Consider the following 144,179-nt stretch of genomic DNA (forward strand, 5'->3'; position numbering starts at 1 on the left):
CTAACTAGTCCATTTTCCTCCGAATATGTACATATCTTGTCCCTCTGTATCTTCTCCAAAAGCTTCCCCACAACTGATATCAGGCTCACCGGCCTATAATTTGCTGGATTGTTCCTGCTTCCTTTCTTAAACAAGGGAATAACATTGGCTATTCTCCAGTTCTCTGGAACCTCGCCTGTGGTCAAAGAGGTTGTGAAGATACCTGTTTTAAGGCCACAACTATTTTTCCCCTTGCCTCCCGCAGTAACCTAGAATAGATCCCATCCGGCCCCGGGGACTTGTCTACCTTAATGCAATTTAGGATACTCAACACTTTGATATATTGACATTCTCCAGAGCATTCACACACCTATCCCTGACCTCAACATCCAGGGGCTGGTTTAGCTCACTGGGCTAAATCGCTGGCTTTTAAAGCCGACCAAGGCAGGCCAGCAGCACAGTTCAATTCCCATACCAGCCTCAGGTGCCGGAATGTGGTGACTAGGGGCTTTTCACAGTAACTTCATTGAAGCCTACTCGTGACAATAAGCGATTTTCATTTTTTTCTTTTCAGCATGTCCTTGTCCCTGGTGAATACCGAGTACTCATTAAGGATTTCACCCACTGCCTGTGGTTCCATACAGAACTTGCCTCCATTGTCCTTAAATGGGCCTACTCTTTCTCTCGCTAGCCTCTTGCTCCTAATATATGCATAAAAAGCCTTGGGATTCTCATTGACCATGTTTGCTAAAGACATTTCATGGCCCCTTTTCGCCCTTCAAATTCCACATTTAAGTTCCTTCCTACTTTTGCTGTATATCATCTTATAAACCTCTATTAAATCGCCTCTCATCCTCCGCTCCAAAGAGAAAAGCCCTAGCTCCCTCAACCTTTCCTCATAAGACCTATCCTGCAAACCAGGCAGCATCCTGGTAAATCTCCTTTGTATCCTTTCCAATGCTTCCACATCCTTCCTATAATAAGGTGACCAGAACTGCACACAATCCTCCAAATGTGGTCTCACCAGGGTCATGTATAGTTGCAGCATAACCCCGCGGCTCTTAAACTCAAGCCCCCTGTTAATAAACGCTAACACACTATAAGCCTTTTTCACGGTTCTATCCACTTGAGTGGCAACCTTCAAAGATCTGTGAACATGAACCCCAAGATCTCTCTGTTCCTCCACATTCCTCAGAACCCTGCAATCCGCATTCAAATTTTTTCTACCAAAATGAATCACCTCACACTTATCAGGGATTAACTCCATCTGCCATTTTTTGGCCCAACTCTGCATCCTATCAATGTCTCTTTGCAGCCTACAACAGCCCTCCACCTCATCCACTACTCCACCAATCGTGGTGTCATCAGCAAATTTACTGACCCACCCTTCAGCCCCCTCCTCCAAGTCATTGATAAAAAATCACAAATAGCAGAGGACCCAGCACTGATCCCTGTGGTACACCGCTGGTAACTGGTCTCCAGTCTGAACATTTTCCATCCACCACCACCCTCTGTCTATTATGTGATAGCCAGTTACTTAGCCAATTGGCCAAATTTCCCTCTATCCCACAGCTCCTTACTTTCTTCATGAGCCGACCTTATCAAACGCCTTACTAAAATCCATGTATATGACATCAACTGCTCTACCTTCATCTACACACTTACTCCTCAAAGAATTCAATCAAATTTGTGAGGCAAAACTTACCTTTTTCTTTTTGACTAAACTTGTCATCCATGGTTCCCGAATCCTGCCATTTCTATCCTTCATTTTTGTGGGTCATACCTCTGCTGTACTTCAATCAACTGGCCTTTAAAAGCCACCCATGTGTCAGGCGTGGATTTGCCCTTAAATAGCCGCTCCTAATCCACATTCCCCAGTTCCTGCCTAATTTGGATGTGATTGGCTCTCAGCAATTAAGCACCATCACCCAAGACAGAACCAAGATTTTCGGAGGCAGCCCTTCCCAAACACCTAGATGGTGTGGAGCAGAGGCATCACACTCTCTATCCATGTTCCCACAGACGTCCATCAACCAAGATCACCACCCCTGCCTGGGAGGCAGTGACCACGATAGTGAGTGCCAGGGCAACAGTGCCGGAAGAAGATGAATGACCTTCATGTAGCCAGGGTAACTCTGCCTTCTGATGTACACCACTGCACCCCTTCACGCACCCTTCGCAACTCCACAGTGATCTCTCACCCGGACACCTCACGGATTCCCAACACTTCTCAAGGTGCCCTTGCCCTGCTCCCCATGTTCCCCCAGTAGGTAATCTGCCCCTCCCACTCACATCCCATACATGCCAGACTTCATTGCCATCTGAACTGCCAGGACTCTTGCCTGCACTCTCCCCATCTGCCTCATTACAGGACAAACTCAAGCACAACCGACGTGAGCGGACACAACCTGAAGGAGTTATGCCAGAGCTGAGATGCCTCACGCCCTTTGAGGAGAGAGACCTCGAGCTGGCCGACAATGAGCAGGACCACACCTGTGCAGAGGGCAAGGTGGGGGCTCGGCGAAAATGAGAACCATAAAGACATGTTTCCATGGTACAAGCCTCATGTGAATTAATATTCTCTGCCATTTATCCCCCCTATGATGCACTAAGGCCAACCCTTGCAGATAAATCAGTCAACCAGCTCAGTCCATCCTCGCGCCCTTTGGACACCACAGACCCGAGCATCTCCGAGGAGGCATCTCAGAGACAGGGGTCTTGGAAGTGTCACAGCTGTCACCCGCACCCTCCACCAGTACAGATGGTGGGATTGGCAGGCCCCTGGGTCACTGACTGGTGAGCACCTCACAGCTGCAGATCCACAGCAGGTGGAGGAAGGATTGACCCAGGGATCCATCACCCAGTTCAGGTCTTGGCTGAGCCCCTGGCCGATGATGTGCCCCTGGGTCCGGTCATCCCAGAGCTGCTGGAACTGCAAAGGCAGAATCGCAAGAATCAGAAAAGGATAACAGCACCTCTCCTCGGAGTGCAAGTCCGACTGGAGGAGTCCCATCACCTATAGGCCCAGGAGATGATGCCGTCACTCCAATGTAATCACTGCGAGAGTGGTGTGCACAGTGGAGGACCTTGGCGCTGGAGGTGCACTCCATGGTGGGGGATGTCTGCCCCATGGCTCAGCTCATGTCCTCCATGGCTGAGGGTATGTGCTCCACAGTGCAGGACTTCAACTATAATGCAGGCACTGGTGGGAATCCATGAATGTCAGCGCCAGAGGATGGGGAGCTTCTGGATCTCCAGCTGCCCTTCTACCCCATGGATCGGCCCCCGGGCACCTGAAGGGAAGAGGATCGGCAGGAGCGCCGATCCCCTCCTCCCTATGAGTTACACACCTCCACCCCAGCCCACCAAGGAGGACAGCAATGCAGCACCCGTGATGCCTGAAAGTAGGCCCGCACCCTCGAGGTCCTGGCCCTGCAGGGGATGCCCGCTAAGGTAAATTCAGGAAACTGGGCGTGGAAGGCAATGGGTCACCTCAACCTCAGCTGGGGATACATGTAATACATGGAGGGTGAGAAAGAGTAAGAAACTATGGGCAGCTAGTCGGCATTCATTTGAGAGAGGTGTCGTTCCTCCATCTTCTCCTTGTCTAGTTGGTCTCCTTTCTGCAGCGCCAGGTTATGGAGAATGCAGCAGGCCAATTATGCAGGACACCCTCTGGGGGCTGTACTGGGAGTATCCCCCCCGAGTGGTCTGAGCACCAGAACCTCATCATCACAGTCCTAATTCCTGCTCAACTAGCACGTGCGTTGATGCATAAGCCTTGTTGTAGCGAGTCCCCGTAGGCTTTTGTGGCCTTTGCACTGGTGCCGGAAGCCACATCCCGAGTGAGTACCCTCTGCCCCCGAGGAGTCATCCCTCCAGATGCTGCTCTCCCTCAAAGACGTCTGGGATTTGTGACAAGATGTAACTGTCATGGGCCTCCCTGTGAAATGGGAACACACCTGCATCATGTGGTCACAAATGAGTTGGGCATTGAGGGAGTGGTTTATGAATAGCACATGATGGCATGGAGACTGCAGGGCCACGTGGATGAACTCTGTAACACCCTGCGCCTGGGGCATTCCTGCAAAGCAGGCGCAGCCCGTGGCCCTGGTGTCCGAGCTTCCTGGTCCCGATCCAAGTTTATATACATGTAGGCACACTCATAAAAGGCATTTATGTATTTGTGTGCGACTGACTGGGAAATGCCACACAGATCATCAGTACTGCCCTGAAACGTGTCACTTGTATAGATGTTGAGAGTGGCAGTAACTGTAAAGGCCCCAGGCATTGATGTCCTCACATTCCATGTGGTGCCAGCTCTTGCACGACAGGTAAAGGTGGTCCACCATCTCCCGAGACAGATGTGCTGAAGCTCTGACACCTGTAGGTAGGATGTCCGATGTCGGGAGGCCCTTTGCCGTAAGTGTCTCCTACGAGGCTCCAATATCTGTAGTGCTTCTCCCGGAGCAGCTGTGGTCCTGGCCTCCTCCCCATCCGACCCTCTGCAGGGCGCTGGTCAATGCCATGTGCAGTGACACATCATTGTCTCTGCTGCTGCTATGAGTATAATAGTCAATTCAACTGGCTCCATGATTCTCCAGAATCATGCACTGATAAGAAGAGAACAAAGTGAGCATTGAAGATTCCTGACAGAGCACTGATCTTCAGCTCTCAATTGAGACACCCACCCATGTGCATTTCCCCTTAGTGGGTGCCTTTCCACTAATAAGCCTCACATCTTCCCCCTCACATTACAGCCACTTCCCCACAGTTGTCCCTCTCAACTCCACCTGGATAAAGTGCTTGGACCCTCAAGAGCCTCAGTGGCACCTTAGCTCCGACCTTTCCCCCCAGCCCCAAACTTAGCGTTAGGTGAAATGGTGGTGCAGTGGATGCATGGGACCAGCGTCTGCATCCACATATAGGAACCTCAAAAATGCCCCCCGTCAAACAGGGTAAGTAATGATAGACATCACCATCACGCCTTGTATAGGGGTACAGATCAGTGTTATCTGTGTAATGTTTATGCTTAAATGAGCATTGGAGTTCAATGTTTGGAGTCAATGCTTCCAATGGGATAAGAACTTGGCTCCAATCAGTGGCACTGATGTTTAGCTCTGCAGATCTCATTGGCACAATTGGTGAGTAAAGGAAGGGTGAGGTTGCATATCAAGAAAATTAATGCTCTTGTGGCAGATGAGGCGCAGCAGATTGGTGTGAATCCTGCAATTAGCATGACATCCCTGGAGGGCACCCTTATTTGCCCAGCTCACAAGGGCTGACAGCCTTTCATCAGCCACATCCATCCACCCCAAAACGAATTCTTGATAGTCAAACTAGCCTGACAAGTAGATATGAACTTCCATGCAGCTTAACCCATTTTTCCTCACCATGGCTGCTTGTGTGGGGTTCAACTCAAATTGTAGTCATCTCCCCACAGTGAGAAGGTCTTTGTGCCTCATGAGATAGAGATGTAACCCATTCCAGAGTCCCCCACAGCCCTTTCAGCCTGGCCTCTCATAGAACAAACTCGCAGCTGCCACCAGTGCTAGACCCTCTGTATTCATCTGCTCCCACCCATAATCCAACTCTCAGTGTACAAGGGCACTCCCTCAGCGGTGAATTGGGCACAAGCTCAGCAAAGCTCAAACCCCGTTAAAGCAAGGGTTGAAGAGTAGGTAAAGACTGCAAGCGAACGCTGCCCCCAGGTTTGTGATACTGAAACCCACCCCTGTGCCGCTGATGGCCTTTCCGCTGCCCCCTGAACTTTCAACACCCTGGACAGTGACGACTGCCTGAGCGCCCAACCGCAGAATCCCTCTCGCAGATGGAATCGGCAAGTTGATGTTTATGTAAAGCTGGTGGACGTGGTGCCACATTGCCGCCCGATGAATATCCAGTGAGGGGAGGGGGACTGGGGGGTGGGTGGGGAAGATTCCCAGAGTGAGTGCTGGCTAACGATGTACTAATGTATTTGAATGAGGTTCCTGGGCTCCCGCAGCGTGTTTAGCATTACGCCGCCAGCAAGTGGGGTTGGAAATCTGAAATCACGATCTGGCCGGAGCGATTCGCGATGCGGACCATGTAAAGGTCCATTGACCTCAGGCAGGAATTGCCAGTCACCAAGCCGACGCGGCCAAAGGTTCTCTCCCTCAGACTTTTGTTGAATTTCTCCATTCCGAGGTTCTCACTTGCTTCAAGGCGACCACCAGTCCACTGCAGCCGCCATTTCCCTGGCCCTACACTCATCCCTGGAGCATCTCGACAACAAGGACTCCTACATCAGGCTCCTATTTATTGACTACAGCTTCGCCTTCAACACCATAATCCCAGCCAAGCTCATATCAAAGCTCCAAAACATAGGACTTGGATCCAGTTGCCTTGACTTTCTGACCCACAGACCACAATCAGTAAGGATAAATAACAACACTTCCTCTGCAATAGTCCTCAATATCAGGGCCCCGCAAGGCTGCGTACTTAGCCCCCACTATACTCACTATACACACACGACTGCGTGGCAAAATGTGGCTCCAACTCCATCTACAAGTTTGCCGATGACACAACCATAGTGGGTTGGATTTCGAATAACGATGAGTCAGAATACAGGAGGGAGATAGAGAACCTAGTGGAGTGCTGTAACGACAACAATCTCTCCCTGAATGTCTGCAAAACTAAAGAGCTGGTCATTGACTTCAGGAAGAAAAGTACTGTACACACTCCTGTCTGCATCAACGGTGGTGATGGCTGATACCTTCAAATTCCTAGGTGTGCACATCACCAAAAATCTGTCCTGGTCCACCCACGTCGACGCTACCACCAAGAAAGCACAACAGCACCTTTATTTCCTCAGGCAACTAAGGAAGTCCACACTAACTCTTACCAATTTTTACAGATGTACCATAGAAAGTATCCTATCTGTCTGCATCACAGCCTGGTATGGTAACTGCTCGGCCCAAGACTGTAAGGAACGACAGAGAGTCATGAACACAGCTCAGTCCATCACACGAACCTGCCTCCCATCCATTGCCTCTTGGCTGTGATTATAGTGTTGAAGGCGGAGCTGTAGTCAAGGGAGGTGTTCAATGCAGGACTGAGGGTGTTGTACCTTAATACGCGCAGTATACGGAACAAGGTAAATGAGCTTGTTACGCACATTGAAATTGGCTGGTACAATGCTGTGGGCATCGCAGAGATGTGGCTGCAAGGGGATCAGGGTTGGGATCTAAATATACAATGACATGTGTTCTATCAAAAGGACAGGCAGATGGGAAAAGGGGGCAGGGTTGCATTGTTAGTAAGGAATTAAGTTAAATCGATAGCAAGGAGCAATAGAGAATCAGAAAGCATAGGATCTCTGTGGGTAGAGTTGAGGAATCGCAAAGGTAAAAATACCCTGATGGGAGTTATGTACAGGCCCCCGAGCAGTAGTTAGGATGTGGGGCAGAAAATAAATCAGGAGATAGAGAAAGCATGTAGAAAAGGCAATATCACAATAATCATGGGGGACTTCAACGTGCACGTGGATTGAGAAAATCAGGTTGCAGTGGATCCCAAGAAAAGGAATTTGTGGAATCTTTAAGGGATTTTTTTTGGAGCAGCTTGTGACAGAGCCTACTAGGGAACAGGCAATTCTGGATTTAGTGATGTATAATGAAGCAAACTTGATTTGGGAACTTAAGGTGAAAGAACCCTTCGGGAGCAGTGACCACAATATGATAGAATTTACCCTGCAGTTTGAAAGGGAGAAGCTGGAATCAGATGTAACGGTGTTAAAATTAAATAAGGGTAACTACAAAGACATGAAGGAGGAGCTGGTCAGAGTTAATTGGAAAAGGAGCCGAGGAGGGAAGACAGTGGAACAGCAATGGCAGGGGCTTTGGGGGGTTATTCGGGAGGCACAGCAGAAATTCATCCCAAGGAGGAGGAATCATGCGAAGGGCAGGATAAGGCATCCATGGTTGACAAGGGAAGTCAAGGACAGCATAAAAGCAAAAGAAAAGGCAAACAAAGTGGTGAGGATTAGTGGGAGGCCAGAGGATTGGGGATCCTTCAAAAGTGAGCAGAGGACAACTAAGAAAGCAATGGGTCCTAAAAGAGATAGCTGAGGAAATTGTGGAGGCATTAGTGATGATCTTTCAGGAATCACTGGAGGCAGGAAGGGTTCCAGAGGACTGGAAAGTGGCTAATGTAACACCACTGTTTAAGAAGGGAGGGAGGCAGAAGACGGGAAATTATAAGCCTGACTTTGGCCATTGGTAAGATTTTAGAGTCCGTTATTAAAAATGAGATTCCAGAGTACTTGGAACTGCATGGTAAAATAAGAGTCAGCATGACTTTTTGAGGAGGTAACAAGGAAGTTAGACAAAGGAGAACCAGTGGACATGATTTATTTAGATTTCCAGAAGGCCTTTGACAAGGTGCCCCATAGAAGATTGTTAAATAAGTTAAGAGTGTTCAGGATAAGATCTTGGCATGGATAGAGGATTGGCTGACTGGTAGAGAGTGCGGATAAAGGGGTCTTTTTCAGGATGGCAGCCGGTGACTAGTGGTGTGCCTCAGGGGTCTGTGCTGGGACCACAACTTTTCACAATGTACATTAATGATCTGGAAGAAGGAACTGAAGGCATTATTGCTAAGTTTGCAGATGATACAAAGATCTGTAGAGGATCTGTAGAGGACAAGAATACTAGACCAGGGATGTACTTCTGAGGCTGTATAAGAACATAAAACATAGAATTTACAGTGCAGATGGAAGCCATTCGGTCCATCGAGTCTGCACTGGCTCTTGGAAAGAGCACCCCACTTAATTTCCAAACCGCCACCCTATCCCCGTAACCCAGTCACCCCACCTAATCTTTTTTGGACAATTAGGACAATTTAGCATGGCCAATCCACCTTACTTGAACATCTTTGGACTGTGGGAGGAAACCGGAGCACCCGGAGGAAATCCACGCAGACACAGGGAGAACGTGCAGAGTCCGCATAGACAGTGACCCAGCGGGGAATCGAACCTGGGTCGCTGGCGCTGTGAAGAAACCGTGCTAACCATTGTGCTGCCCCCATTTGGTCAGACCCCATTTGGAGTATTGTGCGCAGTTTTGGGCCCATATCTAAGGAAGGATGTGCTGGCCTTGGAGAGGGTCCAGAGGAAGTTCACAAGAATGATCCCTGGAATGAACAGCTGGTCGTATGAGGGATGGTTGAGGACTCTGGATCTGTATTCGTTGGAGTTTAGAAGGATGAGGGTGGATCTTATTGAAACTTACAGGATACTGTGAGGCCTGGATAGAGTGGATGTGGAGAGGATGTAGGAAACTTGAAATCCACTTGTAGGAAAAACTAGAACCAGAGGACACCATCTCAGACCAAAGGGACGATCCTTTAAAACAGAGCTGAGGAGGAATTCCTTCAGCCAGATGGTGGTGAATCAGTGGAACTCTTTGCTGCAGAAGGCTGTGGAGGCCAAATCACTGAGTGTCTTTAAGACAGAGATAGTTCTTGATTAATAAGGAGATCAAGGGTTATGGGAGAAGGCAGGAGAAGGGGATGAGAAAAATATCAGCCATGTTTGAATGGCGGAGCAGACTCGATGGGCCGAGTGGTCTTATTCTGCTCCTTTGTCCTATGGTCTAATGGTCTGCACCTCCCGCTGCCTTGGGGAAGCGGGCAGCATAATCAAAGACCCCTCCCACCCAGGTTATTCTCTCTTCAACCTCTTCCATCGGGCAGGGGTAACAAAAGTCTGAGAACATGCACTAACAGATTCAAAAACTGCTGTTACCAGACTCCAGAATGGCCCTCTTATGGACTGAACTGATCTCTCCACACATCTTCTCAACTGAGTAACACTGCACTCCGTATGCTTCACCCGATGCCTGTGTAATTACATTGTGTTTCTATCGTATGTCTCCTGTTTTTCATGTTTGGAATGATCTGTCTGGACTGTAGGCAGAACAATACGTTTCACTGTCCTTCGGTACACATGACAATAAACCCAAATCCATTCCAATCTAATTACTGAAGTCTTCATCACATAGTTCTGTAAATGCTTCCTAATATGACAGCAACTATAATGAGTAGGAAATCTGAAGCGGATACCTTCACAATACAGACTTGGTTCGAGCAAAACTGTGTGATAGCCCCATACTATTCATAATCTACCTGAGGATGGCTATTTACTTCATCAAAGATCAGTATTAAATTCCATCCAGATATCTTTATCTTGAAAACATTTAATGAAGGAGCCTCAACTGCTTCACTGGGCAAGAAATTCCATAGATTCACAACCCTTTGGGTGAAGAAGTTTCTCCTAAATTCAGTCCGAAATCTACTTCCCCTTATTTTGAGGCTATGTCCCCTCGTTCTGCTTTCACCCGCCAGTGGAAACAACCTGCCCGCATCTATCCTATCTATTCCCTTCATAATTTTATATGTTTCGATAAGATCCCCCCTCATCCTTCTAAATTCCAATGAGTACAGTCCCAGTCTACTCAACCTCTCCTCATAATCCAACCCCTTCAGCTCTGGGATTAACCTAGTGAATCTCCTCTGCACACCCTCCAGCGCCAGTACGTCCTTTCTCAGGTAAGGAGATCAAAACTGAACACAATACTCCAGGTGTGACCTCACTAACACCTTATACAATTACAGCATGACCTCCCTTGTCTTAAACTCCATCCCTCTAGCAATGAAGGACAAAATTCCATTCGCCTTCTTAATCACCTACGGCACCTGTAAACCAACTTTTTGCGACTCATGCACGAGCACACCCAGGTCTCTCTGCACAGCAGCAGGCTTTAATATTTTATCGTTTAAATAATAATCCCTTTTGCTGTTATTTCTACCAAAATGGATAACCTCACATTTGTCAACATTGCATTCCATCTGCCAGACCCGAGCCCATTCACTTAACCTATCCAAATCCCTCTGCAGACTTCCAGTATCCTCTGCACTTTTTGCTTTATTACTCATGTTAGTGTCATCTGCAAACTTGGACACATTGCACTTGGTCCCCAACTCCAAATCATCTATGTAAATTGTGAAGAATTTACTGTGTCGGTGGGCCCTCCACTGTGACTGACAGGGCCCACCACTGTGGCTGACAGGGCCCTCCACTGTGACTGACAGGGCCCTCCACTGTGGCTGACAGGGCCCTCCACTGTGACTGACAGGGCCCTCCACTGTGGCTGACAGGGCCCTCCACTGTGACTGTGGGCCCTCCACTGTGACTGTGGTCCCTCCACTGTGACTGACAGGGCCCTCCACTGTGACTGACAGGGCCCTCCACTGTGGCTGACAGGGCCCTCCACTGTGACTGACAGGGCCCTCCACTGTGGCTGACAGGGCCCTCCACTGTGACTGACAGGGCCCTCCACTGTGACTGACAGGGCCCTCCACTGTGACTGTGGGCCCTCCACTGTGACTGTGGTCCCTCCACTGTGACTGACAGGGCCCTCCACTGTGACTGACAGGGCCCTCCACTGTGACTGTGGGCCTCCACTGTGACTGTGGGCCCTCCACTGTGACTGACAGGGCCCTCCACTGTGGCTGACAGGGCCCTCCACTGTGACTGACAGGGCCCTCCACTGTGGCTGACAGGGCCCTCCACTGTGGCTGACAGGGCCCTCCACTGTGACTGACAGGGCCCTCCACTGTGGCTGACAGGGCCCTCCACTGTGACTGACAGGGCCCTCCACTGTGACTGTGGGCCCTCCACTGTGACTGTGGTCCCTCCACTGTGACTGACAGGGCCCTCCACTGTGACTGACAGGGCCCTCCACTGTGACTGTGGGCCTCCACTGTGACTGTGGGCCCTCCACTGTGACTGACAGGGCCCTCCACTGTGGCTGACAGGGCCCTCCACTGTGACTGACAGGGCCCTCCACTGTGGCTGACAGGGCCCTCCACTGTGACTGACAGGGCCCTCCACTGTGACTGTGGGCCCTCCACTGTGACTGTGGTCCCTCCACTGTGACTGACAGGGCCCTCCACTGTGACTGACAGGGCCCTCCACTGTGACTGACAGGGCCCTCCACTGTGACTGACAGGGCCCTCCACTGTGACTGTGGGCCCTCCACTGTGACTGTGGTCCCTCCACTGTGACTGACAGGGCCCTCCACTGTGGCTGACAGGGCCCTCTACTGTGACTGACAGGGCCCTCCACTGTGACTATGGGCCCTCCACTGTGACTGACAGGGGCCTCCACTGTGACTGTAGGCCCTCCACTGTGGCTGACAGGGCCCTCCACTGTGACTGACAGGGCCCTCCACTGTGACTATGGGCCCTCCACTGTGACTGACAGGGGCCTCCACTGTGACTGACAGGGGCCTCCACTGTGACTGACAGGGCCTCCACTGTGACTGACAGGGCCCTCCACTGTGACTGACAGGGCCCTCCACTGTGACTGTGGGCCCTCCACTGTGACTGACAGGGGCCTCCACTGTGACTGACAGGGCCCTCCACTGTGACTGTGGGCCCTCCACTGTGGCTGACAGGGCCTCCACTGTGACTGACAGGGCCCTCCACTGTGACTGTGGGCCCTCCACTGTGACTGACAGGGGCCTCCACTGTGACTGACAGGGCCCTCCACTGTGACTGACAGGGCCCTCCACTGTGACTGACAGGGCCCTCCACTGTGACTGACAGGGCCCTCCACCGTGACTGTGGGCCCTCCACTGTGACTATGGGCCCTCCACTGTGACTGACAGGGCCCTCTACTGTGACTGACAGGGCCCTCCACTGTGATTATGGGCCCTCCACTGTGACTGACAGGGGCCTCCACTGTGACTGACAGGGCCCTCCACTGTGACTGACAGGGGCCTCCACTGTGACTGACAGGGCCCTCCACTGTGACTATGGGCCCTCCACTGTGACTGTGGGCCCTCCACTGTGACTGTGGGCCCTCCACTGTGACTGACAGGGCCCTCCACTGTGATTATGGGCCCTCCACTGTGACTGACAGGGGCCTCCACTGTGACTGACAGGGCCCTCCGCTGTGACTGTGGGCCCTCCACTGTGACTATGGGCCCTCCACTGTGACTGACAGGGCCCTCCACTGTGATTATGGGCCCTCCACTGTGACTGACAGGGGCCTCCACTGTGATTATGGGCCCTCCACTGTGACTGACAGGGGCCTCCACTGTGACTGACAGGGCCCTCCACTGTGATTATGGGCCCTCCACTGTGGCTGACAGGGGCCTCCACTGTGACTGACAGGGCCCTCCGCTGTGACTGTGGGCCCTCCACTGTGACTGTGGGCCCTCCACTGTGACTGACAGGGCCCTCCACTGTGACTGACAGGGCCCTCCACTGTGACTGACAGGGCCCTCCGCTGTGACTGACAGGGCCCTCCACTGTGGCTGACAGGGCCCTCCACTGTGACTATGGGCCCTCCACTGTGACTGACAGGGCCTCCACTGTGACTGACAGGGCCTCCACTGTGACTGTGGGCCCTCCACTGTGACTGACAGGGCCCTCCACTGTGACTGACAGGGCCCTCCATTGTGACTGACAGGGCCCTCCACTGTGACTGTGGACCCTCCACTGTGACTGACAGGGCCCTCCACTGTGACTGACAGGGCCCTCCACTGTGACTGACAGGGCCCTCCACTGTGACTGACAGGGCCCTCCACTGTGACTGACAGGGCCCTCCACTGTGACTGACAGGGCCCTCCACTGTGACTGACAGGGCCCTCCACTGTGACTGACAGGGCCCTCCACTGTGACTGACAGGGCCCTCCACTGTGATTATGGGCCCTCCACTGTGACTGACAGGGCCCTCCACTGTGACTGACAGGGCCCTCCACTGTGACTGACAGGGCCCTCCACTGTGACTGACAGGGCCCTCCACTGTGATTATGGGCCCTCCACTGTGACTGACAGGGCCCTCCACTGTGACTGACAGGGCCTCCACTGTGACTGTGGGCCCTCCACTGTGACTGTGGGCCCTCCACTGTGGCTGACAGGGCCCTCCACTGTGACTGACAGGGCCCTCCACTGTGTCTGACAGGGCCCTCCACTGTGATTGACAGGGCCCTCCACTGTGGCTGACAGGGCCCTCCACTGTGATTGACAGGGCCCTCCACTGTGGCTGACAGGGCCCTCCACTGTGGCTGACAGGGCCCTCCACTGTGACTGACAGGGCCCTCCACTGTGACTGACAGGGCCCTCCACTGTGACTGACAGGGCCCTCCACTGTGACTGACAGGGCCCTCCACTGTGACTGTGGGCCCTCCACTGTGACTGTGGGCCCTCCACTGTGACTGACAGGGCCCTCCACTCTGACTGACAGGGCCCTCCACTGTGGCTGATGGGCCCTCCACTGTGACTATGGGCCCTCCACTGTGACTGACAGGGCCCTCCATTGTGGCTGATGGGCCCTCCACTCTGACTGACAGGGCCCTCCACTGTGACTGACAGGGCCCTCCACTGTGGCTGATGGGCCCTCCATTGTGGCTGATGGGCCCTCCATTGTGGCTGTGGGCCCTCCACTGTGACTGACAGGGGCCTCCACTGTGACTGACAGGGCCCTCCACTGTGACTGACAGGGCCCTCCACTGTGACTGACAGGGCCCTCCACTGTGACTGACAGGGCCCTCCACTGTGACTGACAGGGCCCTCCACTGTGACTGACAGGGCCCTCCACTGTGACTGACAGGGCCCTCCACTGTGACTGACAGGGCCCTCTACTGTGACTGACAGGGCCCTCCACTGTGACTGACAGGGCCCTCCACTGTGACTGACAGGGCCCTCCACTGTGACTGACAGGGCCCTCCACTGTGACTGACAGGGCCCTCCACTGTGTCTGACAGGGCCTCTACTGTGACTGACAGGGCCCTCCACTGTGACTGACAGGGCCCTCCACTGTGACTGTGGGCCCTCCACTGTGGCTGACAGGGCCTCCACTGTGACTGTGGGCCCTCCATTGTGGCTGATGTGCCCTCCATTGTGGCTGTGGGCCCTCCACTGTGACTGTGGGCCCTTCACTGTGACTGACAGGGGCCTCCACTGTGGCTGACAGGGGCCTCCACTGTGACTGACAGGGGCCTCCACTGTGGCTGACAGGGGCCTCCACTGTGACTGACAGGGCCCTCCACTGTGGCTTATGGGCCCTCCATTGTGGCTGATGGGCCCGCCACTCTGACTGACAGGGCCCTCCACTGTGGCTGCCTCTGCACTTCCGGGGGCTGGACCGGCGCCGCGACAACCAGCGATGTCGGGCCGGCGCGAGTTGGTGCATTCGCAGGACTGCCGGCGTGTTTCCTGCGCATGCGCAGGGGGTTTCCTCTCCGCGCCAGCCATGGCGGAGCCTTACAGAGGCCAACGCGGAGAACAAATCAATGAAAAAGAAAAGTACAGCACAGGAACAGGGCCTTCAGCCCTCCAAGCCCGTGCCGACCATATTGCCCGACTAAACTACAATCTTCTACACTTTCTGGGTCCGTATCCCTCTATTCCCATCCTACTCATGTAGTTGTCAAGATGCCCCTTAAATGTCACTATCGTCCCTGCTTCCAACACCTCCTCCGGCAGCGAGTTCCAGGCACCCACTACCCTCTGTGTAAAAAACTTGCCTCGTACATCTCTTCTAAACATTGCCCCTCGCACCTTAAACCTATGCCCCCTAGTAATTGACCCCTCTACCCTGGGAAACAGACTCTGACGATCCACTCTGTCTATGTCCCTCATAATTTTGTAGACCTCTATCAGGTCACCCCTCAACCTCCGTCGTTCCAGTGAGACCAAACCGAGTTTATTCAACCGCGCCTCATAGCTAATGACCTCCATACCAGGCAACATCCTGGTAAATCTCTTCTGCACCCTCTCTAAAGCCTCCACATCCTTCTGGTAGTGTGGCGATATGGCGACCAGGATTGAACACTATACTCCAAGTGTAGCCTAACTAAGGCTCTATACAGCTGCAACATGACTTGCCAATTCTTATACTCAATGCCCCGGCCAATGAAGGCAAGCATGCCGTATGCCTTCTTGACGACCTTCTCCACTTGTGTTGCCCCTTTCAACGACCTGTGGACTTGTACACCTAGATCTCTCTGACAAAAGAGGGAAAGAGTGCCCCCACGGCACAGGCCTGTCTGCAGATCGGTGGGCCCCGATCGCGGGCCAGGCCACCCTGGGGACCCCCCAGGGCCGGATCCCCCCGCGTCCCCCCAATGACTCTGCTAGCCACCCTCCAAGCCAGGTCCCGCCGGGATGGACCATGTCTATTTCACGCCGGCGGGACTGGCCGAAAACGGGTGACCACTCGATCAATCGGGGCCCGGAGAATTGCCGGGGTGGGCGCTGCCAACGGCTTCCACCGGCTCGGCGTGATCCCCGCCCGAAAATTCGGCAGCTGACGTCGGAGTGGTAGGGCGGGATTCATGCTGCCTCCCAGCCATTCTCCAACCCGGCGGGGGTCGGAGAATCGCGCCCATGGATCTAATGCTGCCATCTCATGGTTGTCTAACACTACGATACAGTTGTTAACCCTTTACATACTAGCAGATATACAGATCAGTACACCCCATTTTCTTTTAACATATTTCAAAAAAAGTGTTTCAAAGAAAATTATATAACTATATAACAATAAATTATGAGATGTATATCTGTACAAAGCAAAGACAGGTAATGACGATCCACAACAATTGATGTATTACAAGTTCTGTCTGTTTGCTTTTCTTTGTCATCTTGTCAATCTTCTGAGCTGACGAGGTGGTGAATGAGACGTTTTCACTTGCTTGTGCATGTCATCAGTATTTCGGGTATGCATCAAAGTGTCACGAAAAATTGAGTCTGTGAGATTTAAATTAGGAGAAATTTGGTGGCGTCGTTGAATTTTCTATAATGCACGCCTATTTCTGCATTGAATCATGCCTTTCCCTGATTTCACTATGTTGGAGCATGGAGCTGCTTGCCTTCTGATTGCTGGAGCAGACCAACCTCCATCCAGAATTTTTCTTCTTACCATATCATCTGTAGTGAGTGGTTCCAGTTGAGATGCACGTCTGTTGTAATATGACTTGTTGGCGTGAACGTTGCTTTTCTACCTTCTTCAGCACTGACATTCTGGATTCTGCAGTCAAATAGATGGTAAGGAGAGATCGTGTTTCATCAACATTTGAGCCGATGAGAGTCCAGAGATAGTGGTGTAGCTCTATAAGATAACATCGCAAGATGGATATCCGACGTTGAATCATTACCTTTGCTGATTAGTTGTTTGACAATAGTTAGTTGTCCGATATGACAGTGTCAGGTATTCCATGTCTTGAAAACTTTTCCTTGCATGCTTAATAACTGATTTTGAAGTCAAATCCGGAAGTTTCATTACTTCTTGGAAATTAGAATAGTAATCTCTAATTAAAACATCGTCTCGACCAGTCAAATGAAATAGGTCAATTCCTACTTTTGCCCAAGGAGAAGTAACTAATTTGTGTTGTTGTAGAATCTCCTTGCATTGTGCAGGTTGCCATTCTTAACAAGTTACGCAAGTGATAATCATGTCAGTAATGTCACTATCTGCCTGTCTTGCTTGTCGTTTACACGTCTCGATCCCGAGGTGTCCCTCTTGAATCTGTTCAAGAATAGTGGAAAGAAGACATTGTGGAATTACAATTTGGTCAAGTCTCAAGTGTAGACCACCTATGATCGTCAAATCGGATTAAATGCTTCTGTACTGAGGACATCGCCCCTTCAGCCACCCATTTTGAAGATGGTGAATGACCCTTTGAAGTGTAGCGTCCTTCTTTGTTTCTGTCTTGATTAAATTCAACTTCTGATCTGATGCAGGTTGGTTTTCTGCACAGAGTTGCGCCTGAGCCTCGACATCACGTATAAATTCAAATGGTTGACTGAAAGGCGTGATGGAGCATGATAGAGTATCCGCAATAATTAAAGCTTTCCCGGGGATGTATATTAGTTTGAAATACCGTCGTAGTTTCATCATTATCCTTTGAAGTCCTGGCATCATATCATTGAGATCTTTTACGATAATGTGGACTAACGGCCTGTGATCGGTCTCAATTGTGAAGGTTGGAAGCCCATAGACGTAATCATGGAATTTGAGTATTCCTGTCAATAGACCAAAACATTCCTTCTCAATTTGTGCGTATCTGCATTCCGCCGCTGCCATTGTTCCTGAAGCATATGCTACAGGAACCTAATATGAATTGTCATCTCTTTGAAAGAGAACTGCGCCTATCCCATCATGCCTTGCATCAGTGGATATTTTGTTTGCTCTTTTAGGATCAAAGAAAGCGAGTATTGGTGCTGTCATGAGTTAGTTTTCAAATTGTGCCATTCTTTCTGATGGTCCATTCAAGAAGTGTAGACTTCTTTATTAAGTTTCTTAAAGCTGTTGTTCTTGCTGACAAGTTGGAGATGAACTTGCCCAGAAAATTGATGAAACCTAAAAATCTGAGTACAGCCTTCTTGTCTTCTGGTATCTTCATGTTCTGAATAGCTGCAATTTTTTCATCATCAGATTGTACACCATGCTGAGAAATGGTATCTCCTAAAAATTTGAATGATGACTGTCCAAAAGTACATTCCGATCGATTGAGTTTGAGGCAATACTTGTTGATGTGCTTATACAATTGCTTTAGATGCTCAATATGCTCTTCTCTGGTTGTAGGCCAAATAATGATGTCATCAATGTATACCCTCATATCTTCGATTCCTTCTGTCATTTTTTCCATGATCCTGTGGAATATCTCAGATGCAGATGATACCAAATGGCATACGATTGAAACAAAATGTTTGAAAGGGCGTGTTAAATGTGCAGAGTTTAATGGAGTTTAATGTGGAGAAGTGTGAGGTGATTCACTTTGGAAAGAATAACAGAAATGCGGAATATTTGGCTAATGGTAAAATTCTTGGTAGTGTGGATGAGCAGAGGGATCTCGGTGTCCATGTACATAGATCCCTGAAAGTTGCCACCCAGGTTGATAGGGTTGTGAAGAAGGCCTATGGTGTGTTGGCCTTTATTGGTAGAGGGATTGAGTTCCGGAGCCATGAGGTCATGTTGCAGTTGTACAAAACTCTAGTACGGCCGCATTTGGAGTATTGCGTACAGTTCTGGTCGCCTCATTATAGGAAGGACGTGGAAGCTTTGGAACGGGTGCAGAGGAGATTTACCAGGATGTTGCCTGGTATGGAGGGAAAATCTTATGAGGAAAGGCTGATGGACTTGAGGTTGTTTTCGTTAGAGAGAAGAAGGTTAAGAGGTGACTTAATAGAGGCATACAAAATGATCAGAGGGTTAGATAGGGTGGACAGCGAGAGCCTTCTCCCGCGGATGGAGGTGGCTAGCACGAGGGGACATAGCCTTAAATTGAGGGGTAATAGATATAGGACAGAGGTCAGAGGTGGGTTTTTTACGCAAAGAGTGGTGAGGCCGTGGAATGCCCTACCTGCAACAGTAGTGAACATGCCAACATTGAGGGCATTTAAAAATTTATTGGATAAGCATATGGATGATAAGGGCATAGTGTAGGTTAGATGGCCTTTAGATTTTTTCCATGTCGGTGCAACATCGAGGGCCGAAGGGCCTGTACTGCGCTGTATCGTTCTATGTTCTATGTTCTAAGTTGTCTGCTGGAGTCGTCGAGTTGCATTTGCCAAAATCCCTGTGATGTGTCTAACTTTGTGAAGATGGGTGCATTCGTCATCTCACTGGTGAAGTCCTCACGTTTTGGAATGGAATAGTGTTCCCTTCTTATGTTCTTATTGAGATCCTTGGGATCAATGCAGATGCGAAGGTCACCGGACAATTTTTTGACACAAACCAGTGAACTGACCCAATCAGTCAGTTTCGCGACTCGTGAGATTATCCCTTGGTTTTGAAGTCAGTTGAGTTCTTGCTTAAACCTCTCTCGCAAAAGGAGCAGGAATTCTCCTAGGCGGATGTATTACTGGCTTGGCATTCTTCTTTAGTAGAATTTTATATTGGAATGGTAGTGTACCCATGCCTCTGAAAACATCAGGATATTGATTCAAAATGCACTGGATATCATCATACAACATTGGTGTATATTTAGTTGCTGTATAAACACGCGGTACAAGCTGCAATTCTTTAAATGCTTGTGCTCTTAAAGTGAAGATTTGTCATTGCTGACAATCTCAAATCTTAAGATTTTGTCAATTTGTTTATTAGAGACTTGCTCTTTCTAACTCCCGGCTTCTCTCACTCTTTCAAACTTATATATTTCAATTGCATTCTGCCCTGCCATTAATAATGCAATGCAATTTTTCAACCATCAGTCGTGGTAGTTAAATCTGTAGCTTCCAAATATATTTGAAATTGTGGCTTAAACAGTTTCCAATTAAGAGTTCAAATTACCAGTAACTTTGAGGTGACGTGGAGTATGTGGGTGATCCATCAAGGCAGAAGGCAGTTGTCTTCGAAGGATTTGTTTTGCTGTGGCGCTTCTCCAGCCGAATAGCTGCTATGGATTTCTTCTGTTTCTGATCTAACAAAATCACTTTATCTAGTTTTTTCGAAGCCAAAACCTGGTACCATGTTATATTACGTGATTATAATTCATTGTTACTCTTTGCTTACTCCCAGAATGGTCTGATGGTTGTAGTTCAATGAAACTATCAGTCTTCAATTTAAAGCAAATAACATTTAATGAATAACGAATATAAATACTAATGAGTTTATTCACTCTTCACAACTATAACTGATGATAAAGTAAATCAGAAGTATTAACTATGTTTATCTACATGTGCCAACGAAGCTATATCTCTCTCACACTCTGCTATCTAGTCACTGCTGGTTCGAACAGGCGGGAAGATCCTCTGAGTTTAGTTTATATACATGGAGCTAGTGCTGCCATCTAGTGGTTCTCTAACACTATGCTACCCTTTACATACTAGCAGATATACAGTTCACTACAAAGACCACTTCCTTCTTGTGCACAACAAGGTGGAACTTGACCAGAGGGAGAAACTCTTTTTTTTAAATTTAGTGTACCTATTTATTTTTTGCAATTAAGGGGCAATTTAGCATGGCCAATCCACCTATTCTACACCGGAGGTAGAAACTCTGAACCATTTGTGTGGACTGGCACAACTACATGTTCTCACTCCGATGAAGGAATGAGTGTTTGCTTCATCGGAGAAAACATGACTGGGGCCATTGCAAGTAGCAAGGCTGAAACCATAGAGGATGATGGTATATTCCTATCTAATATCCACCTTCTCATATTCCATTTCCCGACATCTCATTGACGGAACCATTAATTCAGCGAACACGTGTAGTTGGATCTGAACAGAGGCTTTAATACACTTACAATAGAGCCAGCCTATTCGTCGTTGAACTTCAGGTGAAATGGCAGGCTGGCTCTAAGGCACTGATTTTTATACATCGGTCCCGGGGGAGGAGTCCTGGGCGGAGCCAAGGGAGGAGCCCAGTACAACTCTCGCGTACTCCCAGAGCGACTCCCCTGGTGGTCGGATAGTGCAACTGCACTTACAATGGGTAGATAACGAACATATATACGTGGAGTGATATTGGAGTGTTAAAAAAATCAAGTCCGGCGGGGGTGATGGCTCAAAGAGTCAATCTGTCCGGTGGACGAATTGTCCGTTTTGACCTGCGGAGCACTGGGGTTGCAGCCTCTTGCGGTGGCTGGGCGGGCGTCGAGGTCTGGGGTACGGTTGCCGGCTCCGGGGCGAGTCTTGTCCGAGCCTCATACACCTCCTTGTCGAATGGAGACTGGGGTCGCGGGGGGGCGGGCTGGTGCTGGCGCTCGGGACTGGTGGGGTGAGCTCGCAGAATCGGGGGCGCAAGGGGGCAGCCGCATAGGGAACGGGGAAAGGAGTTCCTCGGTGGGGGTAGATGGGGGGCTGGATCCAGCGGGTGCCAGGTCCCGGAGGGATACTGTGTCCTGGCGACCGTCCGGGAACTCAACAAATGCGTACTGTGGGTTGGAATGAAGCAGGCGCACCTTTTCAACAAGGGAGTCAGTTTTGTGCGCCCTGACGTGCTTCCTTAGGAGAACCGGGCCTGGCGTCCTCAGCCACGCCGGAAGTGAGACCCCTGTGGTAGTGCCCCTGGAACAAATGAAGAGCCGCTTGTGGGGGGTTTGGTTGGTAGCTGTACACAGGAGGGATCTAATTGCGTGGAGCGCGTCGGGGAGGACTTCCTGCCATTGGGAAACTTGGAGTTTCCTGGACCTGAGGGTCAGTAGGACGGTTCTCCCTCTCCACCTGTCCGTTCCCCCTGGGGTTGTAACTGGTAGTCCTGCTCGAGGCGATGCCCTTGTCGAGCAGGTACTGACGCAGCTCGTCACTCATAAAGGACGCACCCCGGTCACTGTGCACGTAGCTGGGGAAACCGAACAGGGTGAAGGCACTATGCAGGGCCCTAATGACTGTGTGGGAGGTCATATCGGGGCATGGGATGGCAAAGGGAAATCGGGAGAACTCGTCAATAATGTTAAGGAAGTAAATGTTTTTGTTAGTGGAGGGGAGTGGCCCTTTGAAATCGATCGCAAGGCGTTCAAAGGGCCTAGAAGCCTTGACCAGGTGGGCCCTGTCTGGTCTATAGAAGTGCGGTTTGCATTCCGCATAGATCGGGCAGTCCCTGGTGACCGCTTTTATCTCCTCGTTGGAGAAAGGCAGGTTTCGGGCTCTGATGTAGTGGGCGAGCCGGGTGACCCCTAGGTGGCAGAGGTCATCGTGGATGGCTTTTAGGCGGCTGATTTGAGCGCTGGAGCATGTCCCACGGGATAGGGCATCCGAGGGCTCGTTGAGCTTCCCTGGTCGATATTTGATATCATAATTGTAGGTGGAGAGTTCAATCCTCCACCGAAGAATTTTGTCATTTTTAATTTTGCCCCTTTGCGAGATGTCAAACATGAAAGCAACCGACCGTTGGTCGGTAATGAGGGTGAACCTCCTACCTGCGAGGTAGTGCCTCCAGTGTCGGATAGCCTCTACGGTGGTTTGTGCTTCCTTCTCGACTGAGGAGTTTCGGAGTTCTGAAGCGGATAGGGTACGGGAGAAAAATGCAACGGGCCGCCCTGCTTGGTTTAAAGTGGCTGTTAGTGCTACATCTGAGGCGTCGCTCTCAACCTGAAAGGGAGTGGATTCATCCACCGCCCGCATGGCTGCTTTGGCGATGTCGTCCCTGATGCAGCTGAAGGCTTGGCGCGCCTCAGCAGACAGGGGAAATAGTGTGGCCTTGAAGAGTGGGCGGGCTTTGTCCGCATATTGGGGGACCCACTGGGCGTAGTACTAAAAGAGCCCCAAGCACCGTTTGAGGGCCTTGGGGCCATGGGGGAGGGGGAGTTCTAAGAGTTCATGTGGTCCGGGTCTGGGCACAGGACCCCGTTCTCCACGACGTAGCCGAGGATGGCCAGTCTGTTAGTGCGGAAAACGCATTTCTCCTTGTTATATGTAAGGTTTAATGTTTGGGCCGTCTGGAGAAAACGGTGGAGGTTGGCGTCGTGGTCCTGCTGGTCATGGCCGCAGATGGTAACATTATCCAGATACGGAAACGTGGCCTGCAGCCCGTACTGGTCTACCATTCGGTCCATTGCTCGTTGGAACACCGAAACCCCGTTAGTGACGCCGAAGGGAACCCGGAGGAAATGGAAGAGGCGGCCATCGGCCTCTAACGCCGTGTAGTGGCGGTCCTCCGGGCAGATTGGGAGCTGGTGGTATGCAGACTTCAGATCCACCGTGAAAAATACCCGATATTGGGCGATCTGGTTTACCATGTCTGCAATTCTGGGGAGGGGATACGCGTGTAGGAGCATAAAGCGATTGATGGTCTGGCTATAATCGACGACCATGCGGAATTTTTCCCCGGCCTTGACGACAACCACCTGAGCTCTCCAGGGACTGTTACTGGCCTCTATGATCCCCTCACTGAGCAGCCTTCGGACCTCCGTTCTGATAAATACCCTATCCTGTAGGCTGTACCGCCTGCTGCGGGTGGCTACCGGTTTGCAATCCGGGGTGAGGTTAGCGAAGAGAGGAGGGGGGGGGCGATGCGCAGCATGGTTAGGCTGCAGATAGTGAGTGGGGGCAGGGGCCCGCCGAAGCTGAGGGTGAGACTCTTGAGGTTACATTGGAAATCCAAGCCTAAGAGGAGTGGCGCGCAGAGGTCGGGCAAGAAATACAGTTTAAATTTGGAATAGCTAGCGCCTCGAATTGTTAGCGTTGCTGTAGTGCGGCCTTGGATTTGGATGGAATGGGAGCCCGAAGCGAGGGCGATAGTTTGGTTGACGGGATAAATAGGGAGGGAACAGCGTCTTACCAGCTCTGGGTGTATGAAGCTCTCTGTGCTCCCGGAGTCGAAGAGGCACGACGTGTTGTACCCGTTGATCTGGACCACCGTCATCGAATTTCTCAGATGCTTGGGGCGAGATTGGTCGAGGATGACCGCGTTGAGTTGCGGGCCGCGTGGTGGGTGCCCGAGGGAGTCTAATTCTTCCGATCGGGCGTCCTGTCGAGTAGATGCCGCTGCGTTCTGGCGCGCTTGATGCAGGAACACTGCGCTGAGTTGCGGGCCATGTGGTGACTGCCCAGGGAGGTCGTACTCCTCCAATGAGCTGTTTGAGTCTGGGGATGCAGTTAGGGCCCGTGGATCGCACGTGGAGGGTGGTGATGAAGATGGCGTCCAAGATGGCGGCCCCCATGGATCGCACGTGGCGGGAGGGGGCGGAGCCTGAGCGTAGGCCGCAGCGTTTTGGGCCCCGCGGTCCTGCTGGTGCTGGGGCGATGTTTTTGGACTGTTGGGGTGTTGAGGGCTGGGGCCCTTCTGCCGAGGCACACTCTAGCATAGTGGCCTTTCTTCCCGCAGCTGCTGCAGGTCACGGATCAGGCTGGGCAGTGCTGCCGCGGGTGCTGGCTTTGTCCACAGAAGTGGCAGGCTGGAGCAGTTGAATAACTGGTTTGGGGAGCTGGATAGTGGCAGGCTGGAACAGTTGAATAACTGGTTTGGGGAGCTGAATAGTGGCAGGCTGGAGCAGTTGAATAACTGGTTTGGCGAGCTGAGTAGCTGGCTGGGGGAGCTGAGTAATTAGCTGGAGCAGCTGAATAGCTTGAGTATTTGACTGGGGGCCCCCATAAATCGCACGTGGCCGGCCGCATGGTGGAGGTTTGCCAGGCTTGGGGGGTCCTCAGGTCGGGGGCCCATGCGGGGTTAGCGGGGTCCGCGGGAAACGAGTTGAGGCTGCGGAATGAAACTTCCATCGTAATAGCAGCCTCTCCGGTAGTCTCTCAGCCCTGGGCCCTATTTTCTAATAGTCTCTGTCGTACATAGCTAGATCGAAGGCCCACTACAAAAACATCCTGCACAGCAAGCTCCCTATGTTCGGCCGCGGTTACGGCCTGGTAATTGCAGTCATTTGAGAGATTGTTCAACTCGCGTGCAAATTCAGCTAAAGTTTCAGTAGCTCATTGTCGCCGAGTCGTGAACACATGGCGGGCAAAGACCTCGTTCATGGGCCTAATATACATTTTGTCCAAAATCGCCAGCGCAGCGGTGTAGGAACCGGCTGGATTTAGTTGTGTAGAAATTCTGTGGCTTACCCTCGCGTGCAGTAGGCTGAGCTTTTGTTCCTCCGTAGTGCTGATCTCGGCCAGGTAGGCCTTAAAACATTTCAGCCAGTGGCAGAAGGTTTCTTTCGCCTCTGCATCCTGCGGATCGAGTTTTAGACGTCCTGGTTTTAGAGCGGATTCCATGCTTTACTTCGGCAGCTTCTTAAGTGTATTAAATTGATGGAACCACCAATTCAGCGAACACGTGTAGTTGGATCTGAACAGAGGCTTTAATACACTTACAATAGAGCCAGCCTATTCGTCGTTGAACTTCAGGTGAAATGGCAGGCTGGCTCTAAGGCACTGATCTTTATACATCGGTCCCAGGGGAAGGAGTCCTGGGCAGAGCCAAGGGAGGAGCCCAGTACAACTCTCGTGTACTCCCAGAGTGACTCCCCCTGGTGGTCGGATAGTGCAACTGCACTTACAATGGGTAGATAACGAACATATATACATGGAGTGATATTGGCAACTATATATAGTGTGAATCACATTCACCACACTCATAATATCTTCCCATTTACAAGCTGCATGTCGCAAAACATGGCGCAAAACATACACATCTTGCATTCCTCTCCTTTTCTCACTGCAACCCTATGCTTCTGACTTTCTATAATAATAATCTTTATTATTGTCACGAGTAGATTTACATTAACACTGCAATGAAGTTACTTTGTAAATCCCTAGTTGCCACATTCCGGTGCCTGTTCAGGTGCACTGAGGGAGAATTCAGAATGTCCCAATTACCTAAAGCACGTCTTTCAAGACTTGTGGGAGGAAACCGGAGCACCCGGAGGAAACCCACGCAGACACGGGGAGAATGTGCAGACTCCACACAGACAGTGACCCAAGCGAGAATTGAACCCGGGAGGCTGGCACTATGAAGCAACACTGTTAACCACTATGCTACTGTGCCGTCTCTCTTAGATATCCAGTAACTGCCACAAGATCAAACCCTACACAGTAGCGTGATCCAAGAGAGGAAGGGTACCGAGTACAAAGAATGTTCTGTCATTCACAGCCCAACTCAAATGTGGGCATGCATGTGGTTTAGAAGCTGCCACAGAGATGGGGCCTGTACATGGTGAATCACTGGACAGCATACTGCAGCCAGACCAGGTGGGAGTGGGTGTGCAAGTACCAGCTTCTCAGAGGGCAAGCTTACAAACAGGTTTTGCTGCAGACAACTCAGATTGGCACTATGACGGAGCGCTGCACAGAAAAAGGCCGAAGGTTACCTGCGGTGGAATGTTTAATACATTGGCAGGTCTGGTTGAAAGTCTGCTTTCACTGTAGGAGTGTATGTTGGAGTCTAGTATAAACTTAGCACAGAGCCTTGCACAGGACATGAAGTCAATTCATTCCAGCATGGAAGTGGTGGCCAAATCCATGTCAGCATTTGTAGATTCTGTCACACAACACAGCTGCCCCCACAAAGCCATGAGTGTGCATTCAGTGGCACACTGCCCCATGGAGAAGCTGGCTATCCTGACAAAGCAATGGGAATACTCTATCTGCTTCCCGCTAGTCAAAAAGAACACTATAAACCTCTGTCTTCTGGCAAAAAGCAGCTGCACCCTTATGCAGCAATGGACGCCGAACTGTTCCAGACGGGAACAGTCTCAATGTGAAGAGATTCATGGCCACAACCAACTTCACAACCATTGGCAACACCTCGCCCTGCTCTAAGGCTGCACGTCTGCTTGAAAGATGTGGTATATTTCCACAAGCACCTCCTTCATAACCTGGAGACGGTGCACACACTGTTTCTGCCTTAGGTTGATTAAGAGAAATGCTCTTGGAAAACCCTGCGTGAATATAGTCTGCTGCTGAGAGCACCTCCTATCCCAGTCCTCCAACTTCTGCACGCAGTTTTTCCTCTCTTTGAAGCCTCTGTTCAAATCTCTCTTGTTACTTTTTAGGCTTAGGGGACTGGTAACTGCAGCGACAATGACTGGGAGCATGTGGTCTGACCTGAACCCTTGAATCAAGCACCACTCCCTGTCAACGCCACCAATTTTAAACAACTCTGCAAAGCACCAATTACTTCCACACACTGAGACGGAGCCAGTGGAAATTCATCAGCACCTAACTTGAGAGTGGTTAATGATCCCTTTAAATAGTGTTGGTGGGGTTTTGGATCCTTCCTGTTGCTGTGGTTACAACTGCTACTGTGTTTAACTGTGCATGTTTTAAGAAAAGGTGTTAACTTGTTTTTTTTCATGCCGTGGCATAATTGTGCATAGGTGTACGGATGCCATTTTGGAACCAAAATGCCATCCATTGAGCTGAAACTACAGGTGCAATGGAACCACACAACATTGGCTTGTCAATACTCCAGCAGAAGTCACTGAAAAGCAATGGAAAAATCTATTTAAGTCCTCTCCGCTTGCCCAGAGATGATGAAACTGGTTGCAGTGCCCCATTTGATGCCCTGGGCATTAAATTCTTACAACAAATGCTGGATGTAAAAGTTAGTTTCAATTTCAAGAACGCAAACTAACTTTGTGCAGATTTAAATTTATTAAACTCTTAACAACCTCTTTAAAAATACAGGTATTGGGGGTCATTTATTATCACAGCAAAGTCAGATACGATTTAAAATGAGATGTGCATCTCTTTGTATTTTGCTTTCCCTCCAGGTATAGTGGCAACTTAGTGTCAACCTGCAGCCAATGAAATGCATTTGTAATTTGGTTCAAACCGTACAGACTCCTTTTTTAAACCTATGTAAAATTATTATTCAACAGAAATATAAGGTGGACTTAAAGATATCTAAGATAGGATGTGTTTTTTTAATTTTAAATTTATATTGTGCTTTTTTACACAGTAAAACTTCCCAAGGAGCTTTCCAGGATAATTGGCAGGCAAACTTTGACACTGAGCTACTGAGGTGATGAAAAGCATAATCAAAGAGAGAGTTTAGTTAGCCACCAATCACACAAAAAGCTGCTGTACAAGAAAGACCATTTAAAATGAGTTTCTAATGCTTCTGGTATTCATATAAAACTTACATAGCCAAACAAAAAGGACTCTGACTTTTCGGAGAATTTTGCATACATAGTATGACAGATTGCATTGAAATTAACAATCCCTTTATAAGCTGCGCTTTAATTGCAAAACCTCCAGCTATATTTGTTGCTTTTAATTGTACAACATATTTAAACATCTTTTGCTAGAGTCCCCCTTTAAGCGGGTGGGTTCTCAGAAGGTCATGTGGCCTGATCAGCCAATAGGATCAGAGCATGTGAACGCTAGTCACAGGTTTCCCAGTTAGTTAGGAATTTGGAGTTTTGGAACATGGGGGGCATTCTCCCCTACCCGGCGTGACGGGGGGTCCCAGCGTAGGGGAGTAGCGCCAACCACTCTGGGGTCGGGCCTCCCCAAAGGTGGGGAATTCTCCCCACCTTTGGGGGCTAGCCCCGCGCCGGAGCGGTTGGCACCAGAAGACTGACGCAAAAAACCGGCGCCCCCGGCAGCGGGGCTGGCCGAAAGGCTTTCGCCGGTCGGAGCATGCGCGATGTGGGTTTCTCTTCCACTTCCGCCATGGCGGAGGCCGTGGCGGCCGCGGAAGGAGAAAGAATGCACCCAGGGCACTGGCCCGGAGTCTGAGCGGGGGGCCCCGACCGCGGGCCAGACCACCATGGGGGCACCTCCCGGGGTTCGATCACCCCCCGCCCCCCTCAGTCCCCGGGGCCCGCTCGCGCCACTGAGCCCGCCGTTACAGAGGTGGTTCAAACCTCGGCGGCGGGAGAGGCCTTCCAGCGGCGGGACTTTGGCCCAGCCGGGCCGGAGAATCACCGCAGGGGACTCGCCGATCGGAGTGGCGAATTTCCCGCCACCGCCACTTCCCGGGTGACGGAGAATCTCTGCCACGGCGGGGGCTGGATTTTCGGCGGCCCCAGGCGATTCTCCGACCCTGCTGGGGGGTCGGAGAATTTCACCCATGGTAACTTTTAACTCATTCTCTGTATAGTTTCTTACTTTGAATATTTTTTTAATTTTACAATTAGGGGTCAATTGAGCATGGCCAATCTACCTACTCTGCACATCTTTGGGTTGTGGGGGTGAGACCCACCAGACACGGGGAGAATGTGCAAACTCCACACTGACAGTGACCCAGGGCCAGGATCGAACCGAGATCCTTGGCGCTGTGAGGCAGCAATGCGAACCCACTGCGGCACCGTGCTGCCCCCATAACCTTATTTTAATAAACCATTCATTTGTTAACCTACCTGGAAGTTGTCTGTCTGTCAGGATACTACAGTTATTTACTCATCTTGTTTGTAAATGATCATGAATAATGTGTTTAGTAGAATTTGCCCATGTCAGTTGTAGTATAATTAACAATATGGAGTGACTTCTTTTGTTTAATCCACATATTTTAAGATCAACTTTGCCCCAACACATCTCTATTTTCTTCTGCTAGTCTGTGCATGACATAGGCCAAGATTTCTGACCACCCCTACCCCCCCCCGCCCCCCCCCCCCCCCGTGCCCCCCCCCCCCCCCCCCCCCCCCCCCCACTCCGCCATGATGGGTTTTCCTGCAGCAGATGCAGTGGATGCAGCAGGCCATTAGCCGCTGGTAGGATTTTCCAGTCCTGCCAGACTCCATGGGATTTTGCGTGGCTATTCCGCCCCACCACTGGGGTACCTGACACATGGTGTCGGCCTTTGCTGGACTGGTAGATTCTGCCAGTGGGAAGGACCAGAAACCTTGGTGCTATTTGCATTTAGAAATATTTGCTTGCAATCAGCTCTTAACATTTTCATGGGAATTTTGTGGAATCAACAGTGAATTATTCATATTCTAACGGATAATAATGACTGAGGTAGTACTGAAAGTGTGGGATCACTGTTCTTTTCTGAACACAGCCCTGAAGAATCCAGACTTGTATTTAAACCTGTGTAAATGAATTGAATGAGTTATAATCTCACCCCAGGTTTCTACTGTTAGTTAATCTGGTTAGTCAGCTACAATCAATTACAGAAAACCAGATTAGGGATCGGCCAATTTAGCAGGTATCTTGTTGTTTGCTGCACAGGAATGTCTACTGGAGACTTCCGGTTGCGGCTATGCGGAGCTAAGCCGCACGTTCGGCAGCTCCCGCCAGGAACGGACCTTTGGGCTCTTTTTAGGGCCCCCAGCGGTACTTGATCGACGGGTCCCGACGTGGGAAGGTGTCAGCAGCAGATCTCCAGTGTTCTATGTTCTGGACCAGGAGTGGGGCCAGCAAAATAGCGGTGGCAGCGCCTGGGAAAAAGCGGGGCAAGAAAAACAAGATGGCGGCCGGCGGAGGCCTCTCGAGGAATGGAGGCAGTGGGCGCAGGAGCAGCAGGAGACTCTCCAGCGCTGCTTTCGGGAGCTCAAAATGGAGCTGCTAGAATCGTTGAAGGCTACTACTGACAAGCTGCTGGAGACGCAGACAGCCCAGGGGGTGGCAATCCGGGAGCTCCGACAATAAGCCTCCGAAAGAGAGGATGTGGCCTCGGCCCTCACGGTAAAGGTGGAGATGCATGAGGCGCTCCATAAGAAGCGGCAGGAGCGGTTCGAGGAGATGGAGAACCGGTCGAGGCGGAAGAATTTGCGGATCCTGGGCCTCACGGAGGGGCTGGAGGGGTCAGACCTGGGGGCCTATGTAGTCGTCTTGCTGAACTCGCTGATGGGAGCTGGGTCCTTCCAGGGGTCCCTGGAGCTGGAGGGGCCCACAGAATATTGGCCAGGAGGCCCAAGCTGAATGAGCCGCCACGGGCGGTGCTGGTGCGGTTCCACAGGTTCGCTGACCGGGAGTGTGTGCTCAGGTGGGCCAAGAAGGAGCGGAGTGTGAGAACACGGTGGTGCGGTGTGGTGAATGAGATTCACACGGTATTATAAGTTACCAATGTCACTCTTTTCGAAGTATATATATGTATCAATATTGTAAATGCAGCTGCACTACCTGACCACCAGAGGGAGTAGCTCTGGGAGTACTCGAGAGTTTGTACTGGGCTCCCCCTTGGCTCCGCCCAGAACTCCTCCCCCTGGAGCTGCTGTATAAAGATCCGTTCCACAGAGTCAACCAGCCAGTTCACCGAAAGTTCAACGGCTAACAGGCTGGCTCTGTTGTAAGTATATTAAAACCGCTATTCTAATCCTATAAGTACGTGTCCGTAGAATTGATGGTTCCATCAATTTAATATACTTACGAAACAGTCGAAGTAAATCATGGAAGCAGCCCTCAAGCCCGGACGCCTAGAACTCGACCCGCAGGATGCAGAGGCTAAAGAAATTTTTTCCCACTGGCTGAGATGTTTTAAGGCCTACCTGGCAGAAGCCAGCACTGCTGGAACAATGGAGGAACAAAAACTCAGCCTACTGCATGGGAGGGTAAGCCACAGAATTTCCACACAGCTAAATCTGGCCAGTTCTTACATCGCAGCGCTGGCGATATTGGACAAAATGTATGTTAGGCCCATTAACGAGGTTTATGCACGCCACGTGTTTACGACTCGCCATCAGCGGCCTACAGAAACGCTAGCCGAATTTGTACGGGAACTGAACAAACTTTTTAATGACTGTAATTATCAAGCCGTTACCGCGGCTGAACATAGGGAGCTTGCTGTGCGGGACATTTTCGTAGCGGGCCTTAGATCTAACTATGTGTGCCAAAGACTGCTAGAAAAGGGGGCCCAGGACTTAGATACTACTGTGGAGGCTGCTACCACTATGGAAGTCTCCTTCCGCAGCCTCACCTCGTTTCCCGCGGACCCCGCGACCTCATCATTAACCCCCGACCAACAATTCCCCCAGGCCTGTGCCGCACGGCCCCCCAGCTACCAGTTACTCTGCTGCCCCAGCCAGCTACTCAGCTGCGCCAGCCAGCTACTCAGCTGCCCCAGCCTGCCATTTCTGTGGCCAAAGCCAGCACCCGCGGCAGCACTGCCCAGCCCGGAGGACCGCCACTACATGGCGTTCGAGGCCGATGGCCGCCTCTTCTATTTCCTCCGGGTTCCCTTCGGCGTCACTAACGGGGTTTCGGTGTTCCAACTGCCCTTCCTGCAGCAGCTGCGGGAAGAAAGGCCACTATGCCAGAGTGTGCCTCGCGAAAAGGGCCCCAGTTTCTAACTCCCCAGTAGAGAGAACAAATCGCTCCCAGCACTAGCGGGCCCGCGGGGCCCGAAACGCTGCGGCCTATGCCCCGACTCCACCCCCTCCCGCCACGTGCGATCCATGGGGGCCGCCATCTTGGCAAACCCTAACCATGCGGCCGGCCACGTGCGACTCATGGGGGCCGCCATCTTGGATGCCAACTTCCTCGCCGCTCACCACGTGCGATCCACGGGCCCCATCTGCATCTGCATGCTCAGAAAGCTCATCTGAAGACTACGACTTCCCCGGGCACTCATCACGCGGCCCGCAACTCAACGCGGTCACCCTAGATCAATCCCGCCACAAGCACCTACGAAATTCGATGGCGGAGGTCCAGATCAACGGGGACAGCACACCATGCCTCTTTGACTCCGGGAGCACCGAGAGCTTTATACACCCAGAGCTGGTAAGACACTGTTCGCTTCCTATTTTTCCTGTGAGCCAAACTATCGCCCTTGCTTCGGGCTCCCACTCAGTCCAAATCCAAGGACGCACCGTCGCTACGCTCACAATTCGAGGCGCTAGTTATTCAAAATTTAAACTTTATGTCCTGCCTGACCTCTGCGCGCCACTCTTACTAGGCCTGGATTTCCAGTGCAACCTCAAGAGACTCACCCTCAGCTTTGGCGGGCCCCTGCCCCCACTCACTATCTGCAGCATAGCCATGCTGCGCATCTCCCCCCCTCCTTACTTCACCAATCTCACTCCAGATTGCAAACCAGTAGCTACTCGCAGCAGGCGATACAGCCTACAGGATAGAGTCTTTATCCGATCGGAGGTCCGACGGCTGCTCAGTGAGGGGATCATAGAGGCCAGTAATAGTCCCTGGAGAGCTCAGGTGGTGGTCGTCAAGACCGGGGAAAAAGTTTGCATGGTCGTCGACTATAGCCAGACCATAAATCGCTTTACGCTCCTCGACGCGTAGCCCCTCCTCAGAATTGCAGACATGGTTAACCAGATCGCCCAATATCGGCTATTTTCCACGGTGGATCTGAAGTCTGCATACCACCAGCTCCCAATCCGCCCGGAGGACCGCCACTACGCGGCTTTCGAGGCCGATGGCCGCCTCTTCCATTTCCTCCGGGTTCCCTTCGGCGTCACTAATGGGGTTTCGGTGTTCCAACGAGCAATGGACCGAATGGTAGACCAGTACGGGCTGCGGGCCACGTTTCCGTACTTGGACAATGTTACCATCAGCGGCCATGACCAGCAGGACCACGACACCAACCTCCACCGTTTTCTCCAGACGTCACAGAAATTAAACCTCACTTATAACAAGGAGAAATGCGTTTTCCGCACAAACAGACTGGCCATCCTCAGCTACGTCGTGGAGAACGGAGTCTCCAGACCCAGACCCCTCTTAGAATTCCACCTCCCCCATGGCCCAAGGCCCGCAAACGGTGCTTGGGGCTCTTTTCATATTACGCCCAGTGGGTCCCTCAATATGCGGACAAAGCCCGCCCACTCTATAAGGACACATCATTTTCCCTATCTGCTGAGGCCATCAGCTGCATCAAGGAGGACATCGCCATGGACAAAGCAGCCATGCGGGCGGTGGATGAATCCACTCCCTTTCAGGTTGAGAGCGACGCCTCAGAGGTAGCGCTAGCAGCCACTTTAAATCAGGCAGGGAGGCCCGTTGCATTTTTCTCCCATACCCTATCCGCTTCAGAACTCCGACACTCCTCAGTCGAGAAGGAAGCACAAGCCATCGTGGAGGCTGTTCGACACTGGAGGCACTACCTCGCAGGTAGGAGGTTCACCCTCATCACCGACCAACGATCGGTTGCCTTTATGTTTGACAACTCGCAAAGGGGCAAAATAAAAAATGATAAAATCCTTCGGTGGAGGATCGAACTCTCCACCTACAATTACGATATCAAATATCGACCGGGGAAGCTCAACAAGCCCTCGGATCCCCTATCCCACAGGACATGCGCCAGCACGCAGGTCAGCCATCTGAAAGCCATCCACGTTGACCTCTGCCATCCAGGGGTCACCCGGCTCGCCCACTACATCAGAGCCCGAAACCTGCCTCTCTCCAACGAGGAGGTAAAAGCGGTCACCAGGGACTGCCCGATCTGTGCAGAGTGCAAACTGCACTTCTATAGACCAGACAGGGCCCACCTGGTCAAGGCTTCTAGGCCCTTTGAATGCCTTGCGATCGATTTCAAAGGGCCACTCCCCTCCACTAACAAGAACATTTATTTCCTCAACATCATCGATGAAATTCTCCCGATTCCCTTTTGCCATTCCGTGCCCCGACATGACCTCCCACACAGTCATTAGGGCCCTGCATAGTGTCTTCACCCTGTTCGGTTTCCCCAGCTACGTGCACAGCGACCGGGGTTCGTCCTTTATGAGCGACGAGCTGCGTCAGTACCTGCTCGACAAGGGCATTGCCTCGAGCAGGACTACCAGCTACAACCCCAGGGGGAACGGGCAGGTGGAGAGGGAGAATGCGATGGTCTGGAAGACCGTCCTACTGACCCTCCGGTCTAGAAAACTCCAAGTGTCCCAATGGGGGCCGACAGTGGGAGCTACCCTAGAGGAGGCGGGGTCGGGCAGGGGGAAAGCGCGGGCTTTTCTTTTGTTTCCCACGCTGAGGGTGGATGGGGGCGGGGTCAGAGCTGAGAAGCACGGGCTTTTTTCCCCCCCGCGCGAGAGCGGGAGGGCTAAGAGGAGGGTCTGCTGATGGGCATGGGGGAGGAGAAGTAGCCCCACGTTGGGAGGGGTTGGAGGTGTAGCGGGAGTCGCCGGGGTCAGCAGAAGTTAACTGGCATAGCAGAGTGCTATGGAGGGAGTAACACGGCTGGGAGGGGTCCTAGCTGGGGGCGGGGGGGGGGGGGGAGAGATGGGGGGGGGGGGGGGGGGGGAGGGATGGGGGGGAGGGTACCGAGTTGCTGCTGAAATGGCCAGGAAGGAGCTGGAGTATGCGGGGGGGGCTGGGGTGGGGGTTTGCCACCATGAGGAACGGGCCGAGCGGGGGGCACTGGACGGGGGCGGGCAGGGGACAGGTTATGGCTAGTCGGCAGGGGATGGGGGCAGAGAGCCCTCTGATCCGGCTGATAACTTGGAATGTGCGGGGGCTGAATGGGCCGGTCAAACGGGCCCGGGTGTTTACGCACCTGAAGGGGCTGAAGGCAGACGTGGCTACGCTCCAGGAGACGGACCTCAAGGTGGTGGACCAGGTTAGACTGAGGAAGGGATGGGTAGGCCAGGTGTTTCATTCGGGGCTGGATGCAAAGAATCGGGGGGTGGCGATCCTGGTGGGAAAAAGGGTGTCTTTTGAGGCGTCAAAGGTGGTGGCTGACAGTGGAGGGAGGTATCTGATGGTGAGCGGCAAGTTGCAAGGGGAGCGGGTGGTGCTGGTGAATGTCTATGCCCCGAATTGGGACGATGCGGGTTTTATGCGGCGTATGCTGGGCCGCATTCTGGATTTAGAGACGGGGGGCCTGGGGGGGACTTTAACACAGTGCTGGATCTCCCATTGGATCGATCCATGTCCAGGACGGGCAGGAGGCCCGCGGCGGCTAAGGTATTGAGGGGGTTTATGGACCAGATGGGAGGGGTGGATCCTTGGAGGTTCGCGAGGCCGAGGGCCAGGGAGTATTCATTTTTCTCCCACGTGCATAACGCCTATTCCCAGATCGATTTTTTTGTTCTGAGCAGGGGGCTGGTTTCGAGGGTGGAGGATGCTGAATACTCTGCCATTGCCATTTTGGATCATGCCCCACACTGGGTGGACCTCGGGCTGGGGGAGGAGAGAGACCAGCGCCCACTCTGACGCCTGGAGTTGGGACTGCTGGCGGATGAGAAGGTGGGCGGGCGGGTTTGGGGATGTATCAAGAGGTACTTAGAGGCCAGTGATAAGGGGGAGGTCCGAGTGGGGACGGTTTGGGAAGCATTGAAGGCGGTGATTAGAGGGCGGTTGATTTCCATCTGAGCCCATAGGGAGAGGGGAGAGCAAAGAGAGAGGGAGAGGCTGGTGGGGGAGATGGTGAGGGTGGATAGGAGATATGCGGAGGCTCCGGAGGAGGGATTGCTGGGGGAGCGACGTAACCTTCAGGCCAGGTTCGATCTACTGACCACCAGAAAGGCGGAAGCTCAGTGGAGGAAAGCACAGGGAGCGGTGTACGAATATGGGGAGAAGGCGAGCAGGATGCTGGCGCATCAGCTCCGTAAGCGGGACGCGGCCAGGGAGATTGGTGGAGTGAAGGTTAGGGGAGGGAGTGTGGTGCGGGGGGAGGGGGGGGGGGTGAGGGTAGACGTTAATGGGGTCTTTAGGGACTTTTATGGGGAATTGTACCGGCCTGAACCCCCGGTGGGGGGGTGGGGGGGGGGGGGGGGGGGGGGGGGGTCGGAATGGGGCGCTTTTTGGACAGGCTGAGATTTCCGAAGGTGAAGGAGGGACAGGTGGAGGGGCTGGGGGCGCCGATTGAGCTGGAGGAGCTGGTCACTGGGATAGGCAGCATGCAGTCGGGGAAGGCGCCTGGGCCAGATGGTTTCCGGTCGAATTTTATAAAATGTACGCAGACCTACTGGTTAGGACCTTTAACGAGGCAAGGGAGAGGGGGGGGGCTTTGCCCCCAACTATGTCACGGGCGCTGATTTCCTTGATCCTTAAGCGGGACAAGGACCCCCTGCAGTGTGGATCATATAGGCCGATCTCGCTGTTAGATGTGGATGCCAAGCTGTTGGCGAAGATCTTGGCCACAAGGACTGTGTGCCGGGGGTCATTCATGAGGACCAGACGGGGTTTGTGAAGGGAAGGCAGCTGAACACCAATATACGTAGGCTTCTGAATGTTATAATGATGCCGGCGGTAGAAGGGGAGGCGGCGATAGTGGTGGCATTAGACGCGGAGAAGGCCTTTGATAAGGTTGAGTGGGGGTGCTTGTGGGAGGTGCTGGAAAGGTTTGGGTTCGGGGAGGGGTTTATCAGTTGGATGAGGCTGTTATATGAGGCCCCGATGGCGAGCGTAGCCACGAATAGGAGGAGATCGGAGTACTTTCGGTTGTACCGAGGGACGAGGCAGGGGTGTCCCCTGTCCCCTTTGCTCTTTGCGTTGGCAATTGAGCCCCTGGCCATGGCGTTGAGGGAGTCGGGGAATTGGAGGGGTCTGGTGCGGGGTGGGGAGGAGCACCGAGTGTCACTTTACGCAGATGACTTGTTGCTATATGTGGCGGACCCAGTGGGGGGACTGCCGGAGGTGATGACGATCCTTAGGGAATTTGGGGGCTTTTCAGGGTACAAGCTCAACCTGGGTAAGAGTGAGTTGTTCGTCGTGCACCCGGGGGATCAGGAGGAGGGGATTGGTAGGCTCCCACTGAAAAGGGCAGGGAGGAGCTTTAGGTACCTGGAAGTCCAGGTGGCTAGGAGTCTGTCCCTGTTGCTCAGAAGGGAAGGGGGGAAAGGAGTAGAACATTAGTAATTGGAGACTCAATAGTCAGGGGCACAGATAGGAGATTTTGTGGGTGTGAGAGAGACTCACGTTTGGTATGTTGCCTCCCAGGTGCAAAGGTACGTGATGTCTTGGATCGTGTTTTCCGGGTCCTTAAGGGGGAGGGGGAGCAGCCCCAAGTCGTAGTCCACATTGGCACTAACGACATAGGTAGGAAAGGGGACAAGGATGTCAGGCAGGCCTTTAGGGAGCTAGGATGGAAGCTCAGAGCGAGAACAAACAGAGCTGTTATCTCTGGGTTGTTGCCCGTGCCACGTGATAGTGAGACGAGGAATAGGGAGAGAGAGCAATTAAACACGTGACGACAGGGATGGTGCAGGCGGGAGGGATTCAGATTTCTGGATAACTGGGGCTCTTTCTGGGGAAGGTGGGACCTCTATAGACAGGATGGTCAACATCTGAACCTGAGGGGCACCAATATCCTGGGGGGGGGGGGGGAGATTTGTTAGTGCTCTTTGGGGGGGTTTAAACTAATTCAGCAGGGGCATGGAAACCTGGATTGTAGTTTTGGGGTACGGGAGATTGAGAGTATAGAGGTCAGGAGCACAGATTTGACTTCGCAGGAGGGTGCCAGTGTTCAGGTAGGTGGTTTGAAGTGTGTCTACTTCAATGCCAGGAGTATACGAAATAAGGTAGGGGAACTGGCAGCATGGGTTGGTACCTGGGACTTCGATGTTGTGGCCATTTCAGAGACATGGATAGAGCAGGGACAGGAATGGTTGTTGCAGGTTCCGGGGTTTAGGTGTCTTAGTAAGCTCAGAGAAGGGGGCAAAAGAGGGGGAGGTGTGGCGCTGCTAGTCAAGGACAGTATTATGGTGGCGGAAAGGATGCTAGATGGGGACTCTTCTTCCGAGGTAGTATGGGCTGAGGTTAGAAACAGGAAACGAGAGGTCACCCTGTTGGGAGTTTTCTACAGGCCACCTAATAGTTCTAGGGATGTAGAGGAAAGGATGGCGAAGATGATTCTGGAAAAGAGCGAAAGTAACAGGGTAGTTGTTATGGAAGACTTTAACTTTCCAAATATTGACTGGAAAAGATATAGTTCGAGTACATTAGATGGGTCGTTCTTTGTACAATGTGTGCAGGAGGGTTTCCTGACACAATATGTTGACAGGCCAACAAAAGGCGAGGCCACATTGGATTTGGTTTTGGGTAATGAACCAGGCCAGGTGTTAGATGTGGAGGTAGGTGAGCACTTTGGAGACAGTGACCACAATTTGGTGACCTTTACGTTAGTGATGGAAAGGGATAAGTATACCCCGCAGGGCAAGAGTTATAGCTGGGGGAAGGGCAATTATGATGCCATTAGACATGACTTAGGATGTGTAGGTTGGAGAAGTAGGCTGCAAGGGTTGGGCACACTGGATATGTGGAACTTGTTCAAGGAACAACTATTGCATGTTCTTGATAAGTACGTACCAGTCAGGCAGGGAGGAAGGGGTAGAGCGAGGGAACCGTGGTTTACCAAAGAAGTGGAATCTCTTGTTAAGAGGAAGAAGGAGGCCTATGTGAAGATGAGGCGTGAAGTTTCAGTTGGGGCGCTTGATAGTTACAAGGAAGCGAGGAAGGATCTAAAGAGAGAGCTAAGACGAGCAAGAAGGGGACATGAGAAGTCTTTGGCAGGTAGGATCAAGGAAAACCCAAAAGCTTTCTATAGGTATGTCAGGAATAAAAGAATGACTAGGGTAAGGGCAGGGCCAGTCAAGGACAGTGGTGGGAAGTTGTGTGTGGAGGCTGAGGAGATAAGCGAGATAATAAATGAATACTTTTCGTCAGTATTCACTCAGGAAAAAGATAATGTTGTGGAGGAGAATGCTGAGACCCAGGCTATTAGAATAGATGGCATTGAGGTGCGTAGGGAAGAAGTGTTGGCAATTCTGGACAAGGTGAAAATAGATAAGTCCCCGGGGCCTGATGGGATTTATCCTAGGATTCTCTGGGAAGCTAGGGAAGAGTTTGCTGAGCCTTTGGCTTTGATTTTTATGTCATCATTGGCTCCAGGAATAGTGCCAGAGGACTGGAGGATAGCAAATGTGGTCCCTTTGTTCAAGAAGGGGAGTAGAGATAACCCCGGTAACTATAGGCCGATGAGCCTCACGTCTATTGTGGGTAAAGTCTTGGAGAGGATTATAAGAGATACGATTTATAATCATCTAGATAGGAATAATATGATTAGGGATAGTCAGCATGGTTTTGTGAAGGGTAGGTCATGCCTCACAAACCTTATCGAGTTCTTTGAGAAGATGACTGAACAGGTAGACGAGGGTAGAGCAGTTGATGTGGTGTATATGGATTTCAGTAAAGCGTTTGATAAGGTTCCCCAAGGTCGGCTATTGCAGAAAATATGGAGGCTGGGGATTGAGGGTGATTTAGAGATGTGGATTAGAAATTGGCTAGTTGAAAGAAGACAGAGGGTGGTGGTTGATGGCAAATGTTCAGAATGGAGTTCAGTTACGAGTGGCGTACCACAAGGATCTGTTCTGGGTCCGTTGCTGTTTGTCATTTTTATAAATGACCTAGAGGAGGGCACAGAAGGTTGGGTGAGTAAATTTGCAGACGACTCTAAAGTCGGTGGAGTTGTAGACAGTGTGGAAGGATGTTGCAGGTTGCAGAGGGACATAGATAAGCTGCAGAGCTGGGCTGAGAGGTGGCAAATGGAGTTTAATGTAGAGAAGTGTGAGGTGATTCACTTTGGAAAGAAAAACAGGAATGCGGAATATTTGGCTAATGGTAAAATTCTTGGTAGTGTGGATGAGCAGAGGGATCTCGGTGTCCATGTACATAGATCCCTGAAAGTTGCCACCCAGGTTGATAGGGTTGTGAAGAAGGCCTATGGTGTGTTGGCCTTTATTGGTAGACATGATGTGGAGATGCCGGCGTTGGACTGGGGTGAGCACAGTAAGAAGTCTTACAACACCAGGTTAAAGTCCAACAGGTTTGTTTCAAACACGAGCTTTCGGAGCACGGCTCCTTCTTCAGGTGAAGAAGGAGCCGTGCTCCGAAAGCTCGTGTTTGAAACAAACCTGTTGGACTTTAACCTGGTGTTGTAAGACTTCTTACTTTATTGGTAGAGGAATTGAGTTCCGAAGCCATGAGGTCATGTTGCAGCTGTACAAAACTCTGGTACGGCCGCATTTGGAGTATTGCGTACAGTTCTGGTCGCCTCATTATAGGATGGACGTGGAAGCTTTGGAACGGGTGCAGAGGAGATTTACCAGGACGTTGCCTGGTATGGAGGGAAAATCTTATGAGGAAAGGCTGGTGGACTTGAGGTTGTTTTCGTTAGAGAGAAGGTTAAGAGGTGACTTAATAGAAGCATACAAAATAATCAGAGGTTTAGATAGGGTGGACAGTGAGAGCCTTCTCCCACGGATGGAGGTGGCTAGCACGAGGGGACATAGCCTTAAATTGAGGGGTAATAGATATAGGACAGAGGTCAGAGGTAGGCTTTTTACGCAAAGAGTGGTGAGGCCGTGGAATGCCCTACCTGCAACAGTAGTGAACTCGCCAACATTGAGGGCATTTAAAAGTTTATTGGATAAGCATATGGATGATAATGGCATAGTGTAGGTTAGATGACCGTTAGTTTTTGACATCGTGGGCCGAAGGGCCTGTACTGCGCTGTATCGTTCTATGTTCAATGTTCTCTGAGCTGGGGGGCCCTACACAAACTTAACCTCATTGGGCTGGTGGAGCAAATGGAGTAGGAGTTTAAAAGATGGGACATGTTGCCACTGTCGCTGGCGGGCAGGGTGCAGTCAGTCAAGATGACGGTGCTCCCGACATTTTTGTTCCTGTTCCAGTGTCTCCCCATCCTTATCCCGAAGGCCTTTTTTAGGAGGGTCAACAGGAGTATTACGGGATATGTATGGGCGCATGGGACTCCGAGGGTGAGAAGGGTTTTTTTGGAGCGGGGCAGGGATAGGGAGGGGCTGGCACTGTCCAACCTCTGTGGGTACTATTGGGCTGCCAATGCAGTGATGGTGCGTAAGTGGGTAATGGACGGGGCAGGGGCAGCATGGAAGAGGATGGAGATGCCGTCCTGTGTGGACACGAGCCTGGAGGCGCTGGTAACGGCGCTGTTGCCGCTCCAACGAGGAATACCACGAGCCCGGTGGGGCGGCTACCCTCAAAATTTGGGGGCAATGGAGATGGCATAGGGGGGAGGTGGGGGGCTCGACGGAGTCCCCGATAGGGGGGAACGACCAGTTTGTTTCAGGGAGCATTGATGGCGGGTTTCTTAGCTGGCACAGGGTACGTATTAGGAGGTTGGGGGACCTGTTTGTATATGGGAGGTTTGCGAGCTTGGGTGAGTTAGAGGGGAAATTTGGGAACATGTTTAGGTACATGCAGGTTAGGGCGTTTGCCAGGCGGCAAGTGGAGAGGTTCCCTCTGTTGCCCCCACGTGAGGTACGGGACAGGGTGCTCTCGGGGGTGTGGGTTGGAGGAGGGAGGATTTTGGATGTGTATCACGTAATGCAGGAGGTAGATGAAGGATAAATGGGAAGAGGAGCTGGGTGAGGAGATTGAGGAGGGGACGTGGGCGGATGCCCTGGAAAGGGTAAATTCCCCCTCTTCTTGTGCGAGGCTTAGCCTCATACAGTTCAAGGTGCTGCATAGGGCTCACATGGCTGGGACGAGGATGAGCAGGTTCTTCTGAGGCGAAGACAGGTGTGCTAGGTGCTCGGAGAGCCCAGTGAACCATGCCCATATGTACTGGGCATGTCCAGAGCTGGGGGTATTTTGGAAGGGGGAGCAAGGACGGTGTCGAGGGTGGTAGGATCCAGGGTCGAGCCAGGCTGGGGCTCGCGATATTTGGGGTAGCAGTGGACCGGGAGTGCAGGAGGCGAAAGAAGCCGGGGTTCTGGCCTTTGCGTCCCTAGTAACCCGGCGGAGGATTTTGCTTCAGTGGAAGGATGAGAGGCCCCCAAGCGTGGAGGCCTGGGTCAATGACATGGCGGGGTTCATCAAGTTGGAGAAGGTGAAATTTGCCCTGAGGGGATCAGTACAGGGGTTCTTTAGGCGGTGGCAGCCTTTCCTCGACTTCCTGGCAGAACGGTAGGAAAATAGGCCGGCAGCAGCAGCAACCCGGGGGGGGGGGTTTCGGTGGAGGGGAGAGATGTGTACATGTGTTTGTTGAATATGCCGGGTGCTAATCTATTTCTTCTTTCTATAGTTACCGGGGGGGGGGGGTTTGGTTTTGGGTTTTTTTGGGGGTTTTTTTTTTCTTTTTTGTTGTTAATAATGTTTTCTTGTTAATATTTTCTGTTTTTGATATTTTGTGAAAATCTCATTAAAAATTATTTTTAAAGAAAAAGGAATGTCTACTAGAAATGAAGGCTGGAGTCTGGGTGAATACAGGATCTGAAATGTGTGTGACATCCTCCTCAGTTACATAACCCACAAATACTCGCGGTCAAATCTCAGGCAAGATACTGGCTGATGGCTGGGCCTATGAAACTGCTCCACTGAGAGTACTGAAATCTTGAAGTGATGGCGAGGAGGGGGGAATGAGTGGAAAAAGGCATTGAGGCTAATATTTTTATAACAAGCTTAGCAAATGCTTCAGTAACAACCACTGAATACTGATATAATTATGATCCATATCAGCCTCCTCTGGAGGTTCCCAGTCTCACAGATGTCAGTCTTTAACCAATACGATTCACTCCATGTGATATCAAGAAACAGCCGAAGGCACTGGATACTGCAAAGGCTCTGTGCCCTGACAATATCTCAGCAATAGTACTGACCTGTGCTCTGGAATTGGCCGTGCCCCTGGCCAAGCTGGCCAAGCTGTTCCAGTATAGCTGCAATGCTGGCACCCACCCAATAATATGGAAAATTGCCCAGGTGTGTCCTGTCCACATAAGACAGGACAAATTCAACCCGGCCAATTACCACTCCAGCAGTCTACTCTTGATCATCAGTAAAGTGAGGGAAGGGGTCATCACCACTGCTATCATGTGACACTTGCTTCGCAACACCCTTCTCACTGACACTCAGTTTGGGTTCAGCCAGGGTCACTCAGCTCCTGACCTCATTACAGCCTTGGTTCAGACATGGATGAAGGGGCTGAACTTAAGAGTTCAGGTGAGAGTAACTGCCCTTAACATCACAACAGCATTTAGCCAAGTGTGGCATCAAGGAGCCTAAGAAAAACTGGAATTCAATGGGAACCGGGAAAATTCTCTGATGTTTGGAGTTATACCGAGTACAAAGGAAGATGGTTGTGGTAATTGCTGGAGGTCATCTCCATTCCAGGACATGACTACAGGAGTTCCTCAGGGTAGTGTCCTCGGCCTAACCATCGTCAGCTGCTTCATCAATGACCTTCCTTCCAAGTAAGGTCAAAGGTGGAGATGTTTGTGGATGACCATTTGCAACCTATTCGATACTGAAGCAGTCCACATCCAAATACAGAGAGACCTGGACAATATCCAGGCTCGGACTAACAAGCAGCAAAAAACATTTGTGCCATCCAATTGCCAGGAAATGACCATCTCCAACAAGGCAGAATGTAACCATCTCCCCATGACATTCAATGGCTTTACAATCACTGAATCCCCCACTATAAACATCCTAGGGGTAACCATTAGCAAGAAACTGAACTGGACTAGCCATATAAATAATGTGGCTACAAGATCAGGTCAGAGGCTCGGAATCCTGCAACAAGGAACTCACCTCCTGGCTCCTAAAAGCCTGTCCACCGCCAAGTTCCTTGCCAAGCCACTCACCATCATGACTGGGCAAGAGGGTGGCATGGTAGCACAGTGGTTAACACTGTTGCTTCATAGCGCCAGGGTCCCAGGTCCGATTCCCAGCTTGGGTCACTGTCTATGCGGAGTCTGCACTTTCTCCCCGTGACTGCGTGAGTTTCCTCCGGGTGCTCCGGTTTCCTCCCACAAGTCCTGAAAGATGTGCTTGTTAGGTAATTTAGACATTCTGAATAGGCGGCGAAGTGCGGCGGCGAGGGGCTTTTCACAGTAACTTCATTGCAGTATTAATATGAGCCGACTTGTGACAATAAAGATTATTATTATTATCTCTGTTTCTTCACTGTCGCTATGTCAAAATTCTGAATTTCCCTGTAACAGCACCATGGGTGTACCGACATCACATGGACTGGAAAGGTTCAAGAAGGCAGCTAACCACCATCTTCTTAAGGGCAATTAGGGATGGACAATAAATGCTGACCCAGCCAGCAAAGCCCAAATCCCATGAATGAATTGAAACAATTTACTTCAGTAACTTGTCCAGTTCAATGTACAGTTCCCAGTGTTTTGACTTATTGCATGATTAATGCATATATATATATACACTGAGTTGTTAATGGTACGGTCCATTAATTAATTAAACAGTGCATTAATTGAAATCCCTTCATAGGATAACATCTTGCACCCATGGAAGGACTAAAATGCAATAGTAAATATTGAACAGTTCATCAATATCACTTTCAAATCCAGATGGGTCATTGTACCGAATGCGGAATGTATTTTCCTTATAGCACAGTGCCTTATGTTACAACAATGACTAAAGATTTTGACGTAATCTTTTCACTGTGAAATGCTTTGGAACATTTTGAGGTTGTGAGAATGCTAGTAAGACCATTTGGCACTAATGTTCATGGCACCTCTCACACCACACCGCCTTTTACTCATCGCCATTTAAATCCTTCTCTTCAGATAATTATCCACTTCTCTTATGAAAACCAAAATTGAATTTGTTTCCACCACACTCTCAGGCAGCACAGTCCACATCCTATCCTATACTGAGCAAAAACCGTCATGTGTCTTTGAATCTTTTACCAATCACCTTAAATCAGTGTCCTATGAGGGCAGTACGGTGGTGCAATGGTTAGCTCTGCTGCCTCACGGTGCTGAGGTCCCAGGTTCAATCCCGGCTCTGGGTCACTGTCCGTGTGGCGTTTGCACATTCTCCCCGTGTTTGCATGGGTTTCACCCCCACAGCCCAAAAAATGTGAGGGTAGGTGGATTAGCCATGCTAAATTGCCCCTTAATTGGAAAAAATGAATTGGGTACTCTAAATTTATGAAACAAAAATCAGTGTCCTATGGTTCTCAACCCTTCTACTCACAGGAGCAATTTCTCTTTTTTACTCAGAACCTCCCTCCCTTCACCCCCCACCTATTATTTTGAACATCTCTATCAAACCTCTTCTCAATCCTCCTTCTAAGGAGATCAGCCCGGCTTCTCCAGTCTGATCGTGTTAAGTGAAAGTCCCTCATCCCTGGAACCATTATCCTCAATGATTTCTTCTCTCTTTTTAATGCCCTCACATCATTACTGAAGTGCGGTGCCCAAAACGGGACACAATATTCCAGCTGAGGCCGAGCATACGTTCTATAAAGTTCATCATAATTTCATAGAATTTCATAGAATTTACAGTGCAGAAGGAGGCCATTCGGCCTATCGAGTCTGCACTGGCTCTTGGAAAGAGCACCATACCCAAGGTCAATACCTCCACCCTATCCCCATAACCCAGTAACCCCAACCAACACTAAGGGCAATTTTGGACACTAAGGGCAATTTATCATGGCCAATCCACCTAACCTGCACATCTTTCCTTGCTTTTGAACTCTATGTCCCTGTATAAACAGTCCAGAATGCCTTATGCTCTATTAGCTGCTTTATCAACCTGCCGTATCATCTTTAATAACTTGGGCAATGGTTTGGCCATACCCAAAGATTGTTCTGAGCTCCCTCTAGAATTGTACCCTTATTTTGTAGGGCTGCACACTCGTACAGTCGAATGCACCAAGGACCTATTCGATTCCCGGTTTGGGTCACTGTCTGTGCAGAGTCTGCATGTTCTCTCCATGCCTGTGTGGATTTCTTCCGAGTGCTCTGGGTTCCTCGCACAAGTCCCAAAGACATGCTTGTTAGGTGAATTGGACATTCTGAATTCTCCCTCAGTGTACCCGAATGGAGTGTGGCGACTAGGGGATTTTCACAATAACTTCATTGCAGTGTTAATGTAAGCCTACTTGTGACACTAATAAAGATTACTATTATATTTCCTCTCCCTATTATTCCTGCCAAAATGTATCTTCACACGTTTCTACATAAAATTTCTCCACCACATGACGACCCATTCTATGTCTTCTTGAAATTTATTGCTGAGACTTCCGGTTGCGGCTATGACCAGCTAAGTCGCACGTTTGGCTGCTCCTGCTACAAAGGTGTTTTCGGGCCGATTGGAGGGCCCCAACGGCGCTGTAAGGACAAATCCCGGTGGGGGAAGGCTCCCTGAAGAGAACCAGACCAACTTTATGGTCGGTACCCGGAGTGGGGTGGTAAAGAAAGCAACAGCAGCTCCCAAAAAAAAGCGGGGGAAGAAGACCAAAATGGCGGCCGGTGGAGCACCCGAGGAATGGAGGAAATGGGCGGAGGAGCAGCAGGCCGCTCTCCTGCGCTTCTTTACGGAGCTGAAAATGGAGCTCTTGGAGTCAATGAATGCGACGACCACCAGGCTGATGGGAGCCCAGGCGACCCAAGAGGCGTCGATTCGGGAGCTGCAACAGGAGATGACTGTGAGGGAGGAGGAGGCCACGGTCCTCGTGGGAAAGGTAGAGGTGCACGAGGCACTCCACCTGAAATGGCAGAGCCGTTTTGAGGAGCTGGATACCCGAATGAGGCGGAAGAACCTGAGGATCTTGGGCCTGGCAGAAGGCCTGGAGGGGTCAGACCTCCCGGGATATGTAGCAGAAATGCTGAGCTCCCTGATGGGGGCAGGGGCCGTCCCTTCGCCCCTGGAGCTGGAAGAGGCCTACAGGGTCATGGCTAGGAGGCCAAGAGCAAATGAGCCCCCGAGGGCGGTGCTGGTGCGGTTCCAGCGACTCAGCGACCGTGAGAGAGTGCTGGAGTGGGCCAAGAGGGAAAGGAGCAGCAAGTGGGAGAATTCGACGGTGAGGGTCTACCAGGACTGGAGTGCGGAGGTGGCAAAGCGGCGGGCCCGGTACAACCGGACGAAGGCGGTGCTACATGCAAAACGGATCAGGTTCGGAATGCTGCAGCCAGCGCGCTTGTGGGTCACCTACAGGAACCAACACCACTATTTTGAGTCCCCAGAGGAGGCGTGGGCCTTTGTACAGGAAGAGAAACTGGACTCGAATTAGACCCAGGGGATACTTGGCGGCCGTAGCCGCTCGGGTACTTTCAGCTGAATTCTGTGTTTGGATTTTGAACTCTTGCTGTGGTTTTTCTTCTGATGTTTTTTCCCCCTTTGCCAACTTCCCTTAGTTATTGTTATTGTGGTTATTCATGGTTATTTATGGTTATTTATGCTGTTTGATAGAGGGCGACTGTTAAGTACATTGTTATTTGTTATTTATCTGTTATTTATAATGTTAAGTTGGGGAGGTGGGACGGGGGGGAGAGCAGATCGGGGATATGGGCTCCTAGGGGGGGTTCTTTTACAGGCATGGACGGGGACGGGGGTGGAACTGAAGATGGCGGGGTGGGGTGTGGCAGGGCGAAAGCGCGGGCTTTCCTCTGTTTTCCCGCGCGCGGGGCAGAGGAGGGGGGAGGGGAGGAGTGCGGGGCGTGGCTAGCAATGGCGACCTTTCCCGCGCTGGAGCGGGGCCAGGGAGGAGTGGCAAGGGGGGGGGAGGCCCCCCCCCGAGCCGGGGGGAGTCGGAGTGGGGCAGGAGCAGCCGGGTCAGCGTGAACCAGCTGACTTACGGGAGTACGATGGAGGGTACATCGCGGCTAGGAGGGGTCCTAGCCTGGGGGGGGGGGGGAGGGGGGTTAGGGAGGGACACCGGGTTGCTGCTGAAAAGACCAGAAACGGGAAGTGGAGGACTGGAGAGGTGGGGGGAGGGGGACATCGCCATGGGGAGCGGGTCAGAAGGGGAGGGTCGACCCGGGGCGAGCAGGGAACAGGACATGGCTAATCGGCAGGGGAAGGGGGCGGGTCGTCCCGCGACCCGGCTGATCACTTGGAACGTGAGGGGGTTGAATGGGCCGGTCAAGAGATCAAGGGTATTCTCACACCTGAAGGGACTGAAGGCTGATGTAGCAATGTTACAGGAGACCCATTTGAAGGTAGTGGACCAGGTTCGCCTGAGAAGGGGGTGGGTGGGACAGGTGTTCCACTCTGGATTGGACGCAAAGAACCGGGGGGGTGGCGATTCTGGTGGGAAAGAGGGTGTCGTTCGTGGCGGAGGAGGTGGTGGCGGATAAGGAGGGTAGGTATGTGATGGTGAAGGGTAAGCTGCAGGGGGAGAAAGTGGTGATGGTCAACGTATATGCCCCGAACTGGGATGACGCGGGTTTTATGAGGCGCCTATTGGGCCTCATTCCGGGACTGGAGGCAGGGGGCTTGATCATGGGGGGGGACTTTAACACAGTGCTGGACCCCGGGCTAGACAGATCGAGCGCAAGGACCAATAGGAGGCCGGCAGCGGCAGAAGTGCTGAGGGGGTACATGGAGCAGATGGGAGGAGTAGACCCATGGAGGTTTGGTAGGCCGAGGGCGAGGGAGTATTCCTTTTTCTCCCACGTCCATAGAGTGTACTCCAGAATCGATTTCTTCGTGTTGAGCAGGGGGCTGATCCCGAGGGTACGGGAAGCTGAGTACTCGGCCATTGCGATCTCTGATCATGCACCGCATTGGGTGGATGTGGAAATGGGGGAGGCGCGGGACCAGCGCCCGCTGTGGCGGCTGGATGTGGGGCTGTTAGCGGACGACGAGGTGTGTAAAAGGGTCCGGAAGAGCATTGAGAGCTATCTGGACTTGAATGACACGGGTGAGGTGCAGGTGGGGATGGTCTGGGAGGCCCTGAAGGCAGTGATCAGGGGAGAGCTGATCTCCATAAGGGCGCATAGAGAAAGAAAGGAGAGGCAGGAGAGGGAGAGGCTGGTGGGGGAGCTATTGGAAGTGGATAGGAGATATGCGGAGGCACCAGAGGAGGGGCTGCTGGAAGAACGGCGCAGCCTGCAGGTCAAGTTTGACCTGCTGACCACCAGGAAGGCAGAGACGCAGTGGAGAAGGGCACAGGGCGCGGTCTATGAGTATGGGGAAAAGGCGAGCAGGATGCTGGCACACCAGCTTCGCAAACGAGATGCGGCTAGGGAGATTGGGGGAGTGAAGGAGAGGGGCGGGAAGGTAGTGCAGAAGGGGCAAGAAGTGAACGGGGTCTTCAGGGATTTTTACAAGGAGTTGTATCGGTCTGAGCCGCCGACAAGGAGAGGGGGAATGGAGGACTTCCTAAACAAATTGAGGTTCCCAAGGGTCCAGGAGGGGCTGGTAGAAGGGCTGGGGGCGCCAATAGGGCTAGAGGAGCTAGTCAAGGGAATAGGTCAGATGCAAGCGGGGAAGGCGCCGGGGCCAGATGGGTTCCCGGTGGAATTCTATAAGAAAAATGTGGACTTGGTGGGACCGGTACTGGTACGAGCCTTTAATGAGGCGCGAGAGGGGGGGGTTCTGCCCCCGACAATGTCGCAGGCTCTGATCTCCCTGATATTGAAGCGGGATAAAGACCCCGTGCAGTGCGGGTCCTACAGGCCTATCTCGCTTCTGAACGTGGATGCCAAGTTGCTGGCAAAGATCCTGGCAGCTAGAATAGAGGATTGTGTGCCAGGGGTAATCCATGAGGACCAGACGGGGTTCGTGAAGGGGCGGCAGCTCAACACGAACGTGCGGAGATTGCTGAATGTAATTATGATGCCGGCAGTGGAGGGGGAGGCTGAGATAGTGGTAGCGCTGGACGCGGAGAAGGCATTCGATAGGGTGGAGTGGGAGTACCTGTGGGAGACGTTGAAACGGTTTGGGTTTGGGGAAGGGTTTATTAAGTGGGTGAAGTTGCTCTACTCGGCCCCGACGGCGAGTGTAGTGACAAACGGGAGGAGGTCGGAGTATTTCGGGCTCCACCGAGGGACCAGGCAGGGATGTCCCCTATCCCCCCTACTTTTCGCACTGGCGATTGAACCGTTGGCGATGGCACTGAGGGGTTCAGGGGGGTGGAGAGGACTGACTAGGGGAGGGGAGGAACATCGAGTATCGCTGTATGCGGATGATCTACTGCTGTACGTGGCAGACCCAGAAGGGGGAATGCCGGAGATAATGGAACTATTAGCAGAGTTTGGGGACTTTTCGGGGTACAAATTAAATTTGGGCAAAAGCGAGGTTTTTGTGATACACCCGGGGGACCAGGGAGAGGGTATTGGGAGACTCCCCTTCAAGCGAGCAGGAAAGAGCTTTAGGTACTTAGGGGTGCAGGTGGCAAGGAACTGGGGGACCCTCCACAAGTTGAACTTTTCCAGGCTGGTGGAACAGATGGAGGAGGAGTTTAAGAGGTGGGACATGGTACCGTTGTCGCTGGCGGGGAGGGTGCAGTCAATCAAAATGACGGTCCTCCCAAGGTTCTTGTTTTTATTTCAGTGCTTGCCCATCTTCCTCCCTAGGGCCTTCTTCAAAAAGGTGACGAGTAGCATCATGAGCTACGTGTGGGCGCATGGCACCCCAAGGGTGAGGAGGGTCTTTTTGGAGCGGAGTAGGGACAGTGGAGGGCTGGCACTGCCCAATCTCTCGGGGTACTACTGGGCGGCAAATGTGTCAATGGTGCGCAAGTGGATGATGGAAGGGGAGGGGGCAGCTTGGAAACGAATGGAGAGGGCGTCCTGTGGCAACACAAGCCTGGGGGCCCTAGTAACGGCACCATGGCCGCTCCCCCCCACGAGGTACACCACGAGCCCGGTGGTGGCGGCCACCCTCAAGATATGGGGGCAGTGGAGGCGACATAGGGGTGAAATGGGAGGTCTGTTGGCGGCGCCAATAAGAGGGAACCATAGATTCATCCCGGGGAACATCGACGGGGGATTTCAGAGCTGGTACAGGGTGGGCATACGGCAGCTGAAGGACCTGTTTATAGAGGGGAGGTTTGCGAGCCTGGGAGGGCTGGAGGAGAAGTTTGAGCTCCCCCCGGGAAACATGTTCAGATATTTACAAGTGAAGGCATTTGCTAGGCGGCAGGTGGAGGGGTTTCCCCTGCTCCCCAGTAAGGGGGCGAGTGATAGGGTGCTCTCGGGGGTCTGGGTCGGAGGGGGGAAGATATCAGACATCTACAAGATAATGCAGGAGGCGGAAGCAGCATCGGGGGAGGAGCTGAAAGCCAAGTGGGAAGGGGAGCTGGGAGAGCAGATAGAAGACGGGACGTGGGCGGATGCACTGGAGAAGGTCAACTCTTCCTCCTCGTGTGCAAGACTGAGCCTCATTCAATTTAAGGTGCTGCATAGAGCTCACATGACGGGGACAAGGATGAGCCGGTTCTTTGGGGGTGAGGACAGGTGTGTCAGATGTTTGGGAAGCCCAGCGAACCATGTGCATATGTTCTGGGCATGTCCGGTGCTGGAAGGGTTCTGGAAGGGGGTGGCAAGGACGGTGTCGAAGGTGGTGTGGTCCAGGGTCAAACCAGGATGGGGGCTTGCGATCTTTGGGGTCGGGGTAGAACCGGGGGTACAGGAGGCTAGGGAGGCCGGAATACTGGCCTTTGCGTCCCTAGTGGCTCGACGAAGGATATTAATTCAATGGAAGGACGCGAGGCCTCCAAGCGTTGAAACTTGGATTAACGATATGGCTAGCTATATTCAGCTAGAAAGGATCAAATTTGCCCTGAGAGGGTCGGTACAGGGATTCGCCAGGCGGGTGGCAACCTTTCCTTGACTTTTTAGATCAGAGATAGACGTTCGGGGTCGTGGCAGCAGCAACCCGGGGGGGGGGGGGGGGGGGGGGGGGAGGGAGGGGGGGGGCAGCAAGGGTCGTGGGGGGACACGCACGACTGTAACGCGGGCAAGCCTGCTCACTGCTCATGTCTGAAACTGTAGGCTGCCTGGTTGTTAAGGTTGCCTGGGGGGGGGGGGGGGGGGGACTGGTGCGCGCGAGTGGGCGGGCGAGGGAGGGACATTTGCCTAGAGGGATTGTGTTGTAAATAATTTAAAAATTAGTAGGGGTCAATGTCTGTATGGAAAAACTCTTTCAATAAAAATTATTTAAAAAAAAAAAAAAAGAAATTTATTGCTGACCTCCTTCCAGTTCATAATACTTTCAAGATTTTGTCATCTGCAAATTTTGAAGTTGTGCCCTGCACTCTCAAGTTTAGGTTACTAATATAGTCCAAGAAAAGCATTGGTCCTATACCAGCCCCCAGGGGACGACACTATATGCTTTCCTCCACTCTGAAAAACAACATTCTATGCTGCTATTGTTCCTTTTATTTCAAAGACTTTAATTTTGTCTCTGACAAGCCTGTTCTATGACACTTTTCAAATATATTTTGGAAGTCAATGTATACCACATCAACCATATTATTTTCATCATCCCTTTCTGTTACCTCATTCAAAAACTTAGTCAAATTAGTTCAACATGATTTTCTCTTAAGAAATCTCTGCAAATTTCCTTAATTAAATCATTCTTCTTCAAATAAATGTTAATTTTATCCATAAAAGTATCTTCTAAAAACATCTCCACCACTGAGGTTAAACTGTCTGGCCTATAGGTGTTCAGCTCATCCGTGCACCTTTTTTTTGAACAAGGAGTGTAACATTCGCAATTCTCCAGTCCTGTGGCACCACCCCTGGATCTAAGGTGCATAGGACGATTATGCCCACTACCTCTGCAATTTCCACCATTACTTTCCTCAGTATCATTGGGTGCATCTGATCCAATCTTGGTGAGTTATCACAACACCAACCTATCTAATACCTCGTTATTATTTTAGTCTACCCAGTGTCCAAACCAGCTTGGACGGGATTCTCTGGGCGAAATTCTCCGCCCCCCACGACGGGTGGGAGAATAGCGGGAGGGCCTTCCCTACATTTTTGCCGCCCTCCCGCTATTCTCCCACCCCCCCGCCGAAGTCCCGACCCGAATCGCTGCCGCCGTTTTTTTACGGCCGGCAGCGATTCTCAGCTGTTAGATGGGCCGAAGTCCCAGCCCTTTCCGCCGTTTTTACGAACGGCAAACACACCTGGTCTTGCCGTTCGTAAAAACGGCGTCACAAACTCGCTATTAATAACCATGGCACCGATTGGCACGGCCGTACCACGGCCGTGCCAAGGGTGCCATGGGCCCACGATCGGTGGGCACCGATCGCGGGCAGCGGGCCCGATGCCCGCGCACTGCTTGTCCTTCCGCCGCCCCGCAGTATCCATTCGCGGGGCGGCTGAGGGGCAACCCGGCCCGCGCATGCGCGGGTTTCGCGCAAAAACGCGATGACGTCACCCGCGCATGCGCGGGTTGGAGTCTTCCAAACTGCGCATGCGTGGCTGACGTCATATGACGCGTCAGCCGGCGCTAACTCCGGCAAGCGGGCTTAACGATTTTCGTTAAGCCCGCCTTGCTGGAGCCTACGGCGTCGGGCTGCTAGCCCCGACCGGGGACCAGAATCGGTCCCCGGTCGGGAAGGGGCGCGTTGCCGTAAAACCCGCCCGGGTTTTACGGCAGCTTTACGATTTCTCCCGTTTTGGGAGAATCTCGCCCTCTATTTTGATACTAAGTGTTGACGCTGGGACAGGATTTGTGGACTTTTCCGACAGCAAAACTGCCACTTAACCTGGATCAATTCAGCAACTGCAGAGGGGCCAGCACCGGCGCCATGTGGGAAAAAATTGATTCCAATGAAAAACGGTGCAGGATTTAACCCTCAAGAGTATTGACAGTCAGAGAGATCTGAGTGTACAGGTCCACAGGTCACTGAAAGGGGCAACACAGTTGGAGAAGGTAGTCAAGAAGGCATACGGCTAGGGCAGCACGGTGGCCTAGTGGTTAGCACAACCGCCTCACGGCACTGAGGTCCCAGGTTCGATCCCGGCTCTGGGTCACTGTCCGTGTGGAGTTTGCACGTTCTCCCCGTGTCTGCGTGGGTTTCGCCCCCACAACCCAAAAATGTGCAGAGTAGGTGGATTGACCACGCTAAATTGCCCCTTAATTGGAAAAAATTATTGGCTAATCTAAATTTATAAAAAAAAAAGAAGGCATATGGAATGCTTGCCTTCATTGGCCGGGGCACTGAGTATAAGAATTGGCAAGTCATGTTGCAGCTGTACAGAATCTTAGTTAGGCCACACTTGGAGTATAGTGTTTAATTCTGGTTGCCACACTATCAGAAGGATGTGGAGGCTTTAGAGAGGGTGCAGAAGAGATTTACAAGGATGTTGCCTGGTATGGAGGGCATTAGCTATGAGGAGCGGTTGAATAAACTCGGTTTGGTCTCACTGGAACGACGGAGGTTGAAGGGTGACCTGGTAGAGGTCTACAAAATTATGAGGGGCATAGACAGAGTGGATAGTCAGAGGCTTTTCCCCAGGGTAGAGAGGTCAATTACTAGGGGGCATAGGTTTAATGTGCTAGGGGCAAGGTTTAGAGGAGATGTACGAGGCAAAGTTTTTACACTGAGGGTAGTGGGTGCCTGGAACTCGCTGCCGGAGGAGGTGGTGGAAGCAGGGACGATAGTGACATTTAAGGGTCATCTTGACAAATACATGAATAGGATGGGAATAGAGGGATACGGACCCAGGAAGTGCAGAAGATTTTAGTTTAGACGGGCGGGATGGTCGGCGCAAGCTTGGAGGGCTGAAGGGCCTGTTCCTGTGCTGTACTTTTCTTTGTTCTTTGTTCTTTGATTCGCCGGGTCTGTGATTCACACTCGGGAGACTGACAAGCTGCAGCCGCATATATACATTACAATCCTCACACACACTAATCCCAGCCAACCAGATGGCACTGGTTGTGCTGAAGCATGCACACACAGCTGATGGGTTGGCTGGGGCCAAAGGGCATTAAGGGGGTTGCCCTGCGTTCACACTGGGGTGTCAGTGACATGTGCAGTTGCAAGGCTGTCTTTCCGGCTCCCTGACCCCACAGCCCACCTCCTGGCCACACCCCCACCCCCCCCCCCCCCCCCCCCCCCCGCTACTCATCCTGGCCCTGGCAGAAGCCCCCCAATCAGTGGCACAACTGTCAGCAAACTATGGTGATGTTGGCCACTTTCCGTACCCCCTCTCCCTCTCCCTCAGCAGCCACCATGCTGGTTTCATGATTTTTATAAGCACAAGTGAACCTCACCGTCAGGAACTCGGTCCATCGGACGCGGAGAATCGCGGAGGCCCCGGAGAATACCGGATCAGGCCCGCTAATGATGTGTAAACTGCACGTGCATTCCTGACCGCATTGACGCCACTGTCGAGGTGACAGAAAATAGTGATTTGTTGTCAAGTCTGTGCCCGCAATGATTTTAGCGTCAGAACCTATTCTCAGCCGACATTGAGGGCCGAAGGGCCTGTCCTGTGCTGTACTGTTCTATGTTCTATGTTCAGCCCAATCGCATTTCACTATTTCAGCATCAGCCAATGGAGAATCCGGCCCCTTGTCTTTCATAATGACTTTGGCAACATCTTCTTCCACAGTGAAGACAGATGCACAATATTAATTTCCTACCTCGGTCATAGCCTCTGCCTCCAGGTGTAAATCTCCATTTTGGTTCCTAATCCTCCTTTTTCCACCCTTTATCAGCTCATACGTATTATTTTATACCTCTCGAAGCTTTTTGATTCTGGTTTATGTGAGCTCGCAGTCTCTTCTCAAACTCTTTTTCCCTTTTCACTTCCCTTGTATCACCTGTATTGTCAATTGACAGCCATCATATGCTTACGGCGTATGGTCTGATGAAGTGTCATGTTCGACTCTCTTTCTTTCCCCACGGATGCTGTCCAACCTTTGGAGTATTTCCATCACTTTGTGTTTTTGTTTCCGGTTTCCAGCATCCAGCATTTAAGGTGTGAAGGTGCCTTAGTAGTAATATCACTCGACCGGCAATCCAGACACCAAAGCTAAATGCACAGGGGTATCGATTCAAATCCCACAATGGCAGCTGGTGGAATTGAAATGAATGAATCTGAAACATAAAGTCAGTAATAATAGCCATGAAACTTTCACAGTAACAAGTCTTATAACACCAGGTTGAAGTCCAACAGGTTTGTTTCAAATCACTAGCTTTTGGAGCACTGCTCCTTCCTCAGGTGAATGAAGAGGTCGGTTCCAAAAACATAAATATAGACAAAGTCAAAGATGCCAGATGATACTTTGAATGCGAGTCTTTGCAGGTAATTAAGTCTACAGGTCCAGACGGAGCAACTGGTAATCTCTGCAAGACGTGCTAGATCATCGACATGGGTACCACCATTACACGAAGCATGGTACATTGGCGAGACCATGCAGACACTGTGACAATGATGAACGGACACCACTCGACAATCACCAGGCAGGAATGTTCACATCCAGCCGGAGAACATTTCAGCAGTCAAGGGCATTCAGCCTCTGATCTCCGGGTAAGCGTTCCTCAAGGCAGCCTTCAGGACACGCGACAACGCAGAATCGCCGAGCAGAAACTCATAGCCAAGTTCCACACACATGAGTATGGCCTGAACCGAGACCTTGGATTCATTTTTAAAAATAAATTTAGAGTTCCCAATTATTTTTTCCAATTAAGGGGCAATTTAGCGTGGCCAATCCACCTATCCTGCACATCTTTGGGTTGTGGGGATGAAACCCACGCAGACACGGGGAGAATGTGCAAACTCCACACGGACAGTGACCCAGGGCCGGGATTCGAACCTGGGTCATCAGCACGGTAGGCAGCAATGCAAACCACTGTGCCACCGTGCAGCCCGGGACCTTGGATTCATGTCGCATTACATTCACCCCCCACCATCAGGCCTGGGCTTGCGAAATCCTACCAACTGTCCTGATCTGAGGCAATTCACACCTCCTTAACCTGTGATTATCCCTCTCTCCAGTTGCTCCGGGATTCCTAATTGGATTAGGAATCCAATTAATTAGTTTTATCTCTTATTCAAAATAGATCTCTCAATTTCTTGTTTGCCCTTAAAAAGTGTTGGCTAATAGGACAGAGGCAAGCAGCCAATTACATGGCTGCTTTAATGGGCAGCAATTCACACAACTAATTATAGCAGAATAACCCAAACTGGTCACTTCCGGAACATTCTATAGATTAAAAAAAATATGATTTAATATTCTAATACAATACTGAGTGAGGACATTGTCACAAGTGCTGTCCTTCAAGATCCTGGTTCTTCGTTTTGTTAGAAGCTAGAGATGGTGACAGGAGATCAAATATTTCTTCTGATGTGCGGTCCACACTGTACCCAGGCCTCAATATTTATCGCAAACGGTTTAACGGAACCTTTGTCTAATCGGGGTCGTGCTGTGCACAAATAGTTGTCCATTTGGGACAAGTGGGCCTCACGGTAGCATGGTGGTTAGCATCAATGCTTCACAGCTCCAGGGTCCCAGGTTCGATTCTCGGCTGGGTCACTGTCTGTGTGGAGTCTGCACGTCCTCCCCGTGTGTGCGTGGGTTTCCTCCGGGTGCTCCGGTTTCCTCCCACAGTCCAAAGATGTGCGGGTTAGGTGGATTGGCCATGCTAAATTGCCCGTAGTGTAAGGTTAATGGGGGGATTGTTGGGTTATGGGTATACGGGTTACCTGGGTTTAAGTAGGGTGATCATTGCTCGGCACATCGAGGGCCGAAGGGCCTGTTCTGTGCTGTACTGTTCTATGTTCTATTTGTCTATAACAGTCACTGAGCTCAAAGTAATTAATTGTGAAGCGCTTTGAAAGTTTCAAAGGGAGATGATAAAGTGCTCAGTCAATACGAGTCTTTCTTCACCGGGCGGGAGTTCCAAACTGCAGTTCAATCTCCAGCAGTTAGCGCTGTTTACAAATTGCACAGACCTTATCATAACTTTGATTCTCAGACCCCTCACCTCACCACCGTTAAATTGCAGTCTTGCCATTCACGCCTATTCATATCTTTGCTCGAGATAGACCTGCTATAAATAGACCATTTAAATCTATCTGAAAAGTGGAAGAAATATTGCTTCAGCGATGTTAAATTCAAGGACCACGGCTATGCCACTTGCCAACCTGCTGTGTGTGTCGAGGGGTTTGACAGTTTGGTGAAAGGCAGAAGTAATCGTGACTTTGACATCTGACAGTTGGCAAGCACGTGTCTCCCTTTTCTCTTTTGCTTTCTCTGCTGTACCGAATTTTGGGTTTGGAGGGAGGGACGGCAGCTGGCCCTTCTCTGTGTTAGCTTTCATTTAAATTCATGTTGTCTGGACGAAGAAAGCAACGCAAAGAACGGAGTAAAAACGGATGTAAAATGTGTACATGAAGCACTGATTTTAAATTGCTGTTGGTCGCAGGTAAGTGCCAATGGTTTGTGTTTGTTTGTGTCTGTGCTTGTGTGAGTTTGTATGTGTTTGTGTGTGTATATGTGTTTGTATGTTTTGTGTGTATATGTATTTTGTGTGTGCTTGTGTGTGTCTTGTGTGTTTGTATGTCTTTGTATTTGTATGGGTGTGTGTGTATGTGTGTGCATATGTGTTTGTGTGTGTGTATATGTGTATGTGTGCTTGTGTGTGTATGTGTGTGTATATGTGTTTGTGTGTTTTGTGTGTGTATATGTGTTTGTGTGTTTTGTGTGTAGGTGTTTGTGCGTTTTGTGTGTGTATATATGTTTATGTTTTGTGTGTGTATATGTGTTTGTGTGCTTTGTGTGTATATGTATTTTGTGTATGCTTGTTTGTGTCTTGTGTGTTTGTATGTCTTTGCATTTGTATGGGTGTGTGTGTATGCATATGTGTTTGTGTGTTTTGTGTGTGTATATGTGTTTGTGTGTTTTTGTGTATGTGTGTTTGTGTGTGTATATGTTTGTGTGTTTTTGTGTATGTGTGTTTGTGTGTGTTTGTGTGTGTATATGTGTTTGTGTGTTTTGTGTGTATATGTGCTTGTGTGTTTTGTGTGTGTATATATGTGTGTTTTTGTGTATGTGTGTTAGTGTGTGCGTGCTTGTGTGTTTATATGTGTGTGTGGATGTTTGCGTGTGTGTATATTCACGTGTCAAAACAATCTCAAATGATCCATTAGGTCACTTGTTTAAAAAGCCTTGTAGAGGAAGCTGCAGCAGGTAAGTGACACAAAGAAATATCACTGGGTTATTCAGAAACCATTTGAAAACGCCTCCAATAATTGGAAATATCGAAATTCTTGTGGGAAAAGTGCATGCTCAGATATTTAAAATTGCCGCATAGCAGGTTGAAAAGCAGACAAAACATCTGCCCGAATGGACCGAAATAATTACAAGATGGATAAAAGTGATGAATGGGTTGAGGGGGAAGGGGAAAGTGTACAAAACAAACATTATTTGGCACTGCTGAAATTCTGTGTCAGATAGGTGTCTGTTTTATTTAATTACAGAAGCAGATATGTGTTTTAAAAGTCCCTAATGATAGTGTTTAGCTACGCACTCCAGTCATCTGTCTGACTCAGAAATAGCTTGAGGGCTTTCGACTGACAAAAATACCAACTATTCCCCACAATCAAGTTCCGAACAATATCAGGCAGCGGGGCAAATGTTGACGCTGCAATGTTTAAAAATACCTGACTAGGAACAGAAACTATTTGAATGCCGTGTTTATTAGACCTCTAATAGGAGGCATGCGGTTTAGATAATGAGAGTCTAATTACTGTGAGAGATAATAGTATCATGACTACAGTAGAGGCCAACATTGACATGTCTGTGTTTCAATCTCCGCTATTGATTGAAAGGGGAAACTTGAAGCTGACAAACAACCCGGACCTCTCATTCACATACAGTGTCCTGGTGCACACGAGACCCATACATTTCAGGCTCAGCATCACAAAGTGCTCAATCAGGACTAGAAGCAACAAAAAAAAGTTATTTCTCAATTGCAGCTTAGTAACCGATTCCTCCACCTATCCCCTCCAAACACTCGCCAATTTCTTTCTGCAGTTTTCCCTTGCATGCTTCCAGGTTTTAGGATAATAATGGGGATGCTCTTTTGAGCTTTTGAAGATCAAAGTAGTCAACGACAAGAGACGTTTTGGCAATTTGACGGGAAGTTGGCAATGTGGTCGCCGCGTTAGTGAAATTTGTTTCCAAAACTATCTCTGAAATATGTTGGAATATCTCACATATGAACAGCTCGTTTTGTTAACATTGAAACCCCCCGGTCCGCCTCCTGTTCCGCTTCTGCATTCAAAGCGCACGCTGCAATGTTCATTTACTGTTTTAAAATCAAAGGTAATAAATTAAATCTGACATCAGTTTTCATTTTCCCCCCAACCTAGACACGTCGAAGATGGTAGCGGTTTATTGACAAGGTGACTCCGAGTGCTCCATGTCTGAGCAGCGAAGGCGGCAATGGAACATGAATCTCACAGATTAATAAACAAACTAGATTGTTGTGAAAATCACACTCGATGTTGTGTCTGAATCTAAGTAGGGTTCATGTAACTGCACTTTGGAAACCTTTGCCATTTAAAAAAAACTCTCAAAACGTGTGTTATTTTTGTCCTCTGGAACTTCAGACATGGTTTCTATTTGAGAAAGACAAGTCCAATATCACGATGGTCATTTTTGAATGATTCCCCTGGCCGCCTGACCTCGTGTTCACTGGAGCCCTGCCCCTAATTATAGCCCAGACTGGGAGTTCGACTTTCTTGTCGTTCATTCACCAATTACACCGCGGAAAAGGGACATCTCTGCCACCTGTGTACGAGTGGGAGACACGCACACCATTGGATGTGCCGTTTGCAAAGTCATGGCATAAATATTCTGTATTTGGTGCAAGGAGTTTAGATTGTACCTCTGTAACACAAAGAAAGTTGCTTCCGTATTGTATTTTAACAAGATGGAAAATGAGATGCCATCTTCTGCATGACTGCAGTCTATATTTAACACAAAAATAGGCAAGGCATTACTATTTGAATATGTGCTAAGTAATTACAGGAAATATACAGCACTGATTTACTGTGGAGAACATATTCATGTTTGAAGTTAAACATATTCTGTATTCCCGGAGCACCTGTGATATTAGCATGTGATGTGTAGACAGAAATTACAAAGTGCTTGTATGAAGCACGGGTTAAATAGCGTAATATAAATTACATCAAAGTATGCGCCGTAGACGTAGAGGAACTGGGACGTTGTTTAGGACATGTATTGTGTGATATATGTTTGTACATCATGGAATACATTGGTGTGGGATATAGGCATCCTTAGTGCCGAATGCATCTTAAACAATTTGTGGTGTAGGCAGGTTCCAGGTACTCGAATTAGTCAGAGGATAACTATTCGTTCCACTTCCGTGTGTAACATCACATAGGGAAAAAATAGCGATTCCAAATATTAATGGTTAAGAACCCTGAGCCAGGAATCGGGAGAATTTAATACCTTTAAAAAAAACTCTACTGAATCAGTTTGTAACTAACGAAAATATACTGTAAACAACCAGTCTGCGTGCAGATATGAAAATGTGCATTTGTGTGTACATTTTTCTATTTTGTCTTTAGTAACTTAATTTAGTTCGAAATATCTCCGAACGATGGGATGCACAGACTTTTTAAATGATTAGTTCTAAATAATTCTGTCAGAAATTCCGCCAAATAAATGTAACTCCCACCCTGTTAATATTTTGGCTCACATCTGTATGGAAACGGTTCCCCTTGCGATTAAGCAAAGGTGATTACAGTTCATCACTTGGTGGATTTATTTTAAGTGGAAATTGTGAAATAAAACCAAAGTTAGCAAGATCCATTTTAGTTCTTGTTAACATTGATTTGTATTTATTTGCCTTCAATGTAAGGCAGGTTTAACTTTGTATCCCACTCATCCTTTTTCCTGGAAATAATTAAAGCTACGCGACAGCAGATTAATTTCACATAAAGAGACTCCTTAAAAATGAAAATGTCAGCTCTCAACGATTTCTTTTAAATCATAACTCGTGTGTAAATTTCTGAAATTAACCATGTAATTACGATGTCTATCAACTTTACCCCGTGAGGTTGCTGGAGCTTTGAGTCTGTTCAATCTTCCATTCTTTTCATGAATAGGCATTTTGAAATTAAAAATTGCTCCTCATTACACACGACCTGCTATAATAGAGTTTTTATCATATTTGCTCTATTAAAACTTTGTACTTTGTAATTATCCACAAGCAAAGCTCCATCAGGCAGCCCTTTGCCAAAAATATGAAATTGAAGTCAGAGGTGCGTTAGAGCTGGTTGATTTATGCAATTTATTTAGGGCGCTGCTTTGCCAGTTACCATCAGATTAAATGGTTACTTACTTGCAAATAGCCCACAGGGAGTTATATTGCTGGGAAGAAAACAGATTAAAGTTTGCATTCAAACAGAAATTGAATTCAAAGGTAATCAATAGCATAATGGGGCAGTAAATGCAGCCTGCTGCCTGAAATGAAATTACCATATTTTTAATCTTAATTTTCCACTCTGTTTATCTGACACTGTCGATGCGAAATACAAACAGATAATGACATAGCATGTTATTGACACTGCTGTCGTCTCTGGAGTGAGGGTTTCAATGATTAAATTGCCGGGATCTTTGATTACTTTGTGCTGGGTGGGGGCCGACGATGGTTCAAGAGTGGGAGGGACACCAACCGATCAACAGGACTTCCGAGTGGTCCTGCCGAGCACCGTCAGCAGAACATCCTTTCGGTTTTACCACAACTGCACAATGGCTGCTTTTATATAGAGTTGCAGAGCGTCATTTTAATACTATCTAATTATTTTTTTAACGTGGCTTCGCTTTGCACATCAGGGGCGCACAAATAGTTTCCTAGCTGCAGTTTATAACTACTGTTACCTTGACCTGAGTTTTATATTTTCCAGTTCAGGCTCTGGCCTAAATTTCATACTTTTTAAAAACATGATTTTAAAAGATGACTTCCGATGATTCAAACACTAGGAAGTGCCAGATTGTTGCAAAATGCCAAAAACCCGTTGTAATCATCCTTTTCACAGAATCACAAAATCCACATATTTTCATCTTTTAGACTTATTTTTTAAAAATCTTGTGCAGCTGATGATTTTTCAAAACGTATTTTTCAAACAGGGCAGCACGGTAGCATGGTGGTTAGCATAAATGCTTCACAGCTCCAGGGTCCCAGGTTTGATTCCCGGCCGGGTCACTGTCTGTGCGGAGTCTGCACGTCCTCCCCGTGTGTGCGTGGGTTTCCTCCGGGTGCTCCGGTTTCCTCCCACAGTCCAAAGATGTGCGGGTTAGGTGGATTGGCCATGCTAAATTGCCCATAGTGTCCTAAAAAGTAAGGTTAGGAGGGGGGGGGGGGGGGGTTGTTGGGTTACGGGTATAGGGTGGATACGTGGGTTTGAGTAGGGTGATCATGGCTCGGCACAACATCGAGGGCCGAAGGGCCTGTTCTGTGCTGTACTGTTCTATGTTCTATGTATTAGGTCTAGGTAAGACCAGAACACTGGGGCGTGGTTCAGTAAGTGATACACTGGGATTTAGATAATAGAGGAGAGTAGGACCCAGCAGAAACCTCTGTCTCCTGTCTCTGTGAACCAGGAGTATGTTAGTGCCTTGCTCATCTTCACCCCCCACTTTACTTCATCAGCTCCGAATCCCTCAGCAAGAAGTGGAATCTTAAGACAAAAGAAAGACATGATAACTCGCTGTATGGGATTGGACTTTTCTTTTTTGAAGACGAATTGGACACTGAAACTTTCTGTGGAGTCTGTAAAAGACGTACCTTTCCAGCAGTTAGCACATTAAATGAGGACTGGAAGCGACTTTAATGAAATGTCAAAGAGCTAAAGCGATCAGAGCAAATTCCTGACAGACCCATTTTCACCCCCCAGCTCCAGCCCTCTCCTAACCCATTGCCTACAAGATTCCCCTGCACTTTCCGTTCTGTTCTCTCTTTCTCTAATCCTGAAACTGGCAGGTTAAATGGCAGTGCTACAATACAGTTTCTGGATGGTTACTGTCAGCCTGTTGAAATGATGCTTCCTGTTCATTAAGCCTCCTTTCATCTCCCAACAATGACTTTGCTTTGCGGCAACAGTGACGACGCCCATCTCTTCAATGGCATATGAATAACATTAAATAGTGTTTATGTGGCCATTGTAGTCTTTTGTACTCTTCGTCTAGTGGCTGGAGAAAGGCCTGCTTTTGTAGTCTGGGATTTAGGCTGGCTTCTCATCCAGACAGCATGGGCGCGGATATGTAGAAAGCTACAAGCCCGAGAGCATTGAGCTGCTGCACTCAGGTATTCTGCTTCGGGTAGACATTGATAGGTGGCAATGCGAAGTGTTTAGAGTGGTTAATTACCCCTCCCGAATTCTCCCCGTTTTGGCAAAAACAGCTACAAGAAGAGCAAAAAAAGCAAAAGAAAGACTAAAGTTGCCGCAGCTCTTCAACACAAATAGTACAGCAGACTGTACAGCTGCAGGTGAGTGCTCCAGCTTTAGCTCTTTTGATGACTCCATTAGGGCCAGAAAAGCAACATTTCAAAATCTTCTCCAGATGTGTGCAAAGTGATCATTTTTGTTTCTTTGAATTGGGGACGAGAGAGTGAAAAGCCTCAGGTTCCCTGGCAGCCATTTTAAACAAGAGCACGCTCTTTGGAAGAGTTCAGACTTTTCCCCAGAATGGTGATGCAGATGGTGCTTAATGATATAACTGCCCATCAGGAATCATTACACATAAAGGATGTCCCATTGTTGACAGGCAGATCAATGGAAGTGTTACTGGACAAGTGGTACAGAAGCCAAAACTGATGCTCTGGAGACCGGAATTTAAATCCATCACCATTTTAATTGAATTTAAATTCAATTTTTTTACTAAGTCTGGAATAAAATGCTGGCCTCATGATATTTTCCACCTGCTTTACTAATGTCCGAAAGGGGAGGAAATCCACCATCCTTCCCTGATTTGAGACCAGGAAGAGATCAGCCATGATCTAATTGAATGGTGGAGCAGGGGCGAGGGGCTGAATTGCCTACATCTGCTCCTAATTCCTATGTTCCCCTATATATAACTCCAGACTCACAAGTTACTTAGTTGTATCAAACAGTAGAAGAAGGATCTGGTATCTAAAGGTTTAACATGGGACTGAGGACAGTATTACCAACATGGTGATGTAAGAAGGGACATGACCAACAGCTAAGGACAGTTTAGAGAGTGCTAACAACATGTAAGGACCTAGTATCGGGTCCCTTTTAGTAATGAAAATAATATCAACAAAACTGCTTCACGGTGTCAAAGCAGTACACATCACAGGGAGCAGCAACAGAACAGATCACAAATCACTATTCTAACATTTAATTATATAACTGGACAAACTATCTGGCACGACCTAAGCACTGGAAATCAAAGGCCCAGATGACCCTGCAAAGTCCACCTTGCCCCAGTCAAGGAAAAGGCCAACAGAATCATACTTAGCAAATCAATTCCTCAGCCAGTTCCTGAGGGCAGTGTTCCTTGTCCAACCATCTTCAACCGTGTCTTCAACCTACCCTTCAACACAACGTCAGAAGTGGGATGGTTGCTGATGATTGAGAAGAGCTATAACTTCTCTTGGAATGGCAATTGAGTCAGAGTGTCACTCCTCTTGAAATTACTTACCTGGAAAGGGGATCAGGGGTTATGGGGAGAAGGCAGGAGAATGGGGATGAGAAAAATAAAAGCCATGATTGAATGGCAGTCAGTGGCCTAATTCTGCTCCTATTTCTTATGGTCTTATGGAAATCCAAGCCATCAATCCATGCCCGGCCTTTTGACTCTTGCCGGGTGAGATCTGTGGCCTGCAGCGTGCTCCTGGGTGTACAGTCAATGGCAGCTCAGTCACAGGTAGGTAAGCCACATTGGACTGGATTGGATTGGATTTGTTTATTGTCACATGTACCGAGGTACAGTGAAAAGTATTTTTCTGCGAGCAGCTCAACAGATCATTAAGTACATGGGAAGAAATGGGAATAAAAGAAAATACATAATAGGGCAACACAAGGTATACAATGTAACTACATAAGCACTGGCATCGGATGAAGCATACAGGGTGTAGTGTTAATGAGGTCAGTCCATAAGAGGGTCATTTAGGAGTCTGGGAACAGCGGGAAAGAAGCTGTTTTTGAGTCTGTTCATGCGTGTTCTCAGAGTTTTGTATCTCCTGCCCGATGGAAGAAGTTGAAAGAGTGAGTAAGCCAGGTGGGAGGGGTCTTTGATTATGCTGCCCACTTTCCCCAGGCAGCGGGAGATGTAAATGGAGTTAATGGATTGGAGGCAGGTTCGTGTGATGGACTGGGCTGTGTTCATCCTTGTTACACAGCACTAGCTGCTGTATACCAGGTAAAGTTAAAGGTCCAACCAAGTTTGACGATCCCTGGCAAGCCAGGGAGTGGTTAAGTGTGAAAAGTAAGTGTGTAGGATTGGCAAGCGGAGTTGAGAGTCAGGAGTTTGGTCTGGGGAAAGGAGTGGATTGGGAGTCAGTCCTCGGGTTGCAGGGTCAGAAGTTGGACCTGGAGGAGGAGGTGGAGGGCAAAGATTTGGGCATGGGATGGGAGTGGGGAGGTTGGTTAGGGAGAGGGGTATGGGGGTGTGGGGTGTGCTCGGGAGCTTGTCTTGGGTGGTGTGGGGAGAATCCCATGGAGGATCGGGGTAGTCTTAGGGAACCTAGCAGGTAGTCATGTGGGAGGGGTCAGGGCTGTGGAACATAGAACATACAGTGCAGAAGGAGGCCATTCGGCCCATCAAGTCTGCACCGACCCACTTAAGCCCTCACTTCCACCCTGCCCCGTAAGCCCCTCCTAACCGTTTTGGACACCAAGGACAATTTATCATGGCCAAGCCACCTAACCTGCATGTCTTTGGACTGTGGGAGGAAACCGGAGCACCCGGAGGAAACCCACACAGACACGGGGAGAGCGTATAGACTCCACACAGACAGACAGTGACCCAGAGGGGAATTGAACCTGGGACCCTGGCGCTGTGAAGCCACAGTGCTATCCACTTGTGCTACCATGCTGCCCAAAAACTCCCTCCCACCACTTTAATCGGCAACTCCCAGCCTCCTCTCCTGCCCTCTCATCTGCTTCACAAAAACCTCATTTTTTTCCCACTTTCAATTTGTACCCAGAGAACCAGCCAAAATCCCCTAATCTCTCAATCTCTCCCATCCCCCTGAATGGGTCAGAAATATACAGGAATAGGCCGACGGCACACAGGAGACCTTGTGTTCCACCGCCGCACCATCCCCTCCCCCTCGGACTAGCCCCTTCCTGTCCTATGACACTCTCAATGGTTCTGTAGCCAAGGCAAACAACAGTGGGGAGAGGGGACATCCCTGCCTCGTCCCCGGCTCAGTCTGAAATATTCCAAACTCACCCGGTTCGTCCTCACACTCACCGCCGGTGCTTGGTACAGCAACCGGACTCAGTCTACAAAACCCCACCCAAACCCAAACCACCCCAGGACCGCCAACAAATACTTCCATTCTCGACCACCATAGTGACCACCACCTCCACCTCTCTCCCCTCAGAGGACATCATGATGACATTCAAGAACCTTCTATCAATGACCGTTAGCTGCCTTCCTTTAACAAATTCGCCTGGTTCTCCCCTATCATCCCCGGAACACAATCCTCTATTCTCGGGGCCAAAACCTTGGCCAGCAATTTGGTGTCAACATTTAGTAGGGAGATTAGCCTGTGTGATCCGCATTGTTCTGAGTCCTTCTCCCGCTTCAGGAGGGAGCCCCATGGGGATCGGGTGGGCCAGTACAATAGTTATCCAGAATCTAGACGTGGTTTTAATTCTTCAAATATTTTCTGCATAACTATTGCTGTAACACAGTCAAAACCAGCTGAAGTTTACAATTTCAATCCCATTTTTGGATGATTTCCAATGCAGGATAATTGCCCAAAGGAAATTCTTACCTTGGAATCTCCAGGGGGCTGGGGTTCCCCAGCACATCTTTGGGGTACCCCCTCAGATACACTGTCCTGGAGCTTAGATGTTAGGGGCGATGATGCTTATTTCCATTCTCAGATACTGAAGCAGTACCTGCCTGCAAGCAACAAGATCTGAACAATATTCAGGCCTGGGAAGAGAAATGTAACAGTGGTATCACACAAATGCCAGGATTTAACCATCTCCAACACAATAAAGTCGAACCATTCCCTATGGTGGGTCACATTATATTAACATATTCTACGCTGTTATCTTTGCTGAATCATGATATTGTGGTGTTACCATTGACCATAAACTTAACTGGACCAGTCATATAAATAATGTTGCTGGAAGAGTAGGTAAGAGGCTGGGAATAGGGTGGAGGTGTTGACCTTGGGTAGGGTGCTCTTTCCAACAGCCGGTGCAGACTCGATGGGCCGAATGGCCTCCTTCTGCACTGTACATTCTATGATTCTATGATAAGTCCATGAAAACTGACCTCCTGGCTCCCCAAAGTCAATCCACCATCTACAAGGCACAAGTCAGGAGTGTCATGTTTGCCTGGATGAGCGCATCGTCCCACATGTGGGACGATGTGGCCGAGTGGTTAAAGCTATGGACTGTTATTTCATTAAGGGGCAGCACGGTAGCATGGTGGTTAGCATAAATGCTTCACAGCTCCAGGGTCCCAGGTTCGATTCCCGGCTGGGTCACTGTCTGTGCGGAGTCTGCACGTCCTCCCCGTGTGTGCGTGGGTTTCCTCCGGGTGCTCCGGTTTCCTCCCACAGTCCAAAGATGTGTGGGTTAGGTGGATTGGCCATGCGAAATTGCCCTTAGTGTCCTAAAAAATAAGGTTAATGGGGGGGTTGTTGGGTTACTGGTATAGGGTGGATACGTTGGCCTGAGTAGGGTGATCATTGCTCGGCACAACATCGAGGGCTGAAGGGCCTGTTCTGTGCTGTACTGTTATAAGTTCTAAGTTCTAAGCTCCAGCAATACTCAAGAAGCACAACAACAGCCAAGCCAAAGCAGCCCATTCCTCAGCACTGCATCCAACTCCTTAAACATTCATTCTCTCTACCACCAATGAACAGTGGTAGCAGGGTGTAACATAGACAAAATGTACTGCCGCAACTCACCAAGTTTCCTTCGACAGCACCTTCCAAATTCACAACCTCTATCACCTGGAAGGACATAAGCAGTAGATGCATGGGAGGCATCATCACCTGTAGTTTCCGTCAAGTCACACACCATCCTGGCCTGGAGCTAGTGTATATTGCCCTTTCCTCTCTGGCACGGGGCCAAAACCCTGGGACTCCCTTCATAACTGTGGTGTTCCGACACCATATGGGCTGCAACAGTTCAAGAAGGCAGTTTAATAACCACCTTCTCAAGTGCAATTAATGAAGGGCAATAAATGCTAGCCTTGCCAAAGACTTTCACGACCCAATCACCAGCAGTCAGCTCCCCCCCTCAAAGGGGAAAGTGGCCTCTGGTCATCTGGGACTATGGCGACTTTACCTTTGACCTTACTTCTGCATCAATACATCGCATGATCCAACCGCATTATAGATTTAAAAAAATTATCTTCACATTTCTCCTCATTTTAAATTGATCACTTCTCTTCACCGAAAGCTTAACCAGTAGAAATAACCTTTGTCTGTTCACCTTGCCCAGTAACATTGGAACTTTAAAAAATATGTTGAGAATTCACTCACACAGGGCAGAATCTTCTGGATCCCACTAGCAGCAACAGACTTGTCGGGTAAGGAACGTAATTTGGCGTGAGACCGGAAATTAGTTTCACGATGGCGGGATGAACTTTTACAATTCTGTTCTGAGGACTTTAAAAGTGGGTCAAGTTTCCCAACAACGGGCGAGATTCTCCACACTCCCGACGGTGCGGAGAATAGCGTGGCTCGTAAAATTTTACGACCACGCTGTTCCGACGCCCTCCCGCTATTCTCCCCCCCCCCCACGCCCGACTCCCGATACGAATCGCTGCCGCCATTTTTTTTACGGCCGGGAGCGATTCTCAGCTGATTGATGGGCCGAGTTCCCAGCCCTTTACGGCTGTTTTTACGAACGGCAAACACACCTGGTCTGACCGTTCGTAAAAATGGCCGTAAACTCTCGATTTTTAAAACCATGGCACCGATTGGCACGGCAGTACCACGGCCATGCCAAGGGTGCCATGGGCCCGCGATCGGTGCCCACCGATCGCGGGCAGCGGGCCCGATGCCCGCGCACTCTTTGTCCCTCTGCCGCCCCGCTGTATCACTTCGCGGGGTGGCTGAGGGGCATCCCGGCCCGCGCATGCGCGGGTTTCGCGCAAATGCGCGATGACGTCATCCGCGTATGCGCGGGTCGGAGTCTTCCAATCCGCGCATGCGCGGCTGACGTCATATGACGCGTCAGCCGGCGCTAACTCTGGCAAGCGGGCTTAACGAAATTCGTTAAGCCCGTGATGCCAGATTTTTCGGCGTCGGCATGCTAGCCCCGACCGGGGACCAGAATCGGTTCCCGGTCGGGAAGGGGGGGCTGGCGTCAAACCCGCCCGGATTTGACGCCAGCCCTACGATTTCTCCCCATATGGGAGAATCGCGCCCAACCAGTATTGGAAAGCCCTTTGGCGTGTACTGGCATGTCACATCTTCACTAAAAGGTTAGCTTGCAGAATTTAGAACCCCACCAAAATTAAGCTCCCTGCCAGTCAGAAATTAGAGTATTTGCGACTTCCGGTGGCGACCATGCTGTAGATGACCGTGAACCTGGTGTTTTTTCCCCCTATCTATAGTCCCGATCGGACTTGCTATTTCAGTCCCGAAGAGCGACTTTGGCTCTGTGAAAGTGGCCGCTGATTTTTTTTATCGTTCTTTTTCTCTTAAACGGTACAGCATGCAATCAGTGAACAGTAATGGTGGAAGAAAAAAACGGCAGCAGGTTGGCCACGAGGCTCTGGAGAGCGCGGTCGAAGGTGCGATGGCGGCGGGCACGGAGCCTCTGCTCCCAGCCTAGTACCCAATTAGTGGACTTCATAACCACACAATTCCAGAAACAGAGGATGGAAACATCCAAAGACCTGTGTTGTATTCTCTATTCTGCTTTACCTGGATGGCTCGGAAGCGTAGTGTTAATAAAGAACACAAAGCTTTGTTAACAAACAAAGCTATAAATTGATTTACACTACTAACTAAGATTTGTTCGCATTCCTAAAGTAGAAGGTTATTATATAAAACCATGCTGGGCAGCACGGTGGCCTAGTGGTTAGCACAACCGCCTCACGGCGCTGAGGTCCCAGGTTCGAATCCCGGCTCTGGGTCACTGTCTGTGTGGAGTTTGCACGTTCTCCCCGTGTCTGCGTGGGTTTCGCCCCCACACCCAAAAATGTGCAGAGTAGGTGGATTGGCCACGCTAAATTGCCCCTTAATTGGAAAAAATAATTGGCTAATCTAAATTTATATTTAAAAAAATATATATATATATAAAACCATGCTGTCTCTAATTTACAGAACTCTCAAGTATACAACTCCGCTCTCTTGGGATGCAGCCTCTGAGACAGCCAGAGTCCGTGAGCAACAACTAGAACATCCATCATGTGGTAGTAAGATAGTCTGGTTAGGTTAGCCTCAGGTCTCCAGTCAACTCACCATAGTGTCAACCCACAGTTAAAGTATGTTTAATAGTTAAGAGTTCAGTAAAATAGAGTTACATTTCTTCAAGTGTTGGAAGCCTGTCTCTCACTGCTACAGTAAACGCAATCCTCGCAGACCCAGCATACCCAGCACATCAGTGTATATGACCATAAGACATAGGTGCAGAATTAGGCCACTCAGCCCATCGAGTCTGCTACGGCATCCAATCATGGCTGATATTTTTCTCATCCCCATTCTTCTGCCTTCTCCCCAATAACCCCTGATCCTCTTAACAATCAAGAACCTATCTACCTCTGTCTCAAAGACAGCCTCCACAGCCTTCTGTGGCAAAGCGTTCCACAGATTCACCACCCTCTGGTTGAAGAAATTCCGCCTCATCTCTGTTTTAAAGGATTGTCCCTTTAGTCTGAGACTGTGTCCACTGGTTCTCGTTTTTCCGACAAGTGGAAACATCCTCTCAAGTCCACTCTATCCAGACCTCGCAGTATCCTGTCAGTTTCAATAAGATCTCCCCTAATCTTTCTAAAATCCAACGGGTACAGACCCAGAGTCCTCAACTGTTCCTCATACGACAAGCTCTTCATTCCAGGGATCCTTCATGTGAACCTCCTCTGGACCCTTTCCAAGGCTACATCTTCCTTAGATACGGGGTCCAAAACTGCTCACAATACTCCAATTAGGGCCTGACCAGAGTCTTTGACAGCCTCAGAAGTATATCCCTGCTTTTGTATTCTAGCCCTCTTGACATGAATGCTAATATTGCATTAGCCTTCTTAACTGCCGACTGAACCTGCACGTTAACCTTCAGAGAATCGTGAACAAGGACCCCGAGTCCTTTTGTGCTTCTGATTTCCTAAGCATTTCGCCATTTTGAAAATAGTCTATGCCCCCATTCCTCCTTCCAAAGTGCATAACCTCACACTTTTCCACATTGTATTCCATCTGCCAATTCGTTGCCTACTCTCCGAGCCTGTCCAAGTCCTTCTGCAGCCCCCTTGCTTCCTCAATACTACCTGTCCCTCTACAGATCTTTGTGTCATCTGCACACTTAGCAACAGAGCATTCAGTGACTTCTTCCAGATCGTTAATGTATATTGTGAAAAGTTGTGGTGATTATTGACAGATGTGGGTGTAATACTGAAGGGGACAGGTGATTATTGACAGATGTGTGGGGTTTTCCATTTTGGGCAGCCCCGCACCGTCGAGAAATCCCTGGGCTGCCGGCAAAATGGAGAATCCCGACAGCCTAGAATCCAGCCCATTGTATTCCAGTGCCCTGACTGTGGAAATGCAGTCATTGTTTCACATAATGAATTAGCCATTGTATTCCAGTGTATTCAGCACTAAGGATGTTCTCAGTCTAATTAACTAATCAGTGACAGCAAAGTTTCTGGACCAAGCAGTGAAACATGGAACGCATGAGAAACATATCCAACAATTTTCCTGAGACTGCGCACGCAGACACTGAGCTAGTTTTGATAGGCACCAGTCAATCTTAAGTAGTGTCCAATGTTTGATTAAAATTCATCCTCTAAATAAGAGACATTCATTTGGACAAAACAGGAGGTCTCAGCTGAGAATTAGAAACCAATGAGAGTAAATGATGAGGGGTTAAACCAGAGATCAGAATTCCCTTTAAAAGTAGGACCTCATAATCAAGGTCTTTGTTCCTGAATTCTTGAATCATCCATCTGTTTGTTTGTGTTAAAGTGATTTCTTTATGTTTTATGACTTTTGCCATGTGTTCGGCCATTTTATGTATTGTTTGATATTTTGGGCGGGATTCTCTGATCCTGAGGCTAAGTGTTGATGCCGTTGTAAAGGCCGTCGCGTTTCTCGACAGCGTCAACATGCCCTCAGGAGCAGCGATTCTGACCCCTACAGGGGGCCAGCACAGCACTGGAGCGATACCGGCATCAGATGGGCACCGCGGGTCTGCGCATGCGCAGTGGGACAGGTGCCAATATTCCAAGTGTGGTGTAACTGAGGTTCTATACATGACTTGACAACTTTTATACTGAATGCCCCGGCCGATGAAGGCAAGTATGTTGTATGCCTTCTTGACTGCCTTCTTCACCTGCGTTGCCACTTTCAGTGACCTGTGGACCTGTATTCCCAGATCCCTCTGCCTGCCAATACTCTTAAGGATTCAGCCATTTACTAGTTCCCACCTGTATTAGGCCTTCCAAAATGCATTACCTTACATTTGTCTGGATTAAAAACCATCTGCCATCTCTCTGGGCCAGGTCTCCAAGCAACCTATATCCTGCTGAACTGAGAAGTGAACCTATTATAACTGTACCAAACTGATACAGCTATCGTGTTTTGAATCGTCTTTTTGGGAGCTCTTCTGAGCTCCCACCTATCCCTGACCTTCTATTTTGCTCCACCTGCTCCATATGGGGAAGAGGGCCGGCGCTCTAACTTTAGCTTCCTTAATTTCACGCCAGAGAATCCTGCTCGGCTGGCGATCAGTGGCACCACCCACAGCTGCAGACTGGCTGGCAGACCTGGTGGAATTTCTCCACCAGGAGAAGATTAAGTACACCATCTGGAGGACGGCTTCCACAAAGCATGGGGGCCATTCATCAGCCTGTTCCAAGACCTGTCTGAAGCCAATAGAGATCAGGAAGATGGGGGGAGGGGGACCGATGAGGGCAGGGAAGATTGCACAAAACAGAGAGAAACAGAGGGCAAAGAACAAAGGAAATTACAGCACAGGAACAGGCCTTTCGGCCCTCCAAGCCTGCGCCAACCATGCAGCCCGTCTAAACTAAAATCTTCTGCACTTCCGGGGTCTGTATCCCTCTATTCCCATCCTATTCATGAATTTGTCAAGATGCCCGTTAAACATTACTGTCGTCCCTGTTTCCACCACCTCCTCCGGCAGTGAGTTCCAGGACTCACTACCCTCTGTGTGAAAAACGTGCCTCGTACATCTCCTCTAAACCTTGTCCCTCGCACCATAAACCTATGCCCCCGATTAATTGACCCCTCTACCCTGGGAAAAAGAAGGAGGCAAGGAAGGAACCCAGGGGAGTAGCAGAGAGAGACGTGGGAAAAAGAGAGAGGAGAGGAAGGGGCCGGGTGACCCCCCCTTTGCCCCCAATCCCAGCGAGCCCATAAGGATAACAACAGGAGTCACAGCATAAGAAAAGAATGAAGTACAACAAAACTACACCCAGGGCGAAAGGGGGTGCCAGGAAGGAGCGTGATATCAATGGGGGAGAAGGGGGGGAGGCAGGAGCAGGGAGGGGGGAGGGCCGACAGAAGGAATGTGTGTAAAATTGTACATAAGAAACATCATAATTTGTAAATATTATGTGTCTTATGTGTTAAACTGTTAAAATTGGAAAATGCCAATAAAAATATCTTTTAAATGTTTCTCATTCCACAAATGCTGCTCGATCTGCCACGTTTTCCCCAGCATTCCATGTTTTTATTTCAGATTTTCAGCATCCGCAGTATTTTGCTTTTATTGATTGTGGGTTATAGTTTGATGATGTAATAGGAAGAGTTTTATAATGCAGTGTTTGCACACGGTGTTCGTGCTTTACCAAACCTGCAGGCCACTGCTACTCACATTGGCTGGAAGAATTGATTTTCCTCAAGCTTTCTTTCATTCCGACATTCCGAAAGGATTTCTATAGGGAAAACGTACATGTTGCTGGATTTAGCGAGCTTGCTGAGCAGGACTTAAAAGTGACCGGTCTGAGAGTACATCTCGTTCGGGGAACTGCAATGTGGCTCTGTTGATTTAGTTTTTGAAATTACAATGCGACTCAGTTGATTTGATTGATATCACAGTTAATGGGTTTTAATTTGTATTTATCAGAGAACTTTGGGAACAGTTTCTGATGGTGGAAAATACATTGAAACTCAATATTGGTCCTTGTCCAGTATAACGTGAATAAGTATGAAGTAATTCGCTTCAGCAGGAAAAACAGAATGACAGGATATTATTTAAATTATGACGTACACAGGGACCTGGGAACCCTAGTACACCAATCACTGAAAGCAAGCAGCAGGCACAGCAAGCAGTTAGGGAGGCAAATAGTATTTTGGTCTCGGTTCCAAGAGGACTTGAATACAGGAGCCAGGATGTCTTACTGCAGCTGTACAGGGCCTCGGTGAGACCGTACCTGGAGTATGGTTTTGGTCTCCTTATCTAAGAGGGAATGCAGCAAAGGTTCACCAAACTGATTCCTTGGATGGAAGGATTGTCCCACGAGGAGAGATTGGGTCAAAAAGGCCTGTATCCACCTGTGTTTCGAAGAATGGGAAGGGATCTGATTGAAACGTATAAAACTCTGACAGAGCTGAACACACTGGATGTTTCCTCTGGCTGTGGAGGGGGGGGGGGGGGGGGGGGGGGGGGGGGGGGGGGGGGGGGAGGGGGGGTTTGTCTAGAACAAGGACTCACAGGCTCAGGATACCAGGCAGGCAATTTAGGACTGAGATGAGGAGAAATATCTTCACTCAAGGACAGATGAACCTGTGGAATTCTCTACTACGGAAGGCTGAATATATTTAAGAGCAAAACCAATAGATTTTTAGACACTAAAGGCATCGAGGGGAGAATGTGGAGTATGGAGCAGAGATGGAGGATCTGCCAAGATCACATTGAATGGTAGAGCAGTCCTGATGGGCCAAATGGTCACTTCCTGCTCCTATTTTCTGTGCTACAGTTCAGGATTCTCCCAACCCCTTCATGTTTACAGCTGGATGTCTGTTTTTTTAAAGTATACTTAGCAAGTCTACTTGGGGGTGTCACAGTGGTTAGCACTGCTGCCTCACAGCTCCAGGGTCTCGGGTTCAATTCCAGCCTCGGGTGACTGTCTGCGTGGCATTAGCACGTTCTCCCCTGTGTCTGCGTGGGTTTCCTCCGGGTGCTCCCGTTTCCTCCCACAGTCCAAAGATGTGCAGGTTAGGTGGATTGGCCGTGCTGAATTGCCCTTAGTGTTCAAAAAGATTGGGTGGGGTTTCTGGTTTACAGGGATAGGGTGGAGGTGTGGGCTTAAGTAGGGTGCTCTTTCCAAGGGCCAGTGCAGACTTGATGGGCCAAATGGCTTCCTTCTGCACTGTAGGGATTACGTGCATACATGGATACATAGAAGATAGGAGCAGGAGGAGGCCTTTTGGCCCTTTGAGCCTGCTCCGCCATTCAGCACGATCATAGCTGATCATCCAACTCAATAACCTAATCCTGCTTTCTCCCCATAGCCTTTGATCCCATTCTCCCCAAGTGCTATATCCAGCTGCATCTTGAATATATTCAAAGTTTTAGCATCAACCATTTCCTGTGGCAATGAATTCCACAGGGTCACCACTCTTTGTGTGAAGAAATGTCTCCTTATCTCTGTCCGAAATGGTTTACCCTGAATCCTCAGACTGTGACCCCTGGTCTGGACACACACATCATTGGTAACATCTTCCCTGGATCTATCCTGTCTAGTCCTGTTAGAATTTTACAAGTCTCTAAGAAATCCCCCATCTTATTGACTGACGTCATTAACACTACACCCTGTATGCTTCATCCGATGCCAATGTGTTTGAAACAAACCTGTTGGACTTTAACCTGGTGTTGTAAGACATCTTACTGTGTCACCCCAGTCCAATGCCGGCATCTCCACATCAATGCTTATGTAGTTACAATGTATATCTTGTGTTGCCCTATTATGTATTTTCTTGTATTTTCTTGACTTTTGTTTAATTCCCTTTTCTTCCCATGTACTGAATGATCTGTTGAGCTGCTTGCAGAAAAATACTTTTCACTGTACCTCGGTACATGTGACAATAAACAAATCTAATCCAATCCAATCCAATCATTCTTCTGAACTCCAGCGAGAACAATCCCAACCTAGTTAATCTCTCCTCATATGACAGTCCCGCCATCCCTGGAAACAGTCTGGTAAACCTTCGCTGCACTCCCTCGAGAGCTAGAACATCCTTCCTCAGAGAAGGGGACCAAAACTGCACACAATACTCCAAGTGTGGCCTCACCAAGGCACTGTAGAATTGCAGAAACACATCCCTGCTTCTATACTCGAAACCTCTCGCAATGAAGCCCAAAATACCATTAGCCTTCTTTACCCCCTGCCGCACCTGCATGCTTACCTTCAGCGAATGGTGCACAAGAACACCCAGGTCCCGCTGCACACTCCCCTCTCCTAATTTACAACCATTCAGGTAGTAATCTGCCTTCCTGTTTTTGCTTCCAAAACCTCCCACTTATCCAAATTATACTGTATCTGCCATTGGTTTGCCCACTCGCCCAACCTGTCCAGATCTTGCTGTAGGATCCTGCATCCTCGTCACAATTCACCCTCCCACCTAATTTGGTATCATCTGCAAACTTTGAGATGTTACATTTTGTTCCCTCATCCAAATCATTAATATATATTGTGAATAGCTGGGGTCCCAGCACCCTGTGGTACCCCACTGGCCTACCAATTTGAAAATGACCCATTAATCCCTATTCTTTGTTTCCTCTCTGCCAACCAGTTTTTTATCCACTTCAATACATTTCCCCCAATCCCATGCGCTTTAATTTTCCACAGTAATCTCTTCTGCGGGACTTTGTCAAATGCCTTCTGGAAGTCCAAATATACCACATCGACTGGCTCCCCCTTGTCGACTGTACTGGTTACCTCTTCAAAGAATTCCAACAGATTTGTCAAGCATGATTTTCCCTTCATAAATCCATGCTGACTCTGACTGACCACTGCTTTCTAAATGTTCCGCTATAAAGTCCTTGATAATGGGTTCAAGCATTTTTCCCACGACCGATGTTAGGCTTACTGGTCTATAATTCCCTGCTTTCTCTCTACCTCCCTTTTTGAATATCAGAGTGACGTGAGTTACCCTCCAATCTGCAGGGACAGTTCCAGAGTCTATAGAATCCCGGAAGATGACCACCAATGCATCCACTATTTCCAGAGCCACCTCCTGAAGCACTCTGGGATGCAGATTCTCAGGCCCTGGGGATTTATCCGCCTTCAATCCCATCAGTTTTCCCAGCACCATTTCTCTGCTAATATTGATCTCCCTCAGTTCTTCCCTCTCATTAAACCTTTCATTCTCCAACATTTCTGGGATCTGGTTTGTGTCCTTATTTGTGAAGACAGAACCAAAGTATGTATTTAATTGCTCAGCCATTTCTTTGTCCCTTATTATGCATCCCCCTGTTTCTGTCTGTCGTGGGCCTACATTTCTGTTTACCAATCTCTTTCAATTCACATGTTCGGGTTTAACAATTAACATTAAATTCACAGGTAGTCACTTACTAGAGAAACCTCAGAAGTTGGGAAATAACACATTGCCAGACCAACGTGTAAAGACTAAACTACTTCAAATTTATTTACAAATTAAATAATAAAGAAGGAAAAAAGTAGTCTTTTAAGATCCAATGACCAACTTTGCAATGTTTATAATAAGAAGCCAAAATTAACCGTTTTTTGTAGATTTACCCAACAAGTTCTTGAGGAAGTCTCGCACTCTGGAGCTCCTAGCCAATCGGATTGGCTGGCAGCTCCATCAGTCCTGGCAGCGCCAAGATGATGCCAGTGGCTGGTGCTGGGACTGCAGAAGAAGACCACGAAGGCCCATGTATCCCCAAAGGAGGCACGTTTGGGGTCTTGGGCCGGGAAGGTTTGGATAGATTAAGGAGAGGGTCGAGAGGTTAAAGGGGTGGGTTTAAAGGAAGGAGTGGGTAAGAAGGAAGAGAGTCTTTGAAGCAATGTGCCCTGCGATCAACAATGGCCAGCTCCTGAAGAGCAACCTCTCTCCCATCCTGCGCTTTAAGTATTGTAGTGAAAAAAGTGGCCATCTCGTTCCCCCTGCTACCCACGCCAAGCATTTTATGGCTTGGGCAGTGTATTATCAGGGTCAATTTTCTTGATAACAAGCCTAATTGACCCTTGATTATTCATTTAAATATGGCAGGTAGGCTGCCAATTTTGGCTGAGCTCAGTGGTGGGTAGGATGGTGATGGGATGGGCACCCCCCTATTGTATGTGCCCCCTGGGAAACACATCTGCTGGGGGAATGTAAAATCCAGCCCATAGCTTTTGGTGGTAAATTATAAGGGGTGATTTCTTACAGTTCTCCTTTTGACATATATTAATACTGAGTTGAATAAGGAATTGAGACTCTAAGACCATTTGTGGGTCAATAGGTGTTCTTTCCCTTTGAAGGTCAAATAGTTTCTTCTCAATAGTTAGCCAAAGTGAGTAGACAAGCTGGAAATGACCTGAATTGAGACTTCAGGGCACCGCAGAGATTTTCTTTCCTTTGCTTAAATAAATTCAGAGTGTGCAATTCATTTTTTCCAATTAAGGGGCAATTTAACGTGGCCAATCCCTGTACCCGGCACATCTTTGGTTTGTGGGGGAATCTGCAAACTCCACACAGGCAGTGACCCAGAGTCGGGATCAAACGTGGGACCTTGGACTGTGCTACCATGTTACGCCGGGTGGCCCAGTAGAATAATTAGATGGCCAACAACAATTGTAAAACTGCTATGTTGATAGGGTGAGATGAAGTAAGGTGGATGAGGCATGAGTGGAATAAGAGGTGTTGGGCAGAGTGCTCTGTTTTTTGTGTTGAAAACTCTACGTGATATTTCTTCATCATGTGGGTGAAAGAAGTTAATATTTGAGATACCATTTGTCTTTCAAATAAGTTTTCAAAATAAAATTGTCAAAAATCAATGGCTTAAAGGGGCTTTGAACTAAGAAAACTGGTCCTGATTTGCTTGTAACACAAGCCAGTAAAGTCGAAGGTTATAAAATCTGGGATGTTAACATTTTTCCTTGCTCCACTGACCTGCGTTTCAGTACATTTTGTTTTTGATTCAGCTTCAGTATCAACAATATTTTGCTTTTGCCCCCCCCCCCCCCCCCCCCCCCCCCCCCCCAATTTTTCTTGGGTGATGTCTTGGTCCGCACTGCAGAAAAAAACCATGGCAATATAGGCCAAGACCTGTATGGCTAGGTCATCATTCATTCCCCTTACATTACTCAGCATTTTAGGGGCTTCCCCAAATGGTGGAATAGGATTCATACCTGCAATGGGAATGAGGTGAAGTATATTCTTGGTCTACCTGCATTAATATCCTCTGGTTAGTGTTCTGTGGCCATCCATTTTAATTGCTACCCCAAGACTTTCTCTTGCAGGGTCTCTCTGGATTTCGGGCTAGCCAACGTTCTATTCACCAATGATTCCTTCCTTAAAGCCTTAGCAGGGAATGAAACCCACCACAGCTATCGCCTGGTCATGGTAAAGATCTGGTCCACCAACATTTTGATGTATTGTAGACTGGAAAGAGAGCCCACTGGGATAATTGTTCTCTGTGTTTTTCAGCAGTCTTTACAGTTTTCCATGGGAGATGGATCTAAGTCTGCAATGGATGAACATGTTAATTAATGCTTCACGGCCATTTCCAGATGTCACTTTGCTGCAGTGACAGCCACCTCTGAATCACTAAGTTCCGGGTTTAAGTCCCACTCCAGGGCTTAAGCACAAAACTCAAGGCCGACACTCCAGTGCCGTGCTGATGGAGTGCTGCACCACTGGAGGTGCCATCTTTCAGGCCAGCTGTTAAATTGAGGACCCATCTGTCTATTTGGGAGAATGTACAAGATCCCTTAGCATCATTTTGAAGGAGAGGGGTTATCACTGGTGTCCTGGTCAACATTTACCTCTCAATCAAGATCTCCAGAAAGGATGGTCCGGTCATTATCATATTGCCGTTGTGGAAGCTTAGTGAGCACAATTGACTGCCACATTGTGACTAAACTTTAGGAGTAATCCATTTGTTGTCGAGCACTTTGAGATGCCCGATTGTTGTGAAAGTGTTATATCAATGTAAGTTTTCCTGTTTCTCTTTGGCTGTCAGGAAAATTCTAACACTGAAATTTCACTCACACTGTGATTCTGAATGAATTTGTGAATAATCAACATTTCTGCAGTTCAGATCATTACAGGTGTGGTATGGTGGGTTCTGAGTGGGTTAATGTACTAAGCAAGTTCCTAAATCAGCATCAGTGTCCCTGGATTGGGTGAATCACATAAGAAATTCTTCACAAATGCAACATCTTCATTCCTATAGCGAATCTTCCAAAACTTCTAAGTGCTATTGCCAATTCAGTAACAGTATGCTCTCAGTTATGGACAGATTTAGTCTGTGAGCTTGCATTATTAGAAATAGCTGCGATGACCCAGAGCAGGAAGGAGAGACCATTGTTCCATTTTGTCTGGATTAGATTTAAACTCAGCAACAGTTGCTAACCTCATACATCCAGACCACAAGTGTTTGATATTTTATGTAAATGTACTTTTCTTCAATTAAGTAACTAAAAGGTATGATTTATAATGTTATCAGTAGCTGAAAGCCTAGTTTGGTTCTTAATGTGTGCAGTGAATTTAAACAGTTCTCAACAGGAACAGGAGATGCAACACTTTGTTCAGCAAAGAAAGAACTGACATGGGCAAGCTGCTGGTGATACATAAATTAGGAAGTGGAAATTGCTCTCCCACTTTTAGCAGAAAGCATGGGTTGTGCAGAACCTTATATTGTTGACAATTAACCACTTCACTGCTCAAGTTATGTTTGTCAATTTCTTATTTTTAAATACAACATTTATAGACAGTCCTTTGTAGGCTGTTTGGTACCAAAGATTGATGTGTTTTTTTATTCAAGTGCTCACAGACTAAGGAACATAATTTCCCGTAACAGCCTCCCCGAACAGGCGCCGGAATGTGGCGACTAGGGGCTTTTCACAATAACTTCATTTGAAGCCTACTCGTGACAATAAGCGATTTTCATTTCATTTTTCATTTCATTCATTTCCCTCCAGTTTTTGATCTTAATTGGAGGAGTATCTTTCATTGAGGGGCAGAGGAACACTTGTATATTGTTATTGGAGGTGAGAATAGTTACATTTTAATGCACCGAACCATAGGTTATGTCATTGCTGCCCTCTTCCTCAAAGCTGCTACTGAATCTCAGTTCTTTTGAAACTGGTGTTTTGCGTGTGGCTGAATGGACTGGTGACCTTGTCCTTTCATCTGTCTGTGTACTGCCGTGTCCAGACTGACAAGTTATATTACCTCAACTGGTATAGATGCAATTAGGTGAACTTCTATAGTAATATGAATAGCATATTAAATGTCAAGTGATTCTGACTTAAGGGGCATTACAAATTACTTCAACTTTGTCTTTTATAATTCTTCAGATAACTTCAGCAAACTTGTCTTTGCAATGTAATAATGCAAACAAAGGGTGCATGGGCAATTGTGATGCAATTAGCACAACAATATGGAACACATTAAAACAAAGTAACATGGAATGACCTGTTTATCATAAGGAGAGAGAAGAGAGCTAGGGCACATTTAGTCACATGCTTCCTGACACTCACAGTTGAACAAGGGACCTGAATGGAGAATGCGCATCCAAGGCCGCACATAGCCCCGTTTTTTACAACGGGGAGCTCTGCCCGTTGCAGCGAGAGATCGGGACACCATTTGTAAATGACGTCCCGCTCTCCAAGGCCCACAAATAAACTCACCGACCTCACCCCAGCCTGAATGCAACATGGGAGAGTCCCAGCCATCCACTCTGCATCCTCTGACACCCACAAGTGGGCAACCCCAGCCTGATCACGCGTGAACACAAAAATGCCAACTTGGCATCTTGGCAGTGCCAACCTGGCACCATGGCAGTGCCCCTTCCAGCTGGCAGTGTCCCTGCCAGCTGGCAGTGCCAGGATGCCACCCAAGGTGGCACTGCCATGGTGCCAGGATGGCACTGCCAAGATGTAAGGCTGGCATGGCCAGGGTACCCAGGTGGCACCAGCAGTGCCAAGGCACCACCCTGTCCAAAAGGCATGCAGCTGGGGGCCTCCGATCCTCTTGGAGACCCCCCCTGTCTGGTCTCCGTTTGCCCAGTGCTGAACAGCACTCGCCCCAAGGTCTCCGAGGTGAAGGATTGAATCCCAAAGCCTCAGGTACCTCCGGAATTTGCATATTAGAGTCAGACTTACTGCCTCGCTCTAATGTGCAGATTGTCCAAAAAATGATTCCACCCATTGTGGGCTGGATTCTCCTTGTAACGTCTCGTGAGATTGCATTGAATCTCGCAAGGCGTTGTGAGCTGGGTGGATCCCGGGAGCGGTTCTCTTGGCTTTCACCGGCCAATGTACACCGCAGCGTGATGCTTTTCCGGCAAAGTGTGGGCGGAAAATGACACCCTAGTTTTGAGCCTGGTTGACTCTTTGTCAAATCAGCTTTGACAAAGAGTCACCCGGACTCGAAATGTTAGCTCCCTTCTCTCTCCACAGATGCTGTCAGATCTGCTGAGACTGTCCAGTATTTTCTGTTTTTGTTTCAGATTCCAGCATCCGCAGTAATTTGCTTTTATGACTTTTTATGAGTTCTTTGTTTCAGCAACAATGTGTGACACGATGATATCATTGATTTTAAAAACAATACAGGACTAAGACCATATGCAGCAATCGGAAAATATAATAAAGATAAAACCAGGGAAGATATTAATTAAATCAGAATAAAGTCTCCCAGTCCAACACAATCCTTTCCATTCACATCCAATCCCATTTCAACAGTTTTGTCATGGCTTCTTCTCTATCATTTTATAACCATTAATTTTTGTTTCTATTTTCATATAAATGCAGTCAGTCTCACAAATGATCAGTAATTCTAATGAATTTATTAATATATTTGGGCCATTTCCATATTGAATAAAAATGGCACATAACATGCTCCTTGTCACCTGAAAACCAACTCTCCTTTCTGTAATCAATTTTATCTAATTGTACAGATTAATCACTGGATTAGATTGGATTGGGTTGGTTTATAGTTACGCGTACTGAGGTACAGTAAAACTTATTTTTCTGCAAGCAGCTCAACAGATCATTACATTGAAGGGTTCGTTGGGGATAAAACAATGGGAAATTTCAAAACAGGCAGAAGACTATCCTGACATTATCACTCGATCTTCATCAGTGCTGGGTCAAAATCCTGGTATCCCTGTCATAACAGCACTGTGGGAGCAGGATGAACACACATGGAGTGCAATGGTTCAAGAAGATGGTGCTTTTTCTGATTTATATAAATGAGTCAGAAGTGGGTGTTGAGGGAAAAATCTCTAAATTTCCAGACGATACTAAGCTAGGGGGAATAGTGAATTGTGAAGATGACGCTGAGAGACTTCAGAGGGACATTGACAAGTTAGAAGAAACATGGGGAGGCAATCTAGGCTCAATGGTATAACTTTGAGGGGAGTACAGGAACAGAGGGACCTCGGGGTTCAAGTGTGTATTTCGAAGGTGGCAAGGCAAGTTGAAATAGTTGGTAAGAAGGCTTTTAGCATCCAGGGACTTCTGTGAGCGGTTGCACATTTGGTAGCTCCCGCTCAAGGTGGATTTTTTCGGTCTTTTCCCCGTTTGTAGGGTGGAAGTTTGGATGGGAAAAGTTGTACGAGTGCCAGGAGAAAGTGCGACTCCTCTGGTGTGGCTGGTGGATGGATCCCCGGACTAGGGGTGGGTCAAGAAGAAGGGAGCCGGTGGAGCAGGAGAATCTTTGTGCGCTACAGGTCAGGATGGTGGAGGGCAAAGGGCCTGTTCTGCCTGCCCAATGGAACACCTGGTGGACTTCTTAAATGGGTAAAGCGGACAAGATTAGATCACAAAATGGATGCTAGTACAAGGCACAATGTGGGGGGAATTGTCCCTTTGGAATGCTGAAAGGAGAGGGTAGGGGGAGGGGGTTGGTAATATCACATTGATAGCATCAAAAATGACAAAGGAGCTTTTGTTGAATTTTTAAAATGTAAATTTAGAGTGCCCAATTCTTTTTTTTGTCAATTAAGGGGCAATTTCATGCGGCCAATCTGACTCTGCAGATCTTTTAGGATGGTGGGCGTGAGACCCACGCAGACAAGGGGAGAATGTTAGTTATGAAGAGAGATTGGATAGACTGGGATTGTTTATCTTGGAGCAGAGGAGACTGAGGCATGTGGAGAGGGAGGGGGGCTTTAGGGGAGTAAAAGCAAATTACTGGGGCGGGGGGGGGGGAGGGGGGGGGGAGTAAAAGCAAATTACTGTGGATGCTGGAATCTGCACCAAAATAAATAAATACTGGACAATCTCAGCAGGTCCGACAGCATCTGTGGAGAAAGAAGGGAGCTAACATTTTGAGTCTGGATGACTCTTTGTCAAAGCTGGAGAGAACTGAGGGGAGATATGATTGAGGTGTATCAAACTATATGTGGCATAGAGTAGGCAGGAACGAACTTCCCCTTGGTGGGGGCATAGATTTAAGGTAAAGGGCACGAGGTCCAGATGGGATGTGAGGAAAACCTTTTTTATCTAGAGGGTGGTGGGAGTTTGGAACTCGCTGCCTGACAGGGTGGTGGAGGCAGAGACTCTCATAACATTTAGGAAGTATTTAGATGAGCACTTGTGATCCCAGGGCATAAAAGTGCTGGAAAATGGGATTAGAATGGTTAGGTGGCTGTTCTTGACTGCTGCAGATGCAATGGTCCGAAGGGCCTTTTCTGTGCTGTATGACTCTAGATGGGAGAACGTCAGAGGAGATAGTTGTCATAGCTTGAGACAACACCCGGGAGCTTCTTGGCGACAAAAGGGGTTTATTGAGACCAGCAAATTATACGGACACAGGCGTCTCTCAAACAGGTCTTCAGTCTATGATTCCCAGGTCCAAACTGCCAGAGCCCCTGCTCCCAGGGCGCTGTACTTTCTCCCCATTGCTTTGAGGACTTGGCCAGTAGTTTTGGAGCACCCCCCTCTCCAGCTCCCTCAGGGGTCATAGGCGGAACTCCCCAGTTCCCTCAGTTCAGATTCCGCTGGGGGGGGGGGGGGGGGGGGGGCTGATGCCTGCTGGTTCCACCTGTTCAGTTGTTGGGGTTGTGGCCTCTCTGCTCCTTACCTGGTCTATGTGCTTCGGCGCTTGTCTACCCTGCAAGTTCACCAGGTAAGGGACTGGACCAGGCTTTAAGGTAATCATAGTTTCTTAGAGACCAGGTTGCCAGTTTTAAACAATCTGTTTCCTTTCACCGAATTGTGCTGTCTTCCAAAGGAAAGTATAGATTTTTAAATATTGCCGAATGACATTATTTGATGAAGGATCGCACAGCAGTAACTTAATGCTGACAAACCTTCCCAGGTCACATCCAATTTAATTGAGATTCTCAAAAGGCCTCAGGGACTGATTTTTAGATGTTGCATACAGAACCCTTGCCCTGCCACTAATGTTTTTACCACCCATCTATCAGGGTGTCAGCATCCACTGTATCTTGTTCATTATCCTCACAGAGACACACTGTCATTGCAGAAGAGTGTGGCTGAGGGAGCAGGCTAGCAGGACTGTGCGTGCTGGGGAACACACCATGCCATACTGGAGTGAACCCAACAATTGCCAGACCATCCAGTATTCCGGCTACCCAGCACCACCACCACCAACATTAGTCTGTGCTCAACTAGACAATCAGGTCTCTGCCTATGAACAGACACGGGATGTGTTGCACCGCACAACGTGAGAAGCTTTACTTACTCATACGCTTCCTTCTTGCTAGAGTGTCAGTGAGGAGGGCTGCTGCAGAAGGTCCAGGAGGTCAGGACCCTAGTTCTCGGCTAGAACCTAGAACTCCTGGTCCACGGGGTGAAATGGCCGGTGGAAACTCTCTATTCACGAGGAGGAGGAGCGCTCCCAGTACCACCAAGTGAGCATGATGGGAGACAACAGCCATGTTGAGCACAGCAGCGGAATAACATCAACCATTGATTCAATGGTGCCAGTGATTGACATCCTGCTGTGAGTTGTTTAGCAGAAGCTCGCAGGCAGGCAGCCTGAAGGGAGTCACCTCCTGGGTGCAGTAGATTATTATAGAATTTACAGTGCAGAAGGAGGCCATTCGGCCCATCGAGTCTGCACTGGCTCTTGGAAAGAGCACCCTACCCAAGGTCAACCTCCACCCTATCCCCATAACCCAGTAACCCCACCCAACACTAAGGGCAATTTTGGACACTAAGGGCAATTTAGCATGGCCAATCCACCTAACCTGCACATCTTTGGACTGTGGGAGGAAACCGGAACACCCGGAGGAAACCCACGTACACACGGGGAGAATGTGCAGACCCTGGAGCTGTGAAGCAATTGTCTATCCATAATGCTACCGTGCTGCCCACTCCAGCTACCTCTGTGTGACCAGTGCTATATTGGGTCAGCAGGCAGCTCCTGCCGTGCTCCATGGAGATAACTGTCCTGGTCCAGGCTACTGAGTGTGTCTTGTACCCTGCACAGAATCTCACGCTGCCCTTGCACTCCAGATGCTGCCACATGTGGCACTCGAGAGATTGGCCAGTTTCTCACTGAAGGAGCTCATGTGCTTGAGTTCCCCAAGCTCATCTGTGCCATGGACTCCTTCACTCGCAGAGCATGAACTTGCATCTGCTGGATGCCCATACATCCACTGTTGCTATTTCAAGTATTGAGCCCCAAACGGTGACTACTAGGGTCCTTCCTGATATGTGTGCTGGGGCATCACCATCACTGCCCTCCCTCTTCCAAGGAGATCAGTCTGCACATGTCCCTCTGAGAGTCAGAATGGTGAGTTGTATTAGCTACAGAGTTGTACTGTTTTGTAAATGTAGTGATTCTTTGTGGCTACTTTCCTAACATCAGTTGATTGCTCTGTGATTAGTTATTCTTAGAGGCTCAGCATCGGGCCTTCAATTTCACCACTTGTCACTTTGCTTACTATATGCAAGTGTAATGAAAGAAAGACAAAACCTACATTTATACAGCACCTTTCACAATGTCTAAAATCGCTTTACAATCAACTAAGTACTTTAGAGTTGTAGTGGACACCTATATAGGCAATGTTATCTAATGGCAGAGCAAGCTTGAGGGGCCAAATGAGTCTGGTTGGATAATCAGGTGACAATTTGTCTGGGGTGCTGACAATTGATGTTGGGCTAGCTATGTGCCAATGGGTGGCATTGCTGTCACTACATGGCAAGAGAGGATAACAATTCTTCACCTAAGGAAGGAGCAGTGCTCTGAAAGCTAGTGTTTGAAACAAACCTGTTGGACTTTAACCTGGTATTGTAAGACTTCTTATTGTGCTCACCCCAGTCTAACGCCAGCATCTCCACATCAATGGAAAGAAGACACCTTCAACAGTGCAACACTCCCTCAGTATTGCACTTGAAGTGTCATAATGTTGAGACGAATACATTTGAGTATTGGTGGACAGGGCGTCAATGTAGATCAGTGAGTCAGGGATAATGGGACTTTAATCACCATTGAGTAGCTTTGAAAACTGTCTCATCATTTTCCCCCATTGATATTAAGCAATACATATTTCAACATATTGAATACAATTCTTTTTTAAAAAATAAATGTAGAGTACCCAATTCGTTTTTTCGAATTAAGGGGCAATTTAGCGTGGCCAGTCCACCTACCCTGCATATCTTTTAGTTGTGGGGGTGAAACCCACGCAAACACTGGGAGAATGTGCTAACTCTACACGGACAGTGACCCAGAGCCTGGGATTGAACCTGGGACCTCGGCGCCATGAGGCAGCAGCACTAACTACTGCACCACCGTGCTGCCCATAATGAATATTACAAATGTTAAATGTTAAATGCAGGTCTTGCAGCATATAGACCAGAAAGATCGAACAGTTTATTCTTGTTTTATTCTGAATTGGCTGTACACAACTGGAGAATTGGAATTTGATTTTCTTGTGCTAAAGTGGGAAAAATCAGCCAGTGTTGTGTAGTATAAAAGATTTGTGTAAAATCTATCAATATATGGTTGACATCATCAGTAACACAAGATCACATGACAACAGAGCATGGAGAGAGATAGAACCATAAAACCACAGAACTGATACAGCACAGAAGGGGGGCATTCAGCCCATCTTGTCCGTGCCAACCCAAAGATAGTTCTTTTTGGAGCCTTGTGCTCAGTCTATATTGTAAATAGTTATTATAATGTTCAATAAAATATTGAGTTTGCTAACAGACTTGCTTCCAGCATTATCTCTAAGTCCAGGCTTACCACAATCTAAGACCTACAACAATGGAAACCAATGGTGACAGCAGTAAGTCTGTGAAGAGCCCAACGACTGGAAGGAGCAGCAAAAGAAATAACTGCAGGGGAGGACAGTGCAGGAAAATCTTCAACCAAACTCCAGAGAAGGCAGCAGTAAAGGGAAGGCATGGAAAAAACCCTCCCTTTATAGAATGTTTCAAATCTATGCCAAGCCATGATGAAGCTGAGAACTGGTGTTGCTGTTTTACAAGGAGAGAGATAGAACAGTACGGGGGCTAGCAGAGAAGATTAGCGAGGAGCAGGACCGTACCTTACTCTATGACATAGGCAGTAGTGTAGATGGTGTAATGATGAGACAGGACTTAAGGATGTGCAGGTTGGGTGGATTGGTCTTGCTAAAATTGCCCTTTAGTGTCCAAAGATGTCAGGTTCGGGGCGGTTGCAGTGATAGGGTGGGGGACTGGGCCCAGATCGGATGTTCTTTCAGAGGGTTGGCGCAGACTGAATGGGCCAAACGGCCTCCTTTTGCACTGTAGGTATTCTGTGGATTCTATGAGTTGAAAGCAAGACAATATATGAAAAAGTTATCAAAGCCTTTGATATTTATTTCAGTCTTCAGAAAAAGAACACCATTATCGAGCGAGCAAAATTAAATATGCAAAGACTGGGAGAGAGCATGGCTCCCTTTATTAATGAGCTTCACTGATTTGCTTAAAATTGTGAATACGGAGCCCTGAAAGACAAATTAATTCAGATTGCATTGTTGTGGGAGTCTTAGAATATACACTGTCAGATGTTCTGCGGTTTAGGTAAGATTTAACTCTATCAAAGGCTGTACAGATAACAAGGCGGGCAGAGAGAGAAAGTAAAACAAAATTCTTATTCAAGGCGGAGAAAAATCTTGTGGAGAAAATCTGCTGATAAAGTTCAGTTCATAGCATCTAACCCCAAACAGGGAAAAAGGGGAAACGGTAGCTGCCATTATTCAGTATCCGTGTTGTGGCAGGAAAAGGTTGCAATCGCACGAAGAACGTCCCACCAAATATGCAGAGTGCCATTCCTGCAAGAAGAGGGGCCATTTGAAATCAGTTTGCTGCAGCAAACCGCTCTTGACAAAACAACTGAAGGAGAAACACACAAGATCATGTCCCAGTCATATATAAGGAGCTAGAGAAAGGATTGGCCCACTCAAAGACAAAAGAGGGAATTTATGCGTGGAGTCAGAAGAAATGAGTGAGATTCTTAATGAGTACTTTGCATCGGTATTCACCAAGGAGAGGGACATGATGGATGATGAGGCGAGGGATGGATGTTTAAATACTCTAGGTCAAGTCGGCATAAGGAAGGGGAAGATTTTGGGTATTCTAAAAGGCATTAAGGTGGACAAGTTCCCAGGACCGGATGGGATCTATCCCAGGTTACTGAGGGAAGCGAGGGACGAAATAGCTGGGGCCTGAACAGCTATCTTTGCAGCATCCTTGAGCATGGGTGAGGTCCCGGAGGACTGGAGAATTGCTAATGTTGTCCCTTTGTTTAAGAAGGGTAGCCGGGAAAATCCAGGGAATTACAGACCTGTGAGCTCGACGTCAGTGGTAGGCAAACTGTTGGAGAAGATACTGAGGGATAGGATCTATTCACATCTGGAAGAAAATAGACTTATCAGTGATAGGCAGCATGGCTTTGTGCAGGGAAGGCCATGTCTTACAAACCTAATAGAATTCTTTGAGGAAGTGACAAAGTTAATTGATGAGGGAAGGGCTGAAGATGTCATATACATGGACTTCAGTAAGGCGTTTGATAATGTTTCCCATGGCAGGTTGATGGAAAAAGTGAAGTCGTATGGGGTTCAGGGTGTACTAGCTAGATGGATAAAGAACTGGCTGGGCAACAGGAGACAGAGAGGAGTGGTGGAAGGGAGTGTCTCAAAATGGAGAAAGGTGACTAGTGGTGTTCCACAGGGATCCGTGCTCAGACCACTGTTATTTGTGATATACATAAATGATCTGGACGAAGGTATAAGTGGTCTGATGAGCAAGTTTGCAGCTGATACTAAGATTGGTGGAGTTGCAGATAGCGAGGAGGACTGTCAGAGAATACAGCAAAATATAGATAGATTGGAAAGTTGGGCAGAGAAATGGCAGATGGAGTTCAATCCAGGCAAATGCGAGGTGATGCATTTTGGAAGATCTAATTCAAGAGCAGACTATATGGTCAATGGAAGAGTCCTGGGGAAAATTGATGTACAGAGAGATCTGGGAGTTCAGGTCCATTGTACCCTGAAGGTGGCAACGCAGGTCGATAGAGTGGTCAAGAAGGCATACAGCGTGCTTGCCTTCATTGGACGGGGTATTGAGTACAAGAGTCGGCAGGTCATGTTACAGTTGTATAGGACTTTGGTTAGGCCACATTTGGAATACTGCGTGCAGTTCTGGTTGCCACATTACCAGAAGGATGTGGATGCCTTGGAGAGGGTGCAGAGGAGGTTCACCAGGATGTTGCCTGGTATGGAGGGTGCTAGTTATGAAGAAAGGTTGAGTAGATTAGGATTGTTTTCGTTGGAAAGACGGAGGTTGAGGGGGGACCTGATTGAGGTCTACAAAATTATGAGAGGTATGGGCAGGGTGGATAGCAACAAGCTTTTTCCAAGAGTGGGGGTGTCAATTACAAGGGGTCACGATTTGAAGGTAAGAGGGGGAAAGTTTAAGGGAGATGTGTGTGGAAAGTTTTTTACGCAGAGGGTGGTGGGTGCCTGGAACGCTTTGCCAACGGAAGTGGTAGAGGCGGGCACGATAGCATCATTTAAGATGCATCTGGACAGATATATGAAACAGAGGGGGCAGCACGGTAGCATGGTGGTTAGCATAAATGCTTCACAGCTCCAGGGTCCCAGGTTCGATTCCCGGCTGGGTCACTGTCTGTGCGGAGTCTGCACGTCCTCCCCGTGTGTGCATGGGTTTCCTCCGGGTGCTCCGGTTTCCTCCCACAGTCCAAAGATGTGCGGGTTAGGTGGATTGGCCATGCTAAATTGCCCGTAGTGTCCTAAAAAGTAAGGTTAAGGGGTGGGGGGGTTGTTGGGTTACGGGTATAGGGTGGATACGTGGGTTTGAGTAGGGTGATCATTGCTCGGCACAACATCGAGGGCCGAAGGGCCTGTTCTGTGCTGTACTGTTCTATGTAGAGGGAAGTAGACCTTGGAAAATAGGCAACAGGTTTAGATAAAGGATCTGGATTGGCGCAGGCTGGGAGGGCCGAAGGGCCTGTTGCTGTGCTGTAATTTTCTTTGTTCTTTCGTTCAGTCAAGAAACTGAAAGCATTCAAATAGAAGCTAAAGAAACAGCAGCACCATTCTGAGGAAAAATTACAGTATCAAATGGAACTGATTGGACTGCAGATATTATGGTCAACAAACATAAAACAAACTTCAAGTTGGACACTGGAGCAGGAGTTTCAATTTTTCAGACAAGGAAATGTGGTTAAAACCAGACTTCCTCCAGCCACCTACCAGACGACTCCACAGTCCAGGAGGCATTCAACTGAAAGTCACGGGACAATTGGCTGATAAACTCCAGCGAAGAGAAATGTCAGAAATTTTGTATATGATCCACAATCAACAATGCTCACTGTCAAATTGAAAAGCTTGCACAGATTAACAATTGATCGACAAAGTTGGTGAACTTGGAAGCTCAGAAAAATCAACTAAATTCGAGGCTGAAGTCCGAAAGTTATTCAGAGGTCTAGGAAAGCTGAAAACAACTTGCTGTTTCACATGCTTACTCGATACAAAACCAATGTGCTTGTTCACCCCAAAGACGGTTCCCCGTCCACTTTTACAGAAAGTGAAACAAGAAATTGAGTCAATGCTGCATCAAGGAGTCATCTCACCCGTCAGCAAACCCACAAAATGGTGTTCAGGTTCACATACCTGAATTGAATAGCTTGATATACATCTGTGTTGACCCCACAGTGGAAAGGGAGATCCACCCAATGGCATCAATAGATGAGAGACTGGCAAAGCAAGCAAAATAATCATTTTACAAAGTTAGATGCAAATAATTGCTTCTGGCAACTCCCTTTGCTTGAAGAATCCAAACTTTACCTTGCCCTGTGAGGGATTTGTTTTAATTGCCTGCCCTTTGGAATTACGCCGGCTGCAGAAATATTTCAGAGAACAATAACAGCTATTTTGGAGGAACCTGGAGAGCCGTCTGCCCACGGATGACATTCTGACACACAGGCCTACCACAACGCAATGTGATACAAGAGTGAATGTTTGGAAGAAACAGGACTAACTCTCAGCAAAACGTGTGAGAGCAATTTTCCCCGATATAGGCAAAGGTAAAGCAACGGTGGCTTTCTCCGGCATATAGTCCCACACTTACAGCAAAATACCTGAAGGGGCTGGTCTCATGCCACAACGCCAGCCTCTGATTCACCCGATCCATCAGCAATGTCGTCCCAGCACAAAGGACTTAACCTGTAACGTCCCCCCCTGCACCTTCTCCCCGACACTGCCCCATGGCACTGCCCTCTGATTGCCTCTTGGCACTGCCTCCAGAACTGGCCCATAACATTGCACCTGGCATTGTCCAGGCACTGCCCTCGACATTGCCCAGGCATTGCCCCTGGCACTGCCCAGGTATGACCTTACCCTTGAGTGATGCACTCATCTGGACCCCTCTGGGACGCATGCTCCTCAGGCACGCCTTGGGAAACCAGCCGTGATTCACATTGTTTACCTTGATGCCGAAGTTAATGGATTTTCTGATGGGGGATGGGGATGGTTCTGATTCAGAGGCCTGATAATTAGATGCTAATACACTCAAACGACATTTCTGAGGTTGAATGTCGATGATGGGGGAGGGGACAATTGTGTCACACATTTATGTTGGCGTGAAACACAATTTTGGAGTTCTAGCAAGATTGTCTGCTTCTGTCACCAAACCTGTCTGATGAAAGCAGGAGTGAAAACTCGTGGCTTGTGAGTTTTCACAACCCGCTATGAAGTTTCTGGGCCACAGAGTTCATGAAACAGACATTAGGTAAATCCCCAAAAGACCATGGTAACCAAGAATTTTGCCGACAATGTTAATGAGCTCCAGAGCTTCATGGGGACGGTCAATCAGAACTTGGCACATGTGAACAAAACACTATGACAATTGCTCAGACAAGACCTGGCATTAGGGCGAACACCAACAAATCTCATACCAGAATATCAATAATATGCTTATTTCACCAGAGATATTTGTAAACTATAACCCAGAATTGCCCTCAATAGTTTCTGTAGATGCATCAGTGACTGAACTTGGAGCAGTAATCTTCCAAATTCAGAATGATGGATTCCTCAGACCAGTATTGCATCGCTCAAAATGAAACAAAATATGCTATAATTGAAAAAGGGGCAAGGGTAGCCACATGGGTTGCCAACTCCATCTTAGACCTCCAGTTTACAATCAAAATGGACCAGAAACCATTGGTTACCTGAGTAAAAATGCCACCTGGAGACCAGAGATTCTGACTAAGTCTCAAAACGTTTGATGCCACGACAAGGCGAAGAACAAACATGGGTAGATACATCGTCACACATTCCCGCTGGGAAGCTTGTACAGCAGGACATAAATCTTGTTGAGAAGATTGAATCATACAGCTCACTGAGTACAACATTACTACCAGCAACCTCATAGAGGCTGAACAAAATACAGTAAGCACAAAAACAGGTGAAGAATGTGCTAAATGAGAGAATATTGCAAAAATGGATGGCCAGAATATGCTCCAAACAGTTTCATCCTGAAACAGTATTTCGAGGAACATAGGCATCTCAGTATTATGGCTGACTTATTACTCTACGATGAGAGATTGGTAATAATGAGAATTCTCAAGCCTGGTTTTCTTCCAAGAATACCTCAGGGGCACATGCTATGGTGTAAAAAGACAGTCTGTTGGCCAGGAATCTCAAAATCACTGGAGGTTGTGATTTTGAGTCGCATTACCTCTGCAACCCATGTCAAGAGCAAACAGAATCATTGAAGATATCTCACTTTCATTCAGACTCTGGGAACATCTCAGACTAGACATTTTAAAACTCCAAGGGAAAGACATTTCTCGTGGTTGGGGACCATTACTCCAGATGGATTAAGGTTAAACATCTTCATATAACCATCTCCAATGCAGCCATCGATTCACTAAGTTTTTTGCCATTCCAGATCTGTCTTTTCAGACTTTGGCCCACACTTTGTGATTTAAGGCTTCGAGAGATTTACAGAAGACTATGGATTTGTCCGTACAATTAGTTCGCCCAGGTTACCACATGCAAATGATGAGGCTGAGCGAGGAGTAAGAAAGATTTGTTGAAAAAGAATGATGATCTGAACTTCGCACTGTGGAGCCATTCCACATCACTTCAGAATGGGTTGCTCCATCAGAACTTCTGATGGGAAGAAGACTACGGACGCAACTTCCACACATTCTCAAGCTATGTCTTAAAACTACAGATATTGATAGAGTAAGGGAGAAGGAGAATGACTATCATGCAAATCAGACCAAAAATTAAAAGCATTACCATAGAATCATAGAATCTAGGGCACGGAGACAAGCCCTTCAGCCCAAATTGTTCATGCCAACCAAAAAGCCTAACTAAGCTAACCCCATTTGCCTGCATTTGGCCCAAATTCCTCTAACCCTAACCCTATCCATGTACCTGACCAAATGCATTTTAAATGTTGTCAATGTTCCTGCCTCAACCACTTCCTCCGGCAGCTCATTCCACGTATGTACCACCCTCTGTGTCAAAAAAGTTGCTCCTCAGGTTCCCATTAATTCTGTCTCCTCTTGAGGGAGGCTCGTGGTGCAGTGGTTAGCACTGGGACTGCGGCATTGAGCACCTGGATTTGAATCCCGGCCCTGGGTCACTGCCCGTGTGGAGTTTGCACATTCTCCTGTGTCTGCGTGGGTTTCACCCCTACAACCCAAAGATATACTGGCTATTTGAATTGGCCATGCTAAATTGCACCTTAATTGGAAAAAAAATTAATTGGGTACTCTAAATTTATTTTAAAAAATAAAAATTCTTTCCCCTCTTAACTTAAACCTATGGCCTCTAGTTCTCGATTTTCCAGCCCTGGGAAAAAGACTGAGTACATTCATCCTATCCATACCTCTTATGATCTATACGCTTTTATAAGAACACCCCTCAGTCTCCTACCCTCCAAAGAAAAAAGTCCTAGCCTGTCCAATAACTCAATCACTTGAGTCCTGTCAACATCCTTCTGCACTCTCTCCAGTTTGATAAAATCTTTCCAATAGCAAGGCGACCAAAACTAATTACAATACTCCAGGTGCGATCTCACCAACATCCTGTACAACTGCAACTTAACTTCCCAACTTGTATACTCAATGCCCTGACTGATGAAATCCAGCATGCCAAAAGCCTTTTTCACTGCCCTATCCACCTTTGACTCCACCTTTAGAGAACCGTATGCATGAACTCCGAGGTCCCTCTGTTCCACGATACTCCCTAAGATCCTACCATTCACCGTGAAAGCCCTACCTTGATTTGACTTTCCAAAATGCAACACCTCACACTTATATGTATTGAACTCCATTTGCCATTTCTCGGCCCACTTCCCCAGCTGATCAAGATCCTGCTGTAATTTTTGATAACCTTCCTCACTGTCGATAATACACCACCTATTTTAGTGTCATCTGCAAACTTACAGAGCATGCCTTGTACATTCTCATCCAAATTGTTGACATAGATAACAAACAGCAATTGGCCCAGCACTGACCCCTGATTCACAGGCCTCCAGTCCGACAAGCATCCTTCCACCATTACCCTCTGCTTCTGACCATCAAGCCCATTGTATATGCAATTTGCCAGCTCTCCCTGGATTCCATGTGATCTAACCTTCCAGAGCAACCTACCATGTGGAACTTTATCAAATGTCCATATAGACTACGTCTACCGCCCTGCCCTCATCAGCCTTCCTGGGCACTTCATCAAAGAACTCCAACAAATTTGTAAGTCATGGGGCGGGATTCTCCGACCCCCCCGCCGGTTCGCAGAATCCCGGAGGGCGGCGTGCATCCCGCTCTGCCGCCCTGACGTCGGCTGCCTTATTCTCCAGTGCCGGTTTATAGGCAGGGGCGTGGTCCACGCAATGCCGGTTGAGGGCTGTTGGTAGCGGCCCCCCCAACAATTCTCCGATGGGACGAGCGGCCGTCGGTTTCCGGTCCCGCCGGCATGAAATGGACATGGTCCCACACAGTGGGGCCTGGCTGATAGGCCAGCTGGTATTGTCCTCGGGGGGGGGGGGGGGGGGGGGGGTAGATCCGGCCCCATGGGGGGGCCCCACGGTGGCCTGCCGCGCAATCAGGGCCCACCAATCAGAGGCGGGCCTGTGCCGTGGGGGCACTCCTTCCTTCTGCGCCAGCCTCTGTAGGGCTCTGCCATGGCTGGCCCTCTGCGAATGTACAAGAATATGCCTGCCGGTCTGCGCATGAGCGGAACCATGCCAGCGGTTCTACGCATGCGCTACCTCGCGCCGGCACTGGTTAGCATGGCGCCAACCACTCCGTCGCCAGCCTAGCCCCTGGAAGTGCGGAGGATTCCGCAACTTCTGGTTGGCCCGATGGCGGAGTGGTTCGCACCATTTTTTTACTCTGGCGTCGGGCCATCGGGGGATTCGGGAGAATGCCGCCCATGATCTCCCATGCACAAAACCATGCTGACTACTCCTAATCAAACCCTGTCTTTCCAAATGCCTGCATATCTTATCCCTCAGAATCCCCACTGGTAACTTACCCACCACAGATGGCTTATCAGTCTATAATTCCCAGGTTTGTATTTGCAGCCCTTCTTAAATAAGGGCAGAACATTTGCAACCCTCCAGTCTTATGGTACCTCACCCGTGGCTAACGACGATGCAAATATCTCAGCCAGGGCTCCCGCAATTTCTTCTCTAGCCTCATGTAGTGTTTTTGGAAATACCTGGTCAGGGCCAGGAGATCTACCTTCATACATTTTAATTAGTCCATTCCCTCCTCTACTGTAATGCGAACTGCCCCCAATATATGGCCCACTAACCTTCCCAGTTTCCCAAGCTGACCTTGTCCAGCTTCCTTCCTTCTCCACCAATTGATCTGAACTGCAATTAATTATCCTCAATTAATTGGTCTCTAATTGTCTTATCCCACGTGCTTTTAATTTTCTATTCTTCCCAGGTTCTCCCATGTAACTCCATTTCCAGAATATAAGGGCTGCCAATGCCACTCAGATTCCTTATTCCAGCTGATCAATGTTCCTCCATTCCTAGTTCCTCCTGGGATGATGCCAGCACAAGCTGGCACTCCCGCGCATGCGCCAACTTGCGCCGGTCAGCTGAGGCCCTTTGGCATCAGTTGGCGTGGTGCAAAGCCTTTCCGTGCTGGCTGGCGTGGTGCCAACCCCACTGGCGCTGGCCTAGTGCCTGAAGGTGCGGAGGATTCCGCACCTTCTGGGCGGCCCGACGCCAGAGTGGTTCACGCCACTCCTTGGAGCCGGTATGGCCCACCCCACCGGGTAGGGGAGAATCCCGGCCCATGTTACTTCAGTGATGTCAGAGTGTGGGTGGAGCTGAGCTCTGGCTCTGCTTTTTAGTTTCACTGTGAGAAAAGCTTGGGTGTGTGTGATTTTTTGGTTTCGTTTTAATGTTGGAGCTGAAGCCAGACAAAGCAGGTGTAATGTTGCTCTCTCTGCCATGAAAAGACTATCTCTTGATCATTTGGTGAATTCAGATTTATAACTGTTTTCAGTAGAGAATTTATAGCTGATGTGTTTCTGTTAAAAGGTGTTTCTTTTGTCTTCTGGATGTTGTTTGGGAATTTATTAAGGATTACTTAGTGTTGTATTCTTTGGGGGTTGTATTTGAATTAACAGTTGCTAAGATGTTCACTGTATGTTTTAGAAAGGTTAACTTGAGTTCATAGAATAAACATTGTTTTGCTTTAAAAAATACTTTTCCATTTCTGCTGTACCACAGCTGTAGAGTGGGCCGTGTGCTCCCCATACCACAATCTAGTAAAAGTTGTGGGTCAGGTGAACTCCATGATACACTTTGGTGTTCTTGAAACCCTGGCCCATAACAGGTCCTACATCTCAGCTTACATTCTAACTCCCAGTATTCTGTTTTTAGGACCTCATCCCTTTTTTCCCTCAGTTGTTTGTACTGGAGGGTTGTTCACGCGCCCCCTCCAGAATGTCTACCAGTCTCTCTTCACCCTCGCACAGGGAGGCAACATACCATCCTGGAGACTCATTTGCAGCCACAGAAAAGCCTATTTATTCCCCTTACAATTGCATTCCCACACTTTTTACTCCTCCCCTATGCAGCAGAGCCAACTGTGGTACAACAAATTTGGCTGTTGCTGCTTCCCCCTGAGGGGACATTCCCTTCAACAGTATCCAAAATGATATATCTGTTTTGCAAGGGGATGTCCACAGGAGATTCCTGCACAGCTTACCTAGTCCTCTTGTTCTGCCTGGTGGTCACCCATTACCTTCCTGCCTGTTGAGTCTGAGCCTGTGGTGTAACCATCTCTCTATACATGCTAACCACCTCGTGCTCCACAGTGGCCCCAGCCACCGCTCCAGCTCTGAAACCTGGGCTCCAGGAGCTGCAACTGGTGACACTTTGTGCATACATGCTGGCCCGGGGTGCTGGAAATGTTCCTGGCTTCCCACGTAGGACATGCGGAGTACACCAGGGCTTTGAGCTCTTCTGCCATGGCTTACCCCTTTAAATTAAACCTTTTGGAAGATACCCTAAAATCAAACAATATCAATTACTCTTGGACCCTTTTTGCCTGCTCTTCTTACTATGGAATACAAATTATAGATCACAAAATAAAGATCTTACAAACTATAAGCAAAAAAAGTAGTGAATATTTTACCGACTATACTTTTTTTTAATATAATTTTTATTGGAATTTTTTACAGTAAATATAAAACATAATGACAAACAATGAAATGCAACAAAATAACCCATAATACTAATCAACTACTTCCACTTGTCCCGTGTCACTTTTGAATCCTGATGTCACCACAGGAGCTCCAAACTCCAAGCTGTTCTCAGTCCTGCTGTTTCTCGCACTCTTTTATTCTCCCAGCTCCACACTCAGTTTCACTATTTCTCACGCTCTTTTATCCTCCTCACTCTGCTCTCAGTCTCGCTCCTTCTTGTGTTCTTTTGTCTTCCAGCTCCGCCTGTTTTCCTGTGATGTCACTTTTTCTTTTATTCAACAAGAACTGACTGCAGGAGACTGTTTTCAGATGACTTCACTGTGATGCTGATTGCAGGACACACTTCCCAGGTTTTAAGTGATGGAATAAGTCAACAACAGTGTTATCAAGTGACACTTGCTCAGCATTGACTGCTGCTGACTTTGGGTGTATCAGGTGGTCCGTACCTCATTACAGCCTTTATCTAAACATGGGGAAAAGAGCTAAGTTTCAGAAGTGAGGTGAGAATGACTGAATTTGACACCAAGGCAGTATTCAACTGAATGGAACCAAGAAACCTTAGCAACACTAACATAAAGGGGTATCAGTTGTAACGTCACTAATGACAAAGGATAATAGTTGTGGTTGTGGGAGACTAATCGTAGCAGTGCAAGGACATGCAGCAGGAGTTCATTAGGGCAGTGTCCTGGGCCCAACCAATCAGTTGCTTAATCAATGGAAGGATACAAAGAAAATTAACTAGAAAGATATCAGGGATGTGGGAATTCAGTTACTTGGAGGGAAAATGAAGCTGATGTTGGTCTAATTGGAACAGGAAGGTTGAGGGGAGATTTAATAAAGGTGTTCAAAAAACCACAAAGGGGTTTTGATAGCATTGCCACATCCCAGGTTATTATGAACTTTCAGTCAATAGTTTCAAAATTGAACACAGACTATTAAAATTGCTGCTGCAAATTATGTGATCTCTGACATTTTGAGTTTCAGATAGTCCTAAGTCTCAAATGAATACCCAACTAAAGTATGGTTATTCAAAGCTATCTGAGGGATTCACACACCTCTTTGTTTAAGGACAGATCAGCACAAAAGAACTATAAAATTCCAGCCACCCTTCATTTTATTTGCACCCTGGAACATTAAAATACAATGTGTGTAAGTAAAATGTGAATGGACCCTTATCAACCTTCCATTGTATTATGATGGCCCCTCACCCAAACTAGAATGACTGTCTCAAACTTGCAAGGTGTTAAACAACAACACTGGATGATTGGAATCAACATACAGCCTACTCTTTGTTTGGAAGAGGGATTTTGAAATTGTGGAAGTCACATGATGGGGGCAAAATATTTTGTTGTCTGCTTTGGAGTCAGCTAAAGTTTGCTTGTTGACAGAGAATTCCATCAAAAGCCATTAAACTGGCTGCAAAGGAGTGCAGCTGAGGAACTGTGTGCATCATTCAGAGTTTGGTGATTGGGGAAGATTAAAGTAATAATTTTGTTCTTGTAAAATCTCATCTAGCCTGTAATTAGCAGTAACTGGAATGTTCTGTGCAAGTGGACTAACATAGAACAGAGAAAATTACAGCGCAGTACAGGCCCTTCGGCCGACGATGTTGCGCCGTCCTGTGAAACCCCTCTAAAGTCCCTCTACACTATTCCCTTATCGTTCATATGTCTATCCAATGACCATTTAAATGTCCTTAATGTTGGCGAGTCCACTACTGTTCCAGGCAGGGCATTCCACGCCCTTACTACTCTCTGAGTAAAGAACCTACCTCTGACATCTGTCCTATATCTATCTCCCCTCAATTTAAAGCTATGTCCCCTCATGCTGGACATCACCATCCGAGGAAAAAAGATGTTCAGACTGGTGTCCAGTTACTAGTGGTGTACCACAAAGATCTGTTTTGGGGCCACTGCTTTTTGTCATTTTTATAAATGACCTGGAGGAGGGCGTAGAAGGATGGGTGAGTAAATTTGCAGATGACACTAAAGTTGGTGGAGTTGTGGACAGTGCAGAAGGACGTTACAAGTTACAGAGGGACATAGATAAGCTGCAGAGCTGGGCTGACAGGTGGCAAATGGAGTTTAATGCAGAAAAGTGTGAGGTGATTCATTTTGGAAGGAATAACAGGAAGACAGGGTACTAGAGGGCTAATGGTAAGATTCTTGGTAGTCTGGATGAGCAGAGAGATCTCGGTGTCCATGTCCATAGATCCCTGAAAGTTGCCACCCAGGTTGAGAGGGTTGTTAAGAAGGCGTACGGTGTGTTATCTTTTATTGGTAGAGGAATTGAGTTTCGGAGCCATGAGGTCATGTTGCAGTTGTACATAACTCTGGTGCGGCCGTATTTGGAGTATTGTGTGCAGTTCTGGTCGCCACATTATAGGAAGGATGTGGAAGCATTGGAAAGGGTACAGAGGAGATTTACAAGAATGTTGCCTGGTATGGAGGGAAGATCATATGAGGAAAGGCTGAAGGACTTTAGGCTGTTTTCGTTAGAGAGAAGAAGGTTAAGAGGTGACTTAATTGAGGCATACAAGATGATCAGAGGAATAGATAGGGTGGACAGTGAGAGCCTTTTTCCTCGGATGGTGATGTCTAGCACGAGGGGACATAGCTTTAAATTGAGGGGAGATAGATATAGGACAGATGCCAGTGGTAGGTTCTTTACTCAGAGAGTAGTAAGGGCGTGGAATGCCCTGCCTGAAACAGTAGTGGACTCACCAACACTAAACGCATTCAAATGGTCATTGGATAGGCATATGGATGATAAGGGAATAGTGTGATGGGCGTTAGAGGGGTTTCACAGGTTGGCGCAACATCGAGGGCCGAAGGGCCTGTACTGCGTTCTATGTTCTAAATACTTCTTAAATATTATGAGTGTCTCTGTCTCCACCACACTTTCAGGCAACAAATTCCAAACTCCTACCACCCTCTGGGTGAAAAGGTTTTTCTCACATCCCCTGTAAACTCCTGTACCTTAACTTAGTCCATTTCAGTATGGTGACTAAAATGAAACATAATTTCTCAATGGCGAAAGATTACCAAGTTTTGAGATGCAGAGGAATCTGGGTGTCCTCGTGCAAAAGGTTAGTATTCAGGTACATAAAGTAAAGCTAATAATAATAATTTCTTATTGTCACAAGTAGGCTTCAATGAAGTTACTGTGAAAAGAATAGAATGTTATAATTTATTGCGGGGTGAATTGAAAACGAGAGTAGGGAAGTTATGCTTTAGTAATACAGGGCATTGGTGAGATCACACCTGGAGTACTGTGTTCAATATTGGTCTCCTTATTTAAGAAAGGTGGAAATGCAACGGAAGAAGTTTAGAGATGATTTACTTGATGATTAACACCTGGGAATGGATGGGTTGTCTTTGATGGAAAGGCGAGGCAGCTGGGCTTGCGAACTCTGGAGTTTAGAAAAGTAAGAGGTAACATGTTGAAATGTATAAGATCCTGAGGGGGTTTGACTGGGTGGATGTGGAAAGGACATTTATTTCTGTGTGAGAGTCTGGAACTAAGGGCCACTGTTTAAAATAAGGGATCACCCATTCAAGAATGGAGGAGAATTTTTTTTCTGAGAGGGTTCTGAGACTTTGGTTGATTAGAGTGCAGGACAGACATGACCCTGTGAAAATGAAGGATAGAAATGGCAAGATTAGGGAACCATGGATGACGGCTGGAATTGTGAGACTAGCTAAGATGATAAAGGAAGCATACATAAGATCGAGGCAACTCAAAACTGATGAAGCTTTGGAGGAATATCGGGAAAGTAGGACGAATCTCAAACGCGCAATAAAGAGGGCTAAAAGGGGTCATGAAATATCTGGCTAACAGGGTTAAGGAAAATCCCAAACCCTTGTATTCGTATATAAGGAGCAAGAGGGTAACTAGAGAAAGGATTGGCCCACTCAAAGACAAAAGAGGGAATTTATGCGTGCAGTCAGAGGAAATGGTTGAGATTCTTAATGAGTACTTTGCATCAGTATTCACAAAGGAGAGGGACATGACGGATGTTGAGGCTAGGGATGGGTGTTTAAATACTCTAGGTCAAGTCGTCATATGGAAGGGGGAAGATTTGGGTATTCTAAAAGACATTAAGGTGGACAAGTCCCCAGGACCGGATGGGATCTATCCAGGTTACTGAGGGAAGCGAGGGTTGAAATAGCTGGGGCCTTAACAGATATCTTTGCAGCATCCTTGAGCACGGGTGAGGTCCCGGAGGACTGGAGAATTGCTAATGTTGTCCCTTTGTTTAAGAAGGGTAGCAGGGATAATCCAGGGAATTATAGACCTGCGAGCTTGACTTCAGTGGTAGGCAAACTGTTGGAGAAGATACTGAGGGATAGGATCTATTCACGTCTGGAAGAAAATAGACTTATCAGTGATAGGCAGCATGGTTTTGTGCAGGGAAGGTCATGTCTTATAAACCTAATAGAATTCTTTGAGGAAATGACAAAGTTAATTGATGATTAAATTAGATATACATGGACTTCAGTAAGGCGTTTGATAAAGTTTCCCATAGCAGGTTGATGGAAAAAGTGAAGTTGTATGGAGTTCAGGGTGTACCAGCTAGATGGATAAAGAACTGGCTGGGCAACGGGAGACAGAGAGTAGTGGTGGAAGGGAGTATCTCAAAATGGAGAAGGGTGACTAGTGGTGTTCCACAGGGATCCGTGCTCAGACCACTTTTGTTTGTGATATACGTAAATGATCTGGAGGAAGGTATAGGTGGTCTGATTAGCAAGTTTGCAGATGATACTAAGATTGGTGGAGTTCCAGATAGCGAAGAGGACTGTCAGAGAATACAGCAAAATATAGATAGATTGGAGAGTTGGGCAGAGAAATGGCAGATGGAGTTCAAGCCAGGCAAATGCGAGGTGATGCATTTTGGAAGATCTAATTCAAGAGCGGACTATACGGTCAATGGGAAAATTGATATACAGAGAGATCTGGGAGTTCAGGTCCATTGTACCCTGAAGGTGGCAACACAGGTTGATAGAGTGGTCAAGAAGGCATACAGCATGCTTGCCTTCAGCAGACGGGGTATTGAGTCCAAGAGTTGGCAGGTCATGTTACAGTTGTATAGGACTTTGGTTAGGCACATTTGGAATACTGCGTGCAGTTCTGGTCGCCACATTACCAGAAGGATGTGGATGCTTTGGAGAGGGTGCAGAGGAGGTTCACCAGGATGTTGCCTGGTATGGAGGGTGCTAGCTATGAAGAAAGGCTGAGTAGATTAGGATTGCTTTAATTGGAAAGACGGATGTTGAGGGGGGACCTGATTGAGGGGGCACGATAGCATCATTTAAGAGGCATCTAGACAGGTATATGAACGGGCGGGGAACAGAGGGAAGTAGACCTTGGAAAATAGGGGACAGGTTTAGATAAAGGATCTGGATCGGCACAGGCTGGGAGGGCCGAAGGGCCTGTTCCTGTGCTGTAATTTTCTTTGTTCTTTGTTCTTGCTTAAAAAGGTGGTTGAGGCAGAGAATTTGTATATCTTTAAGGCCAAAGTAGATAGATTCCTTATAAGCAAGGGTGTGAAAGGTTGTTAGTGGTTCCATAGAAGAATCTATAAAATTCCTATAGTGCAACAAGCGGCCATTTGTCTCATTGAGTCTGCACAGACCCTCCGAAAGAGCACTCTACCTAGGCACACTCCCTGCCCTATCCTTGTAACCTTGCACATTGACCACCTAATCTTCACATCTTTGGTCACTATGGAGCAATTAGCATGGCCAATCCACCTGAGCTGCACATGTTTGGACTGTGGGAGGAAACTGGAGCACCCAGAGGAAACCCACGCAGACACAGGAGAATGGAGAAACTCCACACAGTCACCCAAGGCTGAATTGAAGCCGGGTGGTAGTGGTGAGGTGAGGTAGCGGTGCTCACGAATGTGCCACTACCATTTTTGGGGGTGGGCAGATATTTAAAGTTGAAGTTAAAATTAGAAGAGCCATAATCTTATTGGGTATTTAAAGCATTCAATTCTTATTTTTTCCAATTAAGGGGTAATTTACCATGGTCAACCCTGCACATCTTTGGGTTGTGGGGGTGAGACCCACGCAGACATGGGGAGAATGTGCAAACTCCACACATACAGTGACTCTGGGCCAGTATCAAATCCGGGTCCTCAGCGTTGTGAGGCAGCAGTGTTAATCCCTGCGCTACCATGCTGCCCTGCTGACTGAGAATCTTGCTCTTTACTATATCTTGACTTCAAATTTAGGGCACCAATTCCATCTAAGAAGCTATAGCCCTTCTACAAAATAGCCTGAGACAATTATAAGCTGTAACTGTATTTTACCTTTATCTGTATCTAAATCTTTATATATGTGAGAGTGTGTGGTACAAGTGAGTCGAATATTGCATTATTTTCAGTATAAACATCTGATAATAAATAACCTTTATTTTAAAACTCACAAAAAGCTTGCTGCTAGAATTATTTAATTAGGACCCTCCCTATTATTAACTATCATGCTGATTACGGGCAGTAAATGTGAACACAAGTTCTCTCTGTGACAGTCAAGTAGTAGAAGGATCAGTAACCTGATGACACAGATTTAAGGTATTTGACAAAAGAACCAGAGTTGAGATGAAGGGAGACTATTTTATGTAACAAGTTATGATGATCTGGAATGCAGTGTCTGAAAGGATGATGAAAGCAGATCGAACAGTAACATTCGTAAGGTGAATGGATAAAAAGATGGAGTGGGAACTATGCATGGCTATGATGAAAGAGCAAGGATTGGGACTAATTCTAGCTCTTTCAATGGCATGTTGGGTTGAATGGTCGCTTCTGTGCTGCACCATTCCCGTCTCCATTGTAAGGTCGGATGGGGGTTTCCGCTGATATTTCCATATTGCCTATTTCCATTTACAATTCATCAGATAATAAAACAATCCGTCCCTAATTGCAGCAAGACCTGAAATATATTCAGGTTTACGCTGATAATTGACAAGTCATCCATAGCTGTGCCACACAAGTGCCAGGTATCAATCACCTCCAAAATGACGAGGCTAACAGTGTTCTCAAGACATTCTGTGGCATTACCATCTCTGGGAAGCACTTATTCTGCTCAATCAACTTAAAAGAAATGTATAGCAGAGTTTGATATTGTCTAAATTTGTCTACTATACTCGATAAAGTTCGCAGGCTTGACTATGTGCCAGCTGAAGATCACCCATGAGCTTAGTTAATGAGAGACAAGAAGATTGGAGTAATAAATTCAGCATGTGTAAATGAGCAAACATTCCTTGTTTAAGTAGGACTGTTTGTAAACATATGATCCTCAATTATCTTTAAATGCGGAGGTGTGACAAAACATATAACTTTGAACTCAATGCTCACAGTGTCTGTTGATGGAGCTCCATCTCTTAGAGAATTAAAGTCTCAAACGAGGAGATGGCACTATAATATGGCTTCCATTTGAGTTCTGGAAACCGGAGCTACTTGGGGAGAAATGCTAGACTGCCAAGCAAGTGTCAGGCAGCCGAGCAGACATAAACTATAAGGCTCCTTCAGCAATAAAGGAAGGAGTATTAAAAACAGTCTGTAAATGCTTTCACTCTAAACTGTTACCCATTGAAGCTTGGCCAATAGATAATATCAGGCCCTTCCTGAGCCTGTGTCCTAGGAGGTCTGTGGAAACATATCTGCTTGGTGCATTCATGCAAATTATTACCTACAGCCCAGTTGCTGATAAATAAGAAGTGCTGCATCTGGGCCATGTGTGCAAAATGAGATCGCTGTTTAAGAAAAAACAATGTGGAGAGAATATTAAAGATTGAATTAAAATAAGGGACAGGTGCAGGTTTGTGAAGGAAGCCAGAGACAACGGAGGGAATTCCAGGCACAAAACGCTCATTGAAGAGATGTTGATAATCATTCAAAATTATGTTTCGGAGGGATGTCTCCGGCTTACAGAATTGGCAGGCAACAGCCTGTCAGCAATTTTCTTCTCCAATAAAAAGATTAATTTAAAGTTGTGCTCTCAAATCACCAGGCACACTCAAAATCAGTGACTGGTAACAATTTCATATAGTTGCTGTTAATCCTCCAGTTGCAGTTTTTATACATTGTATAGAGAAATCCCTGTTGATATTTTCCTTAATGTTCACAGAAATGGGCAGGCCACAGGGCACATTCGTCTCATTTATTTGATTTAAACGTTGTAAATGCAATGCGAGATTTATAATATTGATGGAATTTTTTTTAAACAAAATTTGAAAAGAGCTAAGCCTCGATTTTGATCTCCTTTGCCGAGGGAGGATTGTGTGTGGGAGGGGTTAAGGTTCAGCAGTGTTCATTCAGTGGCTCCCACCTGGCACCCTTTCACCTTTCACCTTTACCAACAATCAAGTTGGCTGATGCTTTCTCACTACTTTAAACTCGAAAGTTGCAGCCCAATGAAGTTCACCAGTGCCTCAATATTATTTCAGCATTGAATCAGGAGGGGTCCCTGTATTCTGATTGTCAAACCATGGTCATATGTTCTTCAGAAAAGGAAATTTGCCATCCTTACCTGGTCTGGCCTACACATGTGACTCCAGATCCATAGCAATGTGCTGTTGATTCTTAGTCGCCCTCTGAAATGGCCTAGCAAGCCACTCAGTCCAAAGTCAATTTGGGATGGGCAACAAATGCTTATCTTTGACATTGCTGTCCATGTCCCATGAAAGAATTAAAAGGAGTCAAAGGTAAGTTTAGGAAACTACTTTTGTGAAGAAACATTGTGGGTTCGGAGGAGTGACAGTGTTCATAGATCATAGAATTTACAGTGCAGAAGGAGGCCATTCGGCCCATCGAGTCCGCACCGGCCCTTGGAAAGAGTACCCTATCCAAGGTCCACACCTCCACCCTATCCCCATAACCCAGTAACCCCACCCAACACTAAGGGCAATTTTGGACACTATGGGCAATTTAGCTTGGCCAAAGATCTATTCCTGGGGAGGAGGGCGGATGCCCTTGCCTTTGCCTCCCTGATCGCCCGCCGTAGAATCCTGTTTGGCTGGTGGTCAGCAGCACCGCCCAGAGCTGCAGACTGGCTGTCCAACCTCTCGGAATCTCTCCAAATGGAGAAAATCAAATTCGCCATCAGAGGGTCAGACGACGGCTTCCACAGAACGTGGGAGCCATTCATGCAATTGTTCCGGGACCTGTTTGTGGCCAACGAACAAGAGGAAAAATAGTCGGGTGGCCAAGAATCAGGGGAAAATGGACAGGAATCGGGGGAAGGTAGCCGGGGGGATGGGGGGGGGGGGGTGGGCTACGGGTTCGTTATGGGGGTTTGTTCGCATGGTTTACGCTTATTTCTCTTTTTTGTTAATTTATTGTTTTTGTATTGGGGGGGGAGGGGTTACTGTTTTTCTCTGTTGTGATAAAATTTGTTGTTGAAAACTTGAATAACTGAGCAATTCTCCAGTCCTCCGGGACCTCACCCATGCTCAAGGATGCTGCAAAGATATCTGTTAAGGCCCCAGCTATTTCGACCCTCGCTTCCCTCAGTAACCTGGGATAGATCCCATCCGGTCCTGGGGACTTGTCCACCTTAATGTCTTTTAGAATACCCAAAACTTCCCCTTTCCGTATGACAACTTGACCTAGAGTATTTAAACATCCATCCCTAGCCTCAACATCCGTCTTGTCCCTCTCCTTTGTGAATACCGATGCAAAGTACTCATTAAGAATCTCACCCATTTCCTCTGAGTCCACGCATAAATTCCCTCTCTTGTCTTTGAGTGGGCCAATCCTTTCCCTAGTTACCCTCTTGCTCCTTACATACGAATAAAAGGCTTTGGGATTTTCCTTAACCCTGTTAGCCAAAGATATTTCATGACCCCTTTTAGCCCTCTTTATTGCACGTTTGAGATTCGTCCTACTTTCCCGATATTCCTCCAAAGCTTCATCAGTTTTGAGTTGCCTCGATGCTATGTATGCTTCCTTTTTCATCTTAGCTAGTCTCACAATTTCACCCGTCATCCATGGTTCCCTAATCTTGCCATTTCTATCTCTCATTTTCACAGGAACATGTCTGCCCTGCACTCTAATTAACCTTTCCTTAAAAGACTCCCACATTTCAAATGTGGATTTACCCTTAAACAGCTGCTCCCAATCCACATTCCCTAGCTCCTGCCGAATTTTGTTATACTCTGCCTTTCCCCAATTTAGCACTCTTCCTTTCGGACCACTCTTGTCCTTGTCCATGAGTATTCTAAAACTTACGGAATTGTGATCGCTATTCCCAAAGTAATCACCGACTGAAACATCAACCACCTGGCCGGGATCATTCCCCAATACCAGGTCCAGTATGGCCCCTTCCCGAGTTGGACTATTTACATACTGCTCTAAAAAACTCTCCTGGATGCTCCTTACAAACCCTGCTCCATCTACGCCTCCAACACTACACGAATCCCATTCCATGTTGGGGAAGTTAAAATCTCCCATCACGACCACCCTATTGCTCCGACATTTTTCTATAATCTGTCTGCATATTTGTACCTCTACTTCATGCTCACTTTTGGGAGGCCTGTAGTAAAGTCCCAACAATGTTACTGCACCCTTCCTATTTCTTAGCTCCACCCATATTGCCTCAGTGCTCGAATCCTCTACCGTGCCCTCCTTATTCACAGCTGTGATATCATCTCTGACGAGTAATGCAACTCCTCCACCCCTTTTACCTCCCTCTCTATCCCTCCTGAAGCATCTATACCCTGGGATATTCAGTTGCCAGTCCTGCCCTTCCCTCAACCAAGTCTCAGTAATACCAATAATATCATATTCCCAGGTACTGATCCAAGCCCTAAGTTCATCTGCCTTACCTGCTACACTTCTCGCATTAAAACAAATGCACGACAGACCACCTGTCCCTTTGCGTTCATCATCTCTTCCCTATCAACTCTGCCCCTTAGTCACATCGAGTTTATTATCTTGTACCTTACCGGGTTTAGTTTCTGCTTCTTTACTGACCTCTAACTTCCTAATCTGGTTCCCATCCCCCTGCCACATTAGTTTAAAACCTCCCCAACAGTGTTAGCAAAAGCACCCCCTGGGACATTGGCTCCAGTCATAGAACATAGAACATAGAACAGTACAGCACAGAACAGGCCCTTCGGCCCTCGATGTTGTGCCGAGCAATGATCACCCTACTTAAACCCACGTAACCCGTATACCCGTAACCCAACAATCCCCCCATTAACCTTACACTACGGGCAATTTAGCATGGCCAATCCACCTAACCCGCACATCTTTGGACTGTGGGAGGAAACCGGAGCACCCGGAGGAAACCCACGCACACACGGGGAGGACGTGCAGACTCCACACAGACAGTGACCCAGCCGGGAATCGAACCTGGGACCCTGGAGCTGTGAAGCATTGATGCTAACCACCATGCTACCGTGAGGCCGTGCTACCATGCTACCGTGGTGTAGACCATCTGGTTTGTAATGGTCCCACTGCCCCCAGAATCGGTTCCAATGTCCCAAAACTCTGAACCCCTCCCTCCTGCACCATCTATCAAGCCACGTATTCAGGTGGAGATCCTTTGAGAGACTGGATATGAGGGGGAAGGATCATTTTGTCTGACAAAAGACAGGTCATCTGGGTGAAGGGGCAGTGGATCTGTGATGCATGCCAACCTCACTGTCAGTGACTGCTCTCTGCGCGGACAAACCCGTTATTTCCTGTGGCAGTTCCTCGTAATGGGTAAGGACTCAGATCTCTGGTACTCCGCCCCCCACAGTCTTGACTCTTTCCTGAGTATTATGGGCTAGCTTCCCCTGCGGGGACAAAGAGATGGTTTTGTGAGCCATGCGCCTGATGGATTAAGGGGGTTTATGGCTGGTGGCATGTATGGGCACCGCAATTGGACATGATGGGATTGCTGGTGGGTACCAGAGGGCTCCGAGAAGCAAGCACAAAGATCAGGGGCAGGATTCTCCCGCACTTGGCGGGATGGCCTGACGCCGGCTTCAAGAGCGGCACGAACCACTCCGGCGTCGGGCTGCCCAGAAGTTGTGGAATTCTCCGCACTTCCGGGGGCTAGGCTGGCGCCGGAGGGGTTGGCTCCACGCCAACTGGCGGTGAAGGACTGCCGGCGTGTTTTGGCACATAAGCAGGGGATCTCTTCTCCGCACCACCCATGGCGGAGCCTTACGGAGGCCGCTGCGGAGGGAAAGAGGGCCCCCATGGCACAGGTCCGCCGCAGATCGGTGGGCCCCGATTGCAGGCCAGACCACCGTGGGGGCCCCCCATGGGGCCAGATCCCCCTGTGCCTCCCCGAGGACCCTGCTAGACGGCCGACAAGCCAGGTCCCGCTGGTATTGACCATGTCCATTTCACGCCAGTGGGACTGGCCGAAAACGGGCAGCCGCTCGGTCCATCGGGGCCCGGAGAATTGCCGGGGGGGGGGGGCGCTGCCAACGGCCCCCAACCGGCATGGCGCGATCCCCGCTCCCGCCTGAAAACTGGCGCCGGAGAACTCCACAGCTGGCATCGGAGCGGCGGAGCGGGATTCACGCCCCCCCCACCCCTCCCCCGCCCCCAGCGATTCGCCGACCTGGTTGGGGGGGGGGGGGGTCGGAGAATCCTGCCCCAGATATGGGGCAGGTGTGAGGTGTCATCCAGTGATTTGTCAGAGGGGTTGGGAATTTAAGGGGTGGCAGGTGGAACTGATGCCAGGAGAGAGGTGCTAATTTACCCTTGCAGCTTGATGGAGGTGGTTGGTCTTCTTCAGACATTGAATGCTGATCAACCTGGTCTTGCTGCCCACAGTGACAACCGCTGCCACTGCCTCCCAGCTGGTATTGATGACCCTGCTGCTGGCCGGACACAATCTCAGACTAATAGGGTCTTGATTAATATGGGGATCAGGTGTTATGGGGAGAAGGCAGGAGAATGGGGATGAGAAAAATATCAGCCATGATTGAATGGCGGAACGGACTCGATGGGCCGAGTGGCCTAATGCTGCTCCTATGTCTTATGGTCTTAATGTCCTTCAACCCCATCTGGGGAACAGGATGCCCCATCTCTCATTGACGGCATCAACGTGCCTAGCCAGGTCAGCATCGCCAAAGCGAGGAACAGGTCTGTGCATTGTCATGCTTGTGGGTTGACTGGGAGTGAGTGGTGTGGGACGTTTAAAAGAAGCTCCGAGGACTTCTGGTAGCTGCCATTGAGTGAGTGGTCACACATTTGGTGGATCCTGCTTGAGGCGGAATTGTTTGGTCCTTGTTTCCCGTTCACTGGGGTGATTGCTGGTGCAAAATACAGGAACAGATAGAGATAAATTGGGCGGGATTCTCTGATCAATATCTCTCGTTATCCAATGTTCCCGAAATTTGCCGTATTTATCCTTCTTCCTCACAGGAACATGCCGGTCTTGAATTCCTTTCAACTGACATTTGAAAGCCTCCCACATGTCAGATGTTGATTTACCCTCAAACATCCGCCCCCAATCTGGGTTCTTCAGTTCCTGCCTAATATTGTTATAATTAGCCTTCCCCCAATTTAGCACATTCACCCTAGGACCACTCTTAACCTTGTCCACCAATACTTTAAAACTTACTGAATTGTGGTCACTGTTCCCGAAATGCTCCCCTACTGAAACTTCTACCACCTGGCCCATTCCCCAATACCAGGTCCAGTACAGCCCCTTCCCTAGTTGGACTGTCTACATATTGTTTTAAGAAGCCCTCCTGGATGCTCCTTGCAAACTCTGCCCTGTCTAAGCCCCTAGCAATAAGTGAGTCCCAGTCAATATTGGGGAAGATAAAGTCTTCCATAACAACAACCCTGTTGCTTTTACTCCTTTCCAAAATCTGTCTACCTATCTGCTCCTAGATCTCCCGCTGGCTGTTGGGAGGCCTGTAGTAAACCCCAACATTGTGACTGCACCCTTCTTATTCCTGATCTCTACCCATATAGCCTCGCTGCCCTCTGAGGTGTCCTCCCGTAGTACAGCTGTGATATTCTCCCTAACCAGTAGCGCATCTCCTCCACCCCTTTTACATCCCCCTCTATCCCGCCTGAAACATCTAAATCCTGGAATGTTTAGCTGCCAATCCTGTCCTTCCCTCAACCAGGTCTCTGTAATGGCAACACTATCATAGTTCCATGTTCTAATCCAAGCTCTAAATTAATCTGCCTTACCCGTTATACTTCTTGCATTAAAACATATGCACTTCAGGCCACCAGTCCTGTTGTTTTTAGCAACATCTCCCTGTCTGCTCTCCTCACAGCCATACTGGACCTATTTATGATTCTCCCTCAATTTTTTCACCTTCTGACCTATTGCTCCGATACCCACCCCCCTGCCATACTAGTTTCGACACTCCCGTGTGACACTAGCAAACCTCGTGGCCAGGATATTTATGCCTCTCCAGTTTAGATGCAACCCGTCCTTCTTACACAGGTCACACCTGCCCCGGAAGAGCTCCCAGTGGTCCAGATAACTGAAACCCTCCCTCCTACACCAGCTGTTTAGCCACATGTTTAGATGCCCTATCTTCCTATTTCTATCCTCACTGGCACATGGCACAGGGAGTAATCCCGAAATTACAACCCTCGTGGTCCTGTCTTTTAACTTTCTGCCTAGCTCCCTAAACTTCAGCTGCAGGACCTCATCCCCCTTCCTGCCTATGTTATTAGTATCAATATGTACCACGACCTCTGCATGTTAGCCCTCCCCCTTCAGGATGCCCGCTACCCATTCTGAGTCATCCTGGACCCTGGCACCAGGGAGGCAACATACCATCCTGGAGTCTCTTTCACATCCACAGAAGCGGCTGACTATAGAGTCCCCTATGACTATTGCTCTTCTGCGTTTTGACCCTCCCTGCTGAACATCAGAGCCAGCCGTGGTGCCACTGCTCTGGCTGCTGCTGTTTTCCCCTGATAGGCTATCCCCCCGACAGTATCCAAAGGGGTATACCTGTTCGAAAGGGGTCAACCACAGGGGATTCCTGCACTGACTGCCTGCCCCTTCTGGTGGTCACCCATCTCTCTGCCTGCACCTTGGGTGTACCCACATCTCTAAAACTGCTATCTATGACGCTTTCCGCCACCTGCATGCTCCGAAGTGCATCCAACTGCTGCTCCAACCGAACCATGCAGTCTGTGAGGAGCTCCAGTTGGGTGCACTTTCTGCAGATGAAGCCATTCTGGACACTGGAAGCCTCCCGGACCTGCCACATCTCACAGTCAGAGCACTGCACCCCTCTGACTGATATTGCGTTAACTAATTAATGAATTAAATTAAAAATAAATACTTACTGAATTTTAAAAAAAGTTACTGTTAACTATATGTTTCCTAGCACGAGATTTCTGCTATAAATGTAAATGCTAAATGCTGTACTCTCCGGTCTCTGGCTTGGATACCCCTCTAAATTATGATTAAGGAATTACTTAATTATGTTTAATTAGTTTAACAATGCTTAATTTTTAAATTTAAATTTAGTGCAGATTCCCTACCAGCCAATCAGGTCACGGCTTCCCTGTGACGTCACTTTTCAGTTCCCCCCCCCCCCCCCCCCCCCCTTGCCTCCACCCAGTCAGATCACTCAGAATAGCAGAATATCTATCACTTACCTCATCCCAAGCTGCTCCCCGGCTCTCTCTCCCACTCGTGAAAATGAAGCAATGTAGGATTGTTTGTTCCCTCGTAGGTTCCAATACATACAGGCTGTCTTATGAGGAAAGGTTGGAGAGGTTGGGTTCATATCCACTAGAGTTTAGAAGAGTGAGAAGCAACTTGATCAAAACCTTTAAGATCCTGAGGGGCATTGACAGGGTGGATGTAGAGAGGATATTTCCTCTTGTCGGAGAATCCAGAACTAGGAGTCACTGTTTAAAAATAAGGAGTCTCTCTGTTAAGATGGAGATGAGGAGTTGTGAATCTATGGAATTCCTTGCCCGGTGAAGCAGTAGAGGCTCCTTCATTAAATGTTTTTAAGATAAAGATAGATAGTTTTTTGAAGAATAAAGGGATTAAGGGTTATGGTGTTCAGTCCGGAAAGTGGAGCTGAGTCCACAAAAGATCAGCCATGATCTCTTTGAATGGCGGAGCAGGCTCGAGGGGCCAGATGGCCTACTCCTGCTCCTAGTTCTTATGTTCTTATGTAAATTGTTTCTCTCAGAGGGCCTCTGGAACTCTCTTCCTCACAAGGCAGTGGAGGCAGAATCCTTGAGTATATTTAAGGTGGAGCTAAATAGATCCTTGATTAACAGGGGGTAGGCAGAAATGTGGGGTTTATCAGATCAGTCATGATCTTACTAAATGGGGGAGCAGGCTCAAGGGGCCGAGTGGCCTGTTCCTACTTCTAATTTGTATATTTGTATGTTTGTATGATGGGTGACCAATGCATCGGCGAATAAACTTTGATAAGGTCTTCCAGAGCATCACGTGGAATGGGGCAGCACGATAGCATGGTGGTTAGCATAAATGCTTCACAGCTCCAGGGTCCCAGGTTCGATTCCCGGCTGGGTCACTGTCTGTGCGGAGTCTGCACGTCCTCCCCGTGTGTGCGTGGGTTTCCTCCGGGTGCTCCGGTTTCCTCCCACAGTCCAAAGATGTGCGGGTTAGGTGGATTGGCCATGCTAAATTGCCCGTAGTGTCCTAAAAAGTAAGGTTAAGGGGGGGGATTGTTGGGTTACGGGTATAGGGTGGATACGTGGGTTTGAGTAGGGTGATCATGGCTCGGCACAACATTGAGGGCCGAAGGGCCTGTTCTGTGCTGTACTGTTCTATGTTCTATGTTCTATAATGGAGTGGGAGAGGGGCACATTGCACCCAACAATGGACAAAGGAAGCTGAGCAATGGTCGCAACCTGGAGGTAGTATTTGACATCACAAATGGTAGTCAGTTTCTTTGAAGGGTGGGAGCCTTGCAACAGGTAGGAATGCATAAGGCAAAGAGAGGGACATTCAGAGTCGTGTGGAGCTGATACAATGTAATCAATGGATACCTGGTGAGCAGGGGAATGTGTGGTCTGCTGTATGAAGGAACAGACTCAGCATGTGGGGTTCACAGTCTGGCGCTTTTGTGACTTGCAAAATCCACAGGGATATTCACAGATCACTGCTGCCCCACAATGCCAGGACCCGGTTTCAATTCTGGGTGACTGTCTGGGTGAAGTTTGCATATTCTCCCCATGTCTGCATGGATTTCCTCCGGGTGCTCCGGTTTCCTCCCACAGTCTAAAGATGTGCAGGTTAGGTGTATTCACCATGGTAAATTGCCCCTCAGTGTCAAAAGATTACACCATTGGATCTAATAATGGGGAATGAACTGAAACAGCTAAGAGAATCATAGAATTTACAGTGCAGAAGGAGGCCATTCAGCCCACCGAGTCTGCACCGGCTCTTGGAAAGAGCACCCTACCCAAGGCCAACAACTCCACCCTATCTCCATAACCCAGTAACTCCACCCGACACTAAGGGCAATTTTGGACACTAAGGGCAATTTATCATGGCCAATCCACCTAACCTGCACATCTTTGGACTGTGGGAGGAAACCGGAGCACCCGGAGGAAACCCACGCACACACGGGGAGGATGTGCAGACTCCGCACAGACAGTGACCCAAGCCGGAATCGAACCTGGGACCCTGGAGCTGTGAAGCGATTGTGCTAGCCACAATGCTACCGTGCTGCCCCTAGTGTTGCTGCTCTGCTCTAGTGGAAGCAGAAGTGGGGGGAACATCAAAGCAATAGTGAGCATAATAGAACACGATTTAAGATGATGATAGAGAAGGATACATGAATGACCAAATGGATAGATTGGAGAAGTTTTGATTTTGCAGGGCTGAAAATAGAACTTGAGAAAAATAAAACAGGCACAAATATTGCCAAACAATCATGTTGAATAACAACGGGGAATAGTTAAAACAATGTTCAACAGAGTGTAGGAAAATTGTATTCCAATAAAAGGAAAGGACAGACTACACACTAGTGAGACGTCATGCATGAATGAACACAAGTTTGGACAGAGGTACTTGACACTAAGTACATTAACAGCAGAGGGGTGCATGATCAGAAAGAATATGAAGAGACAAAGAGAGAAGTAATAAAAAATAATTAGGAAGACAAAGAGGGACTATGAAACTAAATTATCAAAGAGATATAGGAGGGATGTCCGAGGTAGGTTCTTTACTCAGTGAGTGGTTAGGGTGTGGAATGGACTGCCTGCTGTGATAGTGGAGTCAGACACTTTAGGAACTTTCAAGCGGTTATTGGATAGGCACATGGAGCACACCAGAATGGCAGAGAGTGGGATAGCTTGATCTTGGTTTCGGACATAGCTCGGTACAACATCGAGGGCCAAAGGGCCTGTTCTGTGCTGTACTGTTCTATGTTCTAACACAAAACAAAATAGTAAAATATTTTAGAGGCATATCAATATGAAAAGGATAGCTAGGATGGAAATAAAAACTATTGAGGGATAGACAAGATAATGATAAAGAGATTGAAGAAAAATAAATAAATATTTTGCCTCAATAGTTATAATGGAGGTAGAACAGATAGTCATGACACTGAATGATGAGGTAAACAATAAAATAAGTGCATTTACAATAAGAAATTGGACAGGTTAAGCCCCTGGTCCAGGAAGATTGCACCCGTACATTTTAAATGAATTTGGGGAAGAGAGAGCAGAGGCCTTACTGCACATGGTTAATAATTCATTAGAAAATGGTGTAGTGCCGTGGGACTGTTAGATAGCTAATGTAATTTCTCTACGGAACATGTGGGGCAGGATTCTCCTTACCCCTGATGGGCTGGAGAATCGCCAGGGGGCGGATTCTCCGGCGCTGTTTTTCGGCAGGAATCGTGTCATGCCGGTCAGGGGCCGTTGGCAGTGCCCCCCCCCCCCCCCCCCCCGGCGATTCTCTGCTCCAAAATGCCCGTTTTCGGCCAGTCCCGCTGCCGTAAATCAAACAACGTCCTTACCGGCGGAACCTGGCTCTGCGGGCAGCCTGCGGAGTCCTCGGTGGGGGCGCGGGGGGATCTGGCCTGGGATCTGGGGGGGGGGGACATGGTGGCCTGGCCCACGATCGGGGCCCACCGATCTGCGGGTGGGCCTGTGCCAGAGTTGTTTACGCCACTCCTCGGCGCTGGTACGGCCCGCCCAGCCGGATAGTGGAGAATCTGGCCCATGTATCAGGATATAGACCAGTCAATTTAACATGGGTGTGGTACGACACCCTGGGTGAGTGCGTGGCTAGTTCCAGCTTCCCGGAGTCCCAACATAAGTGAATCAACCAATAATTTGCATATTTCCCAGAGTTTTTTACCCCTTGACTGCTCCAATGAGTTTCAGGCACCAGATTTATTAGTGAAGCATTAAAAAAATGTTTATTTATAACAAGAGCAAAAGATGAACATATGATGTAAATAATAGAACAATGGTCGACTTGTCTAACTATTCCCAAAGCCCCCTCCCACCCGGACACATACAAGACAGACACACGGTGAAGGGGTAGGGACTGTTCAAAAATAATAGATTCAGAGGGATGAGAAATTTGAGGACCATTGCTGCTGAGGCTGTGGTCTTTGTGGCCCGCCATCTTCCAAGGACGTAAGGTGTCAAATTCCTCGGTTGGTTTGCCTTCCTAATGGTTGTCTTCAATTAGAACATGGAGGTGACAGAATTCCCTCCAGAGCGTTACTCGCATTTGTAGGACTTCTGCCAGACTATCTCTCAGACCCACTCAGGTAATATTAGAATTCGTCACCTGAGGATTTCACTAGGGTTTTAACTGGTCCTTCTGCAGGTTAAACTGGCTGCACAGAGAAAGGTCTTTAACCACAGATCATCAGTTGAGAAAAGTCAGTTTCAGTTCCCCAGTCTTTTACTCAGAAGTGGAACATTCATAGGCTGGCTGGAGGGTATTCAATCGTCAGTCTTAGCTGATAGAAACAGGGTTTTACATCACCAGCCCTCCCAAACAGTGATTTCCAATTCTCACAGACCTGCCATCTGCCTGCAGGCTTTTAAACAGGAGGTACTTCTACATGCCAGGCTAGAACCAATTTAAATCGGCAAGCTGAGAGTCGAGAAAGAAAGAGAGAGAGATCTACTTTGTGTTGCTGTCTTGGTCTAAACTCCAAAAGTGAAACTGCTTTACAAAATAGCTTGCCTCTGTTCTCCGAACATTCTGAAGAGCGTGACCGGTCATCAGTGAAAATGTCTGGAATTCCAGAAGACGTGACTGGTTGGTAGCCAAGTCCATCAAAATGACATCACGGTCTACGCTACAGAGCGTACTGAATCAAAGGATCTACAGGGTCAGTCCACAAGGCAGCTTGCAGCTGGGGAGTGGGGGTGGGGGGAGCGTGGATTTCAGTTCGAAACAAAAGTCTGTGATTTTAAAACCAACCTGCAGGACATGTATTTATAGGACACAAGGATCAGACAAGGAATTAACAAGTTCCTTACAGGTGGTAGGGGAAACAATGGAATCTTTGTTGAAGGAGAGAATGAGTTACCATTTATGAATGAGAAATATTCTAATGAATAGTGCCACGGGCAGAATGTATATATTTCCTCTTACTGTCTGTGCGTAAGGGGTTTTATTACCCTCAGATTGACTGTCCCAATTAATTAATTCCAGCAGCAATGTTTTGAGAGTTTACAAATAGAGGTTATTTATTATCACACATTTACCCAAAATTTAACACAATGTTTTACTCATCATCTCACACACAACACCTACACACACAAAGTTCAGATACAGACAAAGGTTACTGTTATAACTTATAATTACCTCAGTCTCTTTCGTGGAAGGCCTGTAGCTTTTTCAATGAAGTTGGTGCTTTAAAGTTGAAGTGAAGTTCTGGTAAAGTGAAGGGTTCTGAGTAAGTTGGGAAGTTTTTTGTAGTCAAATTTCCAGAAGGTTAGTTCTCAGCTGAGCCTAGTCTATCTTTTCAGCAATATTAAACTATTGCAATTATGCTATTCCGAATAAGTACAGCTGCTTCACTATCTCTTCTAAATATGGTACATGCTCTATGTTTAATTTCCATTCCTGATTTTCCTGAAGCCAAGTCTCAGTAATTCCTACCATGTCTGGTTCCTCAGATCACATGATTGCCTCCAGCTCCAATGTTTTATTGCAAACAGTGTGTGAGTGTTGTACAGAAATTGTAATAATTTTAAAATCAGGATTCCTCTCACTTTATGTTTAACCATCCTTTTAGACTCCTTGGACAGGATTCTCCACCAACAGTATTCTCCGTTGCTCCAGCAGCCCACACATGCTCGCGGGTTTCCCGGCAGTGTGGGATGGTGGGGAGGCCACAGTGGGAAATACCATTGGCAGATGGCAGGAATGGAGAATCCCACTGCCGGTGAGGGCGTGACGCCAAGGAACAGGCGGCTGGTGGACCGGAGAATCCAGCCTCTTTTCTATAACTCTTCATTCCCTTGCTATCAATGTCCTGCCATATGCTATTCTGTCCCACATAGAACATCGAACATAGAACATAGAACGATACAGCGCAGTACAGGCCCTTCGGCCCTCGATGTTGCACCGACATGGAAAAAAAAAACTAAAGGCCATCTAACCTACACTATGCCCTTATCATCCATATGCTTATCCAATAAATTTTTTAATGCCCTCAATGTTGGCGAGTTCACTACTGTTGCAGGTAGGGCATTCCACGGCCTCACCACTCTTTGCGTAAAAAACCCACCTCTGACCTCTGTCCTATATCTATTACCCCTCAATTTAAGGCTATGTCCCCTCGTGCTAGCCACCTCCATCCGCGGGAGAAGGCTCTCGCTGTCCACCCTATCTAACCCTCTGATCATTTTGTATGCCTCTATTAAGTCACCTCTTAACCTTCTTCTCTCTAACGAAAACAACCTCAAGTCCATCAGCCTTTCCTCATAAGATTTTCCCTCCATACCAGGCAACATCCTGGTAAATCTCCTCTGCACCCGTTCCAAAGCTTCCACGTCCTTCCTATAATGAGGCGACCAGAACTGTACGCAATACTCCAAATGCGGCCGTACCAGAGTTTGGTACAGCTGCATCATGACCTCATGGCTCCGGAACTCAATCCCTCTACCAATAAAGGCCAACACACCATAGGCCTTCTTCACAACCCTATAAACCTGGGTGGCAACTTTCAGGGATCTATGTACATGGACACCGAGATCCCTCTGCTCATCCACACTACCAAGAATTTTACCATTAGCCAAATATTCCGCATTCCTGTTATTCTTTCCAAAGTGAATCACCTCACACTTCTCCACATTAAACTCCATTTGCCACCTCTCAGCCCAGCTCTGCAGCTTATCTATGTCCCTCTGTAACCTGCAACATCCTTCCGCACTGTCTACAACTCCACCGACTTTAGTGTCGTCTCCTGCCCTGTTTTGGTAAATTTAGGCTGCTTATGTTTCTTGTCAATCGTTGTGTATTCCCTTCAATATTGACAGTTTGAAGCTTTGGTCAGCTTCCTTACCCTTTCCACCACGACACAGGTCCCACCCTGGTTCAAGCGGAGCCCATCCAATCAGTAAAGCTCCTTCCAGCCTGAGAACTGGTGCCATTTTGCGATGCAGAGGAATCCCTCTTTCCCATTCCGGCCCCGTGACCAATGATCCTGCCTCTGGGTTTCTGTCCCGGGATGAAAATCCCGCCCATTCCACAATCATGACATAACTGAGAAAAATGTTCTCACAAGTATAACACACCACAGTGCAATATCCCTTTGTTCCGAGAGGAACTCATGAGAAATCTGAAATATAGGTTTGAATATGCCAAATGACGATTTGACACAGTGAATCGTTTTTTTTAAATGCACTGTAGTGAATTAGCAAGTTTAATTACATTTCAAATAATTATCATTTGAATTCACCAAAGTTAATGACGATGCTCCAGTGGATTATCAATTTTAATCATACTGCAGTTATTATCATTCACTGAAATCACCATTCTGTCACACTCTAGTGAATTAGAATATTTGATCACAATCCAGTGAATTACTAATTACAGTGAAACACTCCAGCAAATAAGTAATCAAACTACAATTTAATTTGCTGTAATTAATTATTGCTTTTATTTACACTCTATTAACTGCTGCAATGATTTATTGATTTTAATCAAACTACAAATAATTTTATTAACACTTCAGTTTATCAATTTAATTCAATGCAATTAGCATTTTTCATCACTACCAAATTATTAATTTGAATTAAATTCCAATACCAATTCAATCATAATTAAATGAATTGTTGATTTTAATCATGTTATTCATTTTTGTCATATGTTATCAAGTTATCAATCACCATTACATTATAATCGATTGTAATTTAAAAAAAAGATTTTTATGAAACTTTGTGGGTTTTTCTCCCCTTGTCAAGTTTCTTTTTGTCTGTGCCTGTCTGAGGCCACAGCAATGGGTGACTGACGAAGCTTCAAAATTCAATCAACTTAATTTTTAAACTAAAAGGCATGTGGCGATGATAGGGTGTAATTTCTGTCAGGATGTTCACAGAATACTTACAGTGCAGAAGGAAGCCATTTGACTCATTGAGTCTGCACCGGCCCTTGGAAAGGCACCCTACTTAAGCCCACAACTTCACCCTATCCCCATGACCCAGTAACCCTACCTAACCTTTTGGACGCTAAGGGGCAATTTAGCATGGCCAATCCACCTAACCTGCACATCTTTGGACTGTGGGAGGAAACCGGAGCACCCGGAGGAAACCCACGCAGACACGGGGAGAAAGTGCAAACTCCACACAGACAGTCAACTGAGGCCGGGATTGAACCTGGGAGCTGTGAGACAGCAGTGCTAACCACTGTGCTTTAAAGCCGCCCACCTCTGCTTATCATCCCAATGGCAGACTTGTGGAGATCAAGGATTCATTATGGTGGGTAACTAGTGGCATTAATTCACATCCTATCAGTTTACAAAACTGGAAGCCCTTGCAGGCAACACCATCACTTTATAATTTCCATGTTGAATCACACTGAAATGAATAAGCATTCATATTGATTCTCTGTTAAATTATTGTTTAGGCTGCAGTCTAATTAAATATGGTCAATATCAAAAGGTGAATTTTATTCATTTTTAATACTATTGTAATAACTTCTCATTTCCACTGCAATTGGATACATTTCACGCAATAATATTTGATTTCTCTGCTGGGAATGGTTCTTTTAATTTAACCAGTGAATTGCTCATTAACCTCAAAGTATTTATTGACTTTCGTTTTTAATACACCAGACTAAATTTCAGATTTTGTTTTTACAACAGTGAAAGGGCAACCATCAACAATGTTAGAAAGTAAAATGTGAAAAAATACACATACAAACTGCACGGTAGCATTGTGGATAGCACAATTGCTTCATAGCTCCAGGATCCCAGGTTCGATTCCCAGCTTGGGTCACTGTGCGGAGTCTGCACATCCTCCCCGTGTGTGCGTGGGTTTCCTCCGGGTGTTCCGGTTTCCTCCCACAGTCCAAAGATGTGCAGTTTAGGTGGATTGGCCATGATAAATTTCCCTTTGTGTCCAAAATTGTCCTTAGTGTTGGGTGGGGTTACTGGGTTATGGGGATAAGGTGGAGGTGCTGACCTTGGGTAGGGTGCTCTTTCCTAGAGCCAGTGCAGACTCGATGGGCTGAATGGCCTCCTTCTGCACTGTAAATTCTATGATAAACTGACTTATTGTTTGGGGTACACTCAAAACACAGGTAATGAGAACCAGGAGGGATCACGTGATGCTGGCACGAGAATAGTCGCTTTTCCGCAGGCTCTGGCGCTTATCCTGATTATCTGGTACTTATCTGCCTAATCCTTGAATTGGTAATTGATATTATGTCATTGCAATATTTCTGGATGGGTATTGGTAAGAATATGTCAAGAAATCCTGCGATAAAGGGGTATAAGGGGATTCTACGAGCATCGAACTGCCCATTCAATATGACGGCCTGATCCTCGAGAGGTCTCTCATCCTGGTGCTCTCCAAGGCAGTCTCGGAGGTAGTGAAGGTGAGTACTGCTGATATTATGTTTGTTATTAATCAAAGGTTCAGCGTGCTGTGTTGTAGAATACTAATCAATGACTTGATGGTGTGGAGAAGAGAATCCTGAACATCAGACATGTTACTTTCTCAGTGGAAGCGCAAATTCCATCCTTGGAAAACCAGCTTTATGGTATGTCAGAATTTCTGGAAAATATGGAGAACTGGGCTTGGAGACACTGGTCTCTCTGAAGGAGTGTAGGGGAAGGCTTTTATTAAGTTATTTGAGAACTGGTTACCACATTTTCTTGAGCTGCACGTGAAGACTGGACATTTCAAATTGGAAAGGGCACACTGCATCTTGTCGTTAAGGCCCAAGGGGCAATCTTCATCCCAAGCCTATAATCATTCACTTCCACAATTTTGAAGATCACTGTGGTGATGTACATCACTGTAAATACACAAGGGGTTAATGTAAATACACTTAGACTAGATAGACACTAGAAGGAGCACCAGAGGCATCAAGGCACCCAGAAGTGACACTGCCACAGGGGGGGCATTACACCAACCCATATATCAGGACACAGCACACATGATCTTCCTCTTTCCAGTGGAGACACTTAGTGAGTACACAGGGTTGATTGAAACACATCACACCCACCACGTGGATTGTAGCAGACTGGTTAGATATTCTGAGTAGCTATAGCAGGATTAACAGGAGAGTTGAATCCAAGTAGGAGAATCGTTAACAGTTTAATAAATGTGTTAAAGCTATCTCCAAATCTGAACCTTCCTTTGTCAGAGTGCACATCAAGGAAGCAGCTTATGCTACGTCAAGAGCATAACAAAACAATCACCAGGAGGTCCTAAAGATCGCGAGGTACTGTGGGACCAGATCTACAAAAGAGCTAGGATTTCCTTCTTCCAGGACTTTTCGGTGGCAATGCAGATTAAGTGCGATGAAGTCTGAATGCAACTCAAGGGAGCTGGTATGAATTATGTTCTGCCTATGAGGGACAAGGGTTTGGACTGATGGACTGAAACTTGGGCAAACCCAAAGCTCCAACCAGACTCTGTCCTGGTGATGGTGTTGTTTGTCTGAAGTTATTGGGCGGGTTTCACCAAAACTTCTGGAGAAGTTTCACTTCTGGACAGTCCAGAGTGATTCAACTGCCTGAAGTGGGTTAGCAGGGCCTCGGAGTTCTCCAAGCAGCTCTGCCTGCCGATACAAGGCCCTGCACTTCCAGTCAGAAGTCCACGCATGTGCACGGCGGCGGCCTTTAACGACTACCCTGCACAACATGCCGGATTCACACCGTGGAGCTTCCCCGAAAATATAGGCCCGCCCGAGATCGCGTGCACCCGTGCGCTCCCCCGGTGAAGGATTCCCCCTCCCCCCACCAGGGTGTCCGCAGACTGAGTCCGCAGCCGCCGCCAACCGTACCCGACAGGCAAAACGTGGTTAGACCCATGCCGTCGGGAACTCAGCCGGTTTTCTTTGGTGAATCGCGGGTGAGGAGGGGGGCCTCGGTCAAGCGCACGTGCCGATTGTCCAGGGAACGGAGAATCGTGGGACCAACGTCACGCCGGTTTTTGGCATCAACGCCCGGTCACTGCCCCCGCGCGGATCGCGGTTTCGGCATGGAGGCTCGGAGAATCTGCCCATTGTCTTTTATCCTGTTTAAGGGGAGATGCTAATAATTGAGCATGCATAGAATGTCTTCTTAATAATAATAATAATAATCTTCACATATCTTTCATCTTGACATGTTGACAGACAGTTTAAAGGATTTAAAGGCTGCAGCTGGAAAGCCAAATGACCCCATCCTAGGAAAGATCCATCCCCCCGGCCTGAGCAACCCCCAGCCCAGCCCAAGCCCCCCATGAAGGGCCCAGGTGGCACTCATAAGGGTATGTAGGGAGGGTACACATGGCCTTTCCCTTCCCCCGGGTAAACCAGAGGCACCAGTTCCTAAAGTGTACTGTTCTGAATTTATCCTGTCTGAATTTATTCAGACTTTATTTAGAATTTATTCCCGGCTGGGTCACTGTCTGTGCGGAGTCTGCACTTTCTTCCAGTGTCTACGTGGGTTTCCTCCGGGTGCTCCGGTTTCCTCCCACAGCCCAAAGATGTGCAGGTTATGTGGATTGGCCATGCTAAATTGCCCTTAGTGTCCAAAATGTTTAGGAGGGGTTATTGGGTTACGGGGATAGGGTGTAAGTGAGGGCTTAAGTGGGTTGGTGCAGACTCGAAGGGCCGAATGGCCTCCTTCTGCACTGTATGTTCTATGTTCTTTGTTCTATGTTATGCTTGTTCCTGTGTCTGCTATAATTCTTATTCTGTTTTTCACTGATGAGTTTTTTACTTTGTTGCGTTTACTGTAAAAAAAAATTGATAAAGCCCAATAAGAAATATATATGAACGAAACACATGTAATTTACAGAGCTAAGAAACACTAGTTTTATAAATTTAAAAAACCTGCATTTTACTGATTAACTATTACTATAAACGCACAGGCAACTTTTAAAACAAATTAACTCATAAAATAAATCTCCAGCAAAATCTCAGCGATGGAGTGGCAGAAGCTCCAAGGAAATTAATCCCCCGATTTAAATCCTGCACAACTCAATTAATAACTGAGGCATGGGGATTATTTTAGTTGATTAAGATCTAGAACTCTCTTCCCCAAAAGGCTATGATTTCTGGGTTAATGAGAATTTTCAAGAGCAGTATAGATATGTTTGGTAAGAGTTTTAAGGCAGGGAAAGTACAGAACAATCATAATCTAACTGAGTAGAAGGCTGTGGACTAAATGGCCTACTTCAGTTTCTATGTTCTGAAGAACTGTAAATTAGCAATGGTTAAGAAAACCATTAAATGTTTTGCATCAATGGATGCAATAATTAAAAGGTTTCATTAACACTCCTCCAAAGACTCAGAGGATCAATGCAGTCAATAGTGTGATTCGGAGCTCTATAAACCAAGTTATGCTGAACTCTAAACAGTGGTTAAGGTATTGTATTCAAAACTTTAGAAAGGAGGTAAAGGTCTTCCGGAGGGTGTGGAAGAGATTTGCTGGAATAGGGCTGAGGGGTTTTCGTTATGTGGAGAGACTGGAGAAGCTGGGGCTGTTCTCCTTTAAAGCAGAGAAGTTTAAAAGGAGATTTGACAGAGATATTCAAAGTCATGAGCCGTTTTGTTCGAGTAAATGGGCAGCACGGTAGCATGGTGGTTAGCATAAATGCTTCACAGCTCCAGGGTCCCAGGTTCGATTCCCGGCTGGGTCACTGTCTGTGCCGAGTCTGCACGTCCTCCCCGTGTGTGCGTGGGTTTCCTCCGGGTGCTCCGGTTTCCTCCCACAATCCAAAGATGTGCGGGTTAGGTGGATTGGCCATGCTAAATTGCCCGTAGTGTCCTAAAAAAAGTAAGGTTGGGTTACGGGTATAGGGTGGATACGTGGGTTTGAGTAGGGTGATCATTGCTCGGCACAACATCGAGGGACGAAGGGCCTGTTCTGTGCTGTACTGTTCTATTGTATATCTAAATGGTGAGAAACCTGCCAGTGGTAGTGCAATCGGTAACCAAAAGGCAGAAGTTCAAGGTTATTGACAAAAGAACCAGAGGTTTCATCAGCAAAAAGTTTTTTTCCCGCTTCATCGGCTGTCATAGAACCATAGACTTTCTACAAAGCAGAAGGAGGCCATTTGGCCCATCGAGTTGGCACCGACCCTCTGAAAGAGCACGCTACCTCGGTCCACTTCTCCGCCCTATCCCCGTAGCCCATCTTTGGGCACTAAGGGGCAATTTAGCATGGACAATCCAACTAACCTGCACTTTTCTGGACATAATCTCCACTGCCTAAAAGCAGAGAAATCAAATTCAACAGTAACATTAAAAAGAGAATTTGAGAAATACTTGAAGGGAAATATTTGCAGGGCGATGGTGAAAGCACGGAAATGGAACGATGTGAGCAGATTTTTATTTCAAAGTGTTGATATTGTTCGGACAGACCATATGGCCTCATTCTTTGCTGCTTATCATTCTACGGTTCGATCATTCCGTGAAGGTAGGAAAGCCCAGATTTAATCTTTGGACTGTGCTGATTTAACTGAAAGAACAGCTATCTCTGTGGTAGGTAAAAGGAAGTCAGTTGCTGTTTTCAGTCCAATTTATATTCAAGATCCCCTTGCCACTGGAATTGCAAGTCTGTGCACAAGATCAAAGAAATAACTTGCATTCACCTCTCTCAGAAATGTTCCAAAGCGTTTTGCACATAGTGAATTACAATTCCCTACATTACAGCTGTGACTACAATTCAAAAGTACTTCATTGGCTGAAATGTGCTTGAGCACATCAGGGGCGAAATTCTCCGACTCCACGCAGGGTCGGAGTATCGCCCGGGGCCGCCGAAAATCCCGCCCCAGTCGTGGCAGAAATTCTCCGCCACCCGGGAATTGATGGGGGCGGGAATCACCCTAAGCCGATCGGCGAGCCCTCTGCGGCGATTCTCCAGCCCGCGATGGGCCGAAGTCCCGCTGCTGGGAGGCCTCTCCCGCCGCCGAGGTCTGAACCACCTCTGGTGGCGGCGGGATCGGCGGCGCGAGCGGGCCCCCAGGGTCCTTGGGGGGGCGCGGGGCGATCAGACCCCGAGGGGTGCCCCCACGGTGGCCAGGCCCGCAATCGGGGCCCACCGATTGCCGGGCGGGCCAGTGCCGTGGCGGCACTCTTTTTCTTCCGCCGACGCCACTGCCTCCACCATGGCGGAGGTGGAAGAGAATCCCCCAGCGCGCATGCGCCGGTCGTGACTTCAGCAGCAGCTGCCGCTGATGTCACCACCGGTGCATGCGCGAACCGGCGAAGGCCTTTTGGCCAGCCCCGGCGGCGGGCGGCGGGTGTCAAAGGCCGTTGTTGCCGGTTTTGCCGCCAGTGGGCGTGGTGCCAACCGCTCCGGCGCGGGCCTAGCCCCCAAATGTGCTGTACAATTCTTTGTTCTTTGTTTTTTAAACCATGGTAAAGTAATGACCAAAGGTTTGTGTTCCCATGTTGAAATGGACTTTAAATTAAAGGCCAGGATTTTCTGCTTCTGACCTCATTGGGCCGTTTCAGCAACGGGAGTGGAAATTATCTTGAGATGTCCAAAGTTATGTTTCACTTTGACATGAAAGAAGGTTGTTAGCTGTCATGTGAGAGTACCTTTAAGAGATGGGTGTTGATAAATGGGTGTGTATATAAATATCTGTAGTGAGAGTACCTTTAAGAAATGGGTGTTTATTACGGCAGTGATGTCAGAGAGTGGGCGGAGCTGGGCTGTCTGTCAGCTTTTTACTTTCGTTTTTGAGCAGGCTGCAGGGTGTGTTTTAGTTTTCTTTTTAGTGTCGGAGCTGAAGCCAGACCAAGCAGGTGTACTGCTGCTCTCTCTGCCATCAAAAGACTATCTCTTGATCATTTGGTGAATTCAGAATTATAAATGTTTTCAGTAGTGACTTTAACCTGATGTGCTTCTGATAAAGGTTTTGTTTTTAAGTCGTATGGATGTTAAAAAGGAAAATTTAAAGGTTTATTCTTTGTATTCTTTGGGGGTTGTATTCGAATTAATGGTTGCTAAGATGTTCACTGTATGTTTTAAAAAGGTTAACTTGAGTTCATAGAATAAACATTGTTTTGTTTTTAAAAAATACTTTTCCATTTCTGCTGTACCACACCTGCAGAGTGGGCCATGTGCTCCCCATACCACAATCTATTAAAAGTTGTGGGTCAGGTGAACTCCATCATACACTTTGGGGTTCTCTAAACCCTGCCCCGTAACAGAGCTTCCCCTGCCCCAATCAGTGGTGGGCCACGTTTCTTGCTGTTGAATGTGGGAAACCCCATGAAAATACATTTGCATCTCATTATTGGGCCCATGCAACGGAATCACACCCACGTCAAAAAACCCATCCATGGCGGCGTGATGTCAGAGTGGCGGTTGATTCGAGGGACTCAAAGTTAGAGCTGAGTTATATGGGTGTTGAGTCAGGGGACACAAAATTGAACAGGGGATTGACTCTGGGATACTGGGGTTGACTTCTGGTAGGGGCAAGTTGGTGAAGATAATGATAATCTTTATTGTCACAAGTAGGCTTACATTAACATTGCAGGCAGCACAGTAGCATTGTGGATAGCACAAATGCTTCACAGCTCCAGGGTCCCAGGTTCGATTCCGGCTGGGTCACTATCTGTGCGGAGTCTGCACGTCCTCCCCGTGTGTGCGTGGGTTTCCTCCGGGTGCTCCGGTTTCCTCCCACAGTCCAAAGATGTGCAGGTTAGGTGGATTGGCCATGATAAATTGCCCTCAGAGTCCAAAATTGCCCTTAGTGTTGGGTGGGGTTACAGGGTTATGGGGATAGGGTGGAGGTGTTGACCTTGGTTAGGGTGCTCTTTCCAAGAGCCGGTGCAGACTCGATGGGCCGAATGGCCTCCTTCTGCACTGTAAATTGTGTGTGTAACACTGCAATGAAGTTACTGTGAAAAGCGCCTAGTCGCCACATTCCAGCACCTGTTTGGGTACACAGACGGAGAATTCAGAATGTCCAAATTACCTAACTGTATGTCTTTTGGGATTTGTGCGAGGAAACCGGAGCACCCGGAGGAAACCCACGCAGACACGGATACAGCGTGTTGACTCCGCACAGACAGTGACCCACGCAGAAATCGAACCTGGGACCCTGGAGCTGTGAAGCAACAGTGATAACCACTGTGCTACCGTGCCGCCCTTGGGGGGGGGGGGGGGGGGGGGCGCTGAGTTGAGGGAGATTGGGATGCAAGTCGGGTGAGAGAAGGGGGTAAGTCAAGGGAGACAGGGGTTGACTCGAGGAGTTGGCGGTTCACAAGCAAGTCGAAAAAGCATCTTTTTGGAGGGTTCTGCTGCTGTGTCATGGGCTACTTGGAAGGGCCTCACAGAGGAAATGAAAGTCTGGGGAATGGGCTTCTTGGAAGGGTCTCACAGAGGTAAGGGAAACTTGTGGCACTGGGGTGGGGTGGTGGGGAATCATCGCATACTGACAGTTCCATTCAGCTCGGGGTGGTGGTGATGGTGCCTCTGGACCTGCTTGCTAACAAGGGCGAGGCTAATTGAAAAACATGTCAGTCATCGGTACTTCTTTGCAGCTGGGACCATTCAACTTGAACTCAATTGGCATGCTTGGTGTCAAACTAGCAGTACGGTAGCACAAGTGGATAGCACTGTGGCTTCACAGCGCCAGGGTCCCAGGTTCGATTCCCTGCTGGGTCACTGTCTGTGCAGAGTCTGCACGTTCTCCCCGTGTCTGCGTGGGTTTCCTCCGGGTGCTCCGGTTTCCTCCCAAAGACGTGCAGGTTAGGTGGATTGGCCATGCTAAATTGCCCTTAGTGACCAAAAAGGATAGGATGGGTTATTGGGTTACGGGGAGAGGATGGAAGTGAGGGTTTAAGAGGGTCGGTGCAGACCCGATGGACAGAATGGCCTCCTTCTGCACTGTATGTATGTTCTCTGTAAATAATTATGCCCACTCAAGCACCACTTATGTGTGTGAGTGCTAGTGATTGCTGATCAGCATTTAACTCTTGGCACACTGACTTCCAAAATTGATGACTGCTATGACGCGCTTGTACCATTGCCCAAACAGGCAATCAACAATATCCCCTTAGAAAGTTGGCAATAGGAAACTGCTTGAGGAGAACATAGAACATAGAACAGTACAGCACAGAACAGGCCCTTCGGCCCTCAATGTTGTGCCGAGCCATGATCACCCTAGTCAAACCCACGTATCCACCCTATACCCGTAACCCAACAACCCCCCCCTTAACCTTACTTTTATTAGGACACTACGGGCAATTTATCATGGCCAATCCACCTAACCCGCACATCTTTGGACTGTGGGAGGAAACCGGAGCACCCGGAGGAAACCCACGCACACAGGGGGAGGACGTGCAGACTCCACACAGACAGTGACCCAGCCGGGAATCGAACCTGGGACCCTGGAGCTGTGAAGCATTTATGCTAACCACCATGCTACCCTGCTGCCCCTCAAATGAAGTTACTGTGAAAAGCCCCTAGTCGCCACATTCTAGTGCCTGTTTGGGAGGCTGGTACGGGAATGGAACTGTGTTGCTGGCCTGCCTTGGTCTGCTTTAAAAACCAGCGATTTAGCCCAGTGTGCTAAACATTAACCCAGTGTGCTAAACATTAACAAGTGTACCTATTCCTTCGGTGTGTGCTAAAGAGCGTATTGACAAGTACACCCCAAGGACCAGGTGTTGCACGTTTTACTGTGGTTGTAAAACGCGTTTATTGGAGTGTATTAACACGCCTCCGAGTTCGACGTGTGCTTAACACTACTAGGCTCTGTTCTATGTAATTATTTAGCTCTGGAGTCGCCAGTTGCCGTATAGGCAACGTCACAAGTATTCCAAGGTCAAGTTCAAAGTAATAAAGACGATACACCGATTAGTAAAGTTCAAACGATCAATATTTATTATACAGTTATAATAAATACTCATGCACACACTAAGAGACTAAGCTATAACTAAACTTAAGTGAACAGAATACTTATCTAACAGGAACAGGCAAGGTCAGAGAACGAGGCCTTCGTCCTGGTCTTGTACTGCAGCCTTCAGCAAGCGTTCTGGTACTTGGGGTCTAGTGGGCTTGGATCGCGTAGCGAGCGTTGAACTTACGGTTTCGGCGGCTGGTGCTCAACGGCTGGAGTCAGGATGCAAGATGTCAGTCAGAGCCGGAGCACGAGTTTAACAGACCGGGCTCTGTGGGGAATTTGCTTTTATACCCCTCTCTAATGTCCTTGCCCCCTTCTAGGCGGGCTCTACCTTTCGGTACCGATTGGAACGTTTCCAAACGGCTACCTTCGAAATCCTCCAATGCGGGGCTTCCCTCGATGTTGGGGGGTGGTTTCGATATTCGTTACTCTGGTGCCATCCTGTCTGCTCCACCAATTAAGTGCTACATTGAGATGGAAATGTTGCCATTGTGTGTGCCTGGATCTGGGCCGCCTCATCAGAATGTTAAGCGCTTTGCCATTAACACCTTTGGCTTGGAGATCTGCACCTGGCCAGAAAACTGGTTTGCTGCTTGCAAAATGCTAATTAGTTGAGAGCAGGCTGTCTGTTCTCACTAAACAGGCTTCCCTGCTGTCTTCCATTTTAGTTTGGCTCAGTGTCCATTTTGCGTGGCCAGCATGGCTACATTCCCTCCTTGTGATCCTCACAATCATACTATTGTGAAGGATCACCTATGTACTTTGCCTTCCTTGTGTTCTGACCTCTTGCCAGTTCCTGTTCTACTCTATTCTTAAACTATGGGAAGAAGAGAAAAATTTTTTAACTAACATTTCTACTTGGCCCTATGTCAAAGGGACATGCATTACTACAACTGGGAACCTCTACCTATCACTATTAACTTTAACCTTAACTTAACATTTCATCACTCTAAAATCTTAACCATTCACACCACAACATCACACTTCCCAACTCGGCAGTCGAGTATGGAACAATATAATACATGGCTGAATTTTTATTTACAGAGTGTTGTAATCAGTGAGGGGTTGAGGGGTTTGGTGGAATCCGAAGATGGGGGATTGAACTCTATAGATGGGTGAGGTGCTGGAACGAGAGGCTCTCCTCTTCCATTTCCTCAACCTGAGGGTCTGCACTAGTATGATGAGGATCGCGATCACCAACAGTGATTCGATTATATAGGACATGGAGTACCACGTCATGAATTTAGTACACCAGGTCTGAACCTCGCTGATCAGAGCTGAGCACTGGGGGTTTGCTGTAATTGAAACATTTACGGTGGGGGTTGTGGGGGAAACGTGTCTTGTTTCCACACATATACATATGACATTAAACAGTAATAAGTGGGCTTCCATCATTTTGCTGTTCTTCTTCTTTCTCTTCCTTCTTCCTCCGGTATTGACAATCCTGGCTTCGACCTCTGTCTCGTCCTTTGAAACCTTTGGGATCAAGCACAGTATCTGTCAATACACAGTTTAAGACCTTTACTTGTTAGTGCATCTGTCTTTCAAATCCCAATTGACCCTTTAAAATGACTGGCTAAGTCACACCCTGTGACTCCCCTCATTTTTTTTTCAAAAAGCGAATTTAAAGACCAGCATACACCTAACAATCCTTCCTTCTGCGAGCCGTCTCGCAGGCTTTGCTGATTTACCATCCGAATGTTCCCGGATGTAAATAGCATGTGGGATGGCGGCCGAAGGGCTACCTAACTTAAAATGAAAACAAACTTTGAAATAAACATCCGAATGAGTTGCGTATGGGCCGCGACGGGTACGAGTTGGATGGGATCCCCGGGTAGGGCGTGCTGTGCCATACCCGAGCTTGGCTGACCAAAGTGGGTTCTCAGACAGGGCGGGTCCTCAGTGCCGTTTGTCCACTGCCTGAGTAACCTGGAAAGAAACGGGTACGAATGTGTTGACCATGACTTGCAGCCTCTATTTCGCCGAATAGAGGGGCACCTAAAAACAATGGAGCCAAGATGCTCCGTTCTGAAAACAGGGAACAAGTCGTGAACCGTGTCGGTTCACCAGAGGATACAACTGAAGTTCTCAGAAGTATCTGCGGACAAACTATTTGGCGTGTGGCCTTACAACTTTGGAAAAGATCTCCAATCAAACCGAAGTTCTCAAAAGTTTCGGCAGACAAGCTAACGTGTATGTGAGGTGGTCACAATCTTTTCAGCTGAAAAGAAGATGTCCATCCTCCCGCTGAACAGTGTACAATCCTGAGACAAACAAACATAAAACGAAGACAAACATACGTGCAGGTTCCATCAGAAAGGACATCGTTTCCCTCAAACGATTCCTATTTTACATCATCTGGACACCTCACTTTGATTCTGCCTCTGTGAACAGGGTCACAAAGGGGTTGCCGTGTCGGGATTCAGACATTGCGTCGTCGTGCTCTCCCGGATCCCACACACTTGTGTGGATCAGGCATGCTATTTTGGAATTGTGTGACCGGGGGTCACTTTCATCATTGCGGACAAGTCTGTAGGAATTGTCCCTGTGCCATTGTGTAGTGTCGAGTGTGTTGTCGGGGTAGTCGGGGTCGGGTGGTGGTTCTGGATATTTGAGGTAGGTGACTTCCATGGGGTCACTGGAGTTGGGGTCGTAGTTGGTGCAGTGTGGGCTGTATGGCTGTGTGCTGTCGCTGTCTTCAGAGTCAGTGTCAGTCCTGCTGTCTCTGCTGTGGCAGCTTGTGGGTGTGTCGGGGCGTGGTCTGTAGTGGTCTGTGGGCGGAGTCGTGGGCGAGTCCGTGGATGAACTGGTCTGTGAGGGGGATGGTGGAAAAGTGTCTCTGGTGAGCGGGGTGAAGTGTTCTGCTGCATCCAGCAGGACATGGTGAGCATGGTTGGCCTGTGTTCCATATGCCTTTAACTGGTTTATATGGAACCACGCGGTCTTCCCATTAGGATACTTTATTCTGTAAACGGAGGGGCTAATTTTGTCCGAAATTGAGTAGAGACCGGAATATTTTGGAGCCAAAAAACTGCTGGGGTTATAAACAGATAACATTACCTGTTGCCCAACCTGGAATTCTGTGGTGTGTACGGTCTTATTGAAACAGGCAGTGCGTTGCTGTCGGCGTTTCCCTAGCTGGACTGCGGCTGCGAGCTGTGCAGACCTCACAGTCTCAACTAGATCTTTAACTGCCTTTTCATGTGTGAGGGCCGTCACTTCGGGGCTTGTCATGTCCAGTCCTAAAAGGAATTCTGTACCTTTCATAGGGCGTCCGGTCATGAGTGTATGTGGTGTGTATCCTGTAGATGTGGAGACAGTGTTCCTTATGAACATAAGTGCAAATGGGAGCACTGAATCCCATGTGGAATTGTTCTGTTGAACCATTTTCCTAAGGGTAGTTTTTAGGGTCCGATTCATGCGCTCCACAATCCCGCTGGACTGTGGATGATACGCAATATGGAAGTTCTGTTTGATTCCGAATATTGTCAGGACGTTCCTCATGACCCGTCCTGTAAAGTGAGATCCCTGGTCCGAATCGATACTTCGGGGTAAACCCCATCTCGTGAAGATGTGGTGGGTCAGGATCTTTGCAGCTGTCTTAGCTGTGTTTGTTCGTGAGGGAAATGCCTCTACCCATTTGGTAAAGGTGTCGATGACCACCAGAACGTATTTATAGCCATTCCTACAAGGGGGCAATGGACCTATAAAATCGATCTGGAGGTTTGTCCAAGGGCCGTTAACTGGGCGAGTATGCCGAAGTTGTGCTTTCTTAGAATACCGCTCCGGGTTATTCTGAGCACAAATCAGGCAATTCTCAATGTAGTGTGTGACATCAGTCCTGAGATTAGGCCACCAACAGAGTTGCCTGAGGTGCCTCGTTGTTGCATCAATTCCCTGATGCCCGTGTCCGTCATGGAACAAGGCAATCATCTGATTCCTGTCCTGCTTCGGGACCACATAAAGTTGGTCCTTAATGATCACACCCTCATGTGTGGTCAGTGTGTGTTTAAAGTGCTCGTACGCAGGCACAAAGTTTCCCTTGAAAACCTCCCTGAGGTCTCCGTCCTGTTTCTGTGCTGCTACGAGATCTTTAACCTCTGTTTGTGAGACTTGTACTGCGCTCACAGGGGCGCTAGCTGGTGCGCTAGCTGGGGGGGGTCCATAAGTGTCCTCTCCTGGAACCTGCCTTAGCCAATGCGTCGGCTTTTACATTCCCAGGGGGTGATGACCTATGGTGGCTGCGAACTTTTATAATGCCGAAGGTCCTGTCCTTCGCTTTCTCTAGGATATGCTGGAGTAAGGGGGCTGATGGAAGGGGTTTTCCGTCTGCGGAGACAAAACCTCGTGTCCTCCACAGGGGCAGAAAATCTATTAGGCTATTGCAGACATATAAGCTGTCTGAATATATGTCTGCTGGGCTGGGGAAAGAATCGGGGTGGTCCACTATATACGCTATGGCTGCTAGCTCTGCTGCCTGCGCGCCTAAGTGACCAGGTAACTTAAGAGCTATCTCTTCGAGAGCGCGCCCCTGCGCGTCCTCTACATAGATGCCGCATCCTGTGATACGCTCACCATTTAAAACTGTGGAGGAACCGTCTACATAAATCCTCAAGGGTCCACACGTGTCTGTGGGCTGGGGGCTTTGTTTTGGGTTCCCTATCTTCCTGGGGGGTGTTTTTGCTAAAAAGGGTCCTGTGTTATGCAGGGGAGCTACAATTTCACAGTCATGGGGCTGTCCGGGGTATTGGAGGTTGTCTGCTAAATATGTGTGTGTGCGTGTCCGTTTTACTGTAATGTCCCGTCCTTGTAAAAGTAGGGTCCACCTAGCTGCCCTAATCTGGCTAACTGAACCGTCCTTCAGTCGACCGTCTAGTAGTAGCTGTGTGGGTGTGTGTTCGGTTAGAATGGTGATGGGGTTTAGTCCGGTTATGTATGAAAAGTACTGTACTGCCCAGAAGACAGCAAGGAGGTGCCTCTCACAGGCTGAAAATCCTTGTTCTACCGGGTCTAACAGTCGGGAGGCATAAGCCACTGGTCTTAGCTGCTCGTGCCGTTCCTGAAGTAACACGGCCGAGAGGGTTAGATCTGTGCTAGCTACCTCGATTGCGTACGGGGAAAGTTGGTCTGGGACTAGCAGCGCGGGTGCTGCACTAAGGGCTCGTTTTAACTCTTCCACAGCGCCTGTATGCTGCGGAAGCCATTCCCAGGGGGCTCCTTTCTTAAGGAGGTCTGAAAGTGGGGCGGCTTTTGTCGCGAATCCGTCTATGTGGTTCCGACAATAGCCAACCAGTCCTAAAAACGACCGGAGGGCTGAAACATTCTGGGGAAGGGGCAATTTGACAATCGAATCAATTCTTTTGAATTCGATCTCGCGTTTGCCGTGTGTGATGACTGATCCCAAATACATCACTTTACTTTCCAATATTTGGGCCTTTTTTGGGTTAACTTTACAGCCAATTTCAGTCAAGAGTTCCAGGAGTTCGGCCAGAAGCGAAATGTGCTCTGCCTTTGTGTCTGTCTGCAGTAGTAGGTCGTCTACATACTGTACCAGACATTCGGGTCGGGAAAATTTCTCTAATCCACTTGCCAGCTGTCGGTGGAAAATGGAGGGTGAATTGTGGAATCCTTGTGGGAGGCATGTCCACGTGTACTGCTGAGTTTTAAAAGTGAATGCGAATTTGTATTGGCACGCTTTTGCCAATGGTATGGACCATAATCCGTTACTGATATCCAATACCGTGAAGTACTTGGCGTTGAGACCCTGCTTGAGCATGGTCTCGGGACTATTAGCTACCGTTGGGGCTACTGCGGGGGTTACTTTGTTGAGTTCCCGATAATCGATGGTCAGACGCCATGATCCATCGGGCTTCCTCACTGGCCAAATAGGGGCATTGTTGGTGGAGGCTACCGTTCTCAGTACACCTTGGTCCAACAAGCTACCTATAACCTTTTCTATTTCCACCTCTGCCTCGAGGGGAAATCTATATTGCTTTTGCGGTCGGGGGTCCTGTCCGGTAACATGAACTTGTCCAGTCATTCTGCCACAGTCATGACGGTGACTTGCAAATGCTGTCCTGTGTTTGTTTAGTAGGGCCTTAATTTGTCTGTCGGTGTGGAGCGTAGTCAGGTCGAATGAGTACTCTCCCACTGCGCTAATCCGATTAGCGTAGTCTCCTACTGTGAGGGTGGCTGGGGCTCTGTCTGATCTAGCCATTCGCCAGACACACTGGTTCACTGGGTCGAACGACAAGCTATGGGCGTTCATAAAATCTATCCCCAGGATGTGTTCTGCCGTCCGGGGAAGATTTACTAGAACTACGGGGTGCCTTGTGCTAATGTTCCCTAGCTGGATCGCTACGGGTGCTGTGATATGTCCCTGCTGCGAGTGTCCGGTGAACCCGCTAAGTGTAATGGTGGAGGTGGTCGGCCACGTGTCTGAGTGTGCCGTGGTTGTGGAGTTAATGGTGGTGCGGGATCCTCCTGTGTCCCACAGTAACTCTATGGGCTTCCCTTTGACTTTTGCTGTGACTACAGGCCTCCCTGATGAGTCCCATAGTGTGTCACAGACCCAAGTGGGGGAGCCCGAACACCGTCAGTTCGTCTCGTCCACATTGGTGGGTCCTGACTGTACTGCTACATTGTGGATGGGTTTTGCCTTACTGCGGTTCAGAGTGCCTGTCTGCTGGCCTCTCTGAGATCGCTGGGGTGCATTACACTCTTTTGCCCAATGCCCTAACTGTCCACAGTTATAGCATTCCTGTCCTTCCTGTTGTGGGCTGCTCTTGCCTTCATTTACCCATGCGGGCTTCTGGTGCTCTCTGACTGCTTGGATATCTGCAGCAGCCTGAGCCTCTTCTGGGGATCTAACTTTTCCTTTTGCCTGAAGCGATTGCTCCCAAGCGCGGGACAATCTTTTCAGGACCCATTTTTCGTTATGGGCCTCTTCTGAGGGGTCATAGCTATTGCAAGCGCTCTGTCCTGCTTCTGTTGCGTGTGAGATAATTGTGCGTGTCCACTTAACCATGTTTTCGCGGGTTAAATGCGCTCTATCTAGCTGTCCGAAAACTGCGCTGAAATGAATCCACAGCCTTCCTGCGAATGCTGTGGGGTGTTCGGATCTTTTCTGCCTGCACTTATTCAATCCTTCTACGGGGTCACCTCTATTGTACCCGATGGCATCTAAAATGGCGGTGTGCATCTCCTCTAGGCTGCCTCCTGCCACGTTCTGTGGGTCGGGGAGGGCTGCTACTACACTCTGGTCTAAACTCAGCACGGTGAGCTTAACCTGCTCTCTCTCATCCAGGCCGTACATGGTAGCCTGCTGCTTTACTTTAGCGAAAAACTGGTGGGGGTCTGCGGTGGGGAGGAACGGAGTGATCTTTTCACAAGCGTCCCTTAGCTGGGTTACTGTTAAAGGGGTGGTGTAAGTTATGTCTGGGGCGCCTTCGGATTCGGCTTTTCTCTGCGTGGTTACGGGATTCATGGGTGCGGTTATGGTCTGAGCTGTGGGGGGTTGGGGTGCCTGTCGTTTCTGCTGAGCTGCGGGCGCACATGTTCCCTGAACATAACGCTGCGCTGTCTCGCTTAATTCCTGCCAATCTGGGGCATTTTCCCCATCTAACTGTGCTCCAAAGGTGCTTTGGAAGCCATTCTGCACCGAAAGCAGAGATTGCAATTCCGCAATCTGTTTCCTGCATTTCGCGTGGTCAACTGTGCTTTGTCTTTGTTCGGTCGTTGCAGCATGGAGTGCTCTCAAAGCTGCTTTGAGATCGGAACATTGCCTCTGCAATGCCTCCACCTGCTTTTCCGATTCCTGTCTTATCAGAACGGCACGTTGCACGTCCTGATAGGCTTTCTCATACTGGGTCTGGGAACTGCTCAGATGAGCTAGACAAGACTGGTGAGCCCTCTTGGCATCATCCACCTCTCTATCCTTCTCTGCCAACTTCCCTTTTAATTCCAGGTTTTCTTTCTCGACGTCCCTGACATCGACCTTACTCATCCTATTCCTCTCCTCTAAATCTGTCCGGAGCGTCCTGATGACCTCCTCTGCGCCTCGCAACTGTGCCAAACAGGACACAATCGCCATCGGCTTGCGTGCTTTGCCTAGATTCCTTTTGTGTATTTGAGAGAGGTTCTCCCACCAAGTATGACCTATACTCCCGGGACCTGTCTCCTCATTTGCACAAAACTCTTTCCAAAGGGGCCATCCCTTTCCTTGTAAATATTTGCGGAGTTCCAGCTCCCACGTGGGACACTGGCCTACCCTGCTACTGCTGCTGGTCGCTGCGACCACAAACTTTGCTGGATCCATCAGACGTTCCATTGCCTGCATGGCCATTTCCTCTGACTCTCTTTTTATAATTTGGAACAGGGGTTGTTGGGGTGGTGTTTCGAAAAAAGGGTACGGCTTACGCTATTTTCCGTTAACAAAACTACCGAAAGTTTGTCGCAACAAAAAGCTTTCAGTTTTACCTTACAGCCCTGTTAGTACGCATGCACTAAACACACTTCCGAATTACGCTTATTATTTTGAACACCTTGAATACTTGTGATCTCTTTCTTTCTCTGCAATTTGGAGTTCTAATTCAAATTTCAGGGTCCTGGACACTGTGGTGTTTCCACTTACAACAGGGTCCCGGCGGATGTCGCCACTAAATGTTGCACGTTTTACTGTGGTTGTAAAACGCGTTTATTGGAGTGTATTAACACGCCTCCGAGTTCGACGTGTGCTTAACACTACTAGGCTCTGTTCTATGTAATTATTTAGCTCTGGAGTCGCCAGTTGCCGTATAGGCAACGTCACAAGTATTCCAAGGTCAAGTTCAAAGTAATAAAGACGATACACCGATTAGTAAAGTTCAAACGATCAATATTTATTATACAGTTATAATAAATACTCATGCACACACTAAGAGACTAAGCTATAACTAAACTTAAGTGAACAGAATACTTATCTAACAGGAACAGGCAAGGTC

The sequence above is a fragment of the Scyliorhinus canicula genome, chromosome 14, assembly GCF_902713615.1.
Source record: "Scyliorhinus canicula chromosome 14, sScyCan1.1, whole genome shotgun sequence".
Taxonomy (NCBI): Eukaryota; Metazoa; Chordata; class Chondrichthyes; order Carcharhiniformes; family Scyliorhinidae; genus Scyliorhinus; species Scyliorhinus canicula.